General features: G+C 36.0%; 4 protein-coding genes and 1 pseudogene across 5 annotated transcripts in view; 3 read left to right on the plus strand and 2 right to left on the minus strand.

Moving 5' to 3' along the window:
* Positions 1-17,836: 17,836 nt before the first annotated feature.
* Positions 17,837-20,058, plus strand: LOC136838465 (enhancer of split mbeta protein-like; annotated as a pseudogene).
* Positions 20,059-52,885: 32,827 nt separating this feature from the next.
* On the plus strand, positions 52,886-98,209 carry Git (ARF GTPase-activating protein GIT1). Of its 2 annotated transcripts, XM_067103417.1 has the most exons (16): positions 53,032-53,251; positions 56,972-57,105; positions 57,752-57,864; positions 58,364-58,553; positions 59,108-59,238; positions 60,217-60,454; positions 61,304-61,446; positions 62,408-62,511; positions 64,155-64,298; positions 65,940-66,325; positions 79,134-79,289; positions 80,084-80,236; positions 80,386-80,532; positions 82,030-82,134; positions 82,801-82,941; positions 92,836-98,209. In XM_067103417.1, the coding sequence occupies exons 1-16, from the start codon at positions 53,176-53,178 to the stop codon at positions 93,028-93,030; spliced, it is 2,556 nt and encodes an 851-aa protein (XP_066959518.1). In that variant the 5' UTR covers positions 53,032-53,175; the 3' UTR covers positions 93,031-98,209. The 2 variants fall into 2 exon arrangements, with proteins under 2 accessions (XP_066959519.1, XP_066959518.1); XM_067103418.1 differs by lacking the exon at positions 64,155-64,298 and having other exon boundaries at positions 52,886-53,251.
* A 1,802-nt stretch (positions 98,210-100,011) lies between these two features.
* Trmt6 (tRNA methyltransferase 6 non-catalytic subunit) lies at positions 100,012-113,821 on the minus strand. Its single transcript, XM_067103419.1, has 10 exons — positions 113,514-113,821; positions 107,933-108,032; positions 107,551-107,708; positions 107,109-107,218; positions 104,842-105,014; positions 104,181-104,354; positions 103,731-103,861; positions 102,853-102,959; positions 100,951-101,118; positions 100,012-100,236 (listed from the first exon to the last, which is right to left on the minus strand). The coding sequence occupies exons 2-10, from the start codon at positions 108,019-108,021 to the stop codon at positions 100,066-100,068; spliced, it is 1,281 nt and encodes a 426-aa protein (XP_066959520.1). The 5' UTR covers positions 108,022-108,032; positions 113,514-113,821; the 3' UTR covers positions 100,012-100,065.
* Positions 113,822-116,230: 2,409 nt separating this feature from the next.
* On the minus strand, positions 116,231-132,443 carry LOC136838470 (ATP-binding cassette sub-family F member 3). Its single transcript, XM_067103420.1, has 15 exons — positions 132,257-132,443; positions 127,574-127,679; positions 126,124-126,298; positions 125,562-125,684; positions 123,433-123,527; positions 122,005-122,109; positions 121,256-121,414; positions 120,503-120,703; positions 119,933-120,115; positions 119,606-119,779; positions 119,304-119,478; positions 118,815-118,903; positions 117,869-117,960; positions 117,342-117,562; positions 116,231-116,913 (listed from the first exon to the last, which is right to left on the minus strand). Exons 1-15 carry the CDS (start codon positions 132,402-132,404, stop codon positions 116,761-116,763), a joined length of 2,199 nt encoding a protein of 732 aa, XP_066959521.1. The 5' UTR covers positions 132,405-132,443; the 3' UTR covers positions 116,231-116,760.
* Positions 132,444-133,480: 1,037 nt separating this feature from the next.
* Positions 133,481-137,500, plus strand: part of LOC136838471 (uncharacterized) — a 42,188-nt gene continuing 38,168 nt past the window's right edge. Inside the window, exon 1 of the mRNA XM_067103421.1 lies at positions 133,481-135,576. Coding sequence (XP_066959522.1) covers positions 135,571-135,576 — 6 coding nt within the window. The 5' untranslated portion in view covers positions 133,481-135,570. The remainder of the gene's footprint in view (positions 135,577-137,500) is intronic.

A 137,500-nucleotide genomic window follows, 5' to 3' on the forward strand; every position in this document is an offset into this window, starting at 1 on the left:
GCCGCCGCCGCACAGCCTATGACCTCCCTCCCCTCCCCCCCCCCTCTCTCTCTCTCTCTCTCTCAGTGGCCAGGTACCTAAGAAGTGCCTTGAAGACTATTTTTGATAATTAGTAGATTTCTCTCTCTCTCTCTCTCTCTCTCTCTCTCTCTCTCTCTCTCTCTCTCTCTCTCTCTCTCTCTCTCTCTCTTCGTGGTCAGGTAACCAAGAACTGTCTTAAAGAATATATTGATAATTGATAAAGTTAATCTCTCTCTCTCTCTCTCTCTTTCTCTCTCTCTCTCTCTCTCTCTCTCTCTCTCTCTCTCTCTCTCTCTCTCTCAGTGACCAAGTAGCGAAAAACTATCTAGAAGAATATTTTTGATAACTGATAAAGTATATCTCTGATACTTCAACAAATTAATTCCTCACCTCCGGAGGTAATTTCTCTCTCTCTCTCTCTCTCTCTCTCTCTCTCTCTCTCTCTCTCTCTCTCTCTCTCTCTCTCAACGTCGATGACCTATGACGGTGCGATGCCAGTTGGACAAACCAGTCCATTTCCTTCTCTTCCCCCTACCCCCCTTCCTCCCTCCCTGTATCAGTAAGTGTAGTTTGACGAATAATGAGATCTCATTGATTGCAGATGAACTTAAAAATGGTGTCACACGTGTATGCCTTCTGACATATTTTAACAGACACTGTGTTAAATACAAACTATTTTCTCAGCTTTGTTGCGAAATTGAGGACGAATATGTGCAAATTCATTTTACTTAACAGATATTAATTTCATGAAGCAGACTTCAGCAGCAAGATGGTAACGAAAGAGGTCAGGAATAGTATACACGTGTGAAACACCTCTCTTAGATGACAGGCGTGACCGACTGTTTATCAGTTTCCGAACGTGTTATTTTAATGAAGAGAATCATAAATAAAAAACAATTAAGGCTCTTCCAGAGTCTTCTGGGTCGAGGACTCAGACGGGAGGCTGGAGGTGCGTGGAGATTGGTGGAAGTGAAAGTACAGACGAGATATGAGTGGCGGAATTTCACAGAGGCTCTTTTTAACGCACGACGTTGGAGGCAAAGAGGATGGATATGTTATTATAATGATAGTAGTAATAGTAGCAGCAGCAGTATTAGTAGTAGTAGTAGTAGTTAAAGCCCTTGGTTTAAATAATGGAGTTTACTTGAATTATAATGAAAATATAATATTTATTTCCCATAAATTACATAAAGGAACTTTGCCTGAACTGTCACGTAACAGTTTTTTAGGATATGTCTATAAAAAGTACATTTTTGTTTGTAACAATTTCCCTAAAAAATTAGTCTTTGAGGAACAGTTATTATTATTATATTATATTATTATTATTATTATTATTATTATTATTATTATTATTATTATTATTGGTGAATGAATCCACAGTGGTGTCAGTGCGAATATACTGTATATTGAAACTATATATTTTAAATATATATTCAGTGTGAATATATATTAAAACTATATATATTTTAAATATATATTTACACTGACACCATTGTGGATTTCTTCCCATTTTAGTGACATATGCGAGCGTGAGATTTTTATAAATTATTATTATTATTATTATTATTATTATTATTATTATTATTGTTGTTGTTGTTGTTGTTGTTGTTGTTGTTGTTGTTGTTGTTGTAACGGAAACAACCAAATCAGCTCAAATGAAACGCGAGACAAAATAAGAAATCTGTTAATTTTTTTTTTACTTTTTATTGACATGATTAAACATAACATCATTTACAATTACAATATTTACAACATGGCTACAGCTTACATCAGCACAGTATACACAGACATTTCTTTACCTAAGCGTAATTCCTCTAAACCGACAATTCACACATCTTGTTTTAGTTATTGGCTACTCGAAAACAGTAATTAATATACTCTTTAGATTAATATATTTAAATTAATATACTCTCTAGATTAATATACTCTAGAAATCTGTGAAGGGATTTCCCGTCAGTGGAGGCAAGCCCGCCACTTGGAGAGGAGAGCTGGGAATACCGTATTGTATGGGAGATGTGCTTTCATCATCTCATCATTTGTATCCTGTTTCAACAATGTTAGCAAACGAGTCTATAAATATTCTCCTTTCCCTAATCTTTATTGTGACGAGTTACTCCAGAACTGAAGTGGTTTTTAGCTAGGACGATCCTTAATTGTTTAAAAGCGTATTTAAATCATGTCGCTTTCATCATATATGTTTAGAATTATAATACATTCACAGGAAACGGAAAAAACAAAATCTTCTCTTTATTTTTCTTTATTTCTGAAAAACAACTTTGGAGCTTTCTGCTAGCACGTAGCACACTTTACTGGGAGCATGCTTTGTTTTTATTTCGTAACATAAAAGTAAAAAATCGAGTTTTCTGTATAGCGTATAATGCTGTATGAAGCTCTGAGCCACGGCCCATGAAACTCTCAGCCGGCCGTGGTGGCCTGTGTTGTTGCAGTGCCAGACGTACGATCATGGCTAACTTTAGCCTTAAATAAAATAAAAGCTACAGAGGCTAGAGGGCTGCAATTTGGTATGTTTGATGATTAGAGGGTGGATGATCAAGATACCAATTTGCAGCCCTCTAGCTTCAGTAGCCTTTAAGATCTGAGGGCGGACAGAAAAAAGTGCGGACGGACAGACAAAGCCATCTCAAAAGTTTTCTTTTGCAGAAAACTAAAAATCAGCTTCCTTCGAATTTTTCCTACATTCTACAGCATCAGAAATAGAAGCCTGAAGAAGTATTAAACCTAAATAAGTAAAATAAAGAAATCTTTTCAAAAAAAGTATACGAATATACATAATCTTATTTGACCCAGTGGAAGGTACTTTCACTGACCAGAATTAGTAAATAGTGCTGTTACTGGACAACAACAATTATGAGAAGCGTTTTATTTCTTCATGTTACTAAAGATATCCTTCGTTCATTTTCACGTTCTTAATGCAAATACTAATGCATTGGACAGCATTTTTAATGAGGTTAATCGTTGAATATTGTTTTACATTGTAATAAGAATAAGTGTTTTACACTCATTATAATTCCGCCTACTCTATACATTGTAATAAGAATAAGTTAGTGTTTTACGCTCATCATTCCGCCTACTGTATACATTGTAATAAGAATAAATGTGAACATTAATGCATTTTTATGTTTTTTTAATGAGATTAACCATTAAAAAGTTTTTACACTCATAATTCCGCCTACTGCATACATTATAGTAAGAATAAGTGTTTTACACTCATAATAATTTTCCCTACTATATACTTTTGGGTTTCATTCGATTCTGAGTAAAAAAAAAAGGATACTAAATAATGAGTGACTGATTTTTCTTTTTATTCATTTTCGTTTCCCAAGCGCCGAATGACTCGAATGCTTCATGGGATGGCTTTTTTTTTTTTTTTTTTTTTTTTTTTTTTTTTTTACTTGACGGTCTCAATGCGAAGAAAATGGAAACAATCCCTACTGGAATGTTTTTCGTTCCTTATAGAATGTTTTTTTTTTAATCAAGATATGTCCAAGTAACTTTCAGACCAGTTATCAGGAATAATACATCATAGAATTAATTTTTTTAAGTCTTTACTTACATAAATCGTCATAGCTATATAATACAGTTATTATTTTTTTTTTATCACAGTCAGTTTAGCGAAACCGTTCATTTAATCATGACGCTCCGTGGGAATCGTGACGCTGTTTATGGAGTGTGTGTGTGTGCGCGCGCGTGTGTATATGTGTGTGTGTGTGTGTGTATGTGGGTATTCATTGATGAACATGCGGGTTCTCTTATGTGCGGGTTTGTTTTCTGTACAGCTGTCGAACCGGTTTCATTACCGTGAAATGAATTAGATTTTTGGTGATGATTTAATTCTACTTGATTTTGTGTATTCAATCAGTTGAAATATAGATGTGGTTACAGTTGTGTGAATTTGTAATGGTCATATTTAATACAGCTGTCGAACTGGTTTTGTTACCGCTAAATGAATTAAATTTTTGGTGGTGATTTAAGTCCAATTGATTTCATGTTTTCACTGGATATACAGGTGTGGTTTCGTGCGTGTTTTTGTAATAGTCGTATTCACAACAGCTGTCGAACTGGTTTTGTTACCGTGAAATAACCTGACGCGCTTTCTCTCAACACGGGGAAATACAAGTCAAAAATATTCCGACGAGAATGGGTCGTTTTTCGTGTGAACAAGATCTTAAGAATGTTTACCTTTCCCCGAGGCTGGTAATGCGCTCAGCGCATAATTCCTGTAATATAATTCGACTCGAGGATGTAACTTTCCTCCCTCTCCGCAACAATAAATCCATCTAACACTGAATCTTCCCTTCTGTGTGCTGAAGTGACTTGCAACTATCTATCCCTGTCTGCGAGAGGTAAAAAAAAAATGTGACCTCAGAGATAAATGAAAAAGAAGTATAAAAGACATTTTATCTTATTTGTTTTTATCTTATTTTATGTTATTTTGCTCGTGGGATCGGTCACTTGGTTCCCAGAGAGATGCCAGGGGCATGCGCTTCATTGAGAAGAACACTGTTCTTTGTGACCTCTTGCAGCTTGCAGTTGATTGCATAAGTTTGTTGCAAGTTTCTGTAGCATTTATTTTTATCTTCTTGGCCTCTGGGGTTTCTTTGTGAGCTCTTGCAGCTTGCAGTTGATTGCTTAAGTTTGTTGCAAGGTTCTGCAACATTTATTTATATCTTCTTGGCCTCTGGTTTTTTGTGACCTCTTGCAGCTTGCAGTTGATTGCTCAGGCTTGTTGCAAGGTTTTGCAACATGTATTTTTATTCTCCTGACCTCTGGGCTTCTGTGTGACTTGTTGCAGGTTAGCTGAAATTTTTCCGCAACATTTATTTTTGCTCTATTGATAACTCTGGGCTCCTTTTTAATCAGTTGCAGCTTGCAGTTTGTTGCTCAGGTGCTTTGCAAGGCTCTGCAGCATTTGCAAGTTTCTGCAACGTATGGTATCAAGCAGAGCAATGGCTTTGACCTCCCAACCCACCTCATTTATCAGTCTCTGAGATCGTCATGAGCACCTGAAGTCTTCCGGCAGACTTCGTCGAGAACTTGAAGAGAAACGAAAAAAGAACGAGATTGAGCTAAGAGTTGACGCCGTGTGACTGCCATCGCCATCAGCGGCATCGTCATCTTTCTCTCGACTTGTAAGAAGAAGAAGAAGAAGAAGGAAGGACCTCGAGCTGTTTAGACTTAAAAGGAAGTAGCAGCTAATTGCTTGCTGGCACCTGGTGGCCGAAGGTGGTTCTCAGGAACGAGTGCACAAGCAAGCTCCTGGGAGTACCATATGGTGCTTTTGAGGACAGTGATTCACTGGGATGTTATCATATGATTGAATGCTTATCAATTTCGGTTGATATTATTGATGATCGTGGGAGGACTCGCGTCGAGTGATCTTTTGTGTGTGTGTGTGTGTGTGTGTGAGAGAGAGAGAGAAAGAGAGAGAGAGAACGTATCTTTGAGATTCTCTGGTGAAATGATTTAGACGAAAATGATGTGGCAGTAGAATTGTAAGATTATAGTTGCCAGTACTGAGCATGAGGAGAGAGAGAGAGAGAGAGGGTAATGTATCTTTGAGATTCTCTGGTGAATGATCATAGTATAATAATAATAATAATAATAATAATATAATAATAATAATAATAATAATAATAATAATACCCTTTATTTCAACTCAGGGCAATATACAGGGCATATACAAAATAGAGGCAATACAATACAATACAGTTGCCAATACCAAGCATGATCAGAGAGAGAGAGAGAGAGAATGGACGTGTTCGAGGGCATCTCGTGGGGGCACTTTCCCATACCCCTCGTGAGACCCCCTGCCATTTCGGGTCTCCCAATCCCTAGAGGGGTTAATTTGGGACCGCCTCTCTTCTTCTTCTTCTTCTTCTTCTTCTTCTTCTTCTTCTTCTTCTTCTTCTTCTTCTTCTTCACCTGGGGGTGTATACGATACTGGACGTTGTCCCAAATATAACTGCCAAAATAGTTTTTTTTTTTTTTTTTTTTTTTTTTTGTATTTTCACAGATCAACCCAGGTACGGGTTGCTCCAGAGCAAGAGCCCGTGCCAGCCAGCACAAGGCTGGCATAATCTTAAACAACAACAACAACAACAACCCAAATTAATGTTGTGATACGAATGGTTGTAGTAGACTTATAGTTGCACGTCGTGATTAGTCTTTGCATTTCTGGACTATGTCTGAAGTCCAAGTGGCCATTTTGTAATGAAAGACATTTGGGGTTTGTTATTATTGTTATTATTATTATTATTATTATTATGAACAGTTAGAAACAAAAATTTATAGTTTTCAGTATTTTTTAATATTAAAACCATATCGGTTATTATTATTGTTATTATTATTATTATTATTATTATTATTGTTATTATTATTATTATTATTATTATTATTATTAGAGCAAATAAACATCAAAAACAGGTTAGTTTTATTATATTTGAATACAGAAAAACACGTGAATTATTATTATTATTATTATTATTATTATTATTATTATTATTATTATGAAAACCTCCAATTCACAGAGTGGCATTTTCAGACATCTTGAAAACCAACAAAGACCTCAGAAAAGATAAGGAAAAAAGATATGCAAGCATAAGCTGAAAGATAAATATCAGTCTTGTCCCGTGATGGCCGCATAATACCGACATTCACTCTCTTTGTGCTTAATTCCAGCGGTGTCGATATAGGCCAAAGGGGGTCGCAGAAATCACCCGAAGATAAGAATCCGCTCGGTCGCAAAACGGGTCTTGCAATCAGGGCAGCATCCACAGAGAGAGAGAGAGAGAGAGAGAGAGAGAGAGAGAGAGAGAGAGAGAGAGAATGATACAGACAGATCATATTCTGAGAAATACAGAATGAAAGCTGGCATGATAAATATAAAAAAACACAAACTATATTCACTGAAAGAGAGAGAGAGAGAGAGAGAGAGAGAGAGAGAGAGAGAGAGATGGTGAGATGGTACAAACAGATCATATTATGAGAAAAACAGAATGAAAGCTGGCATGAAAAATACAAAAAAAAAAACACACACAAACTGTATTCACTGAGAGAGAGAGAGAGAGAGAGAGAGAGAGAGAGAGAGAGAGAGAGAGAGAGAGAGAGAGAGAGAGAGTTGGTATAACAAACAGAACAAATTCTGAGAAAATGGCTGAAGAAAGCTGGCATAATAAATGCATATAAACACAAACGGAATATTCAGTGAGAGAGAGAGAGAGAGAGAGAGAGAGAGAGAGAGAGAATCTTGTGTAACAAACATAAAAACTGAACCTACTGTGAGAGCGATAGATACCGAAAGCTGGCATTATAATTACACGTAACCACTGAGAGAGAGAGAGAGAGAGAGGGCGGAAGCTACGTTGTAGATAAACGATACGAGTACCTTATAACCAAGGAAGAGAGATACCTGTGGAGGTCGCCTTTGGCCTAAGGGCATGGGCATGGGCAAGGTAAGGTGCACCCCGTAACAGGTGGCGCCAAGCATTTAATAAGAAACCCGAGACCTTCTCTCTCTCTCTCTCTCTCTCCTGTAAGGGTTCTTAATGACCAGCCTTTCTCTCTCTCTCTCTCTCTCTCTCTCTCTCTCTCTCTCTCTCTCAGTGAATATATTGTTTGTGTTTGTATATATTTATTTTGCCAGCTGTCTGTATACCTCTCTCAGAATATGTTCTCTCTCTCTCTCTCTCTCTCTCTCTCTCTCTCTCTCTCTCTCTCTCTCTCTCTCTCTCTCTCTCAGTGAATATAGCGCTTTTTCTATCCATCTCTCTCTCTGAATATTTTCCGTTTTATATATATTTTTATACCTGCTCTCTCTCTCTCTCTCTCTCTCTCTCTCTCTCTCTCTCTCTCTCTCTCTCTCTCTCTCTCTCTCCTCTCCTTCCGGTGGACGATCATCATCATCATTCTAACCCATGAGAAACCACCTACCTAAACCCCCCCCCCTCCCCCCCCGGCATCTTCATCATCATCACCCCATAGCGGGTATCGTGAGCTGAATTATTTCTGGGCTGTGGGAAGGGTCTTTGCTGAAGCCTTTTCTGGACTGTGGGAAGAAACTCCTTCCTCCTGCTTCAGAAAAAAAGGGATTTCCGACTTTTTAATTTTTGGTTTTTTAGTTTTCTGTAAAAGAAAACTGTTGTGACGGCTTTGTCTGTTCTTCCGCACTTTATTCTGTCCGCCCTCAGATCTTAAAGACTGCTGAGGCTAGAGGGCTGCAAATTGGTATGTTGATCATCCACCCTCCAATCATCAAACATACCAAATTACAGCCCTCTTGCCTCAGTAGTTTTTATTTTATTTAAGGTTCAAGTTAGTCATAACCGTGCATCTGGCAACGATATAGGACAGGCCACCACCCGGGCTGTGGTTAAAGTTTCATGGGCCGCGGCTCAAGTAGCATTAAACCGAAACCCCCGAAAGATAGATCTATGAAAATAGATCTATCTTTCGGGGGTCTCGGTTGATTATACGATGTACAGAAAACTTCGGCGCATTTTTTACTCGTTTGGTGTGGGTGGACACTAATTCCTCTTAGTTCAGAAACTTGGAATTGTGCCGTCAGAAAAAAAAAATACTTCTCTTGATATGCAGGGTGATTGTGTAGTTTGTATAGAATTAAGTGTCCTCTTAGAACTGGTCCATTAGAAAGGAAACTAACACTGCTGCTCTTGAGATGTGATTCTTTAGTTTGTGTAGAATCCAGCATCCGAAAACGTACTTAGAAATTGGCCTCACTTACGTTTCAGCAGCAAATACTAATTTACTTTCTTGATTTAAATGAGACATTCTTTATTTTGGCCGAAACAGAATATTTTTCCTGGGTTGTCTCAAAAGAAAATCCCTTGAAACTCGTCCCTCTATATCAAAAAAGCAATGTTTGTGATGTGTGTTTTTTTTAACAAGCCTGTGTTTTAAAGCTCTTGTTCAAGTGGATTCCGTCAGCAAGGAACTCACCCTTTGTCAGAGCAGTTAACCTTGGCAATTGCGAGGCTGACAGAAGGTCCTACGACAATAACAAACCACCTAACAATGTTCTGAAGGAGATTATGGACGGCCGAGACATGCCGTGGCGTGCCCTAGGGGCCTAATTGAGAAGGCAACGAGGTGTTCGTATCAGTCTCATTTGCATAATCATTGTCCACTTAACCTGTAAACAATAACAGGATTTTGTTGCCACGTCCCAATCATGATGAAGGTTGTGGCTGATATTTCAGTTTTTATTTTATTTTTTATAATTTTATTTTTAAATTTTTTTATGATTACAAAGCTCTGAAGTGATTTACAACTGGGGCAGGAAGTAAATCAGCTCAAGGAATGACGTGAGATCACGGTCACACAAGGCAATCCACTATTCCGTAACAAAAAACAAATTAGATTTGCTAATAACAGACATCAATAGAACCAATTGCCTGAGCTTCAGTGCTGCCACTGTACTGTGGTCTCGGCAGCTTTGGCTGTTTGTCTCAGAACTACTTCTCCAGTGTTCCTTGTTCCTTTTTGCTTCTATTGATTTATCTGAATTTGTTCAAGTACTCGTTGTAGTATATTCTTATATGTATTTGTATTTTGCGTCCTCCTAAATGTTTTTCTCTGTCTTCTGTGATTTGTTAGATCTTGATTAGACAGTTCAGAGGCTTTTTTTTGGCGTGTTTCTTATAACTACACACATTAACAACAAATAGTAGTAGTACTGTAGTATTAGCAGTAATAGTAGTAGTAGCAGCAACAGCAGCAGCAGTAGTAGTAGTAGCATTAGTAATAGCAGTAGTAGTACCACCAAGATCTGAAGATGAAAGAGGTAGACTATGGCAAGTTAAAATGGATGTCTCAACCTGGCCTTACTTCAGAAAAGTGTACTGTTGGCTACGACAAGGATAAATGTGGAGTGCTGGATTCCTAAGAAAACAGGGCATTGATAATAATAATAATAATAATAATAATAATAATAATAATAGGTCTTGTTAAAAAGGATGGCTGTATTATGCGAATTTACCTTATACAGTGTCTTTTCAATTTTCCCTATAATTCGCTTTTCGGGCTCAGCGATGTTGGTCAGCAAGTGACCGATATTCATGTTGGAAAAAGGATAGTGTGTGGAATGCGGAAAGTCTTATTCCAATATGAATATCGGCCAGTTGCTGACCAACATCGTTGAGCCCGAAAACCGAATTTAAGGACAATGGAAAAGAAACTATAAGATAAATTCGCATAACACAGCCATCCTTTTTAACAAGACCCGTTTAAGAGAGCGTCTGTTCCCTTCAAATAATAATAATAATAATAATAATAATAATCAGCCTGATTTAACATTCAAGACACGTTCAAGTTCTTTTAAAACATACATATACTGTACAAGTACTGTACAAGTACTGTACAAGTACTGTACAAGTACTGTACAAAGATATTCCAATTCCTTCAGTCTTTCACAAGTAAGTTCGTCTTGTATGAACAAGAATTTGAAATGTGATTTCGTTTTTTCATTTTTTCAGTTTTGTCCAACAATCAAATATTATTTACGACAAAATCTGTCATATTTTTAGGCCAACTGCGAAGGAAGGCAGATGAAAAATGAGCACTGAGCGTGCGGATAACATACATTGTAAAAAGATAATAATAAAATAAAATATAAGACGGAGTAAAAGATAAGACTGTTGGAAGTAGCAACAAACAGAAGCTGTTTGTGGGCACAGCAGTGTGCCATCTTGAGGCCGGACAGTAACAGCGAGCGATAAGATAATGATGCCACTACCATTTCCCCCTACTTCATAATGCGCTTTAAAAACATTGTATTATATATGAGTCCATTATATTAAGTAGCAAACAGTTTTTATAATGATTAACTGAGTAGGCAGTTAAGCATAAAACCTTGAACAGAGGTTCAAAGCGCTCAGAGACGAAAGGCTTTACTGTGACTTAGAGTGTTTATGGAAACATCACCGGGCATATCTGATGAGATTGGGACGCCGTGACGTATATCCCCCCGTGAGATCCCGACGCGCATCACTCCGTCAGGAGAGATAACGCTATGGGAACTACGGATTTTCTTGGGAAAGCCGGGCTTGGGGGGCGGGGGGAGAGGAGGAGGAAGAGGAGGATGAGGAAAAAGAGGGAGGAGGAGGAGGAGGAGGAGGAGATGGGGGAAAGGGAAGAGGAGGTGAGGGAGGAGGAGGAAGAAGGGGAGGAGGAGGAGGTGGATGAGGAAAAGGAGGGAGAGGAGGAGAAGGAGGAGGAGGTGGGGGAAGGGGAAGAGGAGGAGGAGGAGGAAGAGAAGGTGAAGGAGGAGGAGGGATGAGGGAGGAAAAAAGAGGGAGAATAGGAGGAGGAGGAGGAGGAGGGTGGGGGAAGGGGAGGAGGAGGAAGAAGAAGAAGAAGAAGAGGAGGTGGATGAGGAAGAGGAAGAGGAGGTGGATGAGGAGGAGGAAGAAGAAGAGGAGGAAAATGAGCAGGAAAAGAAGGATGAGGAGGAAGGGGGGCCGGAGGGGGGAGGGGGATGGACAAGCACCGGCCCCCACAAATCCCAGAGCGAAATCTCTGCGTGACTCTAATTGGCGAATGACTCAGAGCGGCCGAGCCACTGCCACATCAGAGTCCACTGGGACCAAGGCTGAGACCGTCATAAACAAGGGACCTAAAGCCCCCCTCGCTCGCCTGGTAATTGTGGGGGGCGGAGGGGCATCGTCTTTGTTTACGTGGGCGAGAGATAACCATCCCTTTCCTTCCACGATGGGAGTCGCTTCGGATCGTGTAAATAAACAGAGGGACAGCTGATAAGCGTTGCTTGGGAAGGATGATAGTGCCGTCGGTGGCACGCAGGTATTGCCGGGTATCGGGCTTGGAATTTTGCTTGGCACAGGAGACGTAGCGCTCGTTGGAGCAGATATTCTCTGGGAATTCCACTTGGAATATACTATTTTGGAAAGGTACTGCCGTCGGTGGCACACAGCTATTGCCGGGAATCTGGCTTGGAATTTTGCGTGGGTGGAAAGGTTGGCCTTTGTTTGGGGCAGATATTCTCCGGGAATTCGACTTGGAATCTACCACTTTGGCAAGGACAGTGCTGTCGGTGGCACACGGATATTGCCGGGAATCGGGCTTGGAATTTTGCGTGGCACAGATGTAGCGGTCGTTGGGGCAGATATCCCCGCGAATTCCACTTGGAATATACTATTTTGGAAAGGTACTGCCGTCGGTGGCACATATTGCCGGGAATCGGGCTCGGAATTTTGCGTGGGTGAAAAGGCTAGCGTTTGTTTGGGGCAGATATTCTCCGGAAATTCAACTTGGAATCTACTGTTTTGGAAAGGTACTGCTTTTAGTATCGCAGATATTGCCGGGAATCGGGCTTGGAATTTTGCGTGGCACAGATGTAGCGGTCGTTGGGGCAGATATTCTCCGGGAATTCCACTTGGAATATACTATTTTGGAAAGGTAATGCTGTCGGTAACGTAGGTATTACTGGGAATCGGGCTTGGAATTTTGCGTGGCTGAAAAGATTAGCGTTTGTTGAGGGTAGATATTCTCCGGGAATTCGACTTGGAATCTACTATTTTGGAAAAGCACTGTCTTTTAATATTTCAGATATTACCAAGAATCTGACTTGGGATTATGTGTGGCTGAGAAGATTAGCAGTTGTTGGAGCAGATATTCTCCGGGAATCGGACTTGGAATATACCGTTTTGTAAGGCAATGCTGTCGATAGTGCAGATATTAGCAGGGCAAGACACTGCTGTCGGTAACGCAGATATCACCGGGAATCGAACTTGGAATTTATCACCTTCGAAAGATATTGCTGTTGAGGGCGTAGATATTACTTGGAATCAGACTTGGAATCTCTAGCATGGACCTTACACAAGCATTGCTGGAATCAGGCCAGAAATCATTAATTTTCAAAAGATGTCACTATATCGTTGATACAGTGCCGAGAATAAATTCGTATACCATTATGAATGTTGCCAGAGATGCATTTTAATGGTAATATTGTCTCTTGAGGCTCAAATTTAAGATAGGTGATTAGAAATTGGGTAATTCCTTTTCAGGATGAAAATGCCAAAATGTTTTATGATGAGAATCGATGTAATTAATCTAATTTTTTTCCACCGGAAGTACAGAAAAAATGATCATGTCAAAAATTCGGCATTCTTTCATAAAAAATTAGTAATTAGTTGATTTTCTATTGAGGCTCATTGGATTGCCAGGAATATTTTTTCGTTGATACAGGATTAAGATCATATATATATACTGCATTGGAATAATAGAATTTTATATAGTAATGCTGTTTTATAATTATTATTATGATTCCTTTAATTATTTGTATATTTAGATACACAAAATGTTACACCCAAGCATGGAAAACTCCCATTCAGGTGAACACCCTCCATAGTTTTTCGTATAGCGCTTACCTCAGAACCTTCCGTGGTCGTATTTTCTAAGCAACTGTGATGGCCCATTCTCTTCCTTTTCAGCAGCTCTCTCAATTTACTCTCGCCCTTACCTGATGTCTTATACCTGATGTCTTATTCAGGAGAACCATATCTTAGTTAGTAAGACAGTTAACACAATAGCCAAAAGAAAAGCTAGTTAATAACACAGTTGACTCAGAAGCCTAAAAGAAAAACTTTGATACCTTTTGTTACAAGTTACTTGTTCGTACTGTGATCGATACTGAAATTCATAGGAAATTTAAGAATAAAAAAAATGGTGAAATTATGAAGCATGCGTGAGGAGGGGACAAAAAGAAAAAAAAGTAAGGTCAGAGAGAAAAAGACCTCTCGATTTAGAAAAAAAGGAGAGATTAATAATAAGAACGGGGTTGAATTATCGGTATCAAACATAAAAAACAGTCGGAGGACAAATATTATTATATATTTTAAAAGTCCACTTACAATTTTAGAGTGTCATGCTCCCCCTTCCGTGGAGAGACACTGAACTGCATGCGAGTTTTTTTCTTTTTATATTTGTTCTCCAATTTGTGGTTTTTTTCTGGTGTCAAAGTTTCGATACTGATCTGTCATCATCATCATCATCAACAGCGAAGTTGATGCCTTCATTGAAACACTTAATTGCCCTGATCACTTTTAAATAGACGTTGACTTTTAGTTTTCTGTAAAAGAAAACTATTGAGATGGCTTTGTCTGTCCGTCCGCACTTTTTCTGTCCACCCTCAGATCTTTAAAACTACTGAGGCTAGAGGGCTGCAAATTGGTATGTTGATCACCCACCCACCAATCATCAAACATACCAAATTGCAGCCCTCTAGCCTCACTTGTTTTTATTTTATTTAAGGTTAAAGTTAGCCATAATCGTGCCTCTGACAGCGATATAGTATAAGCCATCACCTGGCCGTGGTTAAAGTTTCATGGGCCGCGGCTCATAAAATCATTGTGCCGAGACCACCGAAAGATAGATCTATTTTCGGTGGCCTTGATTATACGCTGTAGCAGCTGTACAGAAAACTCGATTGCGCCGAAGAAACTTCGGCGCATTTTTTACTTGTTTATGTTGTAAGAATGATTATATATATAGTTTCTTGTCCTTTTATAGAAGGAGAATTACAGCACTTCAAAAGGCATATGACGATGCAGTTTACGTCGCGATAAAAGCCATTACCCTATTTGGCAGAGAGAGAGAGAGAGAGAGAGAGAGAGAGAGAGAGAGAGAGAGAGGTTGTTTTTGTAAAATCTAAGATAGTTCTATGAAATATGTTGTTAAAAAGATATGAGAGAGAGAGAGAGAGAGAGAGAGAGGTTGTTTTTGTAAAATCTAAGATAGTTCTATGAAAATACTGTATGTTGTTAAAAGAGATGAGAGAGAGAGAGAGAGAGAGAGAGAGAGAGAGAATTATATAAAAAAAAATGTTATTAGAAAGTATAGCACAGCAATCTAATATGTAACAGATTCATTCTCTTCTCTCTCTCTCTCTCTCTCTCTCTCTCTCTCTCTCTCTCTCTCCTTAAGCCCCCACCCCGCCAGTAGTTGCCTTTTATTAACATTGGTCTTTTGTTACTGAATAGCCCCTGTTCTCGTACGGAATCTCCACAGGCAGAGGCGTCTAGAGGAACAAGGCCGCTTTTCAAAACTGAGCCATAACTCCCGACGATGCATCAGGTATGGTGGCTCCAGATGAGTCCTGGATGGCTCAGAGACGGTTTTGAGTCGCATATATAAAAAAAAAAAAAGTGGAAGGGGAAAAAATGGCTCCCTTTTTTTTTTTTTTTTTTCTTTTTGAAGAGATCTACCTGCTCCGTGGATGGGTCATGGGATGTGTTATGGGATGGGATGAGAGGAGGGTGAGAAGGGGGTGTGGGGGAGCCCCACATTTTGGGGGCTGGTTAGCCAAACGCAAGAAACATGAGATGTATAGGGAAGAGGAGAGGCGAAGAACATTGGGATGATGGTCGATTTTTGGGGAAGGGTTGGAAGGGGAGAGAGAGAGAGAGAGAGAGAGAGAGAGAGAGAGAGAGAGAGAGAGAGAGAGAGAGAGAGAGATGATGTTAAGAACCCCACAGAGGAAGAGGGATGACTTAGTGACTTTAGGTGATGACGTTCAGTCATATGGAGAGAGAGAGAGAGAGAGAGAAGAGAGAGAGAGAGAGAGAGAGAGAGAGAGAGAGAGAGAGAGAGAGAGAGAGAGAAGGGGGAATAATGAGTAATATGGGAATTTCGTAACCACTGGCTTGACTGTGACTTAGAATAATCAAGTTGAGAGAGAGAGAGAGAGAGAGATTACAAAAAAATTAGATTATTGGGTAAGCATTCCTAGGAAAGAGGGTTGACTTGACTTTGTGACGGAGGTTAATGAAGTTCACAGAGAGAGAGAGAGAGAGAGAGAGAGAGAGAGAGAGAGAGAGAGAGAGAGAGAGAGATTATACAGTATATATAAAAAAAAATAAGATAATGTGGTAAGCATTCCTAGGAAAGAGGGTTGAATAGACTTTGCGACTCGTGGTAATGAAATCCACACACACACACACACACACACACACACACACAGAGAGAGAGAGAGAGAGAGAGAGAGAGAGAGAGATTATTATAAAAAAAATGGATAACGCGACGTCGCCATTTATAGGCCAGAAGGGATTGAGATGGAGAGCTGATGATCTTTTTCGGGTTAATGGAAAGGTTATTCTCGCTCAGGTAGGACGAGAGAGAGAGAGAGAGAGAGAGAGAGAGAGAGAGAGAGAGAGAGAGAGAGAGCGGGCGGGGGCCAGGGTTTACCTGGGTGTCGTAATTAGCGTTCGCCGGTCACTTGCTTCTTTCATTACATCCTTCAGAAGTCTCGTAAATCTTATCGTGCAGCTCATCTCCTCCCCCTCCTCCTCCTCCTCCTCCCTCCCCCTCCCCCTCCTCCTTCTCCTTCGTAGTCTCCAGTGGGAGGAGGAGAAGGAGAAGGAGATTCCCGTTGGCAGAAGATGGGTGGGGTGGGGGGAGTGGGGGTGGGCAAAGAGGGGGAGGGGGCGGGGCTTGTAAGCTTCCCGTTTTGCGGATTTCGCACGATGAAGGATTACGGGGAGAAACGAGATTCGCTTCGTCATTATTATGTACTGAAGATGATGATGCAATGGGCTGCTGCTAAATAAAGCGTGCACAATTCTTACTCACGCGCGTGCGCACACACACACACACACACACGTGTGTGTGTTTATATATATTTATTATATATATAATCGCTCTCGTATTAAAGCCAGCATAAAGATTTCTCGCCTACCGAACATTCACTTCACTTTTACCCATTGTGTTTATCCTTTGTCATCCCTCGATCATTTTTTTTTTCTCTCTCTCTCTCTCTCTTTCTCTTTCCCGCTCACCTGTGTCCATCATCATCATCATCTTTCCCTTTGTCGTCTCTCTCCATTTATTGTTCCCGAAGCATTATTATCATCTCCGGGAACTTTTTAAGAAGTTTTATTTTTTGAGGGGATTTAGTGGGACTTATTTTTTCGCGTCATTATTGTACGTCAAGATTGTATTTTTCGTTAATTATTAATTTTCGTATTAAATGCACCCATATTTTATCTCATCTGTCGACTCCCTTCCGGAGGACAACAGGTGCGGCCGAAAAGTTCCATAGGAACCATTTCGGGGCCCAAGTAATCCGTTAAAAAAAGACGGATTTACTTTTGAGAACCCGACGAATGTTCGAATCTCCACCCCTGGCCGCCTTCGTGTACATTTGCCCTTCTCGCTTCTCAGCAGTAAAGATCATCTCAGTAAAGGAAGTGAGAGTATAAATAAAACATTAATGAGAGACCTGGGTAGATGCGGCATCGCCCCGGGCAACGAGCCCTTAGGGGCAATACGACAAGGAAGCCAGAGACCCCGATACAGCGACCCACGGCAACGATCGCCAGCGATTCATTAAGAACGGAGGAGCCATTGGGGAATTATGCTTTCCTGACGGTTTTTCGCATCTGAAATTCCAAGTAAATGTTGTCACAGGGGATGGTTAGTTCGGGGCGTGAGAAGATGCGAGGATTTAATACGTGCGTGCGTTCGTGCATGTTGGCCTGCAAGTGGGCACCCGCTACCGGCTGGGACGACGCACGGCACAAGGTTCCCACGAGGCAGCTCCGGACGCTACAGTTGCCGGGTACCGATTTTTACGTCTTATTCGTTATTTCTAATTAAAATTAGCTCATTTCTTACTATTAATTATTTACGAATTGAAATAAACACAATCCCTGCAATATATATCCCATAGTCGTACCATAGACGACTCTAAGGAACCCTTGACGTGTAAAATCCTGACCTCGTTGGCAACCGAGCAGCGGTCTAGACTTACACTATATATACTACCCAGTCCAGCATAACAACATTAGACCTTACGCATTCTCCGTTGGTTGTACACGAGCTCGGCTGACTGAGACGTTGCCTGCTCTCCTTGGCCGTCTTCCTTCTTCTGTTTTCGAGGGCGTCCAAAGAAACCGTTCCCCCTCCGAGTGAGTGACGCGAGTGATTTTACCAAAATGGTTTCTTCGGTGCACGTGGAGCCCGTGTCCCGCACGGACCAGTACAAAAGGGTCATGAAGCCCCTGCTGGAGAGGAAGAGAAGGGCGCGCATCAACCGATGCCTCGACGAGCTGCGAGATCTCCTGGTGGCGGCGCTGCAGGCCGAGGGCGAGACCGTCACGCGACTGGAGAAGGCTGACATTTTGGAACTGACAGTCCGTCACGTCCGGCGGCTCAACCAAAGACGCCGTCTCACTCTGCCCCCCGGCGGTCATGATCCCCGCCACGACGCCCTCAAGTTCCAGCAGGGATTCGTCGCTGCCGCCCAACAGGTGCAGTCGTTCCTGATCGCCTCCCCGTCGCTCGAACCTTCGGTGTCGTCCAGACTGATTTCGCACCTGACGTCCTGTGCCTCCGCCATGTCGGGCGTCCCCTCCCCCGCGCCCCCCGTCAGCAGCCCCCCCGCCCACCACACCATGCCCCCGACTTCGTCCCCAGTGGCTTCTTCAGTAGTTGTGAGTCCCCCCCGAGCGGTGCCTCCGCCCAGACCAATTATGGTTCCGTCAGTGTCTCCTTCGATGTCCCCTCCCCCTCATGGACCTGAGCATGAAACCCGCCCCTCCCCCTCCGGCACCGCCTAAAATCATAGCGCCCATGCCCATCCGCGAAGTGCCCGTGGGCCCTCAGGATTTATCCATGCGACGCCCTCCTCAGCCGAGAGAAGAGAACCCGCACGAGGGCAAGAGTTCTTGGAGGCCCTGGTGATTGGGATGGTGGACGCCTCTTGGCTTTCGTCGTCTTGTCGAGATGAATGTGATCTGACTCTTGATCTCGAAGGATCCCCATCAGGAGGCGTAGGAGAAGGAGGAGGAGAGGAGTGAGAGGAGGAGGAGAAATGGGGACACTTGTTTCAAGTGGTCTCCGGGACACTTTATACCTGTTGGAGGAAAGTAGGAGTGCCAAGAACGTGTGGATTCATCGTGCCAAATACATAGCCCAAGTGGATTTTATATACATAAATATATTTGATAGCCACCCCCACCTACCCCTTCCCCTTCCCCCTTTCTGTTGATGTATGTGAACTGTGACAAACTCCCCAACCCCACCCCCAACAAATGGAGGTTATAAAAATATACCTCCTCGGTGTTTTCTGTTGATGTTGTGATATAGTTTGTGATAGAGTATAAATATTTTTGTATATAGAATCAGTTTCTTTTAAGAGTTCAATACTGTGATAATACTTATTATAAAAAGAATCAGTTCTCTTTTGATGACCATGTAAATAGTACCCGTTACAATTAGCAAATCATCCTTCACATGAGAGGAAGACCACGATGCCTGCTGTCTTTCAGAATTTGTACAAAGGCAAGAAGATTATCAGAGGAAAGATTGTTAATACAGATAAAATAAAAAAAAAAGTCTTCAGACATTTTTCATTGATTGAGCTCACGTGTTGTATAAAATAGATTTCGATATACAGTTTATATTTATATAGTATAAGAGTCGTAATTTCGTACGCACTTTTCAGTTTTAAGGAGACTTTGGCCGTAGTTAACTTTGTTGTCCAGTGAAGTTAATTACTAAATGCCCATTCATGTCACAAAGTAATTATTTTTATTTTCACTGTTATTCAATAGTTACTACCGGACGTAGTATTACCTGCAAGTTCTACTTACTTAAAGAGATTTGTTGCATTTTTTGTAATGATTCTTAACACAATTCTCTTTTTTTTTGTAGTTTTGTAATGTCTCTTATTATCTCTCTATACCTGCAAGTTCTACTTAAAGAGATTTGTAATGTTTCACCCCACAATCCTCTTTTTTTTATAATTCTGTAATGTCTATTATTATCTCTTTATTTTCGTATGGTTTCATTTCTCCGTTTTATCTTGTGTACTTTTTTTTTTTATTTTCCTGTTCACAGTTTGCTTTATGATTATCTGCTCAGCACTTAGTACAACAAATTACAAGTCAACAGGAAAGCAACCACACTCCTGTTCTATCTTTGTTGACTATTTTTGTAAATTGTGATACCCACCTCTGTGATGAAATAAAAGACTTGGTTTCTTCATCCTTACGTTTTACTGCTTCCCTCTTTTGTTTGGATGCTTTTATTGTTAATGATTGTCGTTCTTGAGTGTCATTTTAGTCTGCCATATTAAGGTATTCAAGACGTTTAGAGAATGATTGTTGTCATAATCATATTAAATATTTATCTTTCTGTTATATTTCCATGGATACAGATTAAGTATTCTTTTTAAACGTTTACGAGACACTCAGTTAAGATATTTAACCTTTTATTTCAAGTCATTGAAATTATTATGAATTCTGAAGAATCCTAAATTTTTCTAATAATGTCAGCACCCAAAGTAATCAAGAAATTAACGAGTGATGGAATAGAAAATTTAATTATTCTCTTACATTCAAAGCTTGTTGCAAAGAATTTTGAAACATTCTCATAATGGGTACACCGTGAAAGAAAAATCGGTGATAAATTTTATGCAAAGTTAATAGATGAACAATGCTCGTAATATGGGTGATTATGCAATCTTCACGCTTGATGAATACGAAGAATTAAAAAAAGATAAAAATGTAATGCCTTTCCGAATTAACACCAAAGAAGTGTAATTCGCCTATACTCTATAGTATTCAGGTAATCGTATATTTTAAAAAAATAATATAAAAAAAATTATTATTAAAAATGACATGTTCATGAGCAAGACACAAATAACTACATTAAAAAAACTAAGAATGGACGCTAAATGTCTGCTTTAGGAAAAATATTTCACACTGAGGACAACATAGCGTGTCGCCCCATGTGCAAGCAGTAGGAAAATTAGTGAAAATTAAGTTCTTCTCAATGTCATGGTCATATTTTTTCGGGGGAGAGAGAGAGAGAGAGAGAGAGTGAGAGAGAGAGAGACAGGATATCCAGTTTCATACTGGCATGGTGTAAACTTAAGTTTACGAGAAACATTATTATTATTATTATTATTATTATTATTATTATTATTATTATTATTATTCAGAAGATGAAACCTATTCATACGGAACAAGCCCACCAAAGGGGCCATTGACTTGAAATTCAAGCTTCCAAAGATTATTATGGTGTTCAGTAGGAAGAAGCAAGAGGAATTAAAGGGAAATACAGAAAGAAGTGATCCCACTTATTAAAAAAAATTAATAAATAGATAAAAATGTATCAAGATGCAAAAAGAATAGTATTAGGGTAGCAATGCGTTGCACCTTCCCTTGAACTTCTGAAGTACCAACTGCGCCACATTCTCTGGGAGGATATGCGCTCTAAAGTCAGCCAAAGGTTTTGTTGTTTGGAAATACTAATGACAAGACAACCATTTACTATCTGAAGAGGACTGAAAGCAGGGTTGGGCGTACGTCATGTGACTATTCAAAGAGGCATCGATTCAGAGGCCGCGTTAGCCAGTAGGTCCTATGCCCAAATAACTCGTTCCCGGGCACGTGCATTGAACTGTCGATGAGGTATCGTAATATGAAACCGGCCTGTTTTTTTTTTTTTAATAAAAAGAAGAAATTAGCTTTAATATGCCACTTGTATGCATGACATACAAAAGTCGGTTAAGTTGCTTTGTAATGTTCGAGTTACCCGATCTGGACTGAATATTAACGCAGGCTAGGTTCAGGAGTGACAATTCAGGCACCTAAATCATGCTTCGTAGTGTATGAAGTTTATAATTTATTTTTCTGTCACTGCTACGCTTCGGAATTCCCTTCCCGCTTCTGTTTCTCTCTCCGCAGGGAGGTAGATAGGGTTATTATTTTCATTGTCGTTCATTCTTGTTCATCATTATATATATATATGTATATATACATTTATGTATGTATTATGTATATAAATATATATATATATATATATATATATATATATATATATATATATATATATATATATATATATATATATAATAAAAAATACTGTTTAATATCCAGTTCACTAAACCCCGGGAATAACTGACAATCATGAGGAATTATACATGATAAGTGCTGATAAGTGCTTCGTCACTGTTAGGATCGAACCGTTGCCCGGTTTAGGAACAGCGATAGACAGTGACTCTGACCACTCAGCCATACCTTTTGATGGCTGAGTGGTCAAAGTCACTTGTCCACCGTTGTTTCTAAATCAGGCAATGGTTTGAATCGTGTCGGTGACGAAGCACTTAGATATAATTCCCGTTGGGAGTAAATTATCCTCTAGGTATAGTGAACTGATATTAAATTGTATTTAGGGCTTAATGTTTGTGAGTATAAGAAGTCATGCATGTATAAGTGAATATATGTGAATTATATATATATATATATATATATATATATATATATATATATATATATATATATATATATATATATATATATATATATATATACACATACATATATATATATATATATATATATATATATATATATATATATATATTATATGTATATATATATTTATGTATGTGTATATATATATATATAATTTATATATATATTTATATATATACACAACAAATAATAATTATGAAATCACAGACCAAAAATACCCAGAAAAAAAAAAAATAAGAGAATGCATTCCTCCTTGACAACCTGAAGGAGACGAGTTAAGAACAAGCGACAAAAGTCCCGTCAGCGACTCCTACGGGAGATCTGGAACTCCGGAGAGGAGTTCGCGCGAAGGAAACGAAGGAAGGAAGGAAAGGACGTCCTGACCGAGCCAGTCATGACCGCCGACGTTCCGCGAATATTAAAGAATCAATGTTGCAATATTTGGTCGGAATGGCGGTCGTGCTGGATTGCTTGCTTTTGACGGTAATGCCTTTGGGGTGTGATTGAGGAGTATGGTAGGTGGTATTGCTAGTAGGAGACTAGTAGGACTGCTGGTGATGGTATTGCTACTACTACCACTATTACTACTGCTATCAATAGTAGACTGCTTGCTTGCGGACGGTAATGCCTCTGGGGTGTGAGTGAGGAGTATGGTAGGTGGTATTGCTAGTAGGAGACTATAGTAGGACTGCTGGTGATGGTATTGCTACTACTACCACTACTACTACTGCTATCAATAGTAGATTGCTTGCTTGTGGACGGTAATGCCTTTGGGGTGTGATTGAGGAGTATGGTAGGTGGTATTGCTAGTAGGAGACTAGTAGGACTGCTGGTGATGGTATTGATACTACTACTACTATTACTGCTACTACTACTGCTATCAATAGTAGATTGCTTGCTTGTGGACTACCGGTAATGCCTCTGGGGTGTGAGTGAGGAGTATGGTAGGTGGTATTGCTAGTAGGAAACTAGTAGAATAGCTGTTGATGATAAAACTATTACTATTAGTACTACTACTACTTCTACTATCAACAGTAGATTTATTGCTTTTGACTTAGTGCCTTGGGGTAGAAGTAAGGAGTATGGTAAATGGTATTGCTGGTAGGATACTAGTAGAACTGCTGGGATAACTACTACTACTACTATTACTACTACTATTAATAGTAGATTGCTTGCTTTATGACGGTAATGCCTTTGGTAGATGAGTAAGGAGTATGGTGAATGGTATTGCTAGTACGATACTAGTAGAAAAGCTGGCTATGGTACTACTAATATAAATACTACCGCTAGCACTACTATTAATTGTTGATAGATTGCTGTTGACGATAGTGCCTTTGGTGTATGAGTAAGGATTATGGCAGATGGCATTGCTAGTAGGATACTAGTAGAACAGCTGGCGATGGTACTACTACTACTAATACTACTACTATTATATTAATAGTAGATGGCTTGCTTTTGACGATAGTGCCTTGGGTATAAGGTGTACGGTAGGTGGTATTGCTAGTAGCACACTAGTAGAAAAGCTTGTTTTGATATTAATACTACTATTATTACCTTTACCACCACTATTACTACTACTACTACAGCTATTAATAGTAGTAATACCAGTGATAGTCTTAAGTTAAGTATATCTTAGTTTAACCAGAGTGGTAGTCTCACTAGTGTACTAATGCTTATGATAATAATACTTATAATTGTTATGACTAATACTGATACTACTATAATTACTAATAACAGATAGATAAACTAATAAATGCAACGTTTGTTATCATTACAGCAATCTTGAGAGCACTAGTGGACCCAGAAAAATTTCATTGGGGTCCCACCAATTTATATATATATACATATATACTGTATATATGTATATATATATATATATATATATATATATATATATATATATATATATATATATATATATATATATATATATATGAGTCCATTATTATTATCTTTAAAATTGTTGTTGGTATTATTATCGTTTTTTCTCAAAATTTTATTAATCTGTAATAGACTTTTAATTTTTTCCCATTTTTATATTTCTCATTTATGTTATTATCCGAATCTTCAGTATTACTATTTTGTCATTATTTTTCAGGGGGGGGGCACATGCCCAGGTGCCCCCTCCGCCCGGATCCGCTAGTGCTTGAGGTGCAGTCCTTCATGAACAAGGCAGGACAAACGTTTAATATTCCCCTCAACAAGGACCATTACAGAAATGACCAGAATCTCTATTCCTCCAAAGCATTAAGAACTTTTAACAAATCTTCCTTCCCTTGAAAGAACACCAGATAATACACTTAATCGCATATTCGTTAAATAAGGTTTTTTTAAGTAATTTTATTGGATAATACTTTTTGTCGTTAATGATTGATTGGTTTATGGGTAGTTAAAACTGGCGTCACAACATCTAGTAGGTTATTGACGCCGTGATGAGATTGAATATGAAACTGAAAAGATATAAATAGATATATTTACAGGGAGTTTCATATAAGAAATTAAATTATATATATATATATATATATATATATATATATATATATATATATATATATACCTATTCATGTATACTTTTGTCGCTATATAAACAATGGGGTCTTTGTTGCAGCTCAGGACTGATCGAGTTTTCTTGTTGACGGTCAGTGACCGAGTTGGCCCTCGATATCAGGTGTCTCTCTCTCTCTCTCTCTCTCTCTCTCTCTCTCTCTCTCTCTGATGATTAATAGTTGCGAAACATAACTATCGATACGTACACGTTTCCTCCTGGGGAAGAATGCATATTAAGAAGACCAGGTTCTTTGAAGGTTAATATCTTACGGCGAAACTTTGCGGTGGTATTGAAATGAATCATTAATAACTGATGTTTGTTGTTTTCGTATTCTTGGATTACACTTGAGTTTTGTCTTGTAAAATAAAAAGCATATTGCTTTTCCATTGTATCAGTATCAAAACACGGTCATATATATATATATATATATATATATATATATATATATATATATATATATATATATATATATATATATATATATTATTTCTGAGCAGCAATAACGGAACACCAAATTGCCTATATTCATATTTTTTTCCCGGGAAAATATCCAAATTTATCTTCGCTTCTCTCTCTCTCTCTCTCTCTCTCTCTCTCTCTCTCTCTCTCTCTCTCTCTCTCTCTCTCTCTCTCTCTCTCACGCATCGATGACGTCAGGATCTATGGAAGCTCAGAATGTGAACGTTCACACACTCGACCGTATTGCTGGGGCGACCTTTAAGATTCAGTTTAAGTATACGCTATCTCCGGATTTCCTTTATTTACATTAGAGTAGGACCAGCGGTCGCCCGCTGACGTGAGAGATGAGACCCAACATGAGACTGCAGTTTTATATACATATATTTTTTTTTTCTATCGCTGTGGCAACGAAGACGGAAAATTTGTCCCGCACTTCGCAAAAGTGCTTAGGTCGTCGACGGGCACTTGCGCTGCCTCTGGGCAAGAAGTACTGTGTAAGTGCTCGAGTGTATTTTCGCACGTACTGCTCTCTCTCTCTCTCTCTCTCTCTCTCTCTCTCTGGCGTTTGTTTATGTTGTGCTTGCTCACCAATAATCTGTTTGGTTACCCTCGATAAAATTTGTTCCAGGAAAAATCTCTCTCTCTCTCTCTCTCTCTCTCTCTCTCTCTCTCTCTCTCAATAAGTTTGCCACCAATAATCTGTTTGGTTACCCTCGATAAAATTTGTTCCAGGAAAGATCTCTCTCTCTCTCTCTCTCTCTCTCTCTCTCTCTCTCTCTCTCTCTCTCTCTCTCTCTCTCTCTCTTCGGCGTTTGTTTATGTTTTGCTCACCAATAATCTGTTTGGTTTACCTGTATAAATTTTGTTCCCATGAAAAATTAAGAATCAACCACATGTACAAATTGATTGATTTATGGTTACTAAAGCTGGCGTTACAACATCTAGGTTATTGATGCTAACGTCCACAACATCATATATACACTAGGCCACTCACCTCTAGTATTCGTGCACACTCGGTTTTCCACGATATCAAGACACTCCCGATTCATTATCTCGCCACACCATATAGCCACCAATTTCTCATTCACTCTCGTCTCTGAACTATGTACTCTTCATTCTCTCATTCTCTCCACATGACCAAACATTGATCCATATATTTGCCTGTGCTAGGCTTTTATCGCTTATTTTCCATAATTCGCAAATTTTTCTCTTTCAGACTTTCTGCAGAGATCATGTTGCCTTCCTTGCTCTACCTTGATATGTGATTTATATTTTCTTTCATTCCATCACTGATTTTAAGTCTTCCGTTCTTGCACCTTCAGTACTCACTTTCATTGCTCTATTTTTTGTTTATTAGTTTTATTTATTAGTTTCTGTAAAAGAAAACTATTGTGCCGGCTTTTTTTTATTTATTCGTTTTATTTATTAGTTTCTGTAAAAGAAAACTATTGTGCCGGCGTTGTCTGTCCGTCCGCACTTTTTTCTGTCAGCAGTCTTGCTGTCCGCCCTCAGATCTTAAAAACTACTGAGGCTAGAGGGCTGCAAAATGGTATGTTGATCATCCACCCTCCAATTACCAGACATACCAAATTGCAGCCATCTAGCCTCAGTAGTTTTTATTTTATTTAAGGTTAAATTTAGCCATAATCGTACTTCTGGTAACGATATAGGGTAGGCCACTACCGGGCCTTGGTTAAAGTTTCATGGGCCGCGGCTCATACAGCATTATAGCAAGACCACCGAAAGATAGATCTATTTTCGGTGGCCTTGATTATGCGCTGTAGCGGCTGTATATACAGAAAATTTGATCGCGCCGAAGAAACTTCGGCGCACTTTTTTTTTTCCATTACCATAGTGCTTTGCTAACGTTTTTTTTTTTTTGCAAATGCTTTCATACTGTTTCACCATTCCTTGCAGCATTTCTTCACTGTTACAAACCAACATGCAAGCAACCTCCACTCCAGAATCTCTCTCTCGGTACCCCTTCCCCTATGCCATAATTTTACACATATATTTTGTGCCATTTTCTTGGCTTCTCTTATAATTCTATTCATGAAATTTGTATAGATTAATTTATATCAGTTTAAGATGCAAGTTTGTCTGGGCTTCACTACATTTTGGCCGATTTTCCATGTGTCATTTACATAATGGCATATGTTATTAACGAAAGATAATTGATTTTCCTCTTGATACAGGTAAGAGTTCCTTCAGGCTGCATTGTTTAATGAAACTGATGAAGCCTTTGCTTTGTAATTTTTACTTCATGAAAGCTGCGCCATCAGTCGCCCGTCGAACTCTTTCATGTACACAGTGTAACTCTCATAACTGTAGTCCTTTGTCTCTCTCTCTCTCTCTCTCTCTCTCTCTCTCTCTCTCTCTCTCTCTGTTATATATGTTATATATATATATATATATATATATATATATATATATATATATATATATATATATATATATATATATATATATAAAATATATATTATATATATATGCATGAAAGTTTGTAGTGTTTATGGCTGTATTGTCATATATTTATATCTTCATAGAAAGCCTACGCAGTGTTAGGTTACGTTCTGTTGTTGCAAATGCACTCCAAAAATAAACAACAATGGTCTGGGACATGAAAAAGGCAGCTTTTGTAAGCAAGAGCCTGTGAAGTCGTGGGAAAGGGTCAGATTTAGGGAAGGCTTTTGTAAACTCGATGGTCAAGTGACTGAGGAGGAGGAGGAGGAGGAGGAGGAGGAAAATGGAGACGAGGTGTGTGAGGTCCGAGTACCTCCGCCATCGTGAGCATTGAGGCATTTGCTCCGGTTTTCAATCTTCTCTTTACCTGGTTGTGGGACTGAGTGACTGCAGATTGAAAGAAAGAAGGTTGGATGGGCGGTCCTGGGCGGAAATATAAATCCCCCCCAGCTTAATGATGGTCAGTTGTGTTGGACTGAATGGTGTTGTTTCTCTGTTGTGGGATTGCTGGACGTCTCGTTGATATTTTAGCGTCACGAGCCTGGACAGCTAGTGCACAGCCTACTTTATTTAGCAACTGAATAACATTGTTTTTGGTAGCTGATAATTTCTCTCTCTCTCTCTCTCTCTCTCTCTCTCTCTCTCTCTCTCTCACATGAGAAAGGCTAGCCTTTGAGTTCGTCAAGAGGTGGAGGTCACATTATGCAAGCACCCGCCGTCCACTCCGGCGTCCCTCAGGTCTGGTTCTTTGGTCCCAGGCAGTTCATTAGGGGTCCCATCTCTATGAGCTCTTCGAGTCGGTCACCTTAATCAGGCAGAAGTTGTCTTCGGTCTCGGGCCTTCAAAAGCTCCTGCCCTAACCATGTCCGATGGCCCTCTTCAAGCGGGGTGGGTCCTCATGGGACCGCTTCCGGTCAACCCTTGGAAAGAAGTTTTCAAAAGGAAACCGCCGAACTCGCGAAACCACACTCGACCCAAGGCGAGGATGTCCTGGCCTTGTGTAGACTCGGGACCTTCAGGCTTCCTTTCTCTCTTTCCTCCCCTGAAATGATTTTATTTGTGTTTATAGTACTAACATTCATCTTACAGATGTCAGAGTCAAGAACAAGAAGTAAAAAATGCGCCGAAGTTTCTTCGGCGCAGTCCAGTTTTCTGCACATCGTATAGTCAGGGCCACCGAAAATAGATCTATCTTTCGGTGGCCTCGGTATAATGCTGTATGAGCCGCGGTTCATGAAACTTTAACCACGGCCCGGTGGTGTCATATCCTATGTCGTTGCCAGAAGCACGATTATGGCTAACTTTAACCTCCAATAGAATAAAAAAAAACTACTAAGGCTAGAGGGCTGTAATTTGGTATGTTCGATGATTGGAGGTTGGATGACCAACATACCAATTTGCAGCCCTCAAGCCTCAGCAGTTTTTAAGATCTGAGGGCGGACAGAAAAAGTTCTGAAAGAAAAAAGTGCGGACGGACAGACAAAACCTGCGCAATAATTTTCTTTTCAGAAAACTAAAAATAACATTGATCAATTATGAAGAATAACACCAGGAAAAAATAGGTCTCGCATTTTTGTGCTTGCAGTTTCATGGAAGTAGCATCGTTGTGCGTGGTCAGTAAAAAGGTCTCGATTCCAAACAATAAGTTTATAGTTGTTTTAAATCTTTATTAAATGCTTTTATCTGGTTAGTAATTATTGCTAGATTCCCAGACGGAGATTGCGGTACCGAAAGCTCAGGAAATTTTAACCTTTTATCATCCTCAGTAAGAAATGTCTTCAGCATCTTGCAGTTTTTTTCGTAATATTCTCATTAACTTCTGAAATCACGAAAGAAAACATAGCTGATCATTATAAGCCATTAAAGTTTTCTTGGTATTCCTTAGTCATAGGCCACGGAAACTGATTATTAATTACTACAGCAACTCAGCCTTAAACGGTGTTTTACGCATATTCCTCCTAAATGAGGAAATAAACTTATGCTCATTGAAGCCACCTGTAAAAGTTTAAGTAGTCCCATTTAAATGCCAGATTTCTGATGTGTCAATAAATTGAACGATTCTTCGTTCGCTAAATGGCCCACATACAGAAAAACAAGGAAAGGTTTGACTAAATAAAAGAATATCATGCAAATAAAAGTTGTCCGCATGTTAACTCAGATTAGTAAATTTTTCTTTTTAGTTTGGATAGCATGGATTAAATTATCATAACACTGTGATTTGACTACAACCATTCTGCATTGGCCAGGTTTCTTCAGTGTAGTTTTCTGTCCAGTCTTTCACGTTCAATGAAAACGTAATACAGTAATCTCCTTATTTTGAAGAAACTCTACTGTGAATTCTCAAAACTTTGGCAATTTAGCACTGGCCTTACCATCATTTTCAGGACTTAGCAGGTTTTATTTTTTTGCATTATACATTTTCACCAAAGAACTACAAGTAGAATATGTTCAGTGAATCATCCCGACAGATGGCAAATTCCTATTTTAAAATATGTTTAAATGTTCCTTAAAAAATAGTTATTTTGTTAATTGCTAATATCTTGAAATTATGTACTTGTATACGGCTGACATTGTTACCTTTATCAATACGATTACTCTACAACATTGCACTTCCCGTTCTAAGATGCTTCTTCTTCTTCTTCTTCTTCTTTCTTCTTCTTCTTCTTCTTCTTCTTCTTCTTCACACGTGAGATCCTTCTGGACCACAGAGGACCCTCCTTTCTCGTGGGAAGACACGCATCCTTTCGTGGTAGTTAGATCGATGGAGGATTTCACCCATAGCAAAGAAATAATACAGTGTTAGTGGAGGAGAAAATCTCAGCAGCCACCCTCTCTCTCTCTCTCCTCTCTCTCTCTCTCTCTCTCTCTCTCTCTCTCTCTCTCTCTCTCTCTCTCTCTCTCTCTCATGTGATAGTCATTCAAAAGGTTATTCTCATATTGTGTAACTTGTATTGTTAATGTTTTGCAAGAGTTAATTTTTATTCGTCATCATTGTATGCTTAATGTACAGGTACAATGTACTACTGATATTGCGATACACTTTAAGTTGTAAAAAAAGAGCAGTTTTTCAATGTTTTTTGTTAATAAAGTTGTATATGACTTTAGTGTTTCTACAAAACGAATCTTTTCAGTTGAGTAAAAAGAAATTGCTGGAAGTGCTTACTTCTAGTAAAGTTTACCCAACAGACGCGACTTTGAAAGGTGTCCTTTGCAGAAGCCCTTTGGTGTATACCACTTTAACAAAGCTGTTTTCAAAGCAAGGTGTTCTGTGATTGTTGTCATATAGATATTTCTTTTGCAGTGTCACACAGCTTGCATAACACAGTTCAAATCGAGAGTAATGTTTATTATTTAAAGAATATAAATCCTAGACACATCCTTCTTGTATTGAATTGAATTGAATATAGAATTTAGGCTAAAGGCCAAACACTGGGACCTCTGAGGTCATTCAGCGCTGAAACGAAAATTAACAGTAAAAAGGTTTGAAAGGTGTATCAGGAGGAAAACCTCGCAGTTGCACTATGAATCAATTGTTAGGAGAGGGTGGAAAGTAAGATGGAAGAAAGAGAATATGAATTGAGGTACAGTAAAAGGAACGAAAGGAATTGAAGCCTCAAAGAACCTTAAGTAATGCCTACAGTGCACCGCATGAGGTGCACTAACGGCACTACCACCCTCCGGGGAATATATCCTTCTTGTATAACCCTTAAGCAGAAGTCTGTTAACCACCCATTATGGGGACACAGTGTGGAAATAAGGCCCTTTGTAAAACGTCACTTCGTACAGGGCCCCATTCACCGAGCCACGAGAGAGACACCCCATTAGTTCTTCACCCCTCGTTTCTTTCGAGTTATGTCTAAGGCCTCTCTCTCTCTCTCTCTCTCTCTCTCTCTCTCTCTCTCTCTCTCTCTCTTTCTCTCTCGTTTTCTTCCCATATTAGATAATCAGGTCCTTTCTGTCTCTCTCTTGGTGGGCCTCTAAACCACTTCTTCTCCTCCATTACTTTCTCCCTTTTTTTAAGGGGATCCCTTTTTTGTCGTGTTGACACCCTTCGTAAGACAAGAGCCGCCGCCTAGACACGATCGTATGACGACTCCTCTCGCGGGGTTCGCGGTTTCCGGCGTGGGACGCAGGAGGCGACTGCTGGAGAGGAGACAAAGGGCGCCTCCGCCTCCTCCTCCTCCTCCTCCTCCTCCTCCTCCTCCTCCTCCTCCTCCCTGACCGTTGGAGGATCTAGAGGAGGAGGAGGTTGAGGTGGGGGGAGGGGGAGGCAGGGGCAGGACAACATCGGAAGGGAAGGACGGTTGTTCTTAGGAAGGAGCGTTTTAGGGAATCGAAAGGGTGGATTTGCTTTATCCTTCCCACTGGTATTGTCATGACCTGCTCCATTGAGTACCTCGGTGAGTACCCCTTCACCTCCCCTCCTCCCATACACCATCCCCACCACTGGCCCTCCACCCTTCCTCCCCCGCCGAAGGAAGAAAAGTCCCGCAACGCGATTGACTCTTTGAAAAAAAGGCCATTGTTGGACGAACAAGAAAGTCAGTGGCCGAAGGGAGCCGCTGATGTAGTAGTTCGTCTTTTAACGTTTTCGGAACAGATTGTCGATCTGAGAATAACGAATGCATCCGTCGCCTCTCTCTCTCTCTCTCTCTCTCTCTCTCTCTCTCTCTCTCTCTCTCTCTCTCTACATGTGCGTACATATATAAGTGATAATGTCATGATACAAGGCAGCATGTTTTAATTTTCAAAACCATTGAAGACTACACAAACGATCTTGCATGAATGTGGTGAATTATATATATATATATATATATATATATATATATATATATATATATATATATATATATATATTATATATATATATATATATATATCTATATATATATATATATATATATATATGGTTTCATACTTTAAATATATTTTTTCTGTATATCATATGTATATGTGTGACATTCATGAATGTATATTATATCATAATTATATATATATATATATATATATATATATATATATATAAATATATATATATATTTTTTTTTTTTTTTTTTTTTTTTTTCAATCCTGAATAAAAATACATTCCTATCCTTAAGCACATAACTTTTGTACGTCGGGAGTAAGTCAACACGCTCCGTTCTGCTTCGTCTTCATTTTATTCTTAAAACTCTGTCTCCTCTCTTCCCATCCATCTAAAAGTCCTTGCCGCAGTGACGAAAGTCGCTTGTGTGTATTTGACGTTCTTGCCTTGTGCTCTGTTTGAGTTGCGAAAATACATACGTTTTTATTCTCGGTTTGTTTTTTTTTTTTTTATTTTCGTACCCTTTGTTTTATAACTGTTGGTCAAATAGAAGATGGCTTGCATAATTCAAGGAGCCATTCTATTTGTTGCTTATTCTCGTTATTGTATTTTACTCCGTTTGCCTGATGTAATTAACGTGACTGTGTCCTGAGATAAAGTGCGTTATTATTATTATTATTATTATTATTATTATTATTATTATTATTATTATTAGTAGTAGTAGTAGTAGTAGTAGTAGTAGTAGAGAATACTGATGTAAATCTAGGAAAATTCATTACAGGATTAGTGGTATTATGATTGTTGAAACTTGGATCTTCTCTCTCTCTCTCTCTCTCTCTCTCTCTCTCTCTCTCTCTCTCAAACCCAGAATTTAACCTTCTAACTGGCATTAAGCAAAGATAGCTACGCAGTTATGATTAAATTTCTTCAAACAAGTCTGCCACGTATTGTGAACGGAAAACGTGGAACGTACAGTATTTTTTTTTTAAGCTTTTAAAACTTCTTTGAAATATTTAAAAGCAGGAAAGTTTTTTTTCAGTTTAACGGTGGATGTTTGTTTACGTCAAGATTTTCACCAATAGATTAAATTTTAAGGGAAAATTTAATTGAGTTGCGTAACAGTCAAAATTTAATTGGTGCTCTTCTGAAGAACAGTCGGCAGTAATCCTCAATTAGAATTTTGAATAATACATACAGATTTTCGTATTATTGTTTCCTGATACAAAATGGTAGGTTTAATGTGTTTTTATATGAACAGTTTGCTTTTCTATCAATATAATATTATTTTTAATTTGTTGTTATGATATAGTCCCCTTTTTTTTTTAGTTTTCTGTAAAAGAAAATTATTGTGCCGATTTTGTCTGTCCGTCCGCACTTTTTCTGTCCGCCCTCAGATCTTAAAAACTACTGAGGCTAGAGGGCTTCAAATTTGTATGTTGATCATTCATCCTCCAATCATCAAACATACCGAACTGCAGCCCTCTAGCCTCAGTAGTATTTATTTTATTTAAGGTTAAAGTTAGCCATAATCGTGCTTCTGGCAAGGATATAGGATAGTCCCACCACCGGGCCGTAGTTAAAGATTCATGGTCCACGGCTCATACAGCATTACACCGAGACCACCGAAAGATAGATCTGTTTTCGGTGGCCTTGATTATACGCTGCACAGAAAACTCGATTGTGCCGAAGAAACTTCGCCGAATTTTTTACTTGTTAAGCACGGAAGCCTCTGAGGACAGTTTCTTTCTCTGAGTTAAGCCACTCTTTCAGCCTTCTCATTTTAGCCTGGTTATTCTAGTGCTCTGTTTTTGTGCGGTAAAATAACATATCAAATAACATATCTCGATTTAGTACACTTCTCTGCGGAAAATGTGGCTGACGGAAGTGCTACTGACATTTGCGTCACGCGTAAACTTACGTTCCACAGGGTGCCGGATACAACTTTGAATCCATTGTTTTTCCGGTACACTTTAAAACGGTTTTTTATTTTAATAGCATTTACTTTTGTTATTGCATGCATGTGGATTTAGAATCCTTGCGTGAATCATTTCGTACCATTTTCAAAATTTAAGATATATAGAATTTTTAAAGGAGGGACGTGGGAAGGCTTAAACTATAATAATGTAGCACCGTGATCTAATAGAAAAGTTTTAACAATAATAATGATTGTTTTTCGAACATTTTGGAAATTGATCACTTTATTTTTATTTTATTTGTTTATTTATTTTATTAATTTTATTTTATTGTTTCTGGTAAAAATGTTTCTATCGAACGAGTAGAATTTATTCCCTCTTGTGTCGAACAAAAAAAGTTATTGTTTTGCGCTATCACCTTCCTGCTATTTTCCAAGCTCTGCCATTAAATCTTGAATTGGTCTGAACGTTTGCATTAGCAATTTGCTTTTATGCTCGTACATTACACTGCACACTTACGAACAAGCAATTTGTTTATGCTATATATATATATATATATATATATATATATATATATATATATATATATATATATATATATATGTGTGTGTGTGTGTATGTGTGTGTGTAAATACAGGCAAATGCCCCGAAGGAAAGGACAATGAGTCGAAAGGCCTGGCACCACTCCGTTGTTTCACTTTCCTTCGTGACATTTGCCTTTATCTATATATTCATCACGATCCATATTTTCATGATTCAGTTATACATAAATATGTATATATAGATATATACATACATCTAACAGTTTACTTATTACATGGGCATCGACTTATTACATGGGCATCGCCAAGGGATCTAACCTTCTCGCTTCCCTTGCCTTCTTCTCTAATGGGCTTCTCCATACCCTCGTGGCGCCCTCCTGCACACATGCAGATGATTTGACAACAAGAAAATGGTTCCTTTCCTTTCCTTTCCTTTCCTTTCCTTTCCCTCCTTCTACTGAATTGTTACCTAAATTTGGGCAAACAGCACGGGACGCATGCAATTGCCTCCAGGATGCACGTGTCTCCCAACTTTCAACGGAGCAGTCTTTCAAACACTCCTTTAATTGCATAACTGGAACTGTGCTGCCTAACTCTGCTGTGTATTGGTTTTGGAATGTGTTGTGAGACTAATGAATTCTTTCTGCCTCCTGAGAAACTGTTCAAGCTCTTGGGATGTCGCGTGTATTCGTGTGAGCAGCTCCTCCATATCTATATATATATATATATATATATATATATATATATATATATATATATATATATATATATATATATATATATATATTTTATATATATATATCTATATATATATATTATTGGTATTATTGTTATTTTTGGATTATTGGTCTTTGTTCTTTTTTTGCAGCGGCTCTTGGTTGTTAAAACGGAAGGTTTTCGGATCATTAGTAACTGTTTTATTTTCTGTAAAAGAAAACTATTGTGCCGGCTTTGTCTGTCCGTCCGCTCTTTATTCTGTCCGCACTTTTTCTATCCCCTTCAGATCTTAAAAACTACTGAGGCTAGAGGGCTGCAAATTGGTTTGGTGATCATCCACCCTCCAATCAAAAAAACATACCAAATTGCAGCCCTCTAGCCTCAGTAGTTTTTGTTTTATTTAAGGTTAAAGTTAGCCGTAACCATGCTTCAGGCCACCACCGTGGCGTGGCTAAAGTTTCATGTGCCGCGGCTCATACAGCATTATACCGAGACCACCGAAAGATAGATCTATTTTCGGTGGCCTTGATTATACGCTGTAGCGGCTGTACAGAAGCTCGATTGCGTCGAAGAAACTTCGGCGCATTTTTTACTCGTTTAATTCGAGACCTCGAACCCACGGCAACACTTCTGTAGGAATACCCTTTCTTAGTTGCTAGACTCATAACTATTTCTTAGGGTTAAGACTAGTGTCTGGAAATAATAAACTCAAGAGTCATTTGACTTGGTAGGTAAGCCATACTTCATTGGTAAATCCATACCCCATTCCTCTTCAGTTATGTGGAGTTATAATGTAAAGGAAAGAAAAATATTGATTGCTTAATTTCTATGCATGCAAGAAATTTTATCAAGTCAAGAAATTAATTTAGATTTACTCAAGTCTTAATGAAATAAAGAATTAAAGCATTGTTCTAGATTTCAAAGACATTATTCGTTTCTGACAAAAAATTAATCGCTGGTTTAAAGCTTCATGTGATTGACTTAATTATTAGTTACTTTGTTACAAATTGGAATTAAAGCATTGTATAATTTTATGAGTTTAAAAGATTACTTTACGTATAATTTTATGAGTAATAGAAATTCTTATTATTAATTACAGCTCATCCTTTTAATAATGGACTGTAGGTTGAAAATTATTATTATTATTATTCATATTATTATTACATATTATTATTAGGTCTTTTATTATTATTATTATTATTATTATTATTATTATTATTATTATTATTATTATTATTATTGTTATTATTATTATTATTATTACATCAGGAGTGGTTAAAAGTAACCATCATTCCAAAACAACTGTCGTTAATGAGGTTTGTCTTCCTCGCTGAAAATGCCCTCTTTGGCACGGCGGTTACGCCATTTCCTTCCTTTCTCTCGGGGCACTTTCCTCTGGCTGTGCCCTATCCATCACCTAGGAGCCACCAGAACCCCATTTTTTTCTCTCCCTCACTTTCCACCTCCTCCTTGTCATCTAACACTTTTTTTCTCCTCGGTGCGTCATACCCACTAATTCACCTTTCCTCCTGCCCTTCCGTGCCCCCTTGCCCATATCCTTCAACTGCCGACTCGGTGCCCCCAAAATATAAAAGGTTACGGCAACATTATTATTATTATTATTATTATTATTATTATTATTATTATTATTATTATTATTATTCAGAGATGAACCTCATTCATATGGAACAAGCTCACCACAGGCGCCATTGACTTGAAATTCATGAAGCTTCCAGAGAATATGGTGTTCATTAGAAAGAAGTAACAGAAAGTAATGGGAAACACAAAAAGAAGATATCTCACTTATTAAAAATGAAAAAAATGAATGAAGAAATTAATAGATAAAAAGAAAAAAAATTAAAGTAAATCATTAAAACCCAATGCGAATTGTACTAAGGGTAGTAATGCATTGCATCTTCGCTTGAACTTCTGAGGTTCCAATTGCACACGACATCCTCAGTAGGGAGGCTGTGGAAGGTTGTTCCACAGTCCAACGGCGTGGGGAATAAAGGGCGTGAAGCAACATGAGCGCGTGGGTGTCTGCGCCCGATCTCGGCGGCTGATACATCAGCGGTCGCGCCGTCGGAGGAGCCCTTGACAACCCGACACTTTAATGACTTCCAACTGATCGGGTCTTCGGCTCACACCCAGTGGGGCCGAAAATCTCCCGAGGTCTCTGTTTACAGAGAGAGAAATAAATGAGAGCAATAACAAAAGGAGGAAACACGAACCCTCCGATCACTACTGTTGGTTTATCCCACACCAGCCGGGAACGAACGATTACCTCGCTGAGAGAGAGAGAGAGAGAGAGAGAGAGAGAGAGAGGATAGGTGATCGAGTTGTAAAGCCTACAAGAAGAAGAAGAAGAAAAAGAAGAAGAAGAGAGAGAGAGAGACGAAATTGATTTTAATTTTTCAATACTACGTGTATTAGAGAGAGAGAGAGAGAGAGAGAGAGAGAGAGATAGTGGAAGACGAAATGGATTTTAATTTTTCAATACTACGTGTATTAGAGAGAGAGAGAGAGAGAGTGGAAGAAATGGATTCTAATTTTTCAATACTACGTGTATTAGAGAGAGAGAGAGAGAGAGAGAGAGAGAGAGAGTGGAAGACGAAATGGATTCTAATTTTTCAATACTACGTGTAGAGAGAGAGAGAGAGAGAGAGAGAGAGAGAGCTGTGGGAAAGTGGCCCTGAACAGACCGCTCGCTCAGGAGGAAAAGAAGTTCAGGTTTCCTTTTTCGGCCCAGTAAAGATTCGCTCTCCCTTTCTATCAAGAGAGAGAGAGAGAGAGATTATTGATGCTCTCATCAATAACATTTCTATATTCTGGGGACAAGATTCTGCAGTCTTGATCGTAGATTTCAACACCAGTACTTGGGTAATTGTTGCGGTGGTAGCGGTATATAACAACAATTTAGCAGTAACAACAATGTGATTATATCAGTAACAATTTAGAAGTAACAACAATGTGATTGTATCAGTAACATTCCTTGTAAATCCATATGAATTCGTATAATAAATGAAAACCTTGTATTTATTTCCATAATGATATGTTCGTTTAATATAACAGTTGATAGAGGGTATCTATCGAATCGTCAGTCATATCTTAACTGTCAATATATTTACCAAAGGGTGTTCCAATTTTCACATATTAATATATTCATAACAATTGTAAATAAATGTCACAAAATAAAAAAATAAAAACTGTCATTCTCCATCACGAAGACTCGTGGCTAAGAAAAATGCATACTGTGACTACTGGTATAGTTCATACTGCTTTATTATTGTCGTAATGCTCTTGTTACTGCTTACAATATTTCAGTATAATTTCTGTCGTTATTTCTACAACCACTCCTAGTACGACTAACAACAAACAAAACAACAACAATATAATAATAATAATAATAATAATAATAATAATAATAATAAGCAGGTTTTCTACCCTCTGCAGGACCTATGATAATAATAATAATAATAATAATAATAATAATAATAATAATAATAATAATAATAATAATAATATCCTTTATTTCAGCTCAGGGCCATATACAAGGAATATACAAAGTTGTAACAATACAATACTGGCAATTCAGATGCACCAGATAAAAAGATAAAAGTAGTAACCTATTAAAGACCCTGTTACATAAATCAGTTTTTAACTTTTTCTTTTGACATCGAAATCATAATTCCACACTTTGATATGACAGTTGTTTGTAGCATTCTCACTCTGTAGTAATTCAGTATACTTTGTTGGTAGTAGCACTAGTAACTTAATAAATATTAAAAAAACTATCGTTGCGGCAACTTGAAACAGACCTCATGCGTCTGATGCAAATGACAATGAGTTAGTGAGTCACAGTGAGGCCTGAGAGCCACCGGATGAATGATTATTATTGTTGTTACTGTTGTTCTATTGGACTCCAAAGACTTATCTCCCACCCTCCTGGGTCTGCTGCAAGTGACAATGAGTTAGTGAGTCACAGTGAGGCCTGAGAGCCACCTGATGAATGATTATTATTGTTGTTACTGTTATTCCCATTGGGCTCTAGACTTATCTCCCACCCTCCTTCTATTGAGCGAGGCCTGAAGCCAGATGAATGATTATTATTGTTATTGTTCTCTATTGACCTAGACTTATCTTCCACCCTCCTGCGTCTGCTGCAAGTGACAATGAGTTAGTGAGTCACAGTGAGGCCTGAGAGCCACCGGATTATTGAATTGATTAGATTATTGTCTGCTGCAAGTGACAATGAGTTTGAGTCACAGTGAGGCTTGAGAGACACCGGATGAATAATTGTTATTGTTATTGATTGTTCTATTAAAGACTTATCTCCCATCTCCTGGGTCTGCTGCAAGTGACAATGAGTTAGTGAGCCACAGTGAGGCCTGAGAGCCACCGGATGAATGATTGTGTGTTATTGCTGCTGTTGTTCTATTGGACTCTAGACTTATCTTCCACCCGTCTGCTGCAAGTGACAATGAGTTAGTGAGTCACATGAGGCCTGCCACTGGATGAATGATTATTATTGTTTTTACTGTTGTTCTATTGACTCCCTAGACTTATCTCCTCCACCCTTGTCTGCTGCAAGTGACAATGAGTTAGTGAGTCACAGTGAGGCCTGAGAGCCACCGGATGAATGATTATTATTGTTATTGTTGCTATTGTTCTATTGGACTCCAAAGACTTATCTCCCACCCTCCTGCGTCTGCTGCAAGTGACAATGAGTTAGTGAGCCACAGTGAGGCCTGAGAGCCACCGGATGAATGATTATTATTGTTATTGTTACTGTTGTAGTGATAGACTCCCAAACTTATCTCCCACCCTCCTGGTAATTACGCTGCCAATCCCTTGAGCAATATGCCCCGTTCCTTTGTTCCCTGGCACTGAGTGCCCCCAAGGGCATCACCGCCTTCGACGTCAACGTCGAGGTTTCTCAGGAAGCAAGACAAACACACGCACACGCACACACACAAACCGCCCCTTTTGTTTAAAGGGAACCGACTGATAACAAAGACGAACTCTGGATTCTCCTCCAGGCGGTGCAAGACCTCTCAAGGTTAGGAGAGAGAGTACTCGCCCGCCCTACCGTTAGTCGCTATAAAGCAACAGCTAAAGGAAGGGAAGCGAGACCGAGGGAAAACAGAATAATGGTGATGATGAAAAGCAATAAATAAAAATGTTCGAGCAAATAGCCTGGGGAAGTAAGCAAGTATGACCTCCCAGAAAATATACCCTGTTCTCAGGTGGTGCTGAAGAGGCGACGCTCCAAGCGGAGGGAAGGAAATCGATTGTATTTAAATGTAAGTTTTTACTAATAATAATAATAAAAAAAATAATAATAATAATAATAATAATCTCACGAGTCACTAAAACGGTGAAGAAATCTGCAGCAATGACGGTGTAAATATAAATATATATATTTTAAAAAATAATTATATATATGTATAATATTATATATATATATATATATATATATATATATATATATATATATATATATATATATATATATAACGAAAGCTTTCGAGAATCTGCTCGATTCTCCCTTATTTTGGATTTCTTCACCATTTTAGTGACTCGTGAGATAATTATTATTATTATTATTATTAATATTATTATTATTATTATTATTATTATTAAAACTTACATTTAAATACAATTTCCTTCCCGGGACGCATTCATTGTGAGTTTCTTCACCAATAATAATAATAATAATAATAATAATAATAATAATAATAATAATAATATTATTTTCACATCACGGCATTTTACAAATACACTTTACAGAAATACAAATGAGACGAGCTTACAGCAACTAAGGTTCTGATCAAAGTTGATACAATAACAGGTTAGACGAACAGTGGGACAGCCTCTGCGCATCCAGTATTAATCCTTTGCGCATCTACGTCACTCAAGCCGCTCCACTCAGCGTTCACCGTTTCAGTGTACAGATAGACGAGATTCAGCATTCTCTCTCTCTCTCTCTCTCTCTCTCTCTCTCTCTCTCTCTCTCTCTCTCTCTCTCTCTCTCTCTCTCTCTCTCATGTATAAATACACGTGTATGTATATGATGGGTAGCAATGCCGCCCCGGGGTCACAGACAATAAAATCGACTAGTGGTAATTAAAAAGATGGTTGGAGTGATAAGTATGCGCGGATTTTCTTTGTTCAACTTCCTGTTGACATTTTGGTTTTCTAAGAAGGGTCTCATGGGATTAATTAGTTGAACTCTTTTTTTTCCAGAACCTGTTTCTGCGTGGAAGCAAGCAAAATTAAATCAAGCTGGAGGTTAGCAGTGACTGCTCTCTCTCTCTCTCTCTCTGAATAATACTATCTGCAGTCAGTATTTCTCTGAATAGTGAATCTCTCTCTCTCTCGTTTGAATAATACACAGTATCTTGCAGTCAGTATTAAAAAAACTATATGAATAGTTCAATCTCTCTCTCTCTCTCTCTCTCTCTCTCTCTCTCTCTCTTGTTTGAATATTACACAATATCTTGCAGTTAAAACTTGAAAAAAAAGTCCCTCTCTCTCTCTCTCTCTCTCTCTCTCTCTGGTTTAAAAAATATATAAATCTCTCATTTAAATAGTCTAAAAAAAAAAATATCTAAATAGTCCGTTGCTACTTTAAAAAAGATATGTGAAATAACTATTGAAAAAGAGACGTGAAGGATTCTCATCACGCATGTAAACGTTACAATTTGAAATTAGACAAACATTAATTTTGGAAAAAGAAGAAGAGAATCGGAACAGTTTTCGCTGTCGAGTGACGCCAGTAAATTATTGAATTAAAATCAGTTTCAAAACCGTACATTAATCATCCACAAGTTGCTCAGTAAAAATTTTAAAGTAAAGCACTTTATTTTACGTTGTTTTTGCTACTGTATAAATCTTTGTTAATTTTTTTTACATTTTTACATTAAATGATTACGTTTGCCAGATGTGAAGCTTGTTCTAATTCTTCTGTGAACTGGTTTTTTAGAATTATTTATATATATATATATTATATATACATATATAATACACATATATATACATACATACCTTCGTCTAATCTTTCTACATGACTGATCACTGGTGAAGTATATATACATTAACTTGTCTATAACAAGGTCTCAAGATAGACATGGGGCTAGTAGCCTCATCCTTTCTAAGTGAAAAATGTGCAGTGGTATAGTTCTGACTTCGACTCTGAATGTACTGACATACAGAGTTAGGTTTGATCCCTTGAATTAGGGTCCTCGAAACTGCTGGTTGCTCAGTTTTTGTAGGATATCCAAGAATGTGTTGAACTTATAATATGTGTACTGGCCAATTGATTGTGTACGAAATTACGGCTTTTGATTATTATTATTATTATTATTATTATTATTATTATTATTATTATTATTATTAATTCAGAAGATGAAACTTGTTCACATGGAACAAGCCCACCCAAGGGGCCATTGACTTGAAATCCAAGCTTCCAAAGAATATTAAGGTGCTCATTAGGGAGAAATAAGAGGAGGTAAAGGGAAATACAGAAAGAACAGATCCCGCTCAATTATAAAAAAATTAATAAATAACAAATAGATAAAAACGTATTAAAATGCAAGAAGAATAACATTAGGGTAGCAATGCATTGCACCTTCGCTTGAACTTCTGAAGAAGTTCCAACTGCACGACGTCTTCTGGGAGGCTGTTCCACAGTCCAACGGTGTGGGGAATAAAGGACCTCTGGAACTTTGGAGAAGTTGAACAGCGAAGCAGATAAATATAGAGAGCAAAGGTTTCTGAGTCTAAAGGCTGTGTTGGGAGATTTGGATCCAGGCCCTCTTTGGTTTTGTAATAAAGTATTTTGAAGTTTCGTGTCTACGTTTGATGCTTCTTTGCTTCATAAGCTTCAGTCTAACACAGTATGTGAAGAGAGAGAGAGATTTCTTTCTTATCTAGAGAGAGAGAGAGAGAGAGAGAGAGAGTATGAGAGAGAGAGAGAGAATTTCATATCTACATTGAATGCTTTGCTTCGTTACTTTCAGTCTAGCACAGTATGTGAAGAGAGAGAGAGAGAGAGAGAGAGAGAGAGGAGTTCGGTGAGATATCGTGCATCACTTGAGAACGGAGGAGACGCATGTAAGTAAATATCACGAAACCCTTGATGTGATGTTATCAAGGGATAAGTACCAGGTAAAATAGACGGCCAGGGTGGGGGGAGGGGCCGGTTAGGTTAGTTAGACTGAACGGAAGGAGATGGGAGAGAGACATATTATATAGTATCTGATCATACACGATGGCCTTTATGGTGGGAAACCGGGAGGTTGGGGTGGGAGGGAGTGGGAGTTGGAGTTGGAATGGGAGGGGGGGGGTCCCATGACGTGAGGATGAGGAGGGCCAATGAAACCTCTTTTAGAAGGATCAGGTGAAGGACTTGTTAGTGTTGTGGTGATGGACTTGTCACGGTCACTCGATTCCGCCTCTCTCTCTCTCTCTCTCTCTCTCTCTCTCTCTCTCTCTCTCTCTCTCTCTCTCTCTCTCAGTATTTTTCTCAGAGGGAGCATCATACTCCCCTTGTAGTGATGATGATGACCGCTGAATTGAGTCCGGCTTTCGACAGTTATTTTCATTTTATTTATTATCTTTATTTTATTTGTCAATATATTTATTTTTGTACTGTAGTAACATTCATCTCTGCTGCTTTCATTCCGAACTACCGGTGAATTAAAATTATATAGGCTATCAAGATTTGAAAATGTTGAATAGATAACAGTTAAACTGTAAGCCTCAGGTTGGTCAAGCTGATAACATATTACCATTTCCAGGGCCTCATTTATTTCTCACAGTACTGCACCTGAGGTCATGTTGCTTTCATATTGTATAGATTCTCTTAAGCGAACTTTACAACGAAGTGTACCTAAACAATATATTAATATTTATGTATGAATACTTGTTTTCTTCTTTTTATTGAACTTGTTTGAATTGGAAGTATTATCAATGTAGTTTACCATTCTTTTTGTGTATTCCAGTGTGTTACTACGCCATTCATTCTCATTATTAACATTATACCACTGTGCATATCACTTACAATAATTAAAATCAGCTAGAATGATGTTTTTATTAACAGTACCATATTTTGTTTGTATTCATTGTATTACACGTTCATTATACCCCACAAAACACCATAAGGGCTTCAGCTGAAACTATCTCATTATCATAAAGGTTACCCTAAATAATAATAATAATAATAATAATAATAATAGTTTTTTCATCACTGTGCTTTTTAAGTTTAACGCTCTTCTTTAATAATAATAATAATAATAATAATAATAATAATAATAATAATAATAATTTTCATAATAATGGGCTTTTAAGCTGAAATTAACGCTCTTATTTGAAAGACCTACATAATAATAATAATAATAATAATAATAATAATAATAATAATAATAATAATAATAATAGACTTAATTTTTTCCTCACTGGGCTTTTCAAGTTTAAACGCTCTTCTTTTGAAAAACTGAATAATAATAATAATAATAATAATAATAATAATAATAATAATAATAATAATAATAATAATAATAATGGCTTCAGCCGAAACTATCTCATTATCATAAAGGTCACCACACAATGTTTCGTACTGAGTGGACCTCAGTGCCCTGCTCCCAAAATCCCTTCTGCCCTCGCCCAGAAAGCCACAGGTGTTGGGGTATCGGGTTGTCCTTCATTCGTGGCCAAACGGAGGCTCTGTTACATCTCAGTTTTCCCTCAAAGTGACCAACGAAGGGAATAAGGGTTACGGAGGGGGAGGGGGAAGGGGGGAATGCCAAGGAATATAGGATAACAACCACTCTCTGAAAGGGTTGTGATGAGGGGTTGTGGTACTAGTACTACTATTACTGTTACTACTATTAATACTGCTACTAGCTCTGCCACTATTAATAACACTACTATTACGAATACTTCTACTGCTGCTACTATTAATACGTCTGCTATTACTACTACTACTGTTGTTATTATTATTGTTACTACTTTTAATAATACTAATATTAATATTACTACTATTACTATTACTACTACTTCGACTGCTACTTCTAATCCTAATATTTCTACTGTTGCTATTATTAATATTGCTACTATTGCTGCTGCTACATACACTATTAACCGCTACCACTGCTGATACTATTATACACCACCACCGCTGCCGCCACTACTGCTAATGCTACTAATACCGATGCCGATGTACTACAATCATTAATACCAGATGCTGCTGCTACGACCACTACTACTACCACCGCCACTACTACCTACTAAACTACTACTGCTACTTCCACTAACGATAGTAATAACTAGCGGGAAAGCGTCAGCCTAAACTCCCTCTTAAATGAGAGACAATACAAACACAATCCCGAATCAACATAAAAGAAAGAAATGTCAGTCTGGTTATGAAGCTGAGAAACACTACTGCAATGAATCCGATTGTTGATATAGATATTACACACTTCATTATAAAACAAATATTTCTGCACCTAAAGATTTTTTCTTTCAGGAAAATATGATATTAATCATGATTAGAAATTACCAGAAAAGGTATTTTTTATAAACATTGATAATAAAAATTTATATATATATATATATATATATATATATATATATATATATATATATATAATTTTTGTCTTGTGCAACATTAACTAGATATTATATACAATAATAATCACAATGATAATAATATACTGCAACATTTCAGTTACGCCACGCCCTCTCCATTGGCTTAACAACTTAATTGTGGCATCTGAAAGAGAAGTGTTTACCAGACACTCTCTTCCCAGGAACGCGGGCGGACTCGAAGCTATGTCATTCTCGACCAGGCATGTGGCATAATAATTGTCGTTTTCTCGGAATACCCTTAATACAAGGCTTCGCCTTCATTTCTCCTCAAGAGATGATGAAGAAATTATATATATATATATATATATATATATATATATATATATATATATATATATATATATATATATATATAAGTATATGTATTATATGTATGGAGTAAGTAACGCAGTGACGTGTGGAACAAAACTAAATATCTGGCTCACATCGCAATCGAACCCTTGCCTTTCAGTTGAAAGACCTGGGTTCGATCCCGATGTGAGTCACAAATTCATATTTATAGAATGTATATATATATATATATATATATATATATATATATATAGAGAGAGAGAGAGAGAGAGAGAGAGAGAGAGAGAGAGAGAGAGAGAGAGAGAGAGAGAGAGAGTTCTGTGTTTTTCATCATGAGTGTAGCAATTTATAAATAATTTTTAGGGACAAAATTTGTAGTTGATAATAATAATAATAATAGCTTTTATTTAATCTCAGTGTCATGTTCAATTGCAGGATGCCATTGCAACAGAAACAAATTGCATTAGAACGACCATGTTAGAGGAAGACGAGTAATTCCATGAATATGTGGTTGCCCCAGGACATAACCTCCGCCCCTTCTAACCCTCCATGCACGGAACGCCGACAACAAGCCATAGAAAAAGGCCGTGTGTCCTCCCTAATCAATTTATGCAGGCACACTGACCCAGAAAACATCCCGGGATAGAATTACGAAATGAGGATTTGCGCAGAGGTAACTAAACACTCCCTCTTTCTCCCTCCCTCCCTCTCTTTCTTCGGTCAGGCGTGTTAACGATACGTCGAGAGAAGAAGAAGAAGAAGAAGAGTGTTCCATCAAACCCACAAGAAGGATGGATGGGTGCATAGATAGATAGATAGATAGATGGATGGGTAGATGGGTGTACCCTGATACCGAGAGCGACGTTACCACCTTAAAATACAAGACGAAATCTGATCCGGTCGCGTCGGCGCACCTGTGAGGAGGAGGGGGAGGAGGTGGAGGAGGCAGTGGGACTCTTGCCAATACAAGCTTAAGTCCCACTTGAGAGAGAGAGAGAGAGTCCCTCCCATCTCTCTGATCTGGATCCTGGGAGCGAAGCCCGTCAAGCATTGGTGACCGACCGCAAGCATGATACGCTCCTTACTCCGAAACCCACTCTGGTGACGCGCTCTATGAAACCGATGCCACGTCTGTGGTTTATGAAGCGAATCCCTCCTTCTTCTCCCTCTCCCTCCTCCTTCATTCTTCCCCCCTTTCCCCTTCCCATTATCCCTCTAGTTACACACAATACTATAGCCTCTACTGATATATATCCCCTGCCCCGTCTCACATATACCGCTCTGTATTACATACATGAAAATGTTCTTCCAGTGGTCTCCAGTTTAGGTCGTCAATGGACGTCATCGTGTGGGAAAGCTCACAGCCGCTTGCAAGTGACCTTTGGCTCGTCTTGTCATGTTGCTGAAGCCGCCCGTGTTAGTGGGGAAACGGTTCGTGTATTATAAATTATATATATATTATAAATTATATATATATATATATATATATATATATATATATATATATATATATATATATATATATATATATATAATATATATATATATATATATATATATATATATATATATATATATATATATATATATTCACCTTCAGCGGTGGAATCTGAACCCATTCAACATTTTCATCAAATAAGGAGTGGCTCTACAAAAAATAAATAAGTAAATAAATAAACACTTGAACGTTCACTGCCACATCTATAATTTAATTACTGAATCGTGGATGAACCTCTGTGTAGAGAACTTCCAACATACTTGATTTCATACAGGAAATATTTCAGGTTAAACATGTTTTAGGATAAGAAGAAAGTAACAGAAGTGACCTCGTATTTGAAATAATAATAATAATAATAATAATAATAATAATAATAATAATAATAATAATAATAATAATAATACTCAGTTGCATGAGTCTTGAAATGGAGAAATAAATGCACAGTTATGCAAGGGTACAAATATATTTAAACCTATGCATAACTGTGGATTTTTTTCCCAATAATAATAATAATAATAATAAGAGCAGGCTAAATTAAATATGTCTGTATTTTGGACTTCCAGTCATGATCTGTCACTTAAAAGCAGTGCTTCATATGATCAATAATTTGCCAGTAATTCCCTCCCCGCAAAAAAAATATATTAATAATTGTAAAAGTTGATACAAAAAATAATAATAATGATTGTAAAAGTGAATACCACTTTTAAGGTTTCCATTTCAAGCTCAGAATTGTGGCATATTTCCCACAGAAGGCTTTAATATGCCAAAGAATTTGATTTAATTTTTTTCTTATATCATAAAGATTGTGCATTCATTAATGTGAGGGCTACTGTACATATATACGAATAATTATTTTTATCTTGTGATGTCATCATCAGGCTTGCTCAATCTAAAGATTCTTTTAATATAATAATAATAATAATAATAATAATAATAATAATATAAGCGTAATTTTTTCATCACTGGGCTTAACGCTCTTGATTTGAAAGACTAATAATAATAATAATAATAATAATAATAATAATAATAATAATAATTAACAACTTAATTTTCATTTGTGATCCACATACAAATACATGAAAGAACAATATTATAAATCTTTTTCAGTTAAGTCCACCATTAACTATATACTCCCGATTTAGTACACGAAACCCCTTGAATACCTCCATGGGTACCCTGACGTCCACTTGGAATTCTGGAATGCGAGGAACAATGGTGCCCTATTCCCAACGCACAAATGGAACAGAGGGACAGGATGTCAACACCTGCTCCATCCTTTGACTCCTGTAAGGCTGGGGGGAGGGGGAGGAAGGAGGGCGGGTGCGCCACCCCATTGTCAGGGGCGCGGGATGCTGCTTCTGAGTTCGACAGTCCACTGGAATAATACGTAACGATTAACTTTAGTCTCCCCTTCCCCTCCTCCCCTCCCCTTATCCCACCCCCTACTCAGTCTAACCCCCACCTTCCCAAATATCCACCCTCCAGAAAAAAACTCAAAATCTGTTGCTCTTTCTTTGGCTATCAATGATATTCAAGGGTTCTATAGAAGAATGTGTTACCGAGACTTATCCCATAAAAATGTATTTGTATTTAATGATTATTAAGAGATTTCAGAGCTGTTTTTGTAAGACTTTTTTCATAGGTTATAGTCAAGTCTTCTGCCACCAAACCTATTCGTTTTAGATTCAGTGAGCTTGATTTTGAGGCTATTTAATCAAGACTTACTTTTGGAAACGCGTAACTGACTTTTATTCCTGAAAACGTATTTTTAAGACTGATTTAGTGAATTTGTTTAAAGCTTAGTAGCATCAATGGCTTGTTTGTGCGACCATCATTATCTGTACACTAAACAGCACCTGGAAATGTAGCGTATATTTTATTTAAAAGCAGTGTCGTCTGATATATATATATATATGTGTGTGTGTGTGTGTGTGTGTGTGTGTGTGTGGGTGTGTGTGCGTGTGTGTGTACTTAAGGGACAAAGTTGACTTCCGTGCAAAATGATCTGTGTCGTATCGTTTCATATCTGCTGCAGAATTTTAGCGTTTTACGTTCAATGAAATATGAGTTTCATAACAATCTAATATTAACTTTATTCTTCGTGTATTTTTATCTTTTCCTCCACTATGAGCTTTGGTGGTGAGTATTGGATAAGTAAATTAATGAAAAGGTAGGAACGATATTCTTGGATACTGTGGTAGCCTACTATTACTACTGATGTGTCAGACGTGAAGGAGAACACTTAGTTGAAATTACGGCAGTGTAATTGCTACCAGTATGCGTACAGGAAGCTTCGTTCTCTTATCAGGGTAAGATTAAATCCTACGACAAAAATAGTTTAAAGGGATAATAACAAAGTTTCCTGAAATCTTGGCTCATTCCGGAAACTGAGATTATCCACCGAGAGATATGTTGTCACCCCGGCGGTCTCTCTCTCATCGGTATCGCGCAAGAGATAATGAACGATTTTTCACCAAATTTCAAAGAAATCTAGGGCTTCGTAATCTAACCATGACTCATAAGATAAACCAAGCAAATATGTATAGCTTTATGTTTACAAAGAACCGGTTAGTTTCCTAAAATCTCATTAGTGAAACATTTTACATTCCTGAGTAAAGAACTGCATTAGGCCTGTCAGCGTTAGAAAGCACTTTTATTGTAGTTTTTTTTAAAGATTACACATCTTTTACCCGTGGAAATTTTTATCTTTTTCATTCTCTGAACGTTTTTCTTGTGTATTTGTTTATATATATGATAATAAATATGTCTGTGTATCAGCGTAGGTGTAGGCCTACCTTTTCAAATAAAAGACAAGAGCAGGTGGTATTCTCAGTAGCGTAACTGTTAAAAGTTAAAATGTTGATATATCCTAATGAATGAATAATGACTTTTCGAATCATTTACGGAAAATCTATTCGTTTTCCCGTCATAATTGACCACTCAGTTCTGCAACGCCAATCGAGCTAATATTGTAGCATCCACGCTATGCCTACAAACACATCATGAAGTAACAACATCTGCTTCATTTTTCCACTCCCCGTGTTCCTGGGAAATGTAGGAAGTGAACTAGGAATGGGAACGGAGATTCCCTCAAGGAAAACAGGGGCCACGCGAATCGCAACACTCGACTGGAATGTTCCCATTGTCATGTGGTCGGGACGGCTGCGTTTGGAATGCCTGGAGCAGGTGTCCAGTTTGCTAACGTCAGCAGAATCAAAGGCTCCGTTCTCATGGAATTTTGATGAGGGCAGTGCATAGCACCACTGTACAGATTGCCATTTATTGTACACAGGCACACACACACACACACACACACACACACACACACACACACACACACACACACACACACATATATATATATATATATATATATATATATATATATATATATATATATATATATATATATATATAAGTTAGTAACATGCAATGCATGATTTTTTGTGTACTTGTAGTGTAAGGTATATGCATACTTTTAATGCTTTAGTATACCCTTTTCCCTCTTAGATGGCTCCATAGCTCTAGTAAAATCTAGAAGCCCTTCTGTTATGCCTAACTTTCCGATTCGCTGCGTAGGTCAACCTGGACAGAATAAATATCTTAGGAAACTACATAAAATCAGTGCATGAAAATAGATATCCGAAATTAAATCTTAGATCATGCGCAACCGACTTTTATGACAGTTTGTTAGTGATAGTTAACGATATTAAAAATGCTGAGATAAGGTCTTATCATATCTTAAGACTTGTTCAGCATTTTTTGTCATGTCACTGTAGGAACTGAGTTTGCCGTCACATTATACTGTCTTTATTTATGTAATTATTTATTATTTGCAAAACATACTAATAACGAGAGAGAGAGAGAGAGAGAGAGAGAGAGAGAGAGAGAGAGAGAGAGAGAGAGAGAGAGAGATTGGTGTATGCAACTGACGTCTTAACTCAATGGTCGCTGAGGCAGAGATTAAACTGCCAAGAATTTAAGGAATTAAGGTTAAATAACATGCAGGCGTGTGCAATACTGCTTAGTCATATCCATATTTATTAGGACCTAATGGTATAAAATTCATCCTTTTTAATTAAAACTAATATGTTTAGTTTTAAAGTAACCATTATATTGTTAAATTGGTTACTTTTCTTTCCCAGGATATAACAGTTGTTATTTAAATGAAGAATGGTTTTTAATGCATTACAAATACACGAGACGTAATGAGTTCACTTCGAGAATATTATAGTATATGGTGAAACATGGAAAGAAAACGTGGAGTGGTAGTCATTAATAAAGAAAATGTTGCTAATTTATCTTGTTATTAAATTTCTCCCGTCTTTTATGGCACTACAATTGATGGAATTAAAATAATCAGCGTAAATGATGAGGGGAAACAGTTGCTAATTACTTTTACCCGGTTTAGGAAGGGAAAGGTGGGTACGTTCGGAATGAATGAATGAAGGTATCATCCGTCCCACCTTTTGATCTGAATCTCTTGAACCCTACCCACTTGTTCCAATAATGTTCTGTTATTTCTCCGTATGATGTTTCATAATATATGTTATGTTTATATCGCGAATTTATATTTTCGTGACATTTTTAATATTATGAGCTCGAAAATCCGTTAAAAGATATAATAATATCTCTTGAACCCTACCCACTTGTTCCAACAATGTCCAGTTATTTCTCCGCGTGATATTTCACGATACGTTTTATTTTCCCGTCGCGAATTTATATTATAATAACATTTTCAACACGAAGAGCGTGAAACCCCGCTGTAAAAATTAATAAAGACGATTTTCATATCTTTTTAGAACACTTAACGCGACAGTATCCGAGTGAATGTGAATGAAAACAACCAACAACAACTTTTGTCAGGACTCGGGACCCAAACACCAGTTTCCTACCCAATGTCTCGAGGATAATTTCATGAAAATGAATGAATAGGATGCGGCGGCGACTCCCACGATGTCTCGAGTAGGGGGAGGGGCTAGAACGAAGCCCAGGACTTCGCAGGATGTGTGTGCAGACTGTGGGGCGCCAGGTAATGCAATGCTCTCAGCTGACAGACATTACTGATTTTCCCCCCCGTTTCTCGCTGTGCTGTGAAAAGTCCGTGACCTGCGGTGGCCTTATGCCAGTGTTTCATGCTATACTCTGCCCTGGTAGTCGATGTGAGGTCGTAGGGAGAGAGGGAGATTCGGGGGTTGAAATTGTACCATAGGATGTACCGTTTTAGGCCAAGGCGATTATGTTTAGGGTACGCCTTTATAGCCTGTAATATTTACGTAGGGTATGTAGAGCCGAATTAACGCACCTTATGTTAAGATTCTGCCCGTCGGGTAGACGTACCCTTACGGTCGAAATGTACCCAACTGGGCCTGTGAATAGAGAATAGGCTAGGCTACATCACATAGGCCTGGGCCTAACGTTACACACCTAGGATGAAGGATAATCCTATAGTAGACTAAGCTACTTTAATATTTCACCAGACACATGAACCATATTTTTTCATAATTTTACTTTAATACCAAATTCAATATTGGAGTTTCTATGCTGTGCTCTTAACCCTCCTTGATATTATTAATACAGAAATCATACTGAAATACATTGCAAATTTATTGTTGCCAAGATATTTACTAACTTTTATGTTCCTAACATTCATTCCCATGGGGCTAGTACTAAACATGGCACTCATGAGATTGGTTGTGGCATTAAATTAAAAATTAACTCATGGTATAATACAGAGTCATGACTTCTTTTTTTGAGGGGGAGGTTTCAGGGACCTACTTCAGGAATGCCTATACTAGGCCTGCAGTACCCATGACCTAGTTCCTCGCTGGACTGGTCGATATCGTTCTCGGCTAGCACACTGCAGGGCCGACGTTCGAATCTCCGGCCAGCCAATGAAGAGTTGGAGGAATTTATTTCTGGTGATAGAAATTCATTTCTCGCTATAATGTGGTTCGGATCCCACAATAAACTGTAGGTCCCGTTATTAGGTAACCAAATGGTTCTTAGCCACGCAAAATAAGTCTAATCCTTCGGGCCAGCCCTAGGAGAGCTGTTAATCAGCTCAGTGGTCTGGTTAAACTAAGGTATACTTACTTAGTACCCATGACCCTTTACTCTGCATTCATTCCTTAACCTATTTTTCCACCACTTATATTGTATGATATCTGGCTTTTGTATTTCCAAAGCCCTTACTATTGCCTATAACAGTTAGGGTGAAAATTCACCGATGACATATCCACATCACGATTTACCACTTCTCAGTTGATAGGCCCATCAGTTTGTTGAAATGACTTAAAGTAGAAATTTTTGAGAATACCATTCATGGGATTGAAACAATTCGTAAAACTACCTGTAGGGTACTACCATAATAACAAGAGCATATGCGTGAAGTCTTAGTAAGATAGGCTAAGTGGTGAAGGTAATTTTGAATCATACATGGCATCCCACTGAACAGGTTAGTTAGCTGAACTGTCTGTGAGCAGCTCTTAGCTAGTGCTCAGTTAATCATGTAATGAACTTGTATTGCACTCCTACATGGTGTTTGTCACTATTCCTTAATATTTTAGTTTGGTTCAACTTAAAAATATGTTTTGCTAATGTGCCTGTGGAAGTTTGAGCCTGGAGTCGGGTGGATAGAGGCTATGGGTTAACTACGATTTTTGGTGGGTGACCATAATTAAGTGAACCGCAACAACATGAATAGTCTAAAACTCACAAAATCCAAGATCAGTAGGTTGAAAAACACATGGTTCATGTCTATGATCAGTATCAGTATTTTCAGGAGACCCAATTCATATGCACAAAGCACTTAAGCTATGTCAGGCACCCCGTCAAGCACAGTGTAGGCTACAGTCTTAACAAAATCAGAAAATAACTCCTCACTCATAAACACTGTGGATGGCTACATTTTCACAATTACTCACCTACTATGCCATCTGTGATGTCCAGAAATATAATATTTAGTTTGTGTAGCTTATGCCAACGCTGTATTGTCATTTACCTTTGGGATATGGATGCTGTAGTGTAGATGGAATTGGCTTACATTTTTCTTTACAGTGGTCTGATGAGAAAACCAATCCTAATATATGTGTAGTGATATGCATTTTTTATTGCACTTGGATCTCAAAAACAGTGGAAACATTTTTTTCTAATAGATTTTGTGTTTTTTGTTTTTTTGTTGAATTTGCCTCTGACTGGAATACACATACAGTAACAGTAAAGGTAGTTTTACCTTCTGACTTGGTGTTTTGGCCGACTGAAAAACTTCGGTTTCAGTAACCTTACCTTTCTAACGCAGCCTAACGTAGGGTGTCAGCTATTATGACTTGAATTGGCTTTAGTTTCATTCTCCCCTTGGAGTCCCCACTAATCTAACCTGACCCTAAAGCTATGGTGTTCCACTGGGATTCCCAATAGTTGTTGGAAATATGAGTATGTTGTATTAAATTCATCAGACTTGGATGAAACACTGTATATACATTGCTTCTTAGCTTTGATCAGAATAATAGATTATTGGAGATGAATCTTACCTACGGCTAAAGATAGTGTATATGTCTGCACCAGTAGGCAAGGTGATTTAAGCTATCTTTAATTGTAGGTAAGTAAGTATTCAAATAATAAATTCTAGTATGAAAATTTATATTTTGCACAGTTTTTCACATGCCCCAAATGACAGCACATAGACTGCATAGTGTAATTGGAGAGAAACCTCCAGAAGCCTAATGATGTAAGGATGCTATGGCTCATTTGCTGTTAATGTGACAAAGATAGGAATGATTGAGTTACATAGTAAGACTTGAATGTTCTAGAAGATATGATTTCACCATGGGTCCTGTACAGTGTGCATCAAAAGTAGTGTGAAGTAAGGATTTTTTTTTTTTTTTTTTTTTATCTAAAAAACCATCCCTGTATTTTAGTTATTAATCAGCAAAGATTTGGGTTCAGAAGAAAAATATCTTAATTGAAATACTGATTAAATTGTGCTACATTGTTTTACAAGAATTCATTGTTGTAGTAAAGCTGTTCCTTGGCCCAAGGACATTCTCTGAACTTGCCTAGGTTTGTAGAACTGCAGCATAAGCTCAAAGTCTTTATTTACAATCAGAGATTAAGTAAGCTAACATAGGCTCCTATAATTTCTTGGTTTTCTCTTACTATTATTCATTTTATGACCAGGAATTTGGGTCAGGCTCATGGAAGATGTAACCTATTGGCTAGCAATTCAGGTTAACTAAAGTTTTCCATTACCAGCATCCAAAGGCTTCCATTTCTAGCTGTCAGTACACTAGCAGTTTGGTAAAGCAAATCTTATTGTTTGACTTGTTGTAGCTTATTACAAATTTGTTTGTTGGAATCCCAATCAACTGAGTCAGAAGTGTGCCCCAAGTGTCCTATCCAGTTCACATGTTATATACATGCACTGAATACTTGTTTAAAACTAGTGATCCCTTACTATAAAAACCAGTGGTGTTCAGAGATTGTAGTGAAGATGATACACTATCTTCACTAAGCATTTGCTACTGATACCTTGTCTGCAGTTTCATCAGTATTCCACTTCAGTTCACCTTTTCATCTGTGACCGAAAAAGGCTATTTGAAATAAATGACTTTTTCAGTTATAGGGAACATTAAAAATTTGTCTTTTATGTTATTGTGCAATGCCATCTCAAGTGTGCGATTTATGATATCTTCTGTTTTCAGGCAAGAAATGTTTAGATGTTTTTATTTTCTTGAATCCTTTCTCATTACAGACGCTGGCTGGGCATCTATAAATAGAGGCATTTTAATCTGTGATGAATGTTGTAGTGTCCATAGATCCCTTGGGAGACATATATCTCAAATTAAATCCCTCAAGAAAGGAACATGGAATCCAATACAGCTTGCAGTAAGTTACAGTTCTGTATTTTGTATTGTTGCTGTTTAGGGCCACAGTGTCCATTCATGTTGAATATATTATATTAATGTTCTTAGACTTCTTAGTTCTTCAGAAATATTTCTTTTTCAGGGTTTTTCACGATCTTGAAATACACCGCCAAGTCTTAGTTATTATGTTTTGGATACTGAAAGTTTTGTTAGAATAGAATAGCTAAAATATCCAGTGATAGCATGAGCATGTTTCAGTTTACAGTATTTGTAGGTAAGTGTGGGAGAAGGAAGTAGTAGGTACCCAAGCAAGAAGCAAAAAATGCTACATTATTATAGAACATCATCTGTCAACCAAGTATGAAACTCGTGTGTAAAGTAAGCAAGGAAGTCATATGTGTGTGTGTGTGTGTGTGTGTGTAGGACTGTGTGTTGTTTTCACTTCTGTATTGAACATTACTTTTTTCTTGATATACATTATATATACTATATAAAAGGAGTGAAATGTGCTAATTATGGTATATCATTATTGCCTTTTTGGAATATTTCTGAATGATAAGAAGGAAAAGTTTCATTTTAGAAGTAAATGTAAACTGTTTTAAAGTACTGACTGACCCAACATGTAATCATTTAGTGAATTTGCTTAATAATTATTTTGTGTTGACTAGATGGTGCATACTCTCAGCAGCAGTGGGGCCAATCATATATGGGAACATACATTATTAGATCCAAGTGTGGCAAGAACTGGAAGACGCAAACCACAACCCAAAGATCCAGTTCAGTAAGTACAGTATCTTTCTTTCATAGTGACTTGTTTTTGATTTAACGTTGCTCCATGGAACTGCAGTGAATATTTTACTAGGTATTCAGCAAGAGTACTCAAAGTCTTAAACTGTCCAGTATATAGTTATGTATTACATTGGAAAACTCATGATTTTTGTATTAAATTCATGTGGTTTATCCAGTTTTTTTTTTTTTTTTTTTTTTTTTTTTTCAGTTCTAATTATTTTACCTACTGTAGCTCCTGTCTGTACTGTGATGACATTTTTAAAACTTTTTTGGACAGCTTAGGTCTTTGTAAAGTTCCATGAATTTTGTGGGTAGAAAGGTAGTATTCTGTAGAATACAGTATTAGCTGCAGAGAATTGGTGGAAGGTTTGGGTGAAGGTAATGAAGAATTTAGATGCACAGTATATTACTTCAAATCCTTGTTGAGGGTATGTTTTACAAGGAACCAATATTTTGAATGCGGATTCATAATAATGTATTTTTCCCTGCAGCCCAACCAAAGCTGATTTCATAAGGGCCAAGCACCAGATGCTCTCCTTTGTTTACCGACCTCAGAGAGAGGACTCCAATGGGAGTGATGTTGATTTATCTCGTCAGCTTCATTCCAGTGTAAGAACTGCCAACTTAGAAACTTCGCTCAGATTACTCTCCCAAGGAGCTGATCCAAATTTTTACCACAAGGTATGAAGTTGGAGTTTTTATAGGTACTATATCTTTATTATTTGAATTTAAGATTTTTGTTTGGGATATAGATATAAATTTTTTTTACCATATTTTTAGTGCAATAAGCCTAGATTTTTATTTTAAGACTCTGGGTTTTGAGACCTTATTGTATTTTGGTATGCATTATAGAAGGAATTATTCTTCAGAAGGTTGATCAGTGCTTGTTTCCAGGCTCTGCATCTGTCAAACATCCTTTATTAGTCTTGAGTGATAATTTTTTATAAATATTTGTTTATAAGATTTGTAGATGATGCTTTCTTATATACAATTATTTATATCTTCAACAAGATAGGTAAATGGAATGAAATTTGGAAATTGGATACTTTTTTGCTGAAATTGCTTACAGGGATGATGATAAGTTATAACTATTAACTATTTACAGTCACAGTGGGTTTGGTGTTCTGAAGTGACACTGATGTTTTGCTCCCTTATTCTGTTATAATATACAGTAGTTATGATTGTTGCACCTATGATGAAAATTGACTTTTTATTAAAAAGCAAATTATTTCCAGGAAAAGGGTTGTTACCCCTTGCATGTGGCAGGACGAGCTGGCCAGGCATCCCAGGCCGAGTTGTTGATAGTTTATGGGGCTGACCCCGGTGCCCTTGATGCCAAAAACAACACTCCTGCTCATTATGCAAGGTAATTGGTCTTTTATGAGAGTCCTTCCTCCCCCTTTGAGAGTTGGCCCGTTGCTTCTTTTCAGGTCAGAACTCAGTTTCTCTGTGATCAAGCTGCTTTTATTATTTATTTACATTCCTGTAACATTTTTGGGGGAGTTATTTGATTCATGTCTAAGAAGAGCATGTGATTTTCCTATTCTAGTACCTTTCACATAAGTATGTAATATATTTTCTATTATTGAAGTAATGACATCTTTCTTTGATGATAATATTCTTATAATTTGAGGTAACAGCCATTTTTTGTTGCATTATCAAGAAAACTGTAAATTGTTTATGTGACTGATCATAACATGAGCACCACAGAATCACACTTTTACATTTTTTACCCTGTGCAAAATGCTTATTTTCATAAGCGTGTTGATGGTGAAGCATTTGTTCTTGAGAATGAACACCTGTTCCTTTGCTAAATAAAAAGAAGAGAAATTAAAACTTCAAAATAAATGTAGAATTAAAATCATAAATAAAGGAAAAATTATAATCAAGACTGAAAAATGTATAAAATTTAGACAACTACTCTTATTTGCTTTCTTACAAATGTATATAGTATGCAATGGCAGTTAACATTCTTGGTATGTTTAAAATTTATGGAAAGGTACAAAAATATTCAGTAACATCGAAATATCCATTTTCTCTAACCTGAGTATGTTATTCAATCTCAGACATAGTGGAAACAAATAGTACATTGGTAAATAGTTACTGTTTGTAAGTAAGGTGCAAATATGGAGGTAGTTTACCTGGCTGCTCCTGGTTTAGGTTTATCTTGTTCTTGGTCATTTACAATTGTTTTGGGCAATGCTTGTGAGAGTCAAGATAGCTTTTTTTTTTTTATGGACATTTTATAGCTTGTTTATAATGGTGAAAGTTTATATGGTGCTACCATTCAGAGGACTTTAACTAGTGATATGAGAAATCACTGAACCTTCTCTTTCTTTTTCAGTGAATCAAACCACTCCTGTCTCGCAGAACATCTGCTGGAAAGTCAGTACGAGTTGACAGATAGATTAGCATTTTATCTATGTGGCCGTAAACCAGATCACACGATGGGGCAGCACTGGATCATTCCTGAAATGGCTAACTCATTGGACATGTCTGATTTAGCCAAAGAAGCAAGATCCAAATTACAGAATTTACCCAATAACCTGTTTGAAGAGTTAGCATGTGATGTTTATGATGAGGTATGCTTTTATGGTTGTATTTTTAGTGTTAACTTTGAGGTTTTTTATATAGCTACATGAAATTTTCCTTGATTTGTTAACATAGGCATTCAGTATACAGTATGCTGCAGTTAATAGGGATCTCATTATAGCAGACTGTATTTGTGACCTGTTCCCGATAAAATGAGGGATTGTTTTTTTCTGATTGCTTGTTTATTATTGTCTGTTTAATATGATTTGTTGTCGAGGATATGTGCAAGTTATTTATAGTTATAAATATTAATTTTGTTCTTTCTTTCATGAACAGTTGCTTTGTAAGTTCATGGCCTTGTTCCATGAAGTCAGATCATCTCTTATAACTTGTTTTCATACATAAATTAATTTTACACATAAATCAATAAGGCTCTTCAAAGTTGAAGTTCCATTTATTATTTGCCTTTCATTTGTATGGCTTGGATACATTTGGAAGATATCTCTTGATGAAGAAAATGTGTATACTGTATCTATACATCTGCTTGAAATTGTGAACTGAAACTTGTTGTGTTTGAGGACAAGAGAAGACACCTCTGAACTACAATATAACTTGGTCATGAACAGTTCCCATGTGCAATTTAACTTCAACTTTGTATTCCACGGAAAAGAAAGCAATTATTATTTTATTATTACTGCAGAAAGAAAATTTATACCTTCTGGGAATCTATTCCACGGAAAAGAAAGCAATTATTATTTTATTATTACAGCAGAAAGAAAATTTATACCTTCTGGGAATCCAGTGAAAACATTTCAATATATGAATGCATTGAGCTGGTTGATTGATCAAATGGTAATAACAATAGCTATACATACAATGCATGTCTCCTTTGTGTGCAGGTTGATCGTCGGGAGACAGATTCTACGTGGTTATCTCTACAAAACCAGAGTGCTTTGGTTAGTGATAGGTGTACTGTACCCTTTCTCCCTGTTAATCCTGAGTACTCATCCACAAGGAACCAAGGAAGACAAAAGCTCGCCAGGTGTGTATTCATTCCTTGCATACAGTTTGTTTATTCATTCTTTACATACAGTTGAGTTTATATTCTTGTGTTTAGATAAGATTTGTATTACTGTACATATTTTTTGTGGAATCCAGATTTTTCACCGTGAATCTGTTCAAGAAACAATGCAGGATGTTTGTGTGAAATATTCTTCTTCATTGGAAGGAAGTTGTTCAGTATTAGGATGTTTTTAAAAACCAGTGCAATACATTTGTTAAGACATTTTTGATTCATGTAAATTTGTACTCAGTTTATAGTATTTAAGTTTGTAGTTTAAACACTGAATTGCTTTCCTGGCCCCAGTGCTGGGCCAAATTTTAAATATTTATTAACCCAATAAGTAGTTCAGTAATATGGCCACGGTTAACTAAAAGGTAAGTGAAATGTAATTTTAGATTTGCAAACAGTTGTATATTTTTCCTTTTTGAGCAGTCATAGTTACCAGTGGGCTGGGAGACCATGTGTTTTCACAACTATTGTCAGTATATTTCAAAAATCTGATTTTGCAAAGGGGGTGTTGCCATTCTGTTTTCAGTGAGGTGTCACAAGTAACCTAAATAAGATTTTCTTTTGCATAAGTAAATCAGATGGAGCTTGGGTTTTGAACCCATTTGAATTCTGTTAAGTTTTAATATGGCAAAGCTTAGCACTAAATGTACAGTACTGTAGATAGATGGTAGTTTGCCTAATGTCCCGTGGATGTTGCCTCCTGTTATTAGGACTGGGTTGTCAACACTTTGAAATCAAGATTGCAATAAAACTGTGACAATTCAGGATATCTTGTTGGGCACCTGTGAGTTAGCTGTGGTGTATACTTCGGGAATCATGGATTTAAGTAATTTTTTAATAGACACTTATAGGTTTTAGTATTTTAAGATGTGTAGACATAAATAAACTCAGTAGAATTATTATTAGAATTGCCAATGTTGGTTTTTTCCAGATTTAATGCCAGAGAATTTGCCACTTTGATAATTGATGTGTTATCCGATGCAAAACGTAGACAAACTGGGATCTCCTCTCCGACTGGAACTCCTAAAGAAAAAGGTATTTTGTATTGGATGATTTTTTCTCAAAATTGATTCATATTTGATAGTTTTCTCTTGAAAAGTGCATCAAGTTTATAAACATTCAAGATGTTTCATAATATATCAAGGCATGTAACGACATTAGTTACTGAATTAGTGAAGTTTAATTTGAATGTACTGTGTTATCTTACAGGAAATTTAGAATTAACATTTTTATAGTGGTCAAAGTAAAATGTTTCAAGAACACATTTAATCATAGTTGATGGGCTGGATCTTAGTTTAATGTAAGGCTGATTGAGGTGCTTGGTTAATGAATTAGATTTTACAAAATTGAGGAGGTTTTAATTGATATAGTATAATATTTTAGATACTTAAAATCTCTCTTCAGTAGAATACAGACATGTAAATTTTCCATGAAATCCACACAATTATGAATTGTAATTCATCAAAGGTTTTATATTATTCTGAAATAACTTTCAGTAATAGCACTATTTTCACATCTTTTGAATTCATAATTTAGAACTGATTTCAGGTTTTCATAAGATAATGTTGTTAAATTAGATGGTAGTAATAATTTTTCATGTACCAATAATTTAGTAGGACTTACTGACTAAAGGAGATGAGATAGAAGATAATATTCACTTAGTTGTCAAGGAGATGAAAGGAAATCTCCCATATTTTAGTGTACTGGTATGATACAAGTCATGAAAATAATGGCATTGTCCTAATTTTTCTTCCGTGTACTAGACTTAGACCTTCAGTAAACCCTGAATTTGAGTTAATTTTAAGGTATTTGTACTTATTCTTGGTTAGAAATAAAGATTACTGTTCTTTCTGTCAGTTGGATGGGAGCAGGACTTCAGGTGTTATATATGTAATGCTTAATTAGTTTTTATGAGGATATGATGTTAAAAAGATTGGGAATATTCTAGTAGGAGGCTTCATGTCTACATACTGGACGTTTATCCTAATGTGTGTCGACAAAACAGATTAGTTGCTTCTGCAGAGAAAATCCGCCATAGAAACAGACAATAACTTCTACATAGATTTTCCCCTACTAGTGAAGCAGTTGTAACATTTGCATGTAAAGCTTTTTATGTGTCTGCTACAGACCTGGTTTATTTGATTTTATTTACAGCAATCATGAGTTCAGATAGTTGTCATGTGTACATTAGAATTCCATGTGTATGTCCTGTGATGTAGGTCATTTTGATACTTGAATGCATAGTTTTAGATATCATTATTAGATGTGTATATGAAAGTGTCCTATTTTTAGCACTACAGTATTGATATTTATGAAAGAAGCAGTGATATATGAAAAGTTTTAAGTTTTATCAAGATTGTTGTGGAGGAATTTTGATGATATTTAAATTTTTGAAATTTCCTTATGGAACAGCAAGAACTTCATTCTTGAAAAAGTTTTTTCTTGTCAGAAAACATTTATGTATTTATAGTTTAATTTTAGTGATCATTAGAAAGCTTTTATATGTCCAGATGCATGTGAGCATTCAAAGACAGAATTTACTCTTAGATTTGTTTACAGTTCATAGAAGTTTTGTCCTATTTGATGTGTTAAGTGCATTAGAACTTCTCATTAATAAGTGATGTCAGAACTACTTTTGAAGTCTTCCTTATTTTTTTTGTACCCTTTCTTCCTGCTAGCAGTAACCCAAGCTGACCAGAGAGCTGATGGGGCACAGGAGCCCATCCATTCCTCTCTCTCCTCCCCTCCTCATCTGTCAGCCAATCCTGAGGAAGACTCCCTGCCTTCTGCTTTATCTGTTTCTTCTGATGTTCCACTCTCTGGTGTGTCCCTTCATCATTACTCTCCTGTCTACACTAATGATAATGGTTGTGGGATAGCTTTACTTACTCAAAACAACCCACTTTATCGATCGTATGATGAAGTCAATGGGTCATTAGATGATGTAACAAGAGGTAGTTATGATCAAGACTCAATAGATGGAGCAGCTGTGGATCCTAATGAAGCAGATGTTGATACTAGCATTGATGAAGATGACAGACATCATTGTGACACTGATACTTTAGAACAGTCAAGTAATCACTGGAGTCCTGACACTGAAACTGGTCATGAGAGAAGTGAGGGTCCTACATTAGAACCCATCAAACCTCTTGGGCGGAAATATTCAAGTGGGTTTAGCAGTAACAGTGATCTTTCTGATGATGATCATTTTGCAGATTATGATGAAGTCTATGAGCCAGATTACCCTTCGCCTAGTCAGTTTGCTGCCCAGTTAACGAAATCTATTAAAGAGCAACTTTTAACTCCAAGGGCAAAAGTAGATGATGAGAAGCCTAAGTCACATGATATTCTCACCCCTTTGAATTCTTCCTCCTCAACGTTTTCCTCAGCAACTGCTTCATCATCCAAGCCATCTGGAGCTGTTTCTGGCAGTGGAAGTGCAAGGTCTTTATTAGTAAGAACTCTCACTCTACCCCTTAAGTATGCTGCTCAGCATCGACAAAGCCTAACCAAAGTCTTCTCTCGCTCCCAGCCAAGTACCCCAGTGTTACCACGTCGTAATCAGGTGACAAGAAGCTATATAAGGCCAGACCAAATAAATCGGAATGTGAATTTACCATGGAACACTCAGTTGCATAGTTGTGAAGATAGAGATAAATTAGGCAAATCACCCCCAGAAACATCTAATCAGGATTCAAAAAGGAAGACGTCACAAGGAAAGTCGGGTGCTGTAGGGAAGCCTCCTAAAGCCCCTAGCCCACAAAAGGCAGCTACTCGAAAGTCAAGTTTGAATCGCCAGTCATCATTTAGAAATTTATTTACTGTACGTTCAGAGCGACCAGTTAATGCGGAGGCATGTAACAATCCCGTGTTGGAGCCGTGCGCCACGTGTGCACACAATGTGGCTGCGAATATTCAACATGCTTCTATATGGGGAGAAGTAAGCAATCTCCCAAGGGGTTATGTCTGTAATGCAGATGAAAAAGCACACAAGAGGAAGCCATCCAAAGAAGACTGCAAACTGCAGTGATGTTGTTTATTCTGTGAATATTGTTGATCAGTGGTAAATGGCAATTCTTAATATACCACCGTCTGAAAGCATACCTTTAGTCTTAAGGAAGAGCTGTTAACACCTAAATGTGAACGCTTAGCTGTATTAACTGAATGACCACTAATTTAATCCATAACCAACTAGACCTAGACTGCTGACTCGAGCTTTAACTCCCTGTAAATATGTCGTGTCATTGTGATATACTGTACTTACTAATAGGTAATGTGTTTTATTTTTTATAGCGCCCCTGTATTTATATTATTTCAGGTGTTGGTTTTTTGGGGAAAATTGTAGTTCTTGTTCCATCATTGATGTCAGAAATTTGTCATTTCATCAGTGTCATTAAGTATACTGCATGTTATAACCAGTCAAATTGCATTAACCTATTTCTTTTCTCTTCTTCTCTTTCTAGACTTCGGTGACGTGACGTTGACAATGCCTAATTCTCCTAAAATACCACCTGTGAAAGCACCCCATTCTTCTACAAGCACCCCGGCTAACTCTTCACCCGTAAATAGTAATGATATTCATCATTTAAGACATACACAAATATCTATCACTTCCTCTGTTTCATCTAGCACTGATCCTATGGTGACCACAACACATACTCCTCCTCTTTCATTAATCAACAACAATGCAAACAATAACAATAAGGGCGAACTGACGGATGACGGGGAACCTTTATACGACTCCGTGGCTTCAGAAGATGATTACACCTATGTGGAGATGCATAAGAAGCTAGAGCAGCAAAAGGCTATTTTAGCAGAGCAGACAAGACAGAATCAGCTCCATGAATCTGTAAGTATTCCCTCTTGATATATTTTCAGGTTATGGTTTTTGGTTATTTATTTTTTCTAAATGTCAGTTTTCATAATTTTGACTGTGGTTGACATTTGATTTCTTGAAAGGTTTAGCTCCTAAAGTTTTAGAGTTCCTGTATGGTTTAGTGGGTGTAGCGTGCCTTGCCCAGAACACTGTAGATGATGATCAGGGTTCTGATCAGTGCTCCCTCAACCAAACTGCACTGCATTATGCCTTTACTATTCAGCCATTACCTGGAGCTCCAGCTTCATGTTAACTTCATGAATAATCACTAAGAATGTGTAAATGGTTTTATTCTGGCACTTCACTGTGTAGTAGCTGGCATAACTAGCAACATACTTTATTTGTTCTTACAAAAATACAAACCTTCGTCTTCTGTATAGGTATGGATAACCTTTAGTGACAGCTGTTTCAGTTATTAAAGCTTGGCAACAAGGTAGGCTATTGCACGCTCACATGTCAGTACTGTAAATTAGTCACATTTCCTTCATTTGTTACTCAGTCTACAAGACTCGTCAGTACTTTGGTCACAGAGCTCGACTTTGTTTTTAAGATTTAATTAATTTAATATTTTTATTTATGTGTTGATGGTTGTTCAGTAAGTTACTTGCCCAATGCTACTCAGTCACTTTTGTCTTTGGCCGTCACAGTGAGCAGACATGATACCCTTCTCACTCCTTCGTGTAAATGTTGAGTTTGGTTAAGTAGCCCTCTGTTTTTTTTTTTTTTTTTTACTTAGGTTTTTTATTCTTTTTGATGGCAGAATGTATGGAGTAATGAACCTCTTAGTAACTGTCAAAACAGATTAAGCCAAATTTTGGAATATGGAGTTCGTGTCAAAAGGAATGGCATGCAAGTACTGTACTTTTGACCCTTGGATATTTGATTAACAGGCCACATGATCTAGTCCCTATTTTTTACAGACTAGAGTAAAACTAACTGTGAAATTTTTTTCTTGTCCAAAATATCATCAATGATTGTCAAGTTTTGGGAAAAAAAATCAAGGAAATGTCGTTTTGGAAACAAATCAAGGAAAATTTGTCTGAATCTTCATCATTTTGAGTTCACTAATTATATTATGTGTATATAGTATTTAAAGAAACAAATTGAAAAACTAAAATGGAAACTTTTATCATTATTAATAAGAAATTCTTTAAGCTAAAAAAATTAGCACATTAATCTGGTTAAACTAATTGATAATAATGATAGCCTTAGATACCATCTGCACATTTGTCTCTGAAGTTCAAGTAAAAGTGATTAGGTTATTTACAAGTGAGTAGACAGTACCCTGACACCTTTAATTGTCTACTTCGTTGCCAAGTTTCAACAACTGACCTAGCTGTTGCTGAAGGTTATCCACATCCATACAAAAGACTTCACTTTGTATCAAGGGAAAATGCAGTTGATTTTGAATTTGCAATATCATTGGAGAGAATTTATTTTAGTTTTACTTGGTGCAAAGAAAAATTACATATGGGTACTTTTATATCTACAAGTATTTTTCTTATAGTAAGTTAATAGGGACCATAGAATTTTTTCAGGTTAATCCCACTCCTTTACTTTTGCCCTTACTGTAGTTAAATACAATTTTTCAAACTCAGAATTAAACCAAGATAAGTATCATACCATGAGCAGTAACTGTACTTGCATTGATTAAACAATAGCATTAGTGAGTACTTTTCAACATGCAGACTGAAAAAATTTGGGTCTTTTTTCTCTCAGGTTACAGTTTATTGTTGTATTGAATGATGGAAAAGATTAACTTAAAGTATTTCTTTCACTTTATTTTTGGTCATTTTTAATACTGCAAAGTATAGACAATTTTGTTTACAACTACCTTCAACTTTTCATTTTTGCTTTTTCTCTTGCTTTTTTATCATATGGCAATGAAGTACAAGTACTAAGCTCTGAAATAACACCAGACTGTACAACACTGTGAATAATCTCATTGACAAAATTAAGACAAAGTAAAGATGATATAACTCACCACATTAGCAATCATCAGTGGCAAAGATGAAAGATAATATAACTTTCCACATTTCTAATCAACAAGAAATTTCCTTGGGACAGAAGTGATTCACAAAAGCCAAGTGATTGACTAGATTGAATAAGATGAAGTTAAAAGAAGTTTGACAGCTAAGTTAGAGGAGACCAGAGGAAATGGATGAAAAGTGCAAGATAAATTTGTATTTGAGTAGTAGACCATAGTCTATGCATTTGAACAACAAACCATGTACTTCAGGTTAATGGGCGCTTTTCCAAAAATTGTCCATTAGCAGATTAAACTAAATAATCTGCCTAAAGAGTCCTATTTCTCAAAATCATAGTTACTCAGTACAAATACAAATCTAGATATCCATAAGCACAATAATTTGGTAAACAAGACATGAATGATATGATGAAAGAGAATAGGTATATATTTGAGTGTTATATTACTGAAAGCGTAAGAAACTTCAGAACTTAAAAACACCAGCTTGCAAAGTTTCGTCATTAAAGAGCAAGTATAAGTTTACACAGCGTACATGTAATTATGACAATTATGACATCTTCATCATCATAAAAAGTTTTTGTTGGCTTTCCCGTGCAAGTGGTTAGATGTGAAATGAGTTTTCTCCATTCTTCTCTGTTTTGTGCTTTTCTTTGTCAGAACTCCTGTTGTATGTAGGGCTTCATGATTACTAAAGGTTGTTTGCAGCGTCCTTTCAGCCCCTGACTGCACCCACTCATTAGCCTTTTATTTTCCGTCCCTTCCCACTTCCTTTCTTCCATCTTGTTATCCAACCACGCTACTCCCTCTTTCCTCTTTTCATTGTCAGCGCTAAATGGCAGAAAGTGCTCCAGGGCTTGGCTGTATAGCCAGATTTTCATAAACCAAACCAAATGAATCATCTGTTCCCTTTCTCAAGATTTCCTGGGTCTTCCTGTTGGTCATTGTCCTGCTACTTTTGTATTTACTCATTTTCTGATCAACTTTTCCAGTTCCTTGCATATTTACAACCATCTCTATCTGTGAGATCTGCCTTATTTTCAGCCTCTTGATATCACAATTTTCCACCAATTTCACATTTGTAATGCAATATTCCCATTGTGCTTCAACCTTGAATATTAACAATTTACGTTTACACCTCTCCAAAATCAGTATTTTTCATGTCAGTGCCGATGTTTCCGCTGCACATTCTAGTCACAGCATTAATCAGAAAAGAGCATAACATTTCATCTGTTCAACCTCCAGCCCTCTGCCTCATTCTGTTATGTCAGTCTGTAACCTCAACATTTCGTCAGCATTTCTCGAGATCATTTTTATGTGCTCCCAGCCTTTATGCCATCTTGCTCTTTTGCTCATTTTTTTCTGACTTTGCTCTTCAGTCTTATCTTGGGTTTGCAATTTGTTGATAGATGCATATGTATATTTGAAGGAACTGGCTTTTGTCTGTTTCCCTTTTTGTCTGTGTGAAGAAGTGCCTGATCTATGTTGTTTTTTGAAAAAGACTTCATTCACCGATATTCCCTCCTTGTTAAATGCTATTGATTCTTAGTTAAGCATTAATGATCCATAATACAGAATGTGAGAATCTGTGTACATTTTCTTTTTTTTTTTCATACTCTCTCAGGCAGCATTACAGTATAGGGAAATCATTTTTTCCATAAATAGCAAATTTTGCTGGGATTAAATTTTTGGAAATTTGTAAAATTTAGTGCTGAATTTTTCTAAAAAGTAATCCCAAGTTTTTAAACATTTTTTGTCTATATACATGCATTTTGTTTATTCTCTGGGATAGAATGGGATTGGTATCTGTATACATGCATTTTTTTTTATTCTCTGGGATAGAATGGGATTTGTGAACTGATGTGTATAGTTAGAGGTGATTGGGGCTAGTTGAATGTTGGACCTGATGCTACTGTTGTTTTGACTTGGTTCTAATAGGTACATACAGTATGTCAAAGTCTGCCAGGTAAGCATACTGCTCTTTTATGTTTTTCCTGGACAAGGACTCTCACCTATTGTGCTTGTGTTGTTGGAAACAGCTTTCACCACAGAGAACTTGTTTAGTCTTTGGGGATATGGACAGACCAGTGTTTCAAATTTATGCAGAAGGGAGCATATAAATGCCTTGCCCCCAAGTTTCCTGTTTATGGGTCTTTAGACAGTCAGTCAGTAGTGAGTCTCTGTTGTCCCAGTCTGCCACTAATGGAGAAGGCACATGGTCTAGACCCTGGTTCTCGTGCAGCAGGTGCACCCCTGCTGTCACCACCATAGGACTGCTCCACAACACTTTTGCCCCCAGGGACACTGGTCCTGTACCCCAGTAATGTAGATGCAACATTTATGTATAAGATTCAGAAATAATATGAGGGAGTATGAAATACCGGTAAAACGTACCTTAAATTCAGGAGGATACAGCAGAGAGCAGGAATGAATTTGCTCTGCACTTAAATATTTGGAGATCAGAAGATTCTACTGTTGCACTAGGCTAACTATTCCACATTTGAGTTGTAGCCAAGATAAAACTCCTAGTAAACTGAGTAGTATTAAACCTGATACTAGAAAACAACACACTGTTTGCAGCAGCAGTCTGCCTAGTGTAGCAATCAGAAACAGCTAGGTCAGGTAAAGAATAGAGTAGAGGATGTTTGTCGTCATAGTACAGTACATTTTATGTAGCAAACATGATGAACTCACTTTACATCAGTGCCAAAAGTCAACGTTAAAAGTTGGCAAAATAAACTTGACTGATGATGTATCTCTATCCAAGAGTTTGAGATGAGAGTCAGCACTAGAAGACCATGCTCAAGAACTGTACTCCAAACAAGAAGAAAATAGTTAAAACACTTAGTTTTAATGGCTTCATCCTGAAACATTCTAAGGGATTTCTGCAAGATACCATCTTTTTGAGAAACAGGAAGCATTATTATGTACATGCTTTTCAGAAGTTAATTTCTTGTCAAAAGTTACTCCTAAAATCTTAAAAGCCAAACATTCTGGATTGACCAAGTCTCATACTTTGAGTTTTAGAAGGGATAAGCTTCATACCCCAAAGCCTGCTCCACTCATTAAACACATGCCAGATCTCTGTTCAAGGATTCTGCAGCCACAGACCCAAGGCACGGAAAAGGAACAATGGCTAGTAGAGTAGCATCTTTGGTGTATGCATTTTATTTGTTCTTCAGACCTTGCCTCATGTCATTAGTATAGAAAGTGAATAGCAAAGGTCCAAGAATACTACCTTAGGAACACCTGAGTTGACATTACTAAAGCTTAGGAACACCTGAGTTGACATTACTAAAGCTTTTTTACTGACCATCAATGCAGACCCTTTGGGTTCTGCCTAATAAAAATTCATGTAAAATATTATTAAAAGATCCCATCCCTTCCTAGTAATCTTAGCTTATACTTCACGATTCAATGGCTGAGGCTGCACCAAAATCTAGACCAACTGTGCATGACTCTGCACCCTCACCAAGAGCACTCTGCAAAACAGTAGATATTGACAAGAGTGCATTACAAATACCAAGGCTCTTATGAAACCCAAACTGCAATGCTGGTAGCAGGTTGTCATCTTCAACAAACCTACAAAGACACTTAGAGAGGAGCTTCTCAAAAAAGTTATTTCTTCCACTGCATCTCACCAGAAGACTTAGGCTTCACTTGTTTCCATCCCCAATTTCTGTAACACTTTTCACCAATCTGCTATACCTTTTGTTGTCGATTGGATCATCATTGGAAAAACTATTGGTTTTTACCTCTCTTTATTGTAAACTATCCATGTACCCCACACCTTTCTTCTTGCAATAGCTTTTAATCTTTCGTCATTTTGAAGGTAGGTGTATCGTTTCATGTTATAATTTTTTGTTGTGTCTGAATTCACAACAACAAGATTTACTTTTTTGTGCATTTTACACTTTTTTCTGCATTTTTACACTTGTTTGGTATCTTCCATAGTTATATGGTGATCATTGTCTTCTCAGCTTGTCTTCCACATCCCATTCAGTTAATTAGCCATTAAATTTCTTGGTGTAAAATTTCCTTTCTTCCATCCAGCTCGCACTTTTTTATATTGAAACTAGCGAAAGGGAATCAGGAGTGTGACAGAGGGGCATATTATCAGAATTAGTATTCTGTAGCCAAACATAAATCTATGTACTGTACTTAACTTTCCTCAGTGGTACAGAAACCACGAAGACCGAAAGAGCAATGATGTTACAGGTTCAGCCTATCCTTGCCATCTATGGCACTTCTGTGGACGAGGGATGAGTTATGATCATCTTAGTAGCCAATGTAGGCAGGATAAAGAGCCTCCTTGCCTTGAGTCTGTTAATATTCCATGACTGTGCCAACAATGGCGCTATTCTGGTCTATACCAGCTGTAAGAGAATTCTTTATCTTAGTTCATCTGTCTTATGCAACCCAGATGGTACCATAAGGGTGACTTCTTTTGAAGATGAGAAAAGTCTGCCTAAAATAAGTTTCCATCAAAACCTATTTTTCTATACAGTGTATTTTTACCAGATTTTATGTTCTTACCTATACAGTATGACCTTCATTATTTTCTGAGCCGATCTTCCATGTCCTTCATGGTTAATTAAACCATAAATATCCAGGAGTAAAATCTTCCTGCCATGCAGCCTATACAGTATTTTAACTTTGTTCTAACTTTTTGTTTGCTGGTCTTATACTATTTTGAGTGTTTTATGTTTTTGTGGGGACTTCCTTTTTTAGGTAGCTTACTATGTCATCTGAATATGTAGTCTTGCTTTTGCTTTTCTGGATGTGGTGTTTTAGAGGAAATAACCAGGTTTTCTGAGGTTGTTTTTTTTAACTAGGGATAATTTCCTTATTAAAGGAGTGCTTAGATTTATAATCACCTGTCACAGTGAAGGAGTGTCTAGTTTTAAGATCACCCTCCACAATAATGAGACATTTCCATTGTAGATGTCATAAGCTTGATTATTCTGCTGATTCTGCAAAGGATAATTATAGCCACGTATTTATTGCGTGTCTTGATATGACTGTTTTGTCTCTGTGGACAGTGTTGTATTGTGCATCATGATAATACAAGTATTGTATGTATTTTCACATTATTGTTAGTAAATAAATAATCTAACCATACCACTGAGTTAATGTTCTTACTGTTATGGGACTTAAACATTACATCTTATTTATTAAACAGTATTGCTTAGAATTAACTAATTCTTTCAGTAAAGGGATAAACGGAAAATTTTCTTGATTCTGACGAACAGTTGTTCAAGTATTTATTCACAATACTTTATTTATATTGTTTGTTGAAAGGTGTCTAATCTTTAAAGATAGGTTTGTAAACTTTTGTAAATATCATGGGAACATTGACCAGGAAATGAGACATCAAACCATCCTTAGCCATCTTAGGGAGAGGAAGTATATGACTTATCCTTTAAATATAGACAGATTTTACTCAGAAAGAGTACATACTTAGGATATGTAGAGGATACACAAGTTGAGAAATATAGCAGTAGCCATCTTTTAAATAGATGTCAGGTGTTTTATCATACCATTCCCTAAGAGTTAGAGTGCAATATGCAGTGTAATTTTCTTGCAGAATCACATGCAAACTTTATGAGGCTCTCAAGATTTTTCCTAAAAAATAGTTTTTATAATTCTTCGTTTCCTCGAGTTTGTCAAATAGGGCAATCCAGTTTGTCACATATGAGCACATACATTTTAACTGCTAAGCCTGACACACTTCACTTTGCAAATGTAGACCCTTTTTAAAAGAAAAAAATTTCGATTTTTTTAAATGTAAAAGGAGTCATTCTCAGAGGCTGTCTTAATTAAAAAAAAACATGCAATCCTACCTTTCATGTTAATGTACTTTTCATATCTCTCTAGCTATGATAGGAGACTGATACCATTCTCTCATTACAGTAAAGATGCGAAAGAAAAGCACTTAAAAAACTTTTTATGCAAACAAGAACTAGAATTTTAATTTATTTGACATTAAATAAAAAAGCCATTCTGCATAAACTGTGCATAATACTTTAAAAATTATTTTAATTATATTTGAGTGACTCATAAGCAGTTGAAACTCGGTGAAAGTGTCATTACAATTTTATTATTTTTTATGTTTTCCTTAGTTATAACTGTAATAATACTCTAGGAAAACTAAAGGCCTTGTATAGAAGAAAAAATCTGTATACTGTATAGAGTATTTGTTTTCTGCATAGAAAGTATTTCCTGTATATTTTCCTACTTGGAAGTGCAGTGAACTGGCAAGTAATGTGGTTAACACAAGATGGTTGGGTGGGCTTGTTTTTTCTTTTATAACTCTCTCTCTCTCTCTCTCTCTCTCTCTCTCTCTCTCTCTCTCTCTCTCTCTCTCTCTCTCTCTCTCTCTCTCTCTCTCTCTCTCTTGGGCTTGTTTTTCTTTATAACTCTCTCTCTCTCTCTCTCTCTCTCTCTCTCTCTCTCTCTCTCTCTCTCTCTCTCTCTCTCTCTCTCTCTCTGTTACATTGCATAATTTCCAGTAATTGAGTTTTTATTTTAACCTGGGGTCTACTTTTTATGTATCTTAATATCTGTTTCTGTAACATTTATTCTTGTAAGCACAGTAAATTAAACATAAAGCCATAAGAATCTAGAGAAGTCTGAAGCAACCTTTCTAGAGTACAGTGCATTTTTCTATCTGGGCCCAAGGTAATCCCTGTCAAACTGGTTTGAAGACATTCCATGTTTGGTAAGTCATGACTTGCCACACTGATTTTTACTTGATGACTCATCAGTAAAGTATTGTTATTCTTTTGTAAACCATCTTTGGTTCTTTACTTGAGCATAATTTGGGTAAGAGGAATTTTGTAATATATTTGTATTTCATTGTTCTAAAAACCTCTACCAAACATGTATCTTATAAAAGAAGATGACCTTGAATGTGTATCTCATATTCTGGTCCTCATGCCTATAGTTGAGTCCCTCAGGTTATCACCTTACCCTCTCTCCCTCCCTTCATGCACTGTTCACCACTGCCACCACCACCACCCCTAAAAAAAGTCACCTGCTGCTGCCACCTTTCTTCATATAGTCGAGTTGGGCAGGTACATGAGCAACAGTGCGATTAGGTGGGGTGATGTGTGTGTGTGTGAGTGTGTGTGTGTTGGGTGGAGTATGCCCTCCAGCTATGAGTATTGCCCCTCCTACCTCATTATTATTCCTCACTTGAGCCCCAGCATGCATAGGCTTTGTCTTTCTTGAGAGTTGACTCTTTAGTGTGGTGGTATCATCTTTCATTGCAGATTTATAGTGTTGCAAAGTTGTCATTGTTGATATAAACGCTTTTGGATTTAAGTGAATACCATTGTTACTTCTTGTGTTCATATGTAAGTGTTGTGTTTTTTCTCATTGAAATATGAATTAGTGATTGAAAGGTTTTCTGTTAGTTTTCAAGGATTTTGATATGTGGAAGTGAAACTATTTTATTTGAAATTTAGGTAACCTGAGAAATGGGTGCCATTTACTTTCCCATTTTGAGGTATCGTGCGACATCTGTACTTTTTACCGTGAGTGGTAGTGGTAGTGTCATTTTTATCCAGGCATATAACTTAATATCTAAAGACTTATACTGCATTATTTAAGTATTTTACATATTTTACACAATATCCTTTTAATCTGCATCACTCATAGACCACCATATGGAAAGATCATAGTTATATGTATTTTATTGTAAAACTATATATCGTGAACGTAGAAGTTAGCTTTGCTTAATTCTAAATGATTAACAATAAAAATAGAATATTAACAGCATTAACACTGATTTGTTTGCTAATGACTGCTTGTAGACGTGTTCCAAATATCATACAGAGTAGGCTTATGTTGTCCCGTACTCAGGATCATGCTTTCAATGAAGTAACATTTTCTTGAGCATCAATCAAGTTGATAAAGGATATTGGATATATACTGTTTATGATTAGCTGCAGCATAAAGCAAGCAGTACAATAAGTGCTCAGGTCTATGTAGATTGTTGTTACAATATCTTAATTTGAATGTTGTTACGGTTATTTACAAATACAGTAAGCACCCATTTACTTGACTAACAGATTTATGCAAAATAGGGTGTCAGTGTATAATAATAAAAAGAGCAGCAAAGATAGACTTGAAATGAAATGCAGTACAGCAAAATCTCAGTTATCCATTACATTTGTCCTTAGCCTCTCCAGACACTTAAAAAAATCTGGGTGATAGCAATCCTCATGCCTAAAAGACAATTTGATAAAACAATACCATGAATCTCCTCCCTGTACAGGATGTGCGCTTGTTCTCATATTAATTCTGATAAATATAAATGAGTTTGCAAGATGATATGATCAAGATATTTAAATTTTATGCCTGCTTTCTTTTAAGTTTTCCTGTCAGTGCTGAATGACCTCATAGGTCCCAGCACTTGGTCTATAGCCTACATATTATATTCCATTCCATTCCGTACTTTATAAAAATTCAACCACAAAATACTGTACAATTAATACCTGTTTATGTACAGTTGAAAACAGTAACAAGTAAAAGTGTTTACAGGTGAAGGGGAAAAGGAATATAAAGATAATTTAAAGATGATATGAGACAGCAAATTATTAAATAAATGTATTTTAATTTCATTACGTACTTTAATAAAAATCTCCTTTAATGCCATAAAATACAGTTTCTGTCAACATATATTTACCGTAGCCCAATTAAAGAAAAAAGTATTGCGATGATATTGTACTTGAGAGAGGACATAAAAACAAATCTTTTAAAAATTGATGAGGGAGCTAGAATAAATTTTTTCGCTTTCTTTCATTTCCCACTTATAAAAATTCCCCCTGATGCCATGACATACAGTCAGCCCTAGGTAATAGACACACATCTTCACACAGATCAATGAATGGCATCTTGTGAACATGTGCCTGTCAAAATTGATCAACAGGCAAACATGCAGGTGTTGTAAAGGTGGTATGCAATGGGGAATAACTGTGATATCCTTTCCATGTAATTTTGACAGCCCCAAGGGATCTACATGAGAAAGAACTTACTTATTTGGCTGCATTCTCCCACGTTCCATAGGAACTTTGGGTGTTTCAGCTTCATCGCCAGAGATTATCCAGCAGCCTAGACTTACTTAGCTTCAACCACCAACCTCTACAAGCCAAGTGGGGCTAGTTCTGTAGTTGGTGAGGTGAATGGGCCATTTATCTAGTCAACTCCTCTATTCCAGTTGTGGGCTTCCTCTTTACTTCATCACTGTAAAAAGTTGATCTCATCCATCAGCAAATATGCAGTACAGTAGAGTAGCCCTCTTGTGACCCTTTGAGCTTTATGGGCTAGGTTCGGAATTTTCTGTGGAACTGAGAAGGCATATTCTAATTTCAAGAAGGAATTCTGTTATGGATGCATAAGCCTTCCAAATGGGATCTTTCCCAGGTCTTGGAACAATCCTTCCATAGCGCCCTACTAATCTTTGCAAAAGAATTCATTGCCGAATCTCACACTGAAGACTTTTTCTCCTGGTATTTACATCTTTTGAGACAGGTCAGCGAGCTTTGTGCCCTTTCTGGAAGTCAAATATTGAAAGGCCTGGGACTTGTTTTTGTCATTTGCAGCTGTTTTTGTGTCAGACCAAGTTCCAGGTTGGTAGAACCATTCCACAGCATCTTTCATCATCCCTTGTGTAGGGCCTGTTGCTTCAAATGTTGAGGGGGGCCTCATTTTGTATGTGGTGAAGATGATAATTCATTACCATAGGAGAACTAGTGATTCCAGGTAACTGGAGGGGTCCAAAAAACAAGTTTTGAAAAACAGGGTATCCTACTGGCTCAGACAAGTAATCTTCAGAGCTTAGAGCCATGACTCAGATGGTGAAGCAGTGTAGTTAGTGTTTTTGTCATGGAATCATTGGTTTTTAAACATGATATGGATGTGAATGTTGTTTTAAATGCAGACCCCCTGGTGTGTCACCATGCATTTGTGAAGTTCTGCTTGAAGGATTTAACAGATAATTGGATGGATACATAATCATAAATGGCATTCTACTGATGTGTACCTTCTGAGTAATAGCTTTTACATCTCCCATATATTGTAAGTGTTATTGTTTTCATTTAAAAAACACAGGTTTTTAGATAAACGAATCTTTCTTTGCACCAGAAAGTCCTTACTTATGGTAACCCTCTTTCTTATCAGAGTCAGTCCTTGACCTCTCATAGTCTCCCAGTGCTCTCTAGGATCCTTCAGGTTTTGATTACTAGTCTAGGGCATTCACCAGCACAGTTTCCAACCTAAATTGCAATACTGGCATACTTGAGTGATAGGGTTATGTAGAAACAAATTGAATTCTTCTAAGTTTGAAAGTTTTTCATAAAGCTAAGTTTTTCATACAAGCCTATCACTTATTTAACAGTTTTCCTCCCCATCACTTATGTAAAAGTTTCCTTCTTCTCAACATAGCAGTTCTCACAGCTTCATATCCAGGTGATACAGAATTTGAGGCAGTTAATTAATAGGTACCTGAAGCTTTTGGTGTTGCATTTGACACCACTGCTGGTCTTTTGTTTATGATACAAGAGTGTGGTTTGTAGGGACATTCAAAGACCATGAATGCAGCCACGTATAAGTGATGGGTTTGCATGAAAATAAAGTGATTGTGTTTATAAAATTCCAGATTTATCTGTTAGTTCTACTACTTAACAAACATTTAGAATAGTTTGCTTCATCAAAACTTTACTAAGATTGGATCTTGCAAACAGAATTCAGTGCTGCATTGGTCACCATATTTATGAGTATTATTCCTTTCAGTTCTTTGATCAGGACTCTCCTCAGATGGAGGCGGAAATCAGCCTCGAGGTATATCTTCAAATGAAAGAAAAGCTGGAATCAAGTGAAGCTAAAATACAGGAATTGCAGTGCAACAATGCTGAGATGCGCCACAAGTTGAATGAACTTAGCTCTACTGTAAGTTTTGATGAAAAGAGTTTGAGATAATAATGCAGTAACAATGTAGGAATGACCATTATGCTCACTAAAGTCATCCATTTCTTTGCATTGGCTTCTGTGTACATTATCATTTCATGGATATTTAGTAGCCTGATGAATAGAGCTGAACTTACAGCTCAGTTTTCTGATATATAAAAAAATATCATCATCAGTTCACTAAGGTTAATTGTGTGCAAAAGTGTTTTAGTAGGGATTGATCAGGAGAGGGGTCCCACTCTGTAAGTTTTCTTTGTTTGTTTTGCAATTGCTTCATAGGTAGTGTGAAAGGGTGTCATTGATTTTAAGGATTTCCTTGTCTTACAGATGAACTTTTATTAATTTTGACTAAACCTGAAAACTTTCAAGTTATTGTTTATTTGTAATCTGGTATTGGTCCTTAACACAGTCCAGTGTATCAGAGAAATATTAAGTACACAAAACTATAGCTGTCTGGGAGGAAACAACTTTGCATGAGTATGATTAATTTATGGTACACCTTATCATTTAAGACCAGCATGCAGATGCAAAGTCAAAGTTCTGTAATTTATGATTTGACTTTAGTAACAAGGCACTGTATTGGGCTCTGGGTGCTAAGAACCAAACCTGCATGCATATTTCTGTAAAATTTTATGTTGCATTGTCTTGTTTTCCAAATTCAACTGAATTTGTTTGAAAATACTTTTCTATAAATCATATTTTGTTTTAGTAATATTGACTCAGAAAACTCGTACTTATTGGGATTAATAATTTTATGTGTACATACACTACTTTAGGTAAAAAGCCTGCAACAGGAAAACATCAGTTTGCGGTCAATGTACAACAGTGGAAGTAGTGGTTTAGGACCCCCAACGCATTCTACCCCACCACCATCCTTGTTGTCTTCCACCATGTCACAGTCTCTGTATAATGGAGATGTTGATCCTCAGGTATTTGGGGTTGTATTTGACACAGTAATTTGTATGAGCATTTGAAATTTGTGTGCAAGCATGTTGATTTAAAGTATTGTATTGCTAATCTGAGTTGATAAGTATGTATGTTTGGAGATAACTAGTAGGTTAACATTACTATGATTCAGGTAAATATGCGTACAACTTGTACTAGTCGAGTCCCATCCCAGAGACCTTTTAGTATGTTTGAAGCTCGTCAAGGCCCCCCGAATGCCCCTGGCCAAATTCATCATATGGATCAAGCCCGAACTTCCTCCTACCAGATGGCAACCGTTGTAAGTACAGTAGCACTAGATATTTTCTGTAAAGGATCTTGATTTATGGTTCAATAGGAAACCATTCACTCATTTGTTGTGTTGAGGGCTATCCAGCTCATTTGAGACAGAGAATTAATTTGTTTGCATTACAGAACTTGCTTGCTAAGTTATTCTTTTGTAATAATAATCCTGTACCATGTTAATGATAGTAGTAACAAAACCAGTATCCTTATCGATTCTCAGTTAGGATACATGTTAATGACTTTTGTGTGTGTTTGTGTGTTATTTATCATAATCCTCATCAGTAATGTTTGTCCAATTTCCCTTTATGGGGTTAGACATAAATTATTTCTGTTTCATTTCCTCTTGTCATTTATACTTTTTTTTGGTAAACACATCCCTGATCAAGTTCTTCATCTATGCTCTTTTCTTGGTTCCCTGAGGCTTCCTGCTGGTCTTTGTCCTCCTACTTCTGTATTTGTTACTATCTTCTCTAACTTTCTTCATTCCCTCTCTATGGATATGAAAAATTTCACACTATGTTATGGTAGTTGGTTTTCCAGCTGCTGGACATCACATATCTTGGTAACTTCAACATTTATAAACCAAACAGAAACTTCTTTCAGTTTTCTTCTGAAGATGGAAAGAGAAACCCACAAGATTCTTGTGTATAACTTGTTTACTGGTAAATATTTACATATTACTTTGATCTCGAATAATTTCAGGTCCTAACTGTGACCCTTTTTCAAGAGATGAGGTAGTCAGGCTGGGCCTTGAACCAGCCTGACTACCTCATCTCTTGAAAAAGGGTCACAGTTAGGACCTGAAAGTACTCGAGATCAAAGTAATATGTAAATATTTACCAGTAAACAAGTTATACACAAGAATCTTGTGGGTTTCTCTTTCCATCTTCAACATTTATGTTAAGATTTCCCAGTGCACCTTATAATGTGATCTGTGCACCTACCAAAGATGTTTTCTCTTTTAGAATTTCACAGCACTGCCATTTTTAGATGTCACTTTTGAAAAACCCGTGTATTTTAGAAGACTTAAAGTCTGTGAATTGGAATATCATTGATCAGCTTCATTATAAGTAGATAATTGTTCAGTACATACCAAAATTACAAGAGAATATTTGACATACATCAGCTGGAGTTTCCTCTTTGCCCACAACTCTATTTGACTGGAATATTACTGCAACCAGTTTATAAAGATTCCATCAACAATATACTGTATGTTTGAAGATTGTCTCCATCTTTTTTTTTTTTTTAGATTTCATCACATATGCCTCCATCCTTGTTGTCTTTTTTAATTTTTCATTTTTACAAGTATTTATAGTCACCATATACACTTTCTAACGTACATTATTACAATTGCTTACATTTCCATAAATATTCACAATTTACAAGTAAAATTTATTCTGATTGCTATTGTTAATAATGTTGCAGAGTTGCTGAGAAAATTTTGGAATATTTTAACTTTGCTAAATTATAAATCAGATGCACTTCCTTTCAGCGTATGTCAGGGGAATATGATAATACTCAAATGAGAAGCCCTAGCTTGGAACCAACAGAAACTACACCTCTAAATCCACTTCAGTCATTGCCTTCTCAGGAAGAGGTATGTTATAAACATGAGCTCAGTTTGCAAATTAATCATGCATCCTGTATAAGGATTTGCATGAAAATATATTATTAGTTTAACTGTTGGGGTCTTCCTATGATATGACCCTGTCTTGGATTTATGTAACTGTAGCCATACAAAGTACATACATATTGTATACATACTGCTTGGTGCTGTCTGTTGTTAGTTGATAGTTGATCAGTCAGTAATAAAGTGTTGTGGTTAAACTACTAGATAATAATAATAATAATAACAACAACAACAACATCTCAGAAGACAATCCTTGTTCAAACAAACTAAAATGAAAAGAATGGCCATCTGGATGCCATCGAGTTCTTTTATTCCATAATGTTTCGATAGTTTTTTCTTCCATTTACCAAAGGCAAATGAAACTAGGGCTACACACACATCATATTTATATCTGCAAGTTGGCTTACAGAGTTTTCAGGAGATTTTTGATAGGCTGTCAAGACCAGGCAGCTCTTCCTACTGGCTGGGAGCAGGATGATTCATCCACTACACATGGATAGGCAAAGTAGACAAATCAGATAGCTTGAGAACCAGAACATAAGACTGGTTTGGATAAGAGAATGTGAATTGTTTGTAATAGAAAGGAAGTTTGTGTTAGCAAGAGAATTTATTTAATTGATGGTGTAATTTCAGGTTGTAAGGAAAACTGAAGTAATAACTAAGAGAATTCAAGAGTTACTTATATCAGCACAAGAGGGACGTCAGGATTCTTTTGTACCTTGTGCTGAACAAATACACTCTGCGGTGCTAGATATGGATGCTATTTTTCCAAAGGTAAGTGTCCTAGCTGTGTGTCTGTGTGTTTGAAGAAGTAAAACTGGTAGAGATGGTGTTTATTGGATGAATCACACCCAAGTCAGAATACATTAAGATTGATGCTATAAAGATTCTCCTTTTAAAGAAATTTGAGTTTAAAGGACACTGCAACAACAGCACTATCATCTAACAAGACAAGCCAGTTTTCTCTATCCAATAATGCATCTGTTTTCACAACAGAAGTTGAGAAAAATAAAAACATGCACCACAGAAGTTTGGAGTTTTCAGTGGCTAAAAGTCCTTTGGAAGCCAAAAAGATCACTTTGTTTTCATTTCAGGAATTATAATGAGGATGGTATAAATTTTGAAATACAGTATGTTGGGTCCTTGGACGTGTGGTTATCAAACAAAAACGATGTTGTTTGCAAAGCTGCAATTACTATAACTGAATTAAAAATATGTGTTCCTCTGAGTGATATGTTATTATCTCTAAAACCCTTTATCTTTATAAAATGGCAGGCATTATGGAATAATAGATCTGAAAATAACATATGAGAATGGATTTAGTAAACTGGTGTTTTGGGGTGTTCTTTGTTGCCAAAAGAACACCACATTGAAGTATTATCCCATCTTTGAATTGTTCATACTCATCTCACTCAGGTATTTGATGAATAATCACATGACTCAAATCCTGAATGCATAGTGCAGAATAACATTGATGACCAAACATTTTTAGTTATTCTCAGTTCTTCACCCAACAGCATATATCAAGTATTGGAAATAAACCTCTGAAAGAAATTTTGTCAGAGTCTTCAGCATTTTCAGTTTATCCAATTAAATTTTGAGAGTTGCAGTATGATTAAATAAAATCTAATATAAAGTTTAAAGCGAATTCCTTTGGCCACCGTATTTAAGAATGTCAATTCAGTAGTGTTATTAATACAGGTAGTCTTCCACTAGTTTGACTCCACTGGGGCCCCGAGTCCCTGATTAGTGAAATTTCCAAGTTACAGAAGATTACCTGTAAACAGTAGGTAACCACCACCATCTAAAATTGTGTGATGGCTGACTGACACTTGTTCCTGAAAAAAATTTTATTTTATCATATGCTCAGTATATAGTGCGAGTCCGAATTTTGTAGGCTAAGCAATATTTCACAAGAGAACATTTGGCTATAAGTATCTATTATGTCATTCTATGTTTTACAAACTGACATTTTGCTTTTAGAGCAAGATATTTTCATTGAGAACTGTAATTCAAAAGACACCAGCTATAACAGGATGTTTAGGTTTTTTGGGGTAAAATTTGTAACTTGTTTAGAAAAACCTGTTTTATTGCAATGACTGTAATTCTGCTTTAAAGTAACTACAAGTGTTAAACCATTTCTTTATAATTTTGCAATATTTCATTTTAATGCATTTCAATAGCTGATGAAATTTAGCACATAAACTTCACCCAGTCATGACATGGAAGAAATATTTTTATTAATTTTATGAAATAGAAGTCCAAGATGACATTGAACGTTAATAAATACTGCTTCATTTTCATGGTTAGATGCCTAGTCAGTAATAAATAATTTCAGCAATTATCAAAAAATTCAGTTCACTTTCTTTTCTTTTTGCATGCAATGTTATTTGAACATGAAAACTACTGTTCAGTATTAAAAAGCTTTTACCTATGGCACTGATGGTAAAAACTAGTTTATTGTGTCATATTTTGGTAACAAGACATGAGTATTAATCATATTTGAATATTAGGGTTTGGTAGACACTTTTTAGACATCATGATAAATTTTTTCTTTGATGTTTAATAACCATGTTTATAAACAGGAAAAGCAAAATAAATTTAAAGGAGTCAAGGAGTTTTTTAAAAGGTGAGACAGTGTATAATTAAAGTACCATGTGCTGTCCCCCTGCTGCATCCACCTACTGTTCTTTCTTTAGAACAATGCACCTCATGTAGTTATGCTGCAGCACATATGGTTTCATATCCATCAAAGCTTAAATGCTTTTAGTCATCTTTTATCAGTATTCAAATTTGACAAAAGTTGCAGTATATATTGCATTTTTTAAAATGTCTCATCAGTTCATACCAGTTGGTTTTAGTTGGTAAGGATTTACTTACAGGTCAGTAGTTGATAAGTATTTATAGTGATGGTAAATATATATGTATACAGGTGTACGAGTTACTCCTCTTGTTGATAATGTAGATGCGCTACAGTACTAACTACAGTATCATCTGCCAGTGTGAATTTGTTGATGGTAGATGTCTGGTAATGTTTGTTCATCATATGATATGTAGTTTTCAGGAAAAAACAGTGCAGAAATCCTTTTGATGTATATGGTTGTGTCTGTAGTGAATCAACAAGCTGTTAGCCTTATATGACAGTGTATGGGTTAAATGTTTTCCAGGTTCATTCATTGATATTGTGAACTTTCATGCAAAATATCTTGTCATGAATTAAAATGCAAGGCAAACTTTTGAGTTTATTCACTATAGAGGAACCACAATTTGATAGTAATTGTGATGTTAATCTACGGTAATTTCTGAGTATCAGTTTTGTAGTAATTTCCAGTTTTCCTCAAGATGAAACCCCTGCAAAATATTTTCTCCTTTAAAAAGTTTCCGTTAACAGTTGAGAAAGGAATGATAGTAAATTGGACTGCCAGCTTATACATGGCTGAAATTTAACAGTGCACTATTACTCATCTGTATGCTAAAAGGAAGTGTCTGTTGTCTACCTGCATTATAACAAAAAAAACCTCAGCTTTATCATGTGTGTGTGCGGTATTTGCATTAAAGTGGAAGTATAATTACATCATGAATGTACATTCTGTTGTTGGTTAATAACAAATCACAGAAAATCAAAAAGCCATTTTAAAAACTTGATGAGGTACATATTTCAGAGTAACTATTATTTTCTAGTTTTCATTACCCTAAATATAGTAAACTACAGTGTTTATAATGGTTGGCTTAATTTTCTTATAATTTAAATTTAAAGTGTATTCCAAAACATGAAAACACACACGAATATTTGACTTGCTCACTGTTTACCGCAACCAGGAGCTTGCATTGTGCATCTCTTTATTTCATCGTAATTAAAAAGCTGGGTTTACTTCTTACTCATGTAATAGATTATTAGCTTGTGGGTTAATTGTGTTTTATAATTAATTTAACTGATGTTCTCCTTTCACATCTAGTATCCACAATACATAAATAGGAAGTTAATTCCAACAGGTAAAAAACAAGTAAAAGATCAAGACTTTAAAACCAAGGCTAGTTCACTGAAACAATAGGTCTGTCATTGTTTGGTCAAAATCTTCAGCCTTTGATGTTTGCTTATTAGATGGACTGTCCAGATAATTACCAAATAACATGGTGTTTTTAACACTACTGTATTTATAGTTACTTGGCTTTCAGTTACTTAAGTGTAAGGGTTTAGGTGTTTCTATGATTATATCTAAACTGCAATTGTAACATTTATAGAAAGAGGGTCGCCTGTATACTTAATGAAGTGCTTAGTTAGGAAGGTGCATTCATACATTGGGTGCCTTAGTGGAAGCTCAGTTCTGTATTTTCATGTTCAAGGAGATAGCCTAGTTTTGGTGCAACGAGGTTAGCAACTTTTGTAGCAGTCGATCTCCGGTGAATTGAAACCATTTTTATATTTAAAAGCTTGTACATAAGAAATATCCACAATTTCAATGAGAACTCTGGGTATCTGGTTTATTATGTTACTTTAAATAACAGATAGAAATTTAAGCCATTTAGGTTATTTTTAAATAAAATTTTCATTTGGTAGTAAAATCCTTAATTCTCAAGATATTCCAAAAACTGACTTTAAAATTAACATAAAACTCAGTAAAAACTATGCCAGTTTGTGAAGATAGGCAGGTGTCTTATTCATACAGAATAGTGGCTTACGAGTCATTACTTTTTCTGTGGAATAGCATTTGGTGGAATTCTGAACTTTTTCCGTAATTTGGCAACTATCAGCAACAAATTGTTAGTGTCTCTTAAATGATCTTCGTAGTGACCCTGATCAATTTTCTTTAAAGTTCTAGGAGGATTGCTTGTGTTACTTGTAGTCTTCAACATTACGACTTAAAGGCCTGGAAGTGTCATTGTCTATAGCGAAATTAGTGATATTGTAAGCAGTTTTTGTATTGAAGTTAAATCAGCTAGGAGTGACTTCCTTAACTGTCAGTTTGTTTAAAACCTGGTTTTGCAACATTTTTCTGCATTTGGAAACCCATTCTATGATTAGATGGCTTTGCACAAGAAATTGTCTTAGGTGTACCTCATCAGTTTTTCTTGTGAAGTTTTGAACTTCAGTGATAGCAATTTATGCAAAAATCTTTTTAAGTCTAGGTAAGAGATGTTGGTTCAGAACCAATAAAATTAAGCAGTGAAGTAGTTTTAAATAAATCTCAAGGTCAAAGAAGTTGTGCATTGGCAGCAAGTATGTGAATCTGGTTACCACAGTTGAAAAATGATGGTATAGTGTGTTCCCCCTCTAATTTTTTCTTAAACAGTTATTTGCCAAGTACTCCTGAGTGTTATGTAATGTGTAAGTTAGTGTTCTTTAAAAAGGCTTACAACGCCTCTTATCACCACTCGTTCTTCATTTTGCACTTTGTTGATCCCTAAGGGCCCTCCTTAATGATCTGTATGGACCCTCAGTCTTGTTCTTTCAAAGTCTGTCTACCAACTTTTCATAAATTGTGAAATTTATTCAATCTATGAATTAAATGAGTTAGAAGGAGTGAGTGGGGTACCAAGAAAATCAATTTCCCATTGTAACGATAAATTATACAGTGCATTCTGTCAACAGATTTTTGAAGAAGTATTCATCATGTTATAATATTTACCGTGTTAACAGGCAAAAGGATTTATAATTGTTATTAAGTGCAGTAAAATAAATGGATATCATTACTTTAGCCTACTAAAAGAAATTTCACAGTGTTAATCTTAAGGGGAGCGCTGATGCCATAAGGCCCCATTATAAAGTAAACAATTGTTTCTATCTTATAATTGAAGGGATTTGATTCAAATTTTTACCATTTATTCTATAACTAATACTGGAATAAACAAAAGTCTTGTTTCAGTCTTCTTGGAGATCTAAGCATTTAGTGTAGAGAAAAAGTAAGTTTTCAGGAAATAGCAAAAGAAACAACTTTTTGGACTCGAATCTCGAAACAATCAGGAATACCTGGAGCCAGTTATCCCTATATATCATTATAACCTGTTTTCTCTATGACACCACTGCTAGAGAGAATGGGATATTTTAGTGGGTGACAGTTATTTTTGGATAAATTTTGCTAACACTTTTACATGCTTTTTTTGTACAATTTGTTGTTCACAGTGCTGTACAAGCGAAGAACAAAATTGTCCATGAACCAATCTAAAAAAAATTTTTTGGCAATATATCTTCAAGATATGTTTATTTACACACAAAACAGTCCAAAACAGTGTATAGCTCCTTCCACCTAACCAGACATAGGAGTCATACTGGCATTTTTACAAGTTTTTACAATTTGTCCTTCACAATGCCATACAAGCAATGGACAAAATTGTCCATGAACCAATCTGAACATATTTTTGAGCAATATATCTTCAAGATATGTTTATTTACACATGAAACAGACCAAAACAGTTTCTAACTTCTTCAACCTAACCAAACTTAGAGTCATACAGACATTTTTACAAGATTTTTTTTACAAAGTGATGAACTAAGTTGTCAATAAACCAATCTAAAAAATTTTTTAGGATTATCGCTTCAGGATATGTTTATTAGACATGAAAATTTGTTAGACATAAAACATTTGAACTGTTAATAACTAAATTTTGATAATTACTCGAAATTTGGCGGTCAGCGCACCCCTTAAGCTATTAAATTAATTTTTTTCTTTAAATTGCGTTTTTGTTATTTCTTTATTGTACATTATATATTTAGTCTTTTTTCCTTAATTTTAATGTGATTCAAGATTACCATGGAAGATATAATTTTATATAGGAGTAATAGTTTGACATATAAAACATGGTGATATTTTTTTCCCACTTTTTAAAGGAGTATCCAATAGTTAAACTGCCATATTAACTACAGTACAAACAGATTTATATGCATTCCTTCACTTGGTAGGTACACAAGAGAAAAACTGCTGTTTATTTGGTACGGGTTTGGAAATTTAAACTAACAACCCATGCATGATTATTAAGAGTATTGTAATTGATGGGATTGCCCAGTTGTTTTTTTATGTCCTAAAAAAATAACCCTTTATATGAATGGCAGTAATTCCAATAATAGACCCCATTTGCTTCATAAATGTTAATATATGTAAATAATTTACAATGTATTTTTAGGTTCTGATGAGGGGTAAAATTTTTGTCCAAGTTATGTGAAGTAACCTCTTCTCTTTTTTATTTAGATTCATAAATGAGTTGTACATATTTTGAAGAGTTTATAAATACTTCGAGTGCTCTGTACTGTACACTTGAAATGGTTATCTTGTGACATGGGTTTGAAATGGTTATCTTGTGACATGGGTTTGGGGGGAATTTTCATGTGTAATTGCAAATTTGATATTTCAAATTTACACCCATCTTTAATTAGGCATAAAGTTTGCATCTGTGCTCACTTATGCAGTAATATCTAAAAATTATGTATATCTCCTGGACATCATAAGCAACACACATTAGAACATAAAAGACATTACAGCCCACAATATGCAATTTACACTGACAGTTCCAAACCTTCATCTGGTATAGGATTTGCTGCAATACTCTCTTAATGAAACAAGTAAGTTCTTTACTAAATGATGCTTAAGTTTTCACAGCAGAACTTTCTGAAAAATTGTCAACAGAGTACTAAAAACACTCCACCAGATCTGTAGTTTTAGTGACTAGCAGCCCATCAAAATTATTGTTTTAAATATCCCTTTGTCTAATAGATGAAGTTTTCAGTCCAAAACTTTTGTGAATCTGCCAGTAATGTTTCAATATTTTGGATCCGTGATCAATTAGTGTCTCTTAAACTAGTAACTCTGCCAGGCTTTGTGAAATAATGAATGTTGCAGCAACAAATTAAAACAGTTGGTGAATTAGGGAAGTTGTTCTTTTCTAAAAGAATGCCACATAGAAGTAATATTATCCCATATTTGAATTTGTCACATTTGTCTGACTTTTAGGTATTGTGAATAACACACATGATAATCTATAAAGTCAAATAATTTAGTACTTTAGCTTTTGCATTTCGTAAAGAAATGAAGGTTTGTGAAGCATATTATGTTAAGTTTTTATTAGATAAGTAAGTCAGGGCAGAACCATGCTGGTTGCATGGATATTAATCAAGGTAAAAATACTTGCAGTGAGAGACATGATGTACCATTATTTTCCAATAGTAATTTGAGTAATGAATTAATCGTATTATGCAGGAACATAAATGCAATAAGCAAACATTTTGTGCAACAAGTAGGTGTATTAATACAGTTAAAAAATAAGTGAAAGTTCAGTGCAAAAAATAGGTGTATGAATATAATTCATTTATTGAGAGTCATTTAAATGATTAGTAAGTTTAGATTTTTACAAATAAATTGTAGAGAGATGTGGTGTCCAGTGACTGGAAAATAGATCTTAAAAGTGAGTCAGAAAACTACTATTAGTAGAGTTGGAAGTAGCAAAGATGGAGACCAATAGAAAGGCCTGGAAAATAATGGAAAAAGGTGGGAATTTGAGGAGAAAGTGCACAAGACAGAAGAGCATGGAGAAAAACTCAGTTCACATCTAATCCCAAGAAGGGGAAATATAGCAATCTACACTATAAAAATATTTTAGTTCTGTAATTCCATCAACATTTTCTTTTGACATTATTATGACAGAAAACAGTTTAGAAAGTGATACAAAAATGGGTTTACTACTGTGAAATACCATATGAAAAGGACCCAAAAATACATGCCGACACCTCCCAACACTTACATCGTTAGGTAGGAACGTAGGTTGGTATGAACAAAAATGAAGTTTATGGCAACTGTCATTATGAGATTAATATCTTTCCATGATGCATTTTCTGGTTATTAACTAACAAGTTATGGCTCAGCCTCTTCTCATTTCTAGATTTTGTAGCTGTAAGTCATTTCAGAAGATTACGTAGCCAAGATAATTGAATACTGCAGTTTTTAAAGTTCTCAGAATGGTTAAGAATAATAAGGCTTTGTTAAACAGTACCAGGATCCAGAGTCAGCAGGCTTAAATTTTGTAAGCTGAATTCAGGGGATTTGTGCAAGTATAATTTGTGTATACCTTACCTTACTCTATGATTATGTAATTCTAACGTTAAAATTTCTTCTAAATGACTCCAACCAGTTTTTCAAATTTTATCAAGTTTATAATGTATATTTTAATACTGTTTATTATAATTTATATTATTTATGAACAAAAGGTCTTACATTTTAACTGGTTTTGAAGCTGTTCTGTAATAATAATAATAATAATTTTCTCCATTATTTATATACCTGCTGTAAGTCCTATGAGATTAAAAGAACTTAATATATTGATATTATATTAATGATTGTTAGGTAACTTGAATAATTATTCTTTTAAAAATGGTCAAGAAAACAGTTAACATTTGTTTCTCAAATTTACATCTGTATAAATGTTTCCCGTTGGGACATCAATGCAAAAAAAGTAATGTGGATGTTTGAGCTATAGAGATGGTTAAATTTGGCAGTACTGTAGCCAAGACAGTTTTTCCAGCACATCACAGAAAAGAGTTGTTGAGCTATGAAAATGTTCAAGATGAAGACCACAGTTTGTCAAATACAATCGTCTTACTATATTGAAAGTGGACAGTTTCTTATAAAAAATGCAAGATCATATAGCATGGTTTCAGATCTATAGTTTCTTGAAAGTTAAAAGATGTTTTGGTTGACCAAGTTACCCTACCTTTAGAAATACAGCACTCGTATTAACTTTTTGTTCCACAAACATAAAGCTGGTTGTACAACTACCGTACTATGGCCAGATGAAATGTAGCCGTTCTTGTCTGATTATTTAATGTGTAAAACCCATTATCTTTATTAAATGTTAGACTTACAGAGTAATGAATCTCCTAACAGATGAAAACAGCTGAAACCTGTCATGGAGTGTGCCAGTCTTTATACCAAAGAGAGCCTCATTGAAGTAATTACATCCTTGATATATGACTCATTTGACCATTCATCATTTTCAGTTTATGCAATTATCAGATTTTTAAAGAATTGCAATTTATCAAATGGATTTAAATATTGAAGATTTGGTGCAATCAAACTGTATAAAAGTTAAGTAATTTAACACTGTGGTATGATTAAGTTACCAAATTAATAACCAGAGATGTGACCTTATGTTTCAAATAATGGAAAATATGTAAATTTTGTAAGTAAAGGGGAAAGGAAAACAAAAGAAAAAACACTATACTACATAGAATTTGGAAGGACAGCAGGAGAAATACGGGGAACCTATTTTACAGTTAATACCATGTGATGCCTTCAGTGTAAGGTGTGATCCTATTTTGCTATTGATACTTTTTGAATCTTAATTTTCATATTCATACATTTTATAGTTTATTTTAGTCCTTTTTACATTTCATTAGCCCTATATTCACCTAGATTTTATATTTTTGTAGATTTTAAAAATATAAAAATTGAAGGCTTTTTGTGAGATTTTAATGCTTATTCCATTTTCCATTATGACTTATACCTTTTTGTATGATGGGCATGGAATAAAGAAAATTAGAGTGTACACATATTTCTTCTAATATATATATTTCTTCAAAGATTCTCAGAACTTTAAATTTACATTGTATTAATGCACAAATAATTCACAAATCCATTTTGTAATGAAATCTAAACAACACATTCCTCCTGCTTTTGTCAATAGGATCGGTGCTCTTCTGGGGTGCAGGGAGGACTGCGCCAGTTGGTAAGCAGTGCAACGAGATTGCAAAATGAATGTCGAGGCCACCTGACTGCACAACCCAATACCCTGGACCCAAAGTTTGTAACACAACAAGTAATTCAGTGTGCTTATGATATAGCAAAAGCTGCAAAGTTGCTGGTTACTCATTTCCAATAACTATTTAAGGACTATGTTATGCTACTTCACAAATGACTGTAGATATTTTTTTTTTTATTTAATTGCCAAGATTTTTCATATATATTGTGCTCTTAATCCTGTTGATTATGTGACTTATGAACTGTGGCTGATGCCATATTCCATGTACTTTAAAGTGAAAGGAGTAATAATGCTCTGTTAGTATATTACAAGTCAAGAACTGAAATGGAAAGTTGGTGATGAGATGTCATCTCCAGCATTGTCAAAAAAGATGTGTTCTTGTGCCTTTCAGGTAAGCCTTTTCCAAGCTATTCTAACCTAGTGTGCTTCTTGAATATCTTGTACATATGTGCAAAGTGTGCTTGCCTAGAAAAGTTATTTTTTCTCTATTGTTCCTTCATGAAGGTAGCATTTATTTTCAAGAGCCTGTATATGTTAATGAAATACCTTGCTCAGTTTATTGTGCGTGTCTTGGGGTTTTGAAGGGGACATCACTGTTATTTTTTATACATGCAGTGAATATATATATATACATATACTTATAGATATGTCATGGTGTATGACAAACAGAACAAGCACATAGATCTCGAGCCAGGAAAAAATAAGTTACAATATGAAATTAGGAACAAAGTTAAATCACAAATGACTAAAAATGGCTGCTTAAGTTGCCAAATACAAGGAGAATCAAAGAAAGAGAATGATTAGAATAATCGAGTAAAGGTGAGTAAACATCTAAGTAGACCCAGATTTAGGACCAAGCAGTATATAATAACATAAATATTGATGGACCCGAGTTCAAATAGTTCAGTTTCTTTGCAGTAAAGAAATGCTAGATTTATAGATTGCAAAGTCATATAAATATGTATGTAGAAATTCTATCAAACTTGAGTGCCTTTTTTTTTTTTTTTTTTTTTTTTTATAGATAAGCAACATCACCAAGAAAAGCTAAAATGTATTTTTGTAAGATAATAGAAGAGGTCAGGTCTTAAAGGAAGGATTGTAACATAATGTTTAGGGACTTTGCCGAGTGAATGTAGTCAGTCTGGGATTGATTATAATTACTGTAATTGCTGGTATGTAAAACTTGTTTTTCTAAAAGAAAAAATAGAAAGAAAATAAAAAGAAAATTCAAGATACATACATCTTGTAAGGTGTAGGTCAAATGTGTCAGATCAGCGTACACGATACAAGCAACTGGTTCCAATGAGTGAAAAATCCCACCCTCAGATGTAAACACCAACTACCATGGTGTCTTTTATCAAAGACTCAACAGATAGAAGAGCCATGCAGTAAAATATATTTTTCAAGTAAAACTATATTACTTTACAAGTTGGAACATTCTGCTGCTCATACACGTATAAAAAATTAAGTAAAATTGAATACAATATGTTTTATCTCAGGAAAGAAATGTTTTACTGGGCTTTGTTGAGCATCAGTCATGTCAATTTTACTGATCGTTGCATTACGTTAGCTATTGTCAGGTGTTGGTAAATATGGAAGTTAACAATTCATACCAGTTGCTTTTGATGCATACAAATGTGTGATTATAAGGGTTTTCATGTAATCACTACATAATATGCAACTAGCTTCAACATTTGATCATTTCGTTTCGTCTGAGCATTGAATTTCGTAAGATTTTGTTGAATTTCCCCATTTCACCTCTGCATCCCCTAACACACTCCATATCAATGTTGAGTGTTTATTGTCTCCAGTTTATATTTTAATTTATTTGTATTCTATTAGCATTGGAGAATATAGCATCAGTAAAATAGGAGATAGAGATTACAAACTAATAGATGTTGTATTTGGTAGTCCCAAATTTAATTAAGTGTATTATGTTGTGTTTTGCATAGTGTAATAATAGCCAAACTTTTCGTGTAGCATACCTCTTATGTAGCATACCTCTTAAATAATATCTTTAATAGATTTAAAATTACAATATCAGCAGCATATTTGTGTGTGAGGTAAAGAGGAATTAAATACTTTTTAGGCTAGTCAGACAGACATAGATTGTATGATAGCATAAGTTTGTACATCACACAATTATGTAAATTTCAAGTTACTATAATGCATTTTGGTGTTGTGATGATTTTTGGGGTTGTATCATACAACATTATGGTGAAAAAGAGAGAGAGAGAGTGAGTGTGTGCGCGTACGCAATAAATGCAGTTGCTGTAGTTCAAGTACCGAGGAGATATTTTTATTTTTTCAGAATATGCTTCCCAAAATTATATGCCAGCAAATACAGTATGTTAAGTGGTTCATGTTGTTTATTAATATTGAATTTTAAGTATGCAATAAGGAAAGCGAATATGCAACATTGCTAGTTGATAATTAACAGTGATATGTACAAATTGTCACTAAGAACACAAACTGGTTTCCTAATTGAAAAATTATGCTTATATCCCTGAACACCATAGGCAAAACACAATAGAATGTAGATATACAAAGGTTCATACTGTACAGTATATTATATTGATTTGTGGGAGTATCATATAATGAAATAGGTCAGTTTACTTCACCTAATAATTTTCAGAGCATATATATCTATGTGTTCAGCCATTAAAATTCTTAAAAACATGCCCTCAGAGAAAGATATAATTTTCTGTGACTGGAAGTGCTGTAGAAGCCCTTCGAAATGATTTATTTTCCTAAAATTACTGTATATCTAACAGATTCAAGTTTGTTTCTACAAATGATATGAAGCCTTTACAGATGTTGCAGTATGTTGCATCCCAGCTATCTTAAGCAAAAAGAAAAATGAAGCTGCTGATTACTTGGTCCCAAAATGCAGAACAAGTGTGGTGAAATGTTTTATTTGAATGTCAAATCTACAATACAACAAATACAGTATCAAGTTTTTGAACAAGTTTTTTAAAATTTTGTCAGAATCTTCAACATTTTTAGTTTATCAGGTCATTAAATTTTCAAGTTGTAGTAGTTTACCGAGCACCAGCTAATATATGCGTCAAGAACAAACCCTTCAGGCCAACCCTACAAGAGCTAAAAATACATAATCTGTGGTCCAGGTAAACTGTTTTGATTAATTATCAACAGGTCATATTCATGTGAAACTTTTGTTTTAATATTAATCTGCAATGACAAATTTTTTACTACTTTATACTCGTTGGGTATACCTCAGTTTTTTTCATTTTAATTAACCCAATTATAAATTTGGGCCAGTCCTGCCAGAGTTAAATAAATTAGCTCAAGGATCTGGTTAAACTACTTAAAAAAGTTTCATAATACAGTACTTTTTAAATGCATTGTCAAATGTATCAAATAAGAACATAAAATATTTAAAGAACTACAACCTTTTCAGTTGAGATTGATTTGAAACAACACATTTTGTTAACGTGAGGTGCCCATGGGATTGTGGTTTACACTAACCCAACATGTGTAAGTTTAGATCAAGTATATCCAAAGGTAGTTCAGAAGTTAAGAGGTCTTTGTGGTGTGATAGTAAAAATATTTAATGGACTGAGAACTTAAACTGTTTGCTTCTCAATTTAATGTGTTTGCTTAGAGTTTTATTGAAATAGACTAATTTAGTGTTTTCTCCACTGATACTCAAGTAATTTTGCTTTGTACTTTTTCTTTTTATACTTGGGTATCTCACACTTCATTCTGTTTTATGAAATGTTTAATAATGGATTTTCATCTGCTTTCAGATATGAGTTCATAACTGTGTACCCAAGTACAGTATATGTAATTGTTTTACTTGGCAGTTTGACTTGATAAGCTATAGATAAAATTTTATTCAGTTTTATGTATAAACATGTAAATAGTTTGCTCTATGTTGTTTATTGTTAGTACAGTATCTGTAGGTTTGATTTCCAAGTTTTTACACTTATTTATTCTGATTTCTAAAATGGTAGTTTACCATCTTTTAAAAGAGCATTGTTTTCAGTTCACACAAGTCATTTAGTCAGCTCAGGGGGCTAATGCCTTGAAAGCATCCCTGGTATCTCTGGACAGCAGGTAAAAGTTGTTGAAGTTCACTATTATTTTCTAAGTTTATGAATTGTGACTCTCTTATATGGAGGGTAGCTTTCTTCCTGGAATACTTTCCACATCTGATCGCCCCCATCTATCACTTTTATCTTTGACTTTGGATGAATGTCAATGATATATATACATAATATAGGAACTTAATTCTTTAGTTTACAGATTTTAGCCCACCTAGTGAGCACTGTTGTCTCGTGACAACACTTGTTTTTTTTTAGAATGTTTGATGTTCACTTCCTTGACACAAGTCAAAGTATTGTATACATTCATATGGAATAAGCACTTGGTAACTGATGTTTTTCCACTTAGCATATCTAATCAGATATGTAATTATCATTCTTATGTAAAAAGTGTTTATATCTTATTATTGCTTGAGCATAAGGCTAGATATTCTGGGAAAATATGAGAAATGTATAATATTTTTGGTATGTGTATAACAAGAACCAAAAACTGAAAGCATCCGTAAAATGAAAGTAGTAACTTTTTAACTTGAGAATGCAGACTAGAATTATAAGCCAGTTTTAAAAAAATGAAACTGAAATATGAGAAAATAGAGAATGGAAAGCAGTTTGGTATCAGGTTATACACATGAAATACCAGAGTTGAGTTTTTTCCATATTCAGGCTCTTGAAATTATAGCTCCTATAGATTTTGTTAATAACATTATTTTTTCTTTTTATAAAGCAGAAGTTTGCAATAATAAAATCTTATCTCTATTTTAATTGTGGGAGTTTGCACTCTCTTTTCAGTCTTCCATAATAGAGATTATGTTGAGAGTACTAAACATTGTTATGGTATATATAACTTGACCAGCTTTAATTGATTTCAAAGTCTAAATTGGTTAAGGGTTTAAAGAAACTTTCATTTAAATAGTACTAATAGAGGATAACATTTAAGATTTTAAAATTTTGATGTCTGTTGTATATGATAGGTTATAATTGCAGAGATTGTATAAAACATTAATTTTCCTGCATTTTGGTGTGTTTACATTAATGTTACATGAGACATATGCATTTATTAGGACATTATGTAATGTTGAACTATATAGATTTTTAATTTACATAATTGTAAACCAATGTACATGTAAATATTGTATGACTGATTAAACTTGTTTATTAGCTGAAGCTGACAACACAGTTTCTGTTATTTAAGTGTACAAATTATAATTTAAAAATATAAGCCACTTGTTGTATGTTCCTTTTTCTTTAAAAAGCATTTTAATGGTAATTTTGAGAATTGCAGATAAGTTTTTTTTTTTCAGGAGGACCAAGTTGTCACACACTAGCCATTTGAGCTTTAAAAAGTGTTATGTCAGCCTGGTTAAACTATTCAATAATACTCTTGGACCTCAAGAGTCCAGGTGTTGACCAGCTTGTAAAGTTCTGTAATTTGATTGGTGATATGATTGTGTCCAATGTAAAAACAGTTTTTTTTATAGCAGTTGTTCATTTTAACCTGTTAATCATAAAATGCCTTAACTACTGACAGTACCCTCATCCCACCTCTCTGTATCTACTGTATAGTTTTTGTTGTGCAACTCTGTACCATCAACATGTAAGGACCACTGCTCTATCAGTTTGGTCAACTGTGCCATCTTTTGTCTTGATCTAAGGTTTTTCTTACCTCGTATTTCCATCTTTTTCAACTCCTTTGCATTCTTTGATTAGGGTATTTGTTTGTGTACACAAATGAAGCCTACAAAAGAGATGTTTACCTCCATGGGATTGTAGTATGTACTCACAGGCCAAGTTTTAAGGGTAGGCTCTGTTCCTTCCCCCATGAACCTTGTTTATTTTTTATTAGTGCATGGTTTTCCCCCACTGCCAACTGGTTGTAGGTCTATTTGATAATCATTTGGACAGAGCTTTGTTGTGGCCTTTAAGGCTCCACAGTTGGCAACTGTTGAGCTTTCATCCTACAAATAGGCCCGCAACCCTGCTCACTCATAAAGGCCGAGATATCAGTATTTCATGGTATCTTTCGGAGTATCTTGAAGGAAATAAGGTCCATGCCTCTTTTTCACTGGACTGTTCAAGCAGGGAACCTAACTTCAATTTTTGTCACCAGTAGAACCAGAGACATGGATGACAAGTCCTTGGGACTTGACAGGGCTAGTAGTTTGACTTACAGCATGAGGAAAAGCAAATGATCACAGAACCAAGATAGCCATGAAACCAACTGGCTCCTTCCTGGCCTATTGATCCCATAAGTTGCTTTGGAAGGCCCTAATACAAAGCCACATTGGTCTTCAAGCAATTCACAATCGGTAAGGAAGCCAAGGAAATATCCTCCCCTGTTTGGCTCTCTCTCTCTCTCGTGTATCTTCGAGAGCCTGCTTCTACTTCCTATACTTCCTATTCATTCCTGATTCATATGGCTTGAAGAAAGTACTTCTGCTTCACATGAAATTGAAAGACTACATTTCAAGGTTCTCACTGGTCTTCATGAGAACTTGGTTCCAGGGGTAGGTGCCTTGGGATGACTGAATGGGTATCTGCTTCCCTCCCTACCTGGATAACTAATTAACCATGGCTGCATCCTGGCCTAATCTGTTCTGCTCCTCTCCAAGAAAGACTTGCATCTGCCTGCTCAAAAAGCATTTGTCTGAACTTCAGAAGTGCCAATGATTCAAATATAGAGTTACAAAGATCATTAAACAGTTGTCCGTGGCAGGAATAAAACTTATGCGAGGTTCAATACCACTGAGTTATACAGGTAAAAAGGAAAGGACATTTGTTAGATGCCCTTGGACTTCTAGCCCCTTGTCACTGGGTGATGACTTCAACAAGGAATTAAGATCAACTTAACAGTGGGGACTCCTTCTGTACAGGAGGTTCTATTTGCCATTAAACAACAACCTTTTTACATTAGACATTTGAGCTTCTCTCTATCAAAACTGGCAATCAGGCCTTTGTAAACTAATAAGTTTGTTTTTGTATGACCACTGCAGGATTATACATTCAATATAAAGTAGCATACTTGACAAACATTAGGTGAAAATTAAGTGGAAAACTTTATTGAAACAGTAGTGAAACTACAAAAATATATTTACTCTTTGGAAATACGAGTTCCATAAAGAAGGTATCCTCCACCACCAGACATATTAACTTCAGGATGTGTTCGCTGAGGTAAGACTTGATAGTGACGCAACCATGTTTCACTTAGTCGTAAATTGGTGCAATTCTGTGATTTAACTTCAAAGTACAATTCCATCAATGGCTGTAAAATATAACCAAAATCAGAAGAGATGTAAAAATAGCAAAAGCAGTATACATATAAAAATGTCATTACAGTACTGTCCATGTAATGAAGTAAAATCACCTCATGCAGATTATCACCAAGTTCTCAAATGTATAATTTTCTTCCACTAGCACTGGGTATCTGCCACGACCTACAAAACGGATACTAGCCAGGGATACCACATCTATTGTGTGAACTGTGATAATCAAAGCTCAGAGTGTTTGATGGAAAATTAGAGAGATTTGCTAGTTATCCGATTTGTGGAGTTTGAGTCTCTTGAATTAGCTGCATAGTGTTTCCAGTAACGTTGTTTAAGTTACACATTACAAAGATCAACGAATTATCCATAACTATGAAAACATTATTGTACAATAATGAGTAATAAATACAGTGGAGAAACTCTTAGGAAAAAGTGCACTTGAAAACTGGCTGGATGATTGGCACCATTCAAACATAGCTACACAACAAAGCATATTTTATAAGCAGCAAATAGATTTTTCAGTCTAATTTTTTTTACCAAGAAATATGCTTTAATAACTGAATTTATATTTTTAAGGCCACCTACAAGAATTTAATGATTAAAAATGGTACAATAATAATTCAGAATAATCATTCTATAATTATCTATCCTAAAAAAATGTCTGAAACATGTAATAAAGTATCCAAACCGCAATAAACATGTACAATTCTTACCTCTTTGTATGGAGAGAATATTGCAAAAGGATTTCCAGGTTTCAGAAACTTGAGCAGCTGAGTAGTGACGTTAACTGGATGCTGGCGGCACGCTACTACCAACCCTTCAATACCTTCTTGCAAAACTGATAATGATACCTGGACATCTTCAATTTGTTTTCTAACAAACTGAAAAGACAAAAATGTTATTTTGAGTATGATGAAAAGACTTGCCAAGGTATTTAAAATTTTAACTGGCTTATGACTAAATTCAATTTCAATGAAATCTGAAGCCAAAATTTTCTGAAAATTAAATTATTCAAATTAATCCTGATTGCAGAGAGAAGCTGTAAAAGTGTTCTAAGCCTACCCTTCTTTTCAGCGAAAACATTAAAAAAGTTATTTACAATGCCATATACACCACCTTTACAATTACCATCATTTTTATACAAGGCTATATCATTAAGTTATCATTTGTTTTGCCATCAAAACTTTTATAGTAAATTTTCTTTCATTTTCCTTCAACACAAAATTCCTTAACATTACAATGATGTTTTACTCAGTTATTTCTTATATTCTGTTCTGGCTGGTAAAAAAAGAAATCTGAATGTTAAGTGTAAAGTACAAATTAATTTAGGTTATGAGCTGTGTGGAATTGGTGTTACGCTAAAAATATCCAAGTGCAGGCTATAATATAGATTCCTTGTTACTTAACAGACACACTGGTGGTGTGGCTTTTTGATACAGCAGGGCTAACGCAAGAAATGAACAATAAAGCCAAAAGTCAAAATGGAATTTCCAGAAACTTGACCCCCCAAAATTCAAAATTAGTATTTACAATTCTGTAAGCCATCAAGAAGGTGACGAACTACAATTCAATTTAAAGAGTAATATATGATATACAATTTAATGCAAGACGTTGAACTGACCATAACAAATGAAACTGCATTCAACAGAACACTGACCAATTTTACCACAATACACCTAATTAAGATTGTTAAAGTCAAGCAATAATAAAAGTATCAAAATTGAGGAGTAATAAAAGTAAAGAAGTATGATGAGAGTCTTAGGGACTTGGTCTCAGGGTAAATAGTATGTTCCTATGCAGACTGAAAAAGAACTTAATCCTTTACATGCAAATTTCTATGAATAAAAAGATCATTGAGAAAAAATACACGAATAAATTTGTCAACTGATTATGCAGAGCAGATTCCTTCATATAACAATGACATGACAAAATGTCCATGTAGTATCTCTTCTGAAATATCTGAACATAGAAATATATACTGTTGTTACTACAACATTCCACAACCAACAAATAACAACAAAACTTTAAAAAAGTAGAACTTAGAAGCTATAATAGATATGTGAACTGTCAATCAACTACTATGTGAAATCAATAGCAAACAGCTACAGGGTTTTGTCTTTAATTTGACATAACCTACAGGCAGGATGTGGTGAAATTAAAATTACCAGCAATAATACATAGGGTGTGAAATTTGCTGAAAGAATACTGTATAAGTGATAAAAATTATTTTAAAAAACAAGCTAAGCTAACTGAATACATTTTAAAAAGGAAACTATTGGTACAGTCTCTTCAATTTAGTCAGGACTACTTACTTAAGCTTTAAATCTATAAGTACATGGAAAACAAATATTTTCTTCCATGCAACTGCACCTTGGGACAAATATCATTTGGTCATCTGATCACCCAATTACACAGAAGGATTATTAAAATTTCACATCATCCAGTTGTCTACAAATATACAAACTAATATTCACCATCTTGGTACTAAGAATTACAACTGGAAATGTCCGTTGGTTAAGGATGTGATTACAAATATAAAAATACAAAGGATGCTGAATATAATAAACATTTTAAAATATCTATATTTACTGAATAATATTTTCTTTGCTACTTACAATTTTAGGCTTCCCAAGTTGAGCGTCTTTATCACTTGCTTCATTATTAATTTCATTTTCACCTACTTCCTTTGTACAATGCTCTTCCCTTGATAATGACTCCTCCTCTGAAAGAAGGTTCAATGCAATGAAATCACCATTTTTAAATAAAGTAATTTTTCATCACAAACCCATTACTTTTACCATAGTCTTATTCCTGCTTTTGTGAAAATCTCAGATATGACAATAGCACATACCAATGGCGGTCTCACTTCTTGTGGTGTCTGAACACCTGTGACAGAATAATTTTGGGGGGAGACAGACAATAAGAACTTTCGTTAGAAGTACACTAATGCATCTGTATTGAAAAAACTACCATTTTTTAAAAATGCACTTCCTTCTTCACAAACCAATTACTTTAGCTTAGAAACCCATCACTTTAACATAGCCTGAATAGTATAACTTAGGTGAGAGGAAAGCTGAACTGTTGACACCCAAAGAAAGAGCATAAGGGACCTGAAAGAAAAGAACCAGTGAGAGCTCCAGAAATGGAGAACATATAGCACCCACAGATCCAAGGAGTGACAGATGGTTAACAATTGTACAAAGAAAAAGAGAATAATAATTCAATAAAGTAAAATTATAAACAAGAAAAGACCTGAGAATAAGACAAAAGGAGACAAATTTCTTACTTATCAAAAAGCAAAATTATAGGTACCTACAGCATACAATGGGATACAGATAAGGCAAGGAGCAACAAAGGCTGTGGGTCAAGGCCTTATCAAGATAAAATACTAAAACAAAAATTACATAAAAAGCCCAACTTTGCCGATATAAGTCATAATATAAAAAAATGCATCAGAAGTTCTGTCAATCAAAAACAATAAAATTGTACGTACTATTATCTTGGTGTATTTCAGAACCATTCTCCACTGATGTGAACTCCTCTATATCAGGAACTTTTGTAAAATTAATAAAAGACATGACTTCCAGTTCAGGTACGGTAAAATTCATGAGGTCCACTGCTTCTCTGAAAAAGGAAAAAAAAAACCATGAAAAATTCTCAGAATTATCAAAAAGCAAGTTATTTGAAAGAAAAAGTCAGCAAGGTCATTAGCTATTTCTATTAAACATAACATTACCTACAAGTTTAAGCCTTTCATTACTTTTGACTGTATCTTATGAAACAAGAAATTTACATTTAGAATTACTGTTATATTGCCTAAAACACTTAAATATTTAAATCTCATTAAATATGACTCTCCATGTCTGCTATCGATGAAAATTACACATTTCAGTTGCCACAAATCAACCGCAAAAATATTTCAGCCATGGAAGCATCAACCTACCTCTGTGGATGATTACCATGGTAGACATGTACTAAATGACCACTTGTGCCCATTCTATGTAGCATGGCTGCAGATACCAAACCGGCTGTGCCAGACTCAAACACAGCAAAATTACCACCTGGCTGGATATTTGCATAACAGAGAAGTTGTGAAAGTGTGTCAACACGAAGATTCCTGGAAGGGAAAAGATTAACATGAAAAATCTTAATTTAAGACAGATTAAATCACTTTCAACTAATCTTGATAATTTGATGAGTTTTCCTATCCCACAAAGTTAAAACATCACAGAAAAATAAAGAGCCTCTTACCCAGAATCACTGGGACGAAGATTGTTCTGAATAAGGGGTAATGGTTATGAGGAAACTAAAAGTACTACTACACTGTTTAAATGTTACAATAATTGCAATGGTTGAAAAAGTCTTTGCTAACATACTGTAATTACAGCAATTATTTTGAGCTGGATATAAATCAGATTTTGGTAGCTGTTCTCTGATGCCCTGCATCCAATGACAACAACAGTTACATAATTAGTACTCTTTCTAATGTTTCTATCAAATTTTGAGTTCTATAACTAATTCATGGCATATCCAGCTGAAATTGGAATTGTGTACGATAAATCCTTAAGACTTACCATGCGCCAAAACTTTCTAAAATTACTTACGATATCTTAAGTGGATCTTGATGATAATACATTCTACTTAAGAGCCGTATGGAAGGTTTATGTATTGTAATAACTTCTGCATATTTTTTGTGCTTCTTGTTGATATATTTTTCTTGTGAATAAACAGTCTTTTCCTTGAATGTCGCACTATTTTCTGTTATGGTCTGCACAACCTGGAAAAGAAGTCAATCACAATGAAACTCATAAACAATTGAATTCTTCCATTCAAACAGGAAAATTTCCTCGCAATACAATATTTCAACCAGAAAAGATGCACCATTTTATGTCATTTATTGTTACATTCTATGACCTATATTTTTCAACAGTTTCACCTAAAGACTACTTCTGAATTTTAAGAATATTCTCAAAGGTTTGAGCTCTAAAACATATATAAAAAATGCTAACACAACTATGGATTAAGTTCCTAAAGGCATATGTATAATTACAAAGATTTATTAGTTACAAAATTTCTCTAGTACTTAAATCATTTTCCTTATTTCCTTATTTGTAAAAGAAATACTACCCTTGAAAGTTATACATCTACTGTAAATTTCTGTTGCTGAGTAGAAAATAGCACTTGTCAGATTTATATTGCACTGAAGATGCAATTTTTAGGTCACTAATTATTTGTTTTGTATTACTATTTAGAACATAAGACAATGCAATTTTTAGGTCACTAATTATTTGTTTTGTATTACTATTTAGAACATAAGACAGTCAAAAACTAAATGATACTATAAAAATGGTGACATGAAAAAACCAATATCAACAATAATTTGTTTCCTAAAAAACACTATTGTAGGGTGTTTTTTGGAGGTAAAATGGACTTTTCATTCAAACTGAGGAAAATGCAACCTAATGGCAAGCAAGTGATCACTATGCATGGAAAATGGCCAAATTTGGACAACTGATTGCAATTTAGCCATATTTTGGGGGTCAAACAGACTTTCAAGAATAGTTTCAACAAAGTTGCAAAAAATATGAAATAAAATAAAATTGCAACAAGCTAAAACTGAAACAAAGTTGTTACAACAAACTTTCCCAACAAAATTGGAACTTTGTTGCAACAGAATTGCAACAAAGTTACAACAAACTTTCAACAAAATTGCAACAAATGAGGAATACAGTTGCAACAAAATTGCAACATGGCAAAATTGCAAGTCACAATGACATTGCAACAAATTTGTTCAAATTACAAAGAATTTTGGGTTTTTATGTCAAGGAAACGTGGTAATTAATTAATAACTTTATACTTATTCTTATGAAAATACAAAGCCTCATTTTTTTATATAGGAGACTCACTCCAAGGTAGTCTTGTGAAACATGACTGATGTTTCACCTACACCACCCAAAAAAAATGACTCATGAACTACTTACATATGATGGCATATGAAGGAATGGCTGATGGGCCCTGTACTAGTGTAGTAAAAATTCCAATAACGAATTCTGACTCAAAAAAAAATCAGGGGAACCCTGTCTTTCCCTACAGTCAGGAAGATATAGGTAAGTAATATAGCTATCATAATTGTAAACAAACCCAAGGTGATAATGCTTTACACCTGGCAACCTCTTGCTGAAAGGAAGGCAGAGGAGTAAAATCTACTGATTGAAATCAGAAGACAGGATACTCTTTTGGGTAACTCACATGCATCAAGCACACTCTACCTCATACATAGCCTCAGCAGCTGTGGTCCTATCTGAGGAAGAGGAAGGAGGGAAAATTTCCCATCATTTGCCCATTCATCCTAGCCTTATGCTAATCCTTGTACCTATGGTAAGATGCTTTCTGTCCGTAAGGAACGTTAACAACATATACTGAGCAGTCACCTTAGGTCCTAAAGTGCCCAAAGGAAGAATATGTGCGGGTGACACCCCTTAGTCAGTAGCACCAGAACTCCAGCCTTCAATACTTGTGACACCCTTAGTTCCTCCTTAATAGAGAGTTGGCACAATGCCAATGACTTTGAGAGCTCTCACCTACACTGAAGTGTCATTCCCCTTGCTGAATAATCCTTACGCTACTTGATCGTTTCAAGAAGCCAAAAAGATAGTTTTCTTTGACCCCTTCTTGTCCCTGTTAATCTCCAAATATCCACAGAAAACATATCTACAGCAGCAGAGGCATCTAATCCTAACCTACCTCGTGCTCACTGAGAAAACAAATAAACTAATGGGTTTTTTTAATAATTCTCAAAGATATCATGAGATGCAGGTTTCTTGATCAATTTTACTTCTGTACAAAACAAGAATATGTACATCTGCCTTACTTGTTTTCCACTTAATCCTGACGATTTCAGCTGTATAATTTCTTCTGGTGTTAATTTCTGAGAACGACCATCATCACAAAGGTCTCTGTTATCTTCACCTCCACTTTTAACTGCAACAATAAAAATGAAGAACTCTCAAGACAATGAAAAATTTTGTAGTAACACTAAATAGGTTTCTGCCATGAAGTAAAGTACATGACTACAGTATATCATAAAGCAAATATTAAATGATCTAGTTACTGCTCTCAGAACCAAATATCATCTACACTAGCCTCAACGCAACGTAAGTACTCTTAAAAACAAATATTTGTCTATGTATGAGAACATATTTCTTCGTTTCTAAGAAAAAATAAAGGTCAAGCAATCATGCGAGACTAATGAACAGTTATTAACTTCCTACATTTTCAATGATTCAGCAGTGTTTCAAAGACTACAGACTCACCAATGTTCAGAGAACCCACATTATCCTCTATGATTTTTACATTGTAAAGTTTATTTGATACTCTCTCCATCCTAAAAGATGAACCATAGGGACACCCCACAGCACCATCTAGATTCAGGGTAAACTGTCCCTCTCCTCTTTTGCCAAAAGTATAGGTTCTGTAAAGAAATCACATACTGTATTTTGAATATTAACACTAGGGAAAGCAAGATGGTTCATTAAAGACAACATACTTACACACAGGCATATATATATATGCATTTAAAATATGGAATACATAATGTAAGACATAGGAAAGCATAAAAAATGGCCTTTTTCTTTAGTTTTGATCAATTATGTACTGCCAATTACAATTCTACTTTGTTAATAGAGAAATACTAACCTGCCTGCCCTAATTCGACAAGATTTTAAATAAGTACTCCTCTCCACTATTACATTGAGGTCCTCCTGTATTTTACTGGATAAAGGCATCTTCTGTGATTCTGAAAAGATTTAAGTGCAGTAATTTCAATCATACAATTACAAAACACATCATTTTGCTGTATTTCTAAAAAAAAAAAAAGGTAACACACCTCATTACCAGGTTTCCCTATATTTTATACTAAATAATGGTGATTATTGCCAATAAAAATACAAAATACATCAGAGAAAAATGACAAAAATTAGAAAAACATTGTAAGTTAAATTAATTTTTATACTACTATATACTGTATATATATACAGAACCATTCAGTAACTTGCGTCTGCCATTCCAGAAACACATTTTGACAACTGGGTAAAAATTAAAAGAACTGCATAAAAATAATGTGGAAACATGCAACTCTAGCTGTAAGACCTAGCTTAAGGCCCTCACATAGTTTCATACTCTAGATGTGTTTTCCTTATTAAGCCCAAAAATTTCCCTTTTCCAAACTGCAGGATATTCCATGGCTGCCCAAGTCTCTTTCTATCTGCAACTGCATTTCCCTAAATTTATTTTCTAATGAAAAAAATTTTATTTTCCTGGTGAGATTTCCTTTCGTAGGTCAGGAAAATTTTCCCTTTAAGGGAGAGGTGTTATGTGCCTTAATGCTCATCAAAAGGTTCTCCCTCTTATTTTAGCTTATTAATACAATGGCATTTTCTGTTTATAGAAAAAAATATAACCATGGCATGCTTACTAAAAATGTAAAAAGGAACATCCATATGGTTATAAGGAGAGAGCCATGCCCATCAATCCTTGCTCCTTGTCAATCTCCCCCTAGGGAAACCTGAAAATGGCATCTACAATAACTTCTCTACTTGAATTATCTGTCCTGTCCAAATCTCCTTTCAAATGACACCTTCAAATCTCACCTATGTCTTTCCTTAGATACACCTTAAAAAGGAAGGTGATGGGGATAAGATCCTCCTTACAATAATGAGCTGCCCAAAAAGCAGGAAATGCATGACTCCATTAACCTTTTTAACAGCCTGTTACAACAGTGTAAAGGCTGACAGTTCTGAGCCACAGAGCATCACATCTGAAATCTCAGGCCAGGAAAACTTGAAAGAAATTGTTGGGAAAAATAGGTCACTAGGCAGCTGAACCATCTAAGTCAATAATAAAATAATGGATCCAGATGATATGCTGTAATTTTCATCAGAAATTCTTTAATCCTCCACTACATCTGTTTATTTCCATCTGGAACTGTAACAAATATTGAGAGAGGTTATGTTATATCATTTTTTGGGATGTACCCTTGTATACACCACTGCTATATACTTTATAGTGCTCTATGTCAGGTTAGGTCATGGCCCAGCCATGTAAGGACCCAGAGCCTTAGGCTGGGTTAGGTTAGATTAGGATGCATCCCAGTATTTAACTCTGTGATTCTCGGCACTCTAGGTCATTACCTGACCAGGAAATGGCTTGGTGCCCAAGGTTAATTTAATTACCATAAGCTATATACTAGTGAGGAGAGCAGTATCCTGCGTATCATTTTACTGACTAATTTTCTTCATTTTAGATTTGTATTTCAATTCTTTGTTATAATATTAGACTGTAGTATTATGATATAAAGTTTTATTATAGTACTGATAAAATATACAAATGATATGTATGTAATTATTCAAATACTGAATTATGTAGCTTTCACTGGTGATTCATTTCAGTGTGATAACCTCTCAAACATGGGGCAAAGTAACGTCATTTTCATTATTCAGTACGAAAATCTTTATTACAAACTTTGACCATTTACTCTTGAACAAAAAGTTTGTCTGGAAAACAGCGTCAATAGCCTAGATGTTGTGACGCCAGTTTTAATAAACACAATTGTCTTGAAAAATCTCACAAGAAAAATAAACAACAGACTTGTCATTCTGTAGAAAATGTGAATTTGTTATCTCCATTAAAAGTTTCAGAGCTTTGATTTTTATGAACTGAATCTTCAATGGTCTTCTGTTTGCAAATTTTATCACATTTTCTTTGTTTACTCACACCAACCCTAGTGCTTGACAGATCTGTTTCCTCCTCTCTCATTTCCTCAGATCCATGATCATCTCTGACAAAACCTGAAGTAAAATAATGATCTACGGGAGGTTTTTCTATAGCTACATCACCATAATCACTGCTGTCACTGTCAGAACTATCTGATAGTTCAGGTCGACTGCAATCATTGTCATGCCCGAATAAAAGCCTCTGTACTACTTCATCATAGAACAGAATAGAGAATTTTGGTCACAGGCCAAGCGCTGGGACCTATAAGGTCATTCCGTGCTGAAACGGAAACTGAAAGTAAAAAGGCCTGAGAGGTGTAACAGGAGGAAAACCTCGCAGTTGCACTATGAAACAATAGTTAGGAGAGGGTGGAAAATAAGATGAAAGAAAGACAATATGAACAGGGGTCATCATCGAGAGAAACCCCCTCCCTATGCAACATTCTGATGGTTACGAAACGTCTATCCCTTGTCCTGAGATTATTCTGTAAGTTGGAAATCAAATGTTACCATTTGTCGCTAGAATATGGATAAAAGCTCCTAAAAATGACGAGGGAAACGCAATATCAGTACTGTAATCCTACAGTTTAGGGGTCCAAATTCACTGCTCCCTTGTGTGTGTTTGTTTAAGTTTTCTTTCCTTGTTTCAATTTCTTCTTTTGATAGATCTGCAAACAGAAGTCTGTTTGCCAAAAAATGTGCAGTTTATCTGCTTACAGAAGTAGAGATTTGTGATTTCCTCAAAATTCTCTGGGTCTGTATCCCCTAAGACACGTTTTTGTTTATTTACGTTCCCCCTGTATTCCCTTTTTTTTTTATAATCTCTGCTTCTGTACGCAGACAATCTGCTCATATTTTCATTTGCCATAATTCAATAAATATTTGATAAATCTGTGTGCTAATCTTGACTCTATGTAATGTAGTGAATTTGGACCCTTAGACTGAGGATTCCCCACAATATCTACTAAGAACAACGACTGAGGAGATCAGCCCCATGTCATGGACGAGACCTTTCGATGACTGAGGAGATCAGTCTCACGCAGCAAAAGGGTTAAAACCACATCAAAGACATTGGCCCATTCCAATAAGGATGAAATTTAACCAAACCTTCTCTTAACCTCCTTAGGTATTTCTAAGAGAGCTCCGCACAGACTATTACCTTGGAAATAGAGTTTTCCTATACTTTTAATGCTGCTGATGAACAAGGTGGTGTTATCTATTGTTGGTCAATTATTATTAACCTCACATCCATCCAACATGGTTGGGTACCCTTTAGGAATGCAGGGTTTTGGAAACGGGATAATGACTGGACCGCCATGTTGTTGTTATGGAATGGTTCCGCGCATGCGCAAGTCATCAGGGAGCCATATGTTCACGAGGGGATTGGCTAAGGAAACCTATTATAAATGGAACTATACTACCCTAATGTACCCCAACCTAATTTAACCTAACCTAACCTAGCAGGCCATGTTACTTAGTCAGGGGGCTCCACCCACCAGATGCCCCCGTGAAGGTAACCCCACTTTTTACCAAAAGCTCCCTTATACACTGCACATGCACAATAGCATTCCGAGATGGCCAGCGTACAACTTCTGAAGTTAGCTACAGGTTAATTACAGTTGACCGACAAAAATAACTTTATATTCTTGATAAGCAACCAAAATACTACATGAAAAATCAATTTCCAAAGTAATACCCCATGCAGAAGTATACCTTAGTTTACCAGACCACTGAGCTGATTAACAGCTCTCCTAGGGCTGGCCCCAAGGATTAAACTTATTTTACGTGGCTAAGAACCAATTGGTTACCTAGTAAAGGGACCTACAGCTTATTGTGGAATCCAAACCACATTATAACAAGAAATTAATTTCTATCACCAGAAATAAATTCCTATAATTCTTCACTGGCTCCTTGGAGAATCGAACGTAGGACCAGCAGAGTGCTAGCTGAGAATGATACCCACCCGTCCAATGAGGAACTACCCCATGCAGAGCTATTGCTTAATTCTACTCTTTCTCATCCTAAGGTGCTGTAACCTGACCTAGGTTAAGCAACAACTCGCAACTGAGCGCAATCTAATGGTGGTCGTCACAACAGCAAACTTTGGACGGAGAAGCAAGGCTTAAAAACTGATTTGCTTATTCTCGTGTATAAGCATTATGAATACGCCTACACTGATGACAGATATTTTAGGCTTAGGCCTAGATCTATTTTACTTGGGTAATTCTAAGTATTAACTCCACGCCTGTTTTAACCTTGGAAATTGGTTTTTTCTACACTTTTAGGGCTTCTGATACTGGCGGTGCATTTGTTTGTTGTCTGCCATATGGAATGTCCCTTCGCTGTGTTTAGTACTGGCCCGGGGGGGGGGGGGTACCCATACATTAACAAAGTATTGCACTTGCCGGACGGGATATGAACCGTTCGAAACAGACGTACCCGTGCTGTCTCATGAAGATCGCGTATGGAAACCCCTTGCTGGGTGGACTTCAGGGGTTAATTACAGGTTAATTACATTCATGCGACAAAAAATTAAGGTAAATCCATAATGTAAATCCATAATTAGCAACCAAAAAACTGTAGAAAAAGTCAAGTTAGAGAGGGAAATCGCCGCCAGGGAGCTACTACTTAGATCTAACTTTGGTAATTCTAAGCTGGCTGTCCGCGGTGAGCTAGACTGTGGCAATTGGCGTTTTGCTGTTATTTTACTTGCTTTACAAGAATTTAAAGTAATATTTTGTCGGCCGGTTGTAACCAAACTGTAATTGACCTTTGAAGACTACACGACTTGAATTACCATATGCAGGGTAGGTCTAAGCTGGCCTTCCGCGGCAAGCCCCCTCCATAGCTAATACGGCAAAACTGTAACCAGTAAACACTTCTAGGGTACGTTACGTTGGTATTTTTAGGGGTGTCTACTGGTTACAATTTTGCCGTATTAGCTATGGAGGGTGGGGAAGTTGCTGCGGAATGCCGGGTTAGACCTACCCAGCGTTAGGCAATTCAAGTGACGCGTAGTCTTCAAAGGTCAATGACAGCTTAGTTACAGCCGGCCGACAAAATATTACTTTAAATTCTTGTAAAGCAAGTAAAATAACATAGGAAAACGTCAATTGCCACAGTCTAGCTCACCGCGGACAGCCGGGTCAGAAATACCCTAACTTTACTTGAAACAAAGGCCTAGGCTACGCTGCTTAAAAATACGCAGTTAAGAAAGAATGTTTGCTACTTGGCACAGATTAAGGAGACAAAATGCTAGGCCTATGAAATGCACGAAAACGTGCTTGCGTGACACTGCCTTAGGCCTACCCTATAAGCTTACGTAGGCCTAATGTGTATTAAAAAATACAAAACGTAAGCTACGGTAATAGGCCTAAAAACACTAAAAGCATTGGCCTAAGCAGGATTTTAACAATTAATACATTATTATGGGTTATAACGTCACTAAACAAGTAAGCCAAATAAGATTAACCAATGACAATATACCAAAGATGAACAATACTTACTGTTTGTATTCACAGTACTTATAATTTGGCTTTTAAGCAAAGAAAACAAAATTTTCCTCGTGAATCCACGATTGTTTTTGACAGCCACACCAGGTTCAGCTTCAGGTCACTTCGAAGGTATTGCCTTTGCATCGGCACCTCCTCAATTCACCAGTCATTGTTCCTGAGCTCTTTTAGAGTTTTGTCACCTTGTCTTCCCCATTCTGTGTAGTATGTCTTAAATCTTTCTTCTGTAAATAAGAAGTTTCGTACTATATTTTTCTTACTTTCTTCATGTAGCTGCTGTAGCTCTCAAGCTTTAATTCTTTGTGTTACATACTCTAGCATCTGTAGTGGTCCATAGTATTTTCCTTGCTACAACGTTTTTTATTTTTGGTAGCCTTTTTTATCTGTTTCACAGATGTCCATCACTGAAGTAGTGTCTAGTTAGTATTGATGAAATGACAACTAATTTCCAATAGGTTTTCACATTAGTAATTTATTGCAGGTTTTTGCTATGACAAAGACAATTTTTAAAATCTGTTTTGTTCTGTCATTTTTCTGCTTTTGCCTTTTTGAAAATTTCTTTTATAATTATCCCTAGGGATTTCATAATTTAGGTCTCATATATACTTTTATACTTATTTCCAAACCATATCTCTTACACTGTGTAACCTTGTTAATTCAGCTTTTTACTGTGTATTCTTCGATATCTTCATTACTCAAGTCTGTTCTTGCCATATCTCATTCATCCATCTCAACAATCTTTCTAGCAATTTCTGGTTTTTTTTCTAATCTCTGTAACCAGTTTGTTAGAATGTCTACATTTTTCTCCTTTTCATAAAACCTCACAGTTCTGGCTTATGCCATTTGACCCAGCTGCTTTCTTCCCTTTCAGTTTTCTAAAACATTTCTTCCCTTAACTTGGTCTTCCACATTGTTCTATATTTCTTTCAGTCTTGCATTTGGGCTGCTACATCAGTATCTCAGTTTTCTAAGGAATCTAATGTCATGCATGTTCCTTACCTCTTTCCTGCTATAACCCTCTTATTTCTGTCTTTCTATTTTCATATAATTTATAAATTAACCCTGGGGACCCAGCAACCTTTTCATTTGCTTAGCTATTTCTTCTCCAGTTAGTACATTTCCCTTCCCAAATAAATCTAAATTTGTTCTTCTTCCTTTTCTTCCCTCTTGAGTTTTCTATGTTATTCCATACCTTCTTTCCTCTAATTTTCAAATCTGCTAGCATGTATTCATGCTAAGTCATTTCCGACCTAATGATTAATCGCACCTTTGCTTCTGTTTGAAGAGTTGCCAATATACCATTTAATGTGTATTAAATTTTAACTTTAAACTGTAATAACATGACATAAAATGTACAAGATATGTGGAATATTATTTAGTAAACGAACAGCAAACCCACAATTTTGCTTGTAAGCCTTTATAGATCACAGTTAATATGAGACTCAACAGAGAAGTGCAATAGTATTGTTTAGATTAAGGGCCATAATGAATACATGTTGGTATATAAGCAATTATGAAATACAGATGAAGCAAAATACTGTAATCACATTATTGTTGCACCTCTTCAAAGGCTTGATAGTTCTAACACTATGCAAAAATGTTTGCATCATTTTATTATGTGAATAATTTACAAGGTAACCAAATCATATGCACACAGTAACCATAGGCATTTTCTGTTAAAAACTGTTAACAAATTTTGAGTCTTACCCAGCTCACACTATATCAAAGCAGGGCGTCATTTCAGATTTTTGTTGGGGCAAAGACAGTTTGGCGAGCGAAGCCAGCCTAATCAGCTGGGGGTTTTTGATGTTGAGCTATTTTATGAGCTTTTGAAGCACATAAAATATATTGATAAATATAACTTAATGTGATGACACATTTGAATTTCGGTAGGAATGGAAAACCAGCTGCTTTTACTTCTTGGGGCTTGGGGGGTGAGGGGGAGGCAAGTTGAGTCGGAGGGGTTGGCCCCCTAAAAGACGCTGTATCAAAGACTCAGATCAGCATACCTAAAAAAATACAAATAACTAGTTTTAAAATCTGTCATTTTCTAATATATCAAAATGTCTAATAAAGTGGACATTGCAAATACTTGTATATGATAAAAAAAAACTACTTTCATTGCTCATAGTTTAGATGCTACCGTACTGTATGAACATGAAACCAATTCATATTTTGGTGCTAAAATGCCAATTTCTTCAGTTTTTGGTCGCTATTATTATAATTCCATTATTTTCAAGTAAACTTGTGTTATATCTAAGAATATCACATGCAGTGACAGTATTGCAAAAGGACTATTTAATAATTACTTCAATGTGTGAATTGTATCCTAATTTTTCAGAGAATATTGCCTTACCTGTTGTTCTGCAGTTTGGATATGCTACACACACCCACATACTTTCTGATTTTCACAGCTTAAGATGCACTTCCTTTATTTATTGGAGTCATAACTAGGTTTAAAATCTGGATAATGGGTGGGTGCATCAACCTGTATATTTCTGGTATAATCAGGATACCCTTCCTTCTAATACAATGTTGCTACTGATAATTGATTTATCTATGGTAGAACATGATAAGATACAAGCAGGAACACTTACTTGTATCATTTATTGGTAATGATGAGCCTAAACACTAGCTCAAGACTGATGTCCTAATTTTTTGTTTTAACTGAACTACCACCAAAAGACTGCCTCCTTAGGATAACAAAGAAATTAGAGTTTAGTATATTTTATTAATGTGCACTGTTGAAGTATTAAATACGTAACAGTACTTATGCCGTAATTTATAAACACTCTTAAAGTAAAAAAAGCGGTATATATTTGCATTCTCATACAATGCCGTTTTCCAAATATGCCATCATGGATGTGTATCTTTACATATCACTTAACTCATTGCAGTAAACACTCAAGGAGGCATAAACCAAGTTTGAAGTTTGACCAGTGCATAGCAGTCGTGCATCTCTGGAATGATATACGCTTGTACAGAAATGGCTATAATGTACTCATTAACTATTCACTCACCTTCCACACACCATACTTGCAATTCTCATTTGCAGTTTGCATGAACAACCTACAAAGGTTTATTATCCATGTCAAGTGTTTACTGAAATTAAAATGCATGTATATAAATTATTTTATAATATACAATAATCTTTACAGTATCTTAAAATGTAAAAAAATTATTGTACATATTTTTGCAATAGAAATTTGGTGTAACAGACTTTAACCTAACAAAAGCAATTCTATAAAGTGGCCTGTATTTCTTTTTCTACTACTGCTCTATATTCATCAAAGCCACCTTCCATGCATCTAACTTTCTTGTCACCACAGACCCAAAGTTCTGTACAGACCATGCGGATGAGGCGTTCGTCGTGAGATACCAGCACTACACCTCCCTGAAATTAAATCAAATCACGAACATGTTCTTGGGCACAATGATGACAATTAGCATTTTTATTCCCATTAGAATAAATTCCCATTACTACAAAGAACTACTTATACTGTACAAGTATTTTAAGAAATATTTCAGAATGCTAAAAAAAGCAGCAATTTAATAGCTATTCAGTAAACTGATAAAAGAAAACAATATTAGTACTGTCCTGCATATTGGTGAAATTTATTAAAGGTAAAATTTCTTTAAACAATCAACAATGCTGTAGGCTGGTGGTAACCAATACATATTTTTGTGAAACAAAATAATAGTGAAAAGGCCTCTATGATATGACAATTTACTTGCTTTACAATGTTCCCAAAAGATTTTTAATTCATGAGTTAAAGAATATCAGGCACAAAAACAAGAGTCAGTATCAAAACTAAACCTTACCTTAAACTTTTGAATAGCTTCTCCTAGAGCCTCAATGGTTTCTATGTCCAAATGATTGGTAGGCTCATCAAGAATAAAGAAGTTTGGATTCCCCATACACATTAAAGAGAAAGCTACCCGAGACTTCTGCCCACCAGACAGACTTGCTAACTGCTGAAGGGCCAAATCTCCACTGATTCCAAATGAACCCAGTTGCCGGCGATACTCCTCAACCGGTTTACCTAAGAGAAGAAAAGTTGAAACATAAAGGTGCTGAAGAGGTTTTAAATACACTATTATTAAAAATAAAATAGATAACTGTATCTCATGAAACAACAGAAGCTCTTTGGAGTATGAACATTGCAATGTATAATTAAATCTGTCTGATGATGATAAAAACTTGTTGTATGATTTTTCATACAAATACATGAATACATATACATCTAATTCAACTTTTTTTTTTTACAATGTCCGGCAAAAGTTATACGTAAGCTTGTAATATTTTGAAAGATGAAATATTTCTGTACACTGACAGATCAGTTACTCACCTGGATACTTATTTTGTAGTAGCTCTACAGGACATACTCTCATATCTAGCTGATCCACATGATGCTGTGTGAAATATCCTATTCGTAATGACCTGGAAACGAAAAGAGATTACAATCAAATTTAATATAATTACAGCAAACAAAATGAAGCGGGTAACATGAATTGATAAACGTCAAAGCAGATGCAGAGAATTTTCTTCAAGAGCTAAAAATTTGACAGAGGGAGCTTATAAAACACAGTAATATTCATGAAATAATAAAACATAAAAACTTGTGGTATCTGATGTACGTAACACAAAGGGTATGTAGTAACTTGTCCAAAGACGGAAACAGAGAAGGAAGATAACCTAGTTTCACCAACAACAGGGGAGCTATCAAATAGGTTTGGCTATTTTCTTACCTTAAAAATCCATCTTTAACATTTTCTGTTATCTAAAGATGCCATCACTTTTTAAAAAAAGAAACAAGTCTTATAAAAAAGGATATGGCTTAATTATCACTCACATCAACAGTGAAACATTTTTATACATCATTTACAATTATGAATGACTGGGGTTAGCTTTATTTTTTCTTGTAACTTGAATCATAACTGTCTTTCAAAGCTTAATATAAAATATAATGGTGGTTATGTAATGAGTACTGACAAACAAAATACACTCAATTTTGAAGATGCACACTACAAAATGCCAAGATTCACAGCTGAGGGCAGTGGGAAGATATTACAAATGAATAAGTTTAAGAGAGGTGTCATATCCAGCACATGAAAAACACTCAGATCTCAAACAATGAGATGGTTTTGGTAGGAAGGCCAAGAAAATCACAGAAAAAGGCCAGTGATAAAGCACTACATCAGATGGTAATTCATGCAGAAAGGGCACAGAAAACTACCTGTAATGTGCAAGTTTCATGTATGACAGTTAATGATGATGGTGATGACAAAACCTACCTATTGCAGACTCTATGACCTTTAGTAGGACTCAATTCTCCTAAAAGAATCTTTAGTAGAGTAGTTTTTCCTGTGCCATTTTCACCAACCTGTGGATACAAGTTTAAGAATGAATGACAAGAATATTGTAAGTGATTTTGAAACTACTTAATTTAAATTTTATAAATGCAAACCACTGCCCAATTACGATGTTTCTCACTTGAGTTGCTGGGTATACAAGAAGACATAATCTTGAATATCTAATAATCTTGATAGCGGTGGTTAACTTGTCACATGAGGGGGCTCAAAAAGGAGGAGTCTATCTCTTCCTCCTTATTACTTCACTTCCTCCTTGCAACAATCAGTTAGGGAAGAAGAAGACCAAACTTGTCAAGCAATGGTCTGTATCTATAAAGCATACCTACTCTAGCTTTCTCTTTTTAGCTCTCAACCATTCACTTAAAATGGGATCTATATCTTTCTGACTAGAAAAAATGAAGGTATACTCACAATACATATTCTAGAGTTCATGGCAGCAGATAGATTGACACCTGAGAAAATTACAGTGCCTTTCTTGTATTCAAACTGCACCTCATCCAACTGCAATATCGGTGTATTAAGTTTTTCAGCCTCGGGGAAACGTAAAACTACCCCAGTTTCTTTCTCTACAGGTTTAAGTTCAGGTCTGCAACATGAAGAAGGAAAAAGTGGTGAACATTATAACAACAAGTCTTTACCAAAATTAATGTAACAGTTTTATTAATCTGAAATATTAATATTTCCTTTCAAAATAACAACTGAATTATACTTACAGCTTCTCTAACATCTTGATTTTTGACTGGACTAAAGACGCACGTTTAGCATTGTAACGGAATTTATCTATGAACTCTTGCACATGGGCTCTGAATTGAGCCTGGGCTTCGTATTCTCTCTGCTGGTTTTTCTGACGTTCATTCTTAGTCGTAACGAAGTTTTCATAATTACCTCTGAAAAAATGTTACAGGCCCAGTTACTGCACATGAATACAATCTATAATTCTTTCTTTGAACACACATAAATAAGCGATGAACAAGGTCTAATAAATAATTTTCATATTTCGTACAATAAAAATAAAATGTAAAATGAGAAATACATCTTACTTGTAAGTGTCTATGGTCTGAGTGTGAAGATGCAATATATCAGTTGGCACAATATCCAGAAAGTGACGATCGTGAGAGACCACTAGCAATGTCGTTGGCCATCCCATGAGGTAATTCTCTAACCAAATAATGGCTTTCATATCCAACATGTTCGTCGGTTCATCAAGTAACAATAAATCAGGTCTGAAAACAAGATGTACTTAATCTTCCTGTATTCTTGCTTCTGCAAGAGAATTTAATTAGAGATTTTTCCAAAGACAAAAGCTGATAACACTCCTGAAATGTGAAAGCAGCTAATAAATGACATGAATGATAGGATGATAATGAATACTAAAAACCTTCCATGGATAAAGATTAAAGATAAATATTTAAAAATACAACCAAGTAAAATCAGATAAAAATCATAACTTGCAAAATAAATACTGTAAATACAACCAAGTAAAATCAGATAAAAATCATAACTTGCAAAATAAATACTGTAAATTTCTTTTTATAAAATGTAGACATTTTTGGTTATCAGCATCAACATCTAACACTGAGGAAATAGACAACATATTGAGCTGAACTTACTGGGAGAACAGTGCTCTGGCTAGTGCTATTCTCATTCTCCAACCACCAGAAAATTCTTTAGTCTTCCTTGTCTGCATTTCAGGATTAAACCCAAGACCACTAAGGATGACACTTGCTTTAGCCGGAGCTTTGTCTGCTTCAATGGCTTGCAACTCTGCATATACCTCCGATAGCTGAGATGACAATGTTTCATCGGGATCTCTGTTGAAAAGGGGTAATTTAATCAGTCTCATTATCCAAAAGACTGCAGTGCAGGATCTTAAATCATAAATGTACCACAACACCATAAACCTTCTATAAATCTTCAAAAAGGTCTTGAACATCTCTAAGGTACTAATTGTACAGACTAAGAATAAAAAAATGAAGAAAATTCTTTAAGTAGAAGCGCAAGGAATAATACATCATGCATTTACTTATAAAATCTGCAATCTAATTACCTTCTCTTACCTTTACAGTAGTTAGTTATGCTCTTCAAGCATTAAAGTAAGTTCTATCTTTTGCACTCATTAGCTTTTCCCATTTTCTACAAATAATTAGCCAGCATATTTGCAATGATACACTTTTGTTACTGCATAATTTTTTTTCCAACTTACATAAAAAAAATCATCAATTACCACAGAAAGAAAGAGGTGCATGTCCAAGAGAATTTTTTATAATACCTCTGTACGTAAAAAGTGAAAATTCCCATCATCATTTCTTCTTTGTATGGTACTTTACATTTTTATACAGTAAGTAAACAACTAAGGTCATTACCCCTGCGCTATTCTCGCTTGAATTTCCTTCTCTTTCTTAAGCAGTGTGTTGCGCTGAACATCACATTCCAGTACGCTTTCCAAGGCTATTGTGTCATCACCTGTCACTTCTTGTTCGACGTGTAAGACTGACACATGACTGGGGATGCGCAATGATCGGCTGAAAGAAAAATTGTATCCATTAACATGGTAAATCAATTGCAGTATTTACAAACAAACAAAAATTGAATGAGCCCCTTGACTAGACATAATTGACAAATCATGACATGCAATTTCCTTCCAAGGTCATGGATACAGTACTAATAATGATCCACGGCTGAATTTGAGAACTAAAAAATGGTCTGGTTAAACTGATGAATCATGTTGATACATTAACATGTTAATTATATATTATTTCTAAAAAATTATTATCCTTCCTTCCTTAACCCATACAACTAAGCTCTCACAAGGCTGTTCTGAGCCATATATAGCATTCACACTGAGTTGTAGTGGAATTTAAGAGCCATCATAAATGCTATGCAACAAATTTTCAATAGTTTGATAACATGTGATTATTTCAATTAGCACTTTTATAATGCCTGACAAATTCTATTCTGTCCTATCAATTAAGTGACTGAATAATATTCCTCTAATATTTCTTTCTGGATTAAATGCTTACACATTTTTGTTTCGAAGGAGCTATAAAAGTCAGGTATTTTTCAAAACATCACTGTAAATGAATGAACAATAGTATACAAATTAAATATTTACCTGGATATCATTCTCAATAATGTCGTTTTCCCCAAACCATTCCTACCAACCAGCGCATATCGTCTTCCAAAAGCCAAAGATATGGTGGCATTCTGAATAAGAACCCTGGAAAGTGGAAAAACAAATAAAAGTAACAAAGGTTATTCAAATTACAGTACAGACAATTCAAAAGGCATGAGATATAAAAATTACAACAGCTGCCTTAACAACAAAGATGTCAACAATACTCAACAGAACACTATATGATCCCTAAATGATTTGAAGAAATTTCTGTACTTAATGTCACATAAAACAGTAATTACACCTAATTAACAAAATAAGATATTTACAGTTCACATACATAAACTAATGGTTTTGCTACTTCACACAAATATAAAACAATGGCTTTGTTACTTCAAATCTTTTGATATACATGATAAATATGAATTCTATCATCAATTATCAAACCAAGGGATTACCCCCAACAGTGCAGTGTAGTACAAAAGGTTCTTTGCAGCAATTGTTTGGGCAGAAATTCTACTGCTTTCTACCCTTTACAAATCTTCATTTCACTGTGGCCTTTTCACATCCAATTGTCCAGATTCTGTAACATTAATTTGGTTCAAAATTTCCACCCATTATCCCCTGTAGGAGGTACCAATTATGGTGTCTTTTGTGAGGCACATTTTAGAAAACACTACAAGTTCTTTGCCGTATCACCTTCTGCCTTTTACTTTTCATTTGTTCAATAATGTCAAAATTAGGTCACCTTTATTTTTCTGCATCAATTTTCACAAGAGCTTTGGGGGGACATACAGATTGTGACTAAAGTAGTTCAAGCTAAATGTTCATCCATATTTATTAAAAAAAATTAGGTGCAAGCTAACAATGGAATGGTTATTTATTATTTTACCGTGCATCAATTTTCACCAAGAGCTTTGGGGGACACTTACAGATCTGGAAGGGTGACTAAGTAGTCTCAACAAGCTAATCTATACAGCAGTTCATCCCATATTTATATAAAAATATTCTTAGGGACACCCAATGCAAGTCTTAAAATAGGAATCAATGGAATGGTTATTTATAACTATGAATCTCATACATGTCATACATAATGAAATTTTGCAACTTAGTTTCCTTGATTTTAGTGGTTCATGACATTTTTCATAATTGTTACAGCAACAGAAACATTACTAATGGTATTAAACAACCCCAGTACACAGGGTTAGTAGTCATTACAATAAATGAGGCATGAGAACTGGTTAATCTAAAAAAACTCTTGAATCTAGTAATGTCACTCATAAAGGTTTCAATTCACCAATAATAAAACATGTGTCTAAAAACTTTTATAATATATATGACTAACCTTGTTTAAAAATGTAATTTCATATTCCCTGACCCCTTAAATGAAAACTGAACAACTTAAAAAGTCTTGCTTTTTATGCATACCTTTCGCCAAATGCTACATCAAAACTTTCTATTCTGATGTCTTTTGTGTTGCAGCCACCTTTAGCATCTAAGACTCTTTCCTTTTTACTGACAACCTGAAAAAAATTAAATTCACATATCACAACATGATAGTACAAGGCTGAATAACTATGCTCTATATTCACAATTTTAATGTTATCGACTAAGCTAGGCACTCAGATTCTAAAATGAAATTCAGAGTTCACAAAAATGTCTATTGTAATCTTGTATCTATACTAATGTTCCATTAAATAGAGTATTTACCAGAGATAGTTAAGTATACCTTAGTTTAACCAGACCACTGAGCTGATTAACAGCTCTCCTAGGGCTGGCCCGAAGGATTAGACTTATTTTACGTGGCTAAGAACCAACTGGTTACCTAGCAACAGGACCTACAGCTTATTGTGGAATCCGAACCACATTATAACGAGAAATGAATTTCTATCACCAGAAATAAATTCCTCAAATTCTTCATTGGCCGCTCAGAGATTCGAACTCGCGGCCAGTAGAGTGCCAGCTGAGAACGGAACCCACTCGCCCAACGAAGAACTACCAGAGATAATTCACTAACTATAAAAAGTATAAATGATTTGTAAATTACAAAGGTTCCATGATGTTATCTTAACATGTAAGTCAGATATATGGCTCACATAACTCTAATCATCTTAGCTTTCATCACCCCATGGAATTAAGATATTAATTCAAAACCTTTCCATTCTCTCCAAGGAATTAGGATATTAATTCAAAACCTTCCCAGTCTTTCCTAACTTCTAATAGTAGCTTTGAAACAATCCCATCTTATGCAAAAGGCATAAAACACATGTCGGTCAACATCATGGAGGACATGATCCTACCACACAGGACTTATTCTTATCAAATGTGACCAAGTGTAGACTAAAGAACAAATATGCTAAATATCATTCATGCAAAAATACACAAGCAATAAAAATTCACCCAGGGTAAAACACTAAATTTCAGCATTTGTAGTTAGTGCTGCAAAATAGTAATCTGTTAACTTCACAGCAGCCGAGGAAAAAGAGTGGTCGAGTCAGGCAAGTCGCAAGGTCTCTCCTTGCAGTCGCCACTCATACCTTTAACAGCTTCAGGAACAAAGCAGCTTGCACTTCAAAGATGCCCTTATATAAGATGGAGGTTGTATACTTCATATGAAAAGCTGAAATTACTGTCAACATTCAAGTTTTGTAATATTCTAAAACCAGTTAAGTATTTTAATCTTTACATAGTTTTAAAAAAAGCCTGGTTTTAGGTATTTTAAACTTTACATAGTTTTAAAAAAGCCTAACAGAATTTACTGTAAACCTATTATGAAAACAGCCTACAGAAACCACAACCTCAATTTTTTCTTAACAAAAATAATTTGCCACATAAATGATGACTTACAATCTATTCTTGTGGTACATGAAGAGCCTTGTTCTAAAGAAACATCCTGGTCTTTTCAAGAACGTGTCAAAAATTCTGAGGGCTAGGCAAATATGGAAGCACCAAGAAAGTTCCACGATGTGTAGGGCCATTTGCAACATGCTAAAGCTTACATTCCTTTTCTCTTACGGTGAAATCAACTTCCTGAGTACCTCCTATACTACACAATGACCATGATAATTATTTGTAATAGGGCTGTAAGTGTAACAGAATACTTTCTGGTAACTAAAAGAATGATTTCCCTATCAGAAGACATAAGATCTAAGTATATGCCTGCTCAAATCCAGATTCACATTATATATACAAATTCTTGGCACTGCAAAAATACACTGCAAGGCTTTAATAGAATTTCAAACATAAAAACATTAAGTAAACCATATTATTTCAAACCAAAATGCAAGCTATAATTTCAGCTAAAATAAAAAAAAATTTACAAAATGGTGGAAACATAATTCCAAAAATGAATAGAGTAAAATTGACAATGTGATAAGTACCATTTCAAGAGCATATACAAAACAATGGAGTCTGACTACATTTACAGGATATTCTTTCTAAATGGTCTATCGCTTCCTAAACTGCCAGATAGGGTTTTCATAACATAATGGATTGTGTTACTGTAAAAACGCTGTAATGCAACAGACTGCAGTACTATTACAGAGAGAGATGCTTACCTGGGATGCTGTAGCCATATCTAAGATAATGGCAGGCTGATCTTTCTTATCCAAGTTTGTTCGCTTCTCTTTCTTTTCTTTCAATTTTGCTTCAGCTTTATCAAGCTTTCGCTGGTCAACTTTCTGTAAATAACAAATGCAAATCAATCAGTTACTTGGGATTTTACTTGTACTAGCATATAAACTGCACATCAATCTGGAATGACAAATGTCGAATTGATGATGGTCTACAACATGGCAATCCTCTAAAATGACTGATTTTTGACCACCATCATAATCATTTGTAAACTGGAAAGAAGTTTAAAAACACTACTGAGCCACCTGGATAGACTCAAATAGGGTTTGTCGAAAGGATTCGTCCTTAAATAAGACTTGAAAATGGAACAAGACAAAGTTCAAGCAGTTACACACCTATGTGAGGGAAAATCACATGTGCTGAGCAATGAGCACTGCAAAGTGGTCTGACTACTATAATGCAGAATGATGGCAACAGTTGTATGTCAAGGAATGGATTAAAAATTACTCCTTACAAAATAGCACTAGAGAAAAAAAAAATACTCACAAGAGCTTCGTCTCGTTCCTTTGACCACACTGATTTAATAGCTTCTTCTTCCTGTTCCATATTGGCTGCCATTTCTGACAACTGAACAGGGGCATCCAATATTCGATTCCCTGTGGTAGTGCTGGTGGTACCATTTGATATGGATGCATTTGGTACAAACATGTCACACAATTTCCTGGAAAACAAAAAACTTTACAATTACTTTAATCTATTAAACAACTAGCTAAAAAACAAAGGATTATCAACTTTCAATTTTGAACCTCATATTCTCCCTTGAAGCGAGTCAAAAATATTTTATAGATCACTTAAAAGTTTAACATGGCTCTAAATCAGTGCTTAGGAATGAAGTTGCACATATTTCTACAAGCATGTCATTACCTATTGACTATAATCAAGTGAAATTGGCATGGCTGGTAACAAACAAATGATTAACAGTCAAGAATTTTATCACTGACATCGCCTTATTTATTACATTGTGGCCTGATATCTCCAGACAGGTCAATTTACAGACTTTCCAGACATAAAAAATCCTAGTAAAATAAGGGACACGATGACCAAATAAAAAATCAATGGGAATGGAATAAAATTTTAAATTTAGGCCAAGAGCCAAGCACTGGGACCTATGAGGTCATTCGGCGCTGAAAAGGAAACAGAGAAAAGGGTTTTAAAGGTGTACCAGGAGGAAAGCCTCATATTTGCACCATGAAACAACTGTTATGGGAGAGTGGAAAGTAAAATGTATGGAAAGTAAAATGTATGAAAGACAATATGAATGGAGGCAGTACTGTGAAAGGAATGAAAGGGGTTGCAGCTAGGGGCCGAAGGGATGCTGTAAAGAACCTTATGTAATTCCTGCAATGCACTATGTGAGGTGCAATGATAGCACTAACCCCCACAAGGCAAAAATCAATAATAACTTCTGAAACAATTATCTTGCTGCTGAAGTATGTTCCACATAAAATGGGAATGGATAGCCAATGGCAATTACCACTCTCTATGGATCTTGTCTAAGTATACTGTACATGACAGGCTTCAGTTAGGTAGTCATGCATTTGGAATAGGATAACACCACTTTGTTCTGCTGAAGTGACCACAAAGCCCTCTTAAGGGATGTCCTGTTAGCAGAATGTGTGGAAGCCATTAGAAAAGATGGTTGAAAACGGTCCCACACAACTTTTCCTTACCTTAACAGTAAATTCCTGAATTTATCACTAACATTTCATGAACAGAAAAATAAGGAAAAGCAGCACAGCTGAGTAACCAAATACCTCCAACAAGAGAACTGCACTAATTAGTGACATTCAACTGAATATCAGTTCCTCTATGGGAAGCATAAATGGCTAGTCAGTTCACTGCTTAACTACCAAATCAAATTTTGTTTGTTCTAACTTTACCCACCTTACAACAACAATCGCACTTGTAAAACTAGGATCAGACGTGAGCAACTCACCGTATTTCTCCTTCTCTCTCCGCTCCAACTGCATCTTCCAGCAAACTTCCAATGGCTTCATATACATCTTCTCCACTATGCAAATCCTCTGAAGAATTTAATACGCCTGAAAAAAATACCAAAAACATGAACACCAACTCATATCTGAATTAACTAAAGCCATATTCTATCAAGAAATCTGTCAAACAAAACATCCAGAGATGCATTTGTTAGCTGCAATAAGAAATTTTTCTTCGGTGCAAATAATACCGCTGGAATTCTTGGCATAATTTTTTTTTTTAGTCGTGGCAATCTGTATCCTTTTAGTAATTGTTTCCTGTCATTTTAACTGCAGTTAACTTAGTTTCCTGTCTTTCTCGCATGTGAAATGTACTGACACAATTTATTTCACTGGACAAAATTGCTATCCTACATGCTGCATTCATATTTTACAAATTTTAAAACTAAAACACATTTACTTGTTTTTACTTAATGTATCTGTGCTATGTTACAATCTGGAACAGCTTACACATATTCAAATAATTTAAAAAATTTTCTGAACAAGAATCCAAAAGGATATCAACTTCTAAAAAGAGGCCAGGCATTTGTGATGCAGAGTGTACGGTGCCAGAAATTGCCCAATATACTGTAGAATGTTTTATGCCAATATTTTACAGCAAATTTATAATCAAATATTATTCCCTCAATCTCCCATCATTTTTCTTTAATCTTCTAAAAACAACATCCTCTTTCTACTTTATCACACACTCAAAAGTAAATTGTTTTCCAATATAAGAAAAGTAAAACAAATTTACATACACCAAATCCCTTTCCTGTGTCTGCACTGAAATAAATCAGAATGTGAGATTCATTCCCAACTCCAAGTAATGATGTCAGGGAATATTTGGTAATACTATACTTAAATTTCTTACCAACACCACTTTTGATAACCATCATGGTCAAATGATGTCATTTTGGATTTTTTTTTTTTTTACAAGGAGCAGGTGCACGTTATTTATTTACGCTCATAGACGTAAGGTTTGTATCGTTTTCTTAATCAAATGTTTTGTTTTGTAGGTTTTCTCCAAGTTTCTGGACACTGGGAGACAACAGAGGCCCATAGCACATGTGCTATTCAAGAGCAATTACGGTATCTAACTTGTTTTTCTGTTATATACTAATTACCTATCTACACCTTTAAAACTTCACAAACTAACGCCTAAGTACACAGTTGTTTCAGGCTTCAGCCATTTTTCATGATAGTTTCTTTAGTTTAACAACTGCTGATTTGTGTGTATGTAGGTTGGTATATTATGGAAGGTGTAAAACAACTCTTAATCCTGACCAAGTAAGGAAGTGGCAAACCAAGTCACATCAGGAAGCGTCCCGTTAACTGTCCTTGCTACACTTTCAGCCTTTAAAAATTTTTGGGTACATGCTACTGTGGATATGCATGAACCATGGATCTTTCTGACTGATTATGAGATTTATGCATTTCTTATTTTTCTGACTGGTGCATTGAACTCTTTTAAAGTTCTCCCCCCCAACCAAAAATAGCAGCCCCCACTGGGGGTCCCCCCCCACTTTATTGTTGGATAAAGGGGGAGAGTAAAAGCAAAATAAAAAGTGGTTTGCACTGACAATAGACCCAATGGTGAGACTTGCATATTGTAACATACAAGACAACTAGCTGGAAAATACAAGGTTCATGTACTTGGATGGGAACTATTAGGTCTCATAGGCCTAGAACTACCAAATATTCCAAAAGAAAAGAAGGGCATTAGTATTTCTTAGAAACAAATGCGCTTTTTACTAAAACACTACAGTCACTACAGTACATTACTTTATAATCAATAACAAGATAAACTACAGATAGCCTACTAAACATTTCTTTTTTCTCTGTCTTACTCAAAAGATACTTTGACCTTAGTTTTCAAAGGTTCTGTGGCACCAATCACATAATCCTTAACTTAGCCTATCAATCCTATCCCATCCTAGGCCTATCACTCCTAAGAGCTGAGGAGCTGAGTAACACATCCCTACTCTCCTATTAAGTTCTGCTGGTGAGTCGCCATGATCCAAAAATGTCAACCCAGTATTGCCTCTTGAAGAATTACCCAGCTCACCAAGATAGGCCTAGTCTCAACATTATAGCCAGTGTAAGCTGATCTGTCATGGGAATGTTGTCTTCATTAACAATTTGTCATGGCAACACTACTCATAATATCGGCCGCTGATTGGCTTAATTCCATCTTATTCAAATGTTAAAAAATAAGACTGAATTTCTAACAAAGCACTTATTTATATAGAAGACGTGGGATTATACACAAAAGTGCAAAAATAACTTTGATGATAAATCTGTCCTTCTGAGTTACTACAGATATACACATGTCATAGTGAAATAAACACTAAGAACCAGTAAGAAATACTGATATATGTATCCGAACAACCAGAGGAGACGGAGCCTGTGGGAAATTACTTAACCTGACTTTTAGACTCAGAGCTTCAGTTGAATCTGAAATGCTATCACTTTTATCCTGATGTGGCATTCTGCATTCATCTGATGTAAAATTTCTTTAATAAACTAAACATATATTATGCAAGCATCCTTTAAAATGACAAAACTTGTAAATACTATGCTAAATGACTTCCACGTATATTTCTTTAAAAAGAATTGGTATAGGCATCTTATAACTGACAGCCTAAATACTGGGAAACAGTACTACAGATTCAAATCACTGCCTAGGCTGTTATGATTTCACAGAATTAAACATCCCGGTCATACTGCCAGCGTATACATCCCGGTCATACTACCAGTGTCTAATATACGTTTCAGTTACTTCTTTTTCTCCAAAAAATTTTCTTTAATTGATGTCATTAATTCATGAATAAAATTGTAAAAAATATACAGCTGGTTCGGTTGTAACTCTCAAAATTCCTTTCAAGTCCAAGTTCTGCATACCTGTTTTTTCTTTCATGCTAATCTCAACACTAGCTTTCTATATACTGCTTGTTGTATGAAGTGAAGTAGATATAAAGTCATGAGAATAAAATGGGTTAGACCTATTGTACACTGGAAGGGGAGGGTAATGCTACAGTAGCCCTCTAAAATTCTGCAGAAGGACTGTCTATTAATATTCATCGACATTTGGGTAATTTTTCGGTTTTTCATTTTTCATGCAAAAATTGCTAAAATATAATTTAAAATGAAAACCTAATATTATCAACCTATCGTATATGAGCTAAGGGTGTTTACTGTTTACTATTTTGCTGTATCAGCACTTTATTGGCTAATAGTTTTGTAAAACATTTACCTTTCCTCATATTCAGCAATTTGATTGATTATTTTTCTCTTATTAAGCATTTGCAAAGGTTATTTAGCCTATTGCAAAGACATTTTTTGTTTTGATGTGTTTTACCCAAGAATATAAATTGTAATGTGGGAGGTGGCTGGAGTCTTCCAAAAAATAACTCAAGAGAGAAACAAATTAATGCTTGAGATGAGAGAGAGAGAGAGAGAGAGAGAGAGAGAGAGAGAGAGAGAGAGAGAGAGAGAGAGAGAAAGAGATCTGTTAATGCAACAGAGAAAGAGTAACAAACAAATGGAGATAGTGATTCAGAAATAACAACTATCTGATTGCCTTAAAACATTGTATTATAGGACTAGGCTTAGACTTTGAAATGATTAATTGATGAAATTCAGTACTTTTAATATGAACGCTTTAACATTAAGTAACATACCCTACCCTTTCGCAATTTAATGCTCATCGAAAAGTGTAATATTTTCAGTTGGGTTGATATTTTCCTCATTACTAATTATCTATCCTTCATTACTGTTGCCTGGTTTAAGGTAAAATCAGCACACCATAGAAAAATGCGTCTAAATACTCCTCCAATAATAGATTTTTTCATTTGCCTTGTTTGCATTAACAAATACTTTTCAGTGTCATTAAACTTTTGCTGTATTCAGTAACAGAGAAGGCGGAATGCATTCCTGTTTCTCTATAGTAGTTATTTTTTAAGACACCAGCCTTGCCCATTCATAATGCCCATCAATATATAAAATAAAATAATAGACTGATTCTCGAAGTCAGAGCCCATTGACGGTTATAAAGCTTTCTAGGTTAGGCTAGTAGCCAATAAATTGTTGATTGTGAGGAAAAGCAAGAAATACCAGTTTTTAAAACTATAGATGAGTGCTGCAAACTAGGAAAGCATTTTGAATGGATAAGAACATTGATAGGTACATAATTTTTCATTTTAAATTTGTATTTTTGCAATATTTTGTAAATCGATACCGAAATGGTTAACCAGAAATATAGAAGCTTTTTAAATATTTCGGGAACCGATGAGTTAAAAACAGAGTACAGGCATTGCCCTACGGCACGCCAGGCCGATTGAACATGCACCATATTTTAGGGGGTGGCCCATCCTAAAAATGGGGATTTTGCTTTCATAAATAAAACCGCCTTTAATTATCTGATATAAATCACCCCTCCTGTTTCGAAAATCTGTTTAAATAGAACCGATGAATTCTTTTCCCTTAGATGGCTAATAAAGGTATGTGTCCACTGGCCTCTAAACATGGTCACGTTCGCTCTGTCTTGGCCACCCACTCAAATATGGGATTTGCTCGATGCCTTCCTCATTTCAATCACTCATTTAAGAAAATAAGTTTCACCGAAAAATTTTTACATGGCTCACCTTCCACATATTGGAATATTTCCTCGTCAATGTTGGGGAACTTTTCCCGTAGGAGCTGGGTGGCCACCTCAGCCATGTTTACATTCAGCTGTGCGGTTCCACGTTTAATGTTGCAGGGTGAGGGTTGAAAGACGACACACGCACACATACGTCTGCTTCATTTACGTTATGTTACGACACCAATTCTGTGATTCTCTCTCTCTCTCTCTCTCTCTCTCTCTCTCTCTCTCTCTCTCTCTCTCTCTCTCTCTCTCTTATTTCATATTTTTCAATTTCTATTTTAAATGGTCGCCATGGCTCAAGCATCCCATCCTTTTGAACATCTTTTTTACGTTACTGGAAAAAATTTGTCGCTAATGTCGGCTGCTAGGATATCTGCAATGCCAAATTTTGTTGGCTTCATTGTTGACCATGATAGTTGCACTTAGTTGCTCAATTGGTGACCATATAGACAGCGTTATATAACGTATGGGATTAGCATAGCTTTTGCAACGTGGGTTTGAAGGGTATTAATTCCTACTCTTGAAATCATTTTCCTCTCGCTTATCTGCCCTGTCTTCAACTTTCGCTAAGTCTTTTCCTTTCCTGGTGACCACTAGGAAACTCCATCTTGTAGAAGATTACTAAACATGTTCATGGAATATCCAAAATAGTTGTAAATGAAAGTGACAGTAGGCAGCGTCCAAAACACGGAAGCAGATAATGAAAAACTTAATGGAGGGCTGCTGACTAAGTATGAAGGTACTTGAACAAACTGAGTAAGTTGGACGCGAAAGTAATATTCAGTGTTATAGTCTACCAATAACAATACCAAAGCGATATCATCTACACGAAATAGTTGTTGCCCTGCCAGCAAATCGTCTCTTATAGTAATGAAGACAATCAGGCCACAAGACGGGAGTAACGCAGCAAGGATTTTTATCAGGTTACATCGAAATCTGTCCATCCCTTTAGGATATTTTGCTAATCATTAAGCTGGTGAAAAGATGACCTCCTCCCAGCTTCGGCAGCAGAGACGGTGTACTTTGGTGGGAAACGGTAATGAACAGTAATTTTATTTGAATTTAGTGGAACATGAACCAAAACAACAGCAGTGTAGGGGTAACAAAACAGCCATGCACCAGAGGTAAATAAGAATCTTAGCAAATAGCATAGATAAATTGTGCTGAAACTTTTTATCTTTCATCGAAAAAATGCTTTGGTATAAAGACAGCAAAATCAGGTAATGTAGGGTGGTCTTTATTTTAATAACTGTATGATGATGAATAGTGATGGTATACAAAGCTCGGCTGCTTTTGGAGCATTTTTTAAATACTCAAGACTGGTGTGGAAAAAGATTGTTGAACACTGCATGGCAACTCAATACCAGCAGCACAGCGATCTGGCAACTCGGTGTTAGTAACACTGCCGGCCTACTATAATCTATTGGGAACACAAGGGGCAAATGATATAGCCAGAGAATGACGAAGTTTACAGGTGCTAACATCCGTACTTAACCCATTGAAGGTTCCACGGACATTTGATCATTATTATTCTAAAACCATCTGTCTCTTGCACAACAACACACAGATAATAACAGAAAAGCAAAGTGGAAATATTTCATACAGGGATGGATTAGATCATTAGGAAGTCTGAATAACACGAGGTGGAAAAATTAAACTAAGAAAGTAGAATAAGAAGCAATTTCTTTGAATCATGTTCGGAGGTAGGCTATGCCTGGAGAAAGATGCTCCACATAGACACAGACGAGGCACAGGATTTTGAATGTAAAAGCAAGGCAGGTAACAGAAGGAATGATGGAGAAGACAAGACAATAGTATGGGGATCGAGCGTATTGTAAAGTGGTTGCGTGAGAAATTTTAGGTATAAGGAAAGGAGTGTTATGTAGTTTACATGGACGTAGATAGAGCTTAAGACAAAACAATAGAGATGAAAGAAGGGTGTTGAGTTCGAATGATATATAAAATTATTTGTTGAGAGCAATTAGAAGTTTTTATGATGTACGTCCGCCTTGTGTATATGTATGTGTGTAGACAGGCTAAGTAGGTGTGAAAATGGCTGGTTTAGTGCAGAAGTGGGTCTGAGATGGTGTGTTGTCTCCATTAATCAGGTAATGTACCAGGATCTTTCATAAAGGTTCTGATGAGATATTTGCGTAGTATATGCTATAGTTAAAGGAATGAAAGAGCAAGAAATGAAGAGATATGACTAAAACATGATGCTGTCACAGTTGAAAGGGACGGATTAGTGTCTTATGAGAGGGTGGGTCATAATTAAGAAATCTGGTGAAGGAGGACAATGTTGGCTGGATGATGTGCAAGAGGTGATGGAACGGAAGGGCCTTAGAATCCAGGAGGTGTACAAGATAAGAGTGGCGCACTGTCGTATGGGGAGGAATAAGGGTGTTCGACATGTTCCCAGACAGCCGTCGGTATAGATTCATAAAGTGGTTTATTAGTGGAAGTTTTATGCACAATGTTCATCCTTTATTAAACATGAGAGTGACTCTTATTAAGAGAAGGGGTTTATTTGTGAAATATATTCACTGACTCTGTCTACTACGTACTAGTTTATCTTCTTACAAGCAGTGTAGCAATTCAAACTCTCACCAAGTTGGTAAATTAAGTTTATGTGCATATTTGAAGGGAAAATAACTCAGTACTCTCTACACGAGTTGGTAATCCAGAAGGGGCGTGTATGAGTCTATTTATCCGAGAGGAAAGGAAGAAGAACACCTGGAACACCCACCTCTCTGCCTCAGTCAGTGGTCCGACTTGTGAAAGTGAGGTTGGGAGTTACAGTTAGTAGCCGTCCCCATTGTTCACTGGTATACCTTACGCCGTCTGTTCTTCAGGCAGTTCTTTCGCTCCGGCTGGACTGTGGCCAGTTCTTTACACCTGAGCCCTACTCTGCGCAAGTTCCGCCCCCCAGCGATGTTAGGCTGAAATTGCTCATAGCTCTGAAAGGGGTTATTTTTGACAGGCTAAATTTTATCTCATGGACCGGTAGTTTGAATTAACGATTGCACGTTTGATTTCAAATAGATATTACGCGCCAATCTAACTTCGATAATTCATTCAAGTTTGAAGTGTTCCCGGATTTTTATTGACACTTCTATGAACAAACGTTAAAATATCTATTTATGTTCATATCAAGGCGGATCATGTTAATTTAGCTTACTGCAATAGTTCCTTTGCGCTGTTCGTCAGATACAAGAACCGTCTGTAAACCAAATCATGACAGGACACTAGGAGGTGAAGAAGGCATTTTGACCTTAAATTTTAGCAGCTTCTACAGTGAACTACCACATCAACATGAAGGTAACCACCGCTTTATTACTTACTAGTATTCTGATTTATCATTGTTTTGTTGCCATAGAAGGTGCCATTGTGAAAAATAGTATCGGTTTCGGGTAGGTATTTGGATAAAACCAAACAACCTGAATGTTTCCGAAGGGAAATGGAGGGGATATATTTGGTTTTTGTGGGATGTCAGCCAAGATTCAGCTTAAATCAAACGCTTTTTTCATTTCATGCAATTCTGTAGCTCAATTTTAGTGTTGCATTAAGTCCGTTATTTTTGGTTTCATTTAATTACTGTATATATATATATATATATATATATATATATATATATATATATATATATATATATATATATATATATATATATATGCTTATATTTAATATTTTACCATTTTATTTAATCCTTTTTATTTCTGATTCTAACTCAGTTTCATGTTTTAAAAACTTATGATACATAAGGACTGTGACTTCGTTTAATTTATATCACTGTTTTTAATCTTGAACGATGTTGTCCTAGGTTTTTATTAATATCAATTCTTAAATAACGCCTGTATCCATGTTGATACTTAAGCTTGAAAGATTCCAACTTTTTGAAACCTTTCGTTGTTGCTGAATAATCTCAAGTATACTATTTTCATATATTCTTCCTCTTAATTTTCTCTTATTGCTTCTCGTAACACTTGGTTACCTAAAATTCCAATTGGTCTTTTTGGTGAGAGAAACCGCAAACCTCTAGGTTTTGTAACTTAATTCGCATAAATCGATGACTGATTATATTATGTCAGTTTGTCAGGAATTGCAAACGAGCGAGCACTTTTGTTGTAAGGGATTTAAATCTCATCACCGTTTTAGAGCAAGCGAACGGAACTAACGATATGATCTGTTAGCGTGTTCAGATCTTGGAGGAATTCAACTGGCCTTGCGCGGCGCCTGCGCCACACCAAACACGTTATCGTGTTCCCTCTAGCGGACTGGAAACAAACTATGTTTGAAACCAACATATTTCGGAATGTGGTGAAATACGTTGATTAGCAGGGTTTGCAGACGCTGTTCCTGCCAGTGAAGTAGTGTTTATATTAGTTCCTTTAATAATAAAAATAATTATTATATGCGAAGATGAAGAGACGATTTCTTGATGTCGCTGATATAACGGCTGACGGTGCCGGCCGCTAACTACAATAATATGAGTACTGACCTATCAGTACGTTGTGAAAATGTTGGCAATTTTCCCGATGCATCTCCATGAGACCTTGCATCTTACAACTAGATAGTTGCTGGCATTCAGACAAAAGATTAAAGCCATATATAATATATATACAGTTAGTTTCAAGGGTTTACTATATGTACAAAATGTCAGTCATATATATATATATATATATATATATATATATATATATATATATATATATATATATATATATATTATAGTTTGTCCAAAATTGTTATATATATTATTTTACATCATATGGATACAAACTTTTCAGTAAGTGAACTTGTGATATAAAAAATATATCTATATATATATATATATTCCCCGTACATAATTACTTAATATGTTCAATCATACACACAGATATATTAACAATTACATGCATGGCTGTTGCAGTGTTCATTGTGTTGCTTATTTCTTGGAGCGAAGTCCTGTCAAGGGAGCAGCTTAAATACACACACACATATACATATATTTCACATTTTTTCTTTTTTTTTTCTTACAAATGGCACCAGTTTCGGCTTTCTGTTTTCAGCAATTTATTCACGTCATTGTTAATATCTAACGTGTTACACTAATTAGCTACTCCTAAGTTAAGTGGAGTTCCATTCTCCCTCGCTTATAGAAAGCTTCGCTATTGGCGTAACAAATAGTCACAGGAGATAGGCCTATATTAGCTAGAAACCGTTACGGCATATCAAAATTAATTCCAGCCCAGTTATGAAGATA

Source organism: Macrobrachium rosenbergii, chromosome 5 (genome assembly GCF_040412425.1).
Source record: "Macrobrachium rosenbergii isolate ZJJX-2024 chromosome 5, ASM4041242v1, whole genome shotgun sequence".
NCBI lineage: Eukaryota > Metazoa > Arthropoda > Malacostraca > Decapoda > Palaemonidae > Macrobrachium > Macrobrachium rosenbergii.

What these genes read in the sequence shown, in the direction of transcription:
- LOC136838470 (XM_067103420.1), bottom strand. Translation starts at nt 132,404, where the DNA reads ATGTGTGCGTGTGTCGTCTTTCAACCCTCACCCTGCAACATTAAACGT. An exon ending in AGGAACGAGACGAAGCTCTT is followed by an intron (nt 125,685 to 126,123) that starts GTGAGTATTTTT and finishes TGTTATTTACAG; the next exon opens with AAAGTTGACCAGCGAAAGCT. An exon ending in GATGTAGCATTTGGCGAAAG is followed by an intron (nt 122,110 to 123,432) that starts GTATGCATAAAA and finishes TCCACTTTCCAG; the next exon opens with GGTTCTTATTCAGAATGCCA.
- Trmt6 (XM_067103419.1), bottom strand. Translation starts at nt 108,021, where the DNA reads ATGCCTTTATCCAGTAAAATACAGGAGGACCTCAATGTAATAGTGGAG. An exon ending in TGAAATACACCAAGATAATA is followed by an intron (nt 102,960 to 103,730) that starts GTACGTACAATT and finishes ACCTTCTTTCAG; the next exon opens with AGGAGGAGTCATTATCAAGG. An exon ending in AACTTGGGAAGCCTAAAATT is followed by an intron (nt 101,119 to 102,852) that starts GTAAGTAGCAAA and finishes TTGTCTTTTCAG; the next exon opens with TTTGTTAGAAAACAAATTGA.
- Git (XM_067103417.1), top strand. Translation starts at nt 53,176, where the DNA reads ATGTCTCGAGTAGGGGGAGGGGCTAGAACGAAGCCCAGGACTTCGCAG. An exon ending in ATCCAAATTTTTACCACAAG is followed by an intron (nt 58,554 to 59,107) that starts GTATGAAGTTGG and finishes AATTATTTCCAG; the next exon opens with GAAAAGGGTTGTTACCCCTT. An exon ending in CATTGCCTTCTCAGGAAGAG is followed by an intron (nt 82,135 to 82,800) that starts GTATGTTATAAA and finishes GTGTAATTTCAG; the next exon opens with GTTGTAAGGAAAACTGAAGT.